At 39.7% G+C, this 135,390-nt stretch overlaps 9 protein-coding genes across 11 annotated transcripts; 2 read left to right on the top strand and 7 right to left on the bottom strand.

Annotated features, from left to right (window-relative positions):
* Positions 1 to 1,010: 1,010 nt before the first annotated feature.
* pkp2 (plakophilin 2) lies at positions 1,011 to 16,095 on the bottom strand. Of its 2 annotated transcripts, XR_005205413.1 has the most exons (14): positions 15,762 to 16,095; positions 13,979 to 14,049; positions 12,003 to 12,649; positions 11,737 to 11,875; positions 10,672 to 10,879; positions 10,411 to 10,588; positions 7,645 to 7,762; positions 7,127 to 7,288; positions 5,747 to 5,923; positions 4,885 to 5,038; positions 4,570 to 4,762; positions 2,672 to 2,759; positions 1,265 to 1,799; positions 1,011 to 1,226 (listed from the first exon to the last, which is right to left on the bottom strand). XR_005205413.1 is itself a non-coding variant. In XM_037759812.1 (13 exons), exons 1-13 carry the CDS (start codon positions 15,997 to 15,999, stop codon positions 1,731 to 1,733), a joined length of 2,442 nt encoding a protein of 813 aa, XP_037615740.1. In that variant the 5' UTR covers positions 16,000 to 16,095; the 3' UTR covers positions 1,011 to 1,730. The 2 variants fall into 2 exon arrangements, 1 of the variants encoding a protein (XP_037615740.1); XM_037759812.1 differs by having other exon boundaries at positions 1,011 to 1,799.
* Positions 16,096 to 18,539: 2,444 nt separating this feature from the next.
* On the bottom strand, positions 18,540 to 35,593 carry nudt4b (nudix (nucleoside diphosphate linked moiety X)-type motif 4b). The gene is made up of 5 exons (XM_037760524.1): positions 35,110 to 35,593; positions 25,188 to 25,298; positions 23,055 to 23,099; positions 22,810 to 22,897; positions 18,540 to 22,164 (listed from the first exon to the last, which is right to left on the bottom strand). Exons 1-5 carry the CDS (start codon positions 35,203 to 35,205, stop codon positions 21,944 to 21,946), a joined length of 561 nt encoding a protein of 186 aa, XP_037616452.1. The 5' UTR covers positions 35,206 to 35,593; the 3' UTR covers positions 18,540 to 21,943.
* Positions 35,594 to 55,289: 19,696 nt separating this feature from the next.
* ube2nb (ubiquitin-conjugating enzyme E2Nb) lies at positions 55,290 to 64,174 on the bottom strand. The gene is made up of 4 exons (XM_037760495.1): positions 64,018 to 64,174; positions 60,973 to 61,219; positions 59,240 to 59,380; positions 55,290 to 57,681 (listed from the first exon to the last, which is right to left on the bottom strand). The coding sequence occupies exons 1-4, from the start codon at positions 64,045 to 64,047 to the stop codon at positions 57,638 to 57,640; spliced, it is 462 nt and encodes a 153-aa protein (XP_037616423.1). The 5' UTR covers positions 64,048 to 64,174; the 3' UTR covers positions 55,290 to 57,637.
* Positions 64,175 to 69,832: 5,658 nt separating this feature from the next.
* Positions 69,833 to 72,911, bottom strand: mrpl42 (mitochondrial ribosomal protein L42). The gene is made up of 5 exons (XM_037759892.1): positions 72,734 to 72,911; positions 71,634 to 71,697; positions 70,732 to 70,816; positions 70,228 to 70,391; positions 69,833 to 69,960 (listed from the first exon to the last, which is right to left on the bottom strand). The coding sequence occupies exons 1-5, from the start codon at positions 72,810 to 72,812 to the stop codon at positions 69,915 to 69,917; spliced, it is 438 nt and encodes a 145-aa protein (XP_037615820.1). The 5' UTR covers positions 72,813 to 72,911; the 3' UTR covers positions 69,833 to 69,914.
* Positions 72,912 to 73,921: 1,010 nt separating this feature from the next.
* On the bottom strand, positions 73,922 to 80,759 carry pwp1 (PWP1 homolog, endonuclein). Its single transcript, XM_037761096.1, has 15 exons — positions 80,522 to 80,759; positions 79,552 to 79,610; positions 79,197 to 79,369; positions 78,965 to 79,050; positions 78,670 to 78,766; positions 78,339 to 78,449; positions 77,992 to 78,122; positions 77,706 to 77,776; positions 77,097 to 77,193; positions 76,921 to 76,982; positions 76,705 to 76,816; positions 76,421 to 76,511; positions 75,551 to 75,672; positions 75,300 to 75,405; positions 73,922 to 74,627 (listed from the first exon to the last, which is right to left on the bottom strand). Exons 1-15 carry the CDS (start codon positions 80,585 to 80,587, stop codon positions 74,530 to 74,532), a joined length of 1,482 nt encoding a protein of 493 aa, XP_037617024.1. The 5' UTR covers positions 80,588 to 80,759; the 3' UTR covers positions 73,922 to 74,529.
* A 1,280-nt stretch (positions 80,760 to 82,039) lies between these two features.
* Positions 82,040 to 102,446, bottom strand: ano6 (anoctamin 6). 2 transcript variants are annotated; one of them, XM_037760802.1, is made up of 20 exons: positions 102,084 to 102,446; positions 95,464 to 95,534; positions 94,665 to 94,793; positions 91,641 to 91,706; positions 90,908 to 91,195; positions 90,571 to 90,684; positions 90,315 to 90,430; positions 89,536 to 89,670; positions 89,339 to 89,444; positions 89,064 to 89,124; positions 88,699 to 88,844; positions 88,434 to 88,511; positions 87,741 to 87,969; positions 87,488 to 87,657; positions 87,300 to 87,397; positions 87,009 to 87,139; positions 85,819 to 86,024; positions 85,519 to 85,715; positions 84,495 to 84,600; positions 82,040 to 84,390 (listed from the first exon to the last, which is right to left on the bottom strand). In XM_037760802.1, exons 1-20 carry the CDS (start codon positions 102,184 to 102,186, stop codon positions 84,169 to 84,171), a joined length of 2,772 nt encoding a protein of 923 aa, XP_037616730.1. In that variant the 5' UTR covers positions 102,187 to 102,446; the 3' UTR covers positions 82,040 to 84,168. The 2 variants fall into 2 exon arrangements, with proteins under 2 accessions (XP_037616730.1, XP_037616731.1); XM_037760803.1 differs by having other exon boundaries at positions 94,665 to 94,789; positions 102,084 to 102,141.
* A 1,697-nt stretch (positions 102,447 to 104,143) lies between these two features.
* Positions 104,144 to 111,127, top strand: ints13 (integrator complex subunit 13). Its single transcript, XM_037761076.1, has 17 exons — positions 104,144 to 104,579; positions 105,268 to 105,521; positions 105,667 to 105,741; positions 105,981 to 106,183; positions 106,308 to 106,388; positions 106,566 to 106,656; positions 106,785 to 106,913; positions 108,276 to 108,360; positions 108,599 to 108,691; positions 108,891 to 108,980; positions 109,141 to 109,319; positions 109,401 to 109,565; positions 109,715 to 109,869; positions 109,957 to 110,187; positions 110,325 to 110,455; positions 110,636 to 110,771; positions 110,872 to 111,127. Exons 2-17 carry the CDS (start codon positions 105,297 to 105,299, stop codon positions 110,906 to 110,908), a joined length of 2,106 nt encoding a protein of 701 aa, XP_037617004.1. The 5' UTR covers positions 104,144 to 104,579; positions 105,268 to 105,296; the 3' UTR covers positions 110,909 to 111,127.
* A 166-nt stretch (positions 111,128 to 111,293) lies between these two features.
* On the bottom strand, positions 111,294 to 117,721 carry LOC119483053. Its single transcript, XM_037761075.1, has 3 exons — positions 117,191 to 117,721; positions 113,312 to 114,937; positions 111,294 to 112,684 (listed from the first exon to the last, which is right to left on the bottom strand). Exons 1-3 carry the CDS (start codon positions 117,192 to 117,194, stop codon positions 111,486 to 111,488), a joined length of 2,829 nt encoding a protein of 942 aa, XP_037617003.1. The 5' UTR covers positions 117,195 to 117,721; the 3' UTR covers positions 111,294 to 111,485.
* A 4,219-nt stretch (positions 117,722 to 121,940) lies between these two features.
* Positions 121,941 to 133,590, top strand: LOC119483165 (high-affinity choline transporter 1-like). The gene is made up of 9 exons (XM_037761251.1): positions 121,941 to 122,338; positions 123,478 to 123,670; positions 128,434 to 128,547; positions 128,704 to 128,859; positions 129,316 to 129,464; positions 131,364 to 131,507; positions 131,659 to 131,812; positions 132,109 to 132,326; positions 133,243 to 133,590. The coding sequence occupies exons 2-9, from the start codon at positions 123,487 to 123,489 to the stop codon at positions 133,588 to 133,590; spliced, it is 1,467 nt and encodes a 488-aa protein (XP_037617179.1). The 5' UTR covers positions 121,941 to 122,338; positions 123,478 to 123,486.
* Positions 133,591 to 135,390: the final 1,800 nt, after the last annotated feature.

A 135,390-nucleotide genomic window follows, 5' to 3' on the forward strand; every position in this document is an offset into this window, starting at 1 on the left:
CGTTGTGTGTCCCCTCTGCCCTGGCCTTTAAAGCCGTGTCTGGGAGGAGTGATTCTGATTGGCAGCCAGCCTCCCCTCTCCTCCCCCCCTTCAGCTGTACCGCAGTGCAGCTCGTCCTGCCAGGTCCCCGCAAGGTTAACGCCACTCAAGGGCCTCAACGTCACGGAGAGGCCAGCTGACGGGTGAATGTACAAACCAAACATCCACCGGAACAGACCTCATCTCCCACACTTGATTGTTTAATTTGGTTTTAAAGAGGATCTATTATGCTTTTGTGCTTTTCCCCTTTCCTTTAGTGTGTTATATCGTTTTTTGTGCATGAAAAAGGTCTGCAAAGTTACAAAGCCTAAAGTCCACGGCAAAGGGAGTAACTCTCCCCCACAGAAACACTGCTCCTGAACTGCCTGAAACGCCTCACTTGAAGTCCCGCCTTTTCTTCCGTGGTGATGTCACCAGGTAACACTTTTGCATAATACCTGCCTAGTGGCTAGTTTGACAGGCCCTCAAACAAAGCTAGTTAGAGCGGAGCTGGAGCAGAGTCTGAAGAGTTTATTTCGGTTAACCAATCACAACAGAGTGAAACAGCTGACCGATCAGAGCAGACTGGGCTTTTCAGGAGGGGGGTAATGGGAAAAGAGGTGCTGCAGCACAAAGTAAAGCATGTTTTGAACATTAAAGCATGTAAACATGTTCTAATAGAAACCCCAAATACAAGTATGCACCTAAAAAATAAGCGACATAGGTCCTCTTTAATATTGCACTCACGCACTGTAAGTTGGGCTTTTCAAAGTAAAAGCTCCAAAATGATCTTTAAACTTATACATATTGATCTTTGGCAGTTGCGCTAGTTTTTGATGAATGAGTCAACCTTTTCTCACACAGAAATCTCATCCACTGCACCTGTAGCACATAGGGATATTTAAAGTATATTATTAGATTTTGCAAAACAGCAATTTGTCATCATATAACGCCTGACCTTTTTTGTACTCATTTTAAAAAGGTAATAGTGATTTATTAGGGGGAAACAATTTATTACACATAATAATCAAGCAGTTTGTCTTCCTTTTTTTTATCATAGCTGTTATATTTTGGCATTTTCTAAGTCATTTATTAACTAAGTTTCCCAGAACATAGTGAACAATAAGTTTCATTCAAAACAGTTTATTCATTAGCTCAAGTCAGACAGCAAGAAATCAGCTTGTTATTGTGCGTACAGTAGGAAATCACTCTGTTTAAAAATACATTTTATATACATTTATATAACAGTTCATTGGATTATTAGAAATAATGCAGTTGATTTGATTTTCATCCTTCACAATGTCTTTAGTGTGAATGTTTTCATTGTGGTTCTTTGTTTGATTATTGCGTCGCCTGAAGTGCTAAAATACACAAAACACACAAAACAGTATTCTCAACTGTTGAGCTGCCACTACGGTAAAAAGCTACACAAACATAAAGAAATGCTTTACATTTCATTCATTATCTTTGCTTTCTTTCTACATTCATGTCCGGTTTTCTGACCATGTTTGTCCACTAACAGCAGCACTAACAAAAACAAAATAAATGTACAATTTTAAAGCAATTTCATGGGACCTTTAAGAGAAATGTAGGCAGTGTTCACAATGTTTTATCTGCAGCATTGAAAAAACTACAGGTGGTCCATTACAGGAGGTGCATAAAGTGATTGTTGCCGTTATTGTCAACAGGTGAGTTAGTTTCAGATCTTCAGCTCAGTCGCGTCCAGAGTTCACAGCCTTTGTTGTCCTTGCATTAACGAAATCAGTTTTCCTGTAGCCACACTGTTGAGAAACAAAGTGTTGATTATGGATACTGTATTCATGATGTATTGCAGAGAAGTTCTTGAAGCTGATATGTAATAGATTTGAATTTGTTTCACTTTAGTGCCCCCCAGTGGTAGTTTAAAAAAACACACTGTGACAACAACAACAGGCCTAAATAACAGATGACTGATTAGTTTTCTTCATGAATAACCACAATAGTGACTGCACACTGTGAACAAATAGAGTCATCCTTTAGGCTATTACTTATAAGAACCACCCTTATAATGCAACCTGCACCAGTCCAGCCTGTTCTCATTCCCAGGACGTCAAATACCGAGGCTTTGTCATGCCCTTCGGCGTGCGATACCGACGCACAAGGCACACAACAGTCAGAGAAAATCACGTGTTTACTGTGGCCGTAAAGTGACGCCAAGGGGTCCTGACAAGGCGTAAGTATGTGACAAGTTGGTATGAGAATGTGTTGACCAAACTCACAACGTATTGTTCAATGTATCGATGTTTTTCATGTTGTTATGCTGTACAAAAATCTTATTGTCTAACTGAAGCAACTTAAAAGACGAGAAGAAGCGCATTAATTCCCTAGACCTAAAGAAAATCACTTTACCGCTACTATGTGTGCCTTGACACTTGCAAAAAACTGAAACTGTTTATTAATGCAGGCCTCATAAACAGCGCAGAGCAAAAATATGAACATCAAAGGAACACAAGCAGATAGGACAACAACATGCTGCGAGCGGCGTCTAAAAAGATGTCTCCAACTGTGCTCAGTGTGTGCAGACAACATCGGAAACCCAGATGAGTGACAAATACAGGAAATAACAAAAGGAAACGCATGTGTTGTACTGTAATGTGTTGCATGGATACAGTACCTTCTTGTAGGCCCCGTGGAGATCACTGTGTTTCCACATGGTGTGCAGCAGGACGCACGCTGCATGACCTGCTCTAGTTGGTCCAGAACTAGGATATCAAAAGTTGAAATTATTCTCTCATATACACACGTAGGCAAAATTGTTGGTACCCTTCCGTTAAAGAAAGAAAAACCCACAATAGTCACTGAAATAACTTGAAACTGACAAAAGTAATAATAAATAAAAATGTACTGAAAATTAACTAATGAAAATCAGACATTGCTTTTGAATTGTGGTTCAACAGAATCATTTTAAAAAACAAACTAATGAAACTGGCCTGGACAAAAATGATGGTACCCGTAACTTAATATTTTGTTGCACAACCTTTTGAGGCAATCACTGCAAACAAGCGATTTCCGTAACTCTCAATGAGACTTCTGCACCTGTCGACAGGTATTTTGGCCCACTCCTCATGAGCAAACTGCTCCGGCTGTCTCGGGTTTGAAGGGTGCCTTCTCCAGACTGCATGTTTCAGCTCCTTCCACAGATGTTCAATAGGATTTAGATCAGGGCTCATAGAAGGCCACTTCAGAATAGTCCAATGTTTTGTTCTTAGCCATTCTTGGGTGTTTTTAGCTGTGTTTTGGGTCATTATCCTGTTGGAGGACCCATGACCTGCGACTGAGACCAAGCTTTCTGACACTGGGCAGCACATTTCGCTCCAGAATGCCTTGATAGTCTTGAGATTTCATTGCACCCTGCACAGATTCAAGACACCCTGTGCCAGATGCAACAAAGCAGCCCCATAACATAACCGAGCCTCCTCCATGTTTCACATTAGGTACAGTGTTCTTTTCTTTGTATGCTTAATTTTTGTGTCTGTGAACATAGAGCTGATGTGACTTGCCAAAAAGCTCCAGTTTTGTCTCATCTGTCCAAAGGACATTCTCCCAGAAGCTTTGTGGCTTGTCAATATGCATTATGGCAAATTCCAGTCTCACTTTTTTATGATTTGGTGTCCTCCTCGGTTGTCTTCCATTAAGTCCACTTTGGCTCAAACAGTGACGGATGGTGCGATCTGACACTGATGTACCTTGACCTTGGAGTTCACCTCTAATCTCTTTGGAAGTTGTTCTGGGCTCTTTGGTTACCATTCGTATTATCCGTCTCTTCGATTTGTCATCAATTTTCCTCTTGCTGCCACATCCAGGGAGGTTGGCTACAGTCCCTTGGACCTTAAACTTCTGAATAATATGTGCAGCTGTAGTCACAGGAACATCAAGCTGCTTGGAGATGGTCTTATAGCCTTTACCTTTAACATGAAGGTCTATAATGTTCTTTCTGATCTCCTGAGACAACTCTCTCCTTAGCTTTCTGTGGTCCATGTTCAGTGTGGTACACACCATGATGCCAAACAGCACAGTGACTACTTTTCACCCTTTAAATAGGCAGACTGACTGATTACAAGTTTGAAGATACCTGTGATGCTAATTACAGGACACACCTTAGTTTAACATGTCCCTATGGTCACATTATTTTACATCTTTTCTAGGGGTACCATCATTTTTGTCCTGGCCAGTTTCATTAGTTTGTTTTTTAAAATGATTCTGTTGAACCAAAATTAAAAAACAATGTCTGATTTTCATTAGTTCATTTTCAGTAATTTTTTATTTATTATTACTTTTGTCAGTTTCAAGTTATTTCAGTGACCATTGTGGGTTTTTCTCTCTTTAACGGAAGGGTACCAACAATTTTGCCTACGTGTGTATATCTATACATATGCTGTATATGAAGAAACTACACATCAGAAGTTAGAGATTCAAGTCTTATTACATTTTTCATAAATCATCAAACAGGAAATGATTCCGTTTCATAGAAGAGCACTTTCCGAGGAGTGGTAATCGTGAGAGCAGACTAACCCGTTGTCCTTGCTGCTGATGTTGATGATCTTCGGGAGGGCTCCCTGGTTGACGATGGCTCTGACGTGCTGCTTGTCACTCTGACTCAGGTTGGTCAGGGTTTGACACAGAGAAGCCGTTACCTCGGTCGGCAGGTCGGTGCCGGAGTCGTCGTTGGGGAGCATCCCCACCACCTCTGGCAACACCTGCTTTACTTCAGGAGGAGGAAGCAAATAAGAAATTAAAGGCACAGTTCAGGGTCCAAATGGGAAACAAAATGGTCGGCAAACAAATTCTTTGTCGAGGGAAGTCTCTGATTTGAATGGGAACACTTACCAATGTCAGGGTGCAGCTCCTGGTAGCGCGAGAGGTTTCTTATTAGCGATATGGCCATCCTTTTCACATTACTCTCTCCCTCCTCTAACATCTTCTTGACATGCTGAAGCCCATTTTCCCGTTGGACAATAGTGAAGGCGATGGCTTCAGTCACCTGCCAGGCCACAGAAAGTGTATCAAAAGTGTGTAATATATGTCTTAATACATGATAATAATAACTGATTTTTGATGCTGTTAAAGGTTTCTTTACGTCAATATTTTTTTGTAAACAGGAGTAAAACAGTGGAGTTTTTTTTTTTTTAATTATGATCAGTTTTTCATCTACAACTCCATTCTTCAGTTAACCACTTGAATCCCTGTATATATTGTCAAAGAAATACTCATTGTGCCTTTAAAATAATTTACTAAATTGTTAATTAAATTGTTAAATTAGTAAATTAGTCACAAACTACATCCACAAGTTTTAGATGCTTCCAACTCATGAATTCCTCATAATCCAGTACTGAAATGATTTGGTAATTTGTTATTGAAAAAAAGACAATTTTGTAAGCGTCTTTGAGTTGCTGAAAAGTGCTATATAAGTTGAATTTATTATTATTAAAATGAATTGATCTTTTGAGATTTGCTTACTTTTCTCCAGATAATTATGTATATGTTAATATCCATAACTTTCCAAATGTCCCCAATTGTTTTTGTAATATCACTTCAACTTAGTTTCATTCATCAGTCAGAATGAAATATAATCCACAGACCAGGTGAATACAAATACAGTAGTAACATTTCTCAATAGCAGAGGGAATAGGTCTGTGAGTTCAACTCTAAAAATAAAAAAAAAACAAAGCATAAATCTGTCCCGTCTCACCACTCCGTTCCCAGCTGTGATGTTCTGCAGCGCTCCGATGGCGGCCTCCTGGGTGTAGTGACGCACACTGCGGGCCATCAGTGACAGGTACATCCGGATAGTGATGGCACTCCACAACCACTCTATGCCATGGGGGTTAGCCTTCTCCTGCAGCAGAGGGCACTGTCGCTCCAGATGCTGGGAGAAAAGAAACAGATGATGAGCTGCAGCTGATTTTTGTATCAGTGGGTTCTCTGGGTTCATATTGACAAGAGACAGCTATTATACAGCAGATTAACAATGACTGCTTTACATAATTTGCTTTGGTCTCATTTTGTTTTTCTTGCTCTTATACTATACTCGTACTCTGACCCACACACTAATAGCGTTGTCGTAGTACACGCACTTTTATTCCTTGGCTTTTGGCTCGGCATGAGAGTTGACTATTTGAATCCTTTTTCCTTTCCTATTGGTCTTAACGCTCTTGTTATTTTAATGTCCTGTTGGTTTTAAGTTGGTCTTAGTGTTTTATTATGTTGTTTTTATGCTTTTATGTATAATTGTACAGCACTTTGGTCAACTTTTGTTGTTTTTAAATGTGCTTTATAAATAAATTTGGATTGGATTGGATTGGATAGTAGCTAGCAGAGCAATATCATAGTAGTAGGTTGGTGTCTGGAATCAGCAAAAACGTTGTTTACATTTCCAAACATACTCTGTAACGTGACACATTTCACTCAGAAATACAATAAATTACAGGACACAATCAAGTGGCATTATGGGAAGTGTAGGATCCAGTGTTTTTTTGGCGATTGACTCATACTAGGGTCTAAAAGTCAGGATATCTGCTGCATCAGTTCGGACTGTTCTGTTTTTGTTTCTAGTGGAGTATCCCTTTACAAAAACTGGATTAGCCAGTTGCACAAAAGCTCCACACATGAACTACACTATCTGGCCAAAACTATGACAACTTCCACACACTATGGTCTGGGACTGTTTTCATGGTGTCAGCTTAAATCCAAGTAAGGGAAGGCTGGTGATAATTCTCCGTGGGTCCTTTTCATAGTACATGTAGTCATTTAAAATGTTGTTAATATAAAACTATTGACTATATCAGCTGTAATGAAGCACTGCAGCACTTAGTTCATAACAGCCGGTCTTTTTGCTGCTGGCACAGACGCACCCGACAAAGCAGGAAATGTATCATTTTGCTTTGATGTTTCTCTCTCCCCGCTCATAATATAAGAGAAAGATAAATAAGATCGGCTTCTAAGAAGACGTTTTATGGCTGATTAAATCTGCAGCAATGCAGCAGTCTTCACAGAATATTGCTCTCAGATATATTATACCGCAAGAACATCTTTTGTATTGTCAATGTGGATTACTGTCCGGAGGGATTACCTCTGTGATCTTGGCACTGCGATGAGCGAAGCAACCGACAGCCTTTTGCTTGGGAGCCAAGTCTAGTCGAGATCCTCGGAGCTCTAAGGTGTACTTCTTAGGAAGCTCTGCCTCGACCTGATAAGATAGGTTGTGCAGGATGCAGACGCAGTTCTCTGTGGACTTCAGAGCAAGATATGTAGATAAATATCACATTAAATACAGTATGGCAAGTTGTTTAAATCACATAGATGCAACATGCTGAGACTTGAATGGGAGTTAAAGGTATAGTTCACTATCTATGTTTGGATTTTGGATCTTTTTAATCCAGTGAGAAGCAACATGATTTATGTGAATGGCTTGACATGCACTACAAAATAGAAAAAAAGTAAAAAATACTATATATGAAGGCATCAATATATGTACATATATATAGAAATTCCTATGTTGCACTATAGATCAAATCACTGAGCAGTTTGTTGTGAAACACACTGTGAAGATAAATGTTTTCTCTGGATGGCGTAGCGTTTTCATTTCACCTTGTCATCTGTTTTATAGTCAGCTACGGCTCCCCGGATGTAGTAGACCAGAGAGTCAATAAAATTCTCACACTCCCTCATTGCTTTCCTGCCATCTGGACCGGCGGAGCTCAGATTTCTGGAAACAAAAACAGTCAAAACAATCAAGGTAATGTGACATTTGTGTGTGTGTGTTTCAATCACATACGCAGTTTCCATTCCCACTGAAACCATGTTAGAAGAGTCAGCAGTGTTAATAGCAAAGAATTCCCACATTATAGTGAAACAAATAAACCCATGAAGTCCCCTTCTGTTAGCTGCATAATTGTAAAAAGTCAATGGATGCACTGTTTTGGATGTCAGGCCTCTCCAAAACCAACAATCATGACAAATAACAAAACTATTTTGATGTAATCCAACTTCCCCGAGGAGAATAAATACAATTAACATTCTGACTCCACACAACAGGTTCTTTGTGCGGTGCTGAAATCTAAATCGGAGAGGAACTCATCATTTTCCTCCTCCGCAGGGACCTCACAAGGTTTGAGAACATGATTAGGAGAACTTGATAACATTGGGCCAGCGAGGGCTGAGTGATTTCAGTTCAGCAGAGCGGAGAGAAGAGAGAGCTCCATGAATAATTCAGTCGTTCACTCATTTGACCCAGCTGCTATAGTTGCCAGGGGAGCGGTGCGTCTGATATCTCCCGCTTGGTAAACAGAGAGATGATCTTAACAACTAAGCCGACAATATGATGCATAATCTTAGATCATCAATTGTGTGGTTTAACACAATGCCATGATAGTAGAGAGATATTGTATAAAAATAGGATTGGTGATTACTTCTATCTATTTTGGGTGACTAGGCTTCATGAAGCAGTGTCAGTTTTCATTTAGGCTTTATTTGATGCTGTAGTTAGTATAAAGTGACCAGACGTCCCTGTTTGTCCGGGATTGTCCCGGTTTCAAGCGTCCCGAGTCCCAACAAATATCCGCAAAACACTAAAAAGTCCCGGTTTTCAACAGTCACTACCAAATTTTCCTGGTTTTCACCAGAATTTAAATAATAGTAATAATATTATACTTGTTCAGCGCTTACATGGACGTTTATCATGTTCCGTCCCACTCATTAATACCTAACCCAATATAAAAACATAATCAATGCATCCATCACACGTCTCAATTCAATACTGATTTGTCTGTATGTGTGTCAATTAATCAATGTGTCGTTGTCAAGGCTGTTGCTATGATACTTGCGTCGCTTTCCTCGCAAACGGTTAGCTGTCATGCTGAAGAGAAAGTCAATCTTTTCTAAAGAGCTGCAGAATGCTCAATCCTTCCTTTATAAAGTACAAGACAATGAAAATGCTGCGTTCTGCACACACTACAAGAGTGCATTTTCCGTCGTGCACAGTGGAAATGCCGATATAAAACATCATATTAAGATGGCCAGAGAGCAATATGCAATAGCTGAAAGAGAATGTGTCACAGTCGACCATTTAGCCAGAAACCTATTGCTTGTGCACATTGACAAATACCTTGTGTTGAGTTTGAAAAGGTATCTGACAATCAATAATTATATTACACCAATGCAATCCTTGTGTTTTGTGTCAACTAGTATTATTATACAGTTTTAAAATAAACCATGTTTTGGTAGATTTTTGGGAGACAAAACATAATTTTTTGACTGTTGAGGCGCTGTCTATGGTGTTGAATGGTGTGCTCGGTAGGTTTGCTAAGCATTGAAATAACTGTCACCCATCCTGATGAAAACGCCTCTGGTATGCAGAAACATACCTGTATACATGTGCGCATGCATGAACATGCGGTACCGGTCTGGGGGTTTGAAAATATGCTCACCCTTAGTTAGCAGCCACTGAACTGATCATTTGTGGCTCATGAGGAACAAATTGCCAATATCACAAGCAACTAACAGGTATGATGAGCACAAAGGTTATATCTGCGGTGGCGACAGATGGATTAAATTAGTTGGCATTTATGACCGCCTTTAATATATCAGAAGACCGTAGATAGTTGTTTTTAGCAGGTTAACATTTATGATTTTGAATGAAATATCTTGACTATTGCCAATTACAATTAGTCCAATACTTTGGTTTATATGACCAAATACTGCAAAACTAATGACATTCCCATCAGTCTCAGCAGTACTTTGTGTTTATGCTACTTGATATGTTATACTAAACTGGATATTTCTTTAACTCATCTTCAAGTAGCGTCCCTGTTGTTTGTTTTCTTCTTTAAAGTATCTTTATGGGGTTTTTGCCAACAAGATTCGCCATAAATCAGGCAGAGTAATAGCTCTTTCCACAGAAACGCAGTCAGTATTTCCTGCTTCTTATTACAGCAGGATTCACATGAAAGATGATAACAGTTTACACCATGTTGAGAAACTGTTTATTCATAACTCAGCTTGGCAGAGACTGTATATTACAGTAGCTCTGCCATCTGTTAACTCTTGCCCTTTGAGATATCATAAAATGAATGCCTTATGCTGCACAGTGACCAAACACGGGCTCTACTGTGCTTCATTTTCACTGCTGATGGACTGTAAACTTTTAACTTTCTTCATACATGCCATTCTGGTTCAAGAAAGTATGATCATTTATTTAATGTCTCGCATTGTAGAAACTCTCAAATGCTGTATTTAGTTCGGTAGGAGCTGTAGGCTATATGTGACACCAGTAGAGGTGTCTGTTTACTTTTATCTATTAATCTACTACAAAAGCTCGCTGAGTATCTGGTGTCGAAGCTAACAAAAGGAGCCTACCGGAGGCAGCCGGTGGCATTGTGGAAAGCCTCGTCGTCAGCGAGGAGCTCGTCTTTTGGGTTCTCGCCTTCAGAAAGGCCAGAACTAGGTACCAGGACTGACTTGGTGAGGACCGATAAGGCCTCTTTGGAGAGACGCTCCTTCAAAAGGTCATGAGAGGAGAGGTTCCACAAAAGACCTACGAGCGAGATGGAAATAAACTTTATTATAGGCAAAGACATTTATCTCAACATTTTTAGCCAAAGGTCTAAAAAAACTGACCAGTAAGATGTCGTCTGGTCTCCACATCGCGGCTGCTCTTCAGCGTATGCAAAACGGTGGCCAGGCCATCATTTTCCTTCACCTCCATCTTGTTTTCGCTGCTCTGGTAGACGACATTACGTAGAGCCCCGGCGGCGACGCGTTGCACCTCCTCGTCGTCATTGCTCAGGAGCTGTAGGAGCTTTCCAATCCCACGGAGATAGTACACCTTAAAAAACAAGAGTGGATTACTGATTGACAAGATTCAGGATCTACGTAAGCATTGAAAAGTGTTATCCGATAATCATTTACCACAGCCATGTCACGTATCAAAGACAGAGATATCGCTTCCAAAGCCGTAGCCAAATGAGATCATCTATTTTATTGTTCCAGCTAAACCCTCTCCAACTGAATCTACAACCCCATTCAACGTGTCTCAGAGAGGTCTTTGCCAAATCTAATGTTATGAGGTCTGACTGGGAAGGAGAAAGGCTTAAAACTGTATATTTTAAAGTCAGTTTTGGAACCAAAGTTTATTTAGTTTAAAACCCATTTGGATATACTATAAACAGTAGGATTTTATAATAATTCAACGTGGCTTATGTCTGTTGAAATGGAGCAGTAACGCCTACAACAAGCAGTATCTGCAATATGCTGCAATAAGCTTCACCTTATTAAAGGCTTTAATCATGACATTGTGGTCCAGAACTTAATCCTTCAGATCTTGTCTCATCATCTTGTCTTTTTTGGGGTCATGGATGTACGAGCTTCCTTTTCAGCTGATGCACAAAGATTCCCATGTTATACTAACAAAACCATTTTGATTTTAAGGTTATATCCCTCTGATTACCTCTCTCATAATTGCTGCAAACTATAATTTGGTATATTTAAAATGTACAAACAGAAGCACGGGGGCTAAAAAAATGCAAATACTACCCCAAAGAAACACACTTTAAACCGTGAACAAATCTGAAAAAACCCAGTTTGAGTATTTCTATATCTCTCATGTGGTAAGCAAAGTTGTGTTTTACATATTGTTATCATCACTATAAAATGATTCCATGCAATGCATGTGATTAAACGTACCATCTTTTTAGCATCGGCGCTCTTGAAACATTGATTCTGTATGTGGCTGGCTGCGCTTATCAGCGTGTCCTCATTATCCTGGGTCAGCAGGTTCACGGCCCTCTCTAACGTCATCTCTGGAGGCTTGTTCTCCAACTTCCTGTGTGAAAGGACGGCCATTAATTAAAAAAAAAAAAAAATGCTCCATCGTCAAATGTCTCAAAAATACGGTTCATGGCCTGAATAAAACACATCGAGACTAGAATATATGAATTAAATGATCTTACGGCATCATGAGTTTCTGTGCATATGTCTGCTGAATGGGGGATTCTACATCCATCTGCCTCGCCATGTCCACCTCCACGCTGGTGACCGAGGGCGGGTATGAATTCAGTCTGCGGAGCCCCTGACCCACCCTCCTGACCTGAGCCAACCAGGCCAACCCCTCCTCGGGCTGGACAGCACCGAGCATCATATCACCATTTTGTCCCTGCGCCGTTTGTCTCTCCTGTTTGACAAAACTTTGGTTATGATTCCAGCGAGAGCCATATTCACCACTTTGCCGAAACGATGCATTTGCAAGCCCAAGCTGTTGTGGTGGTGGTGGTGGTGCTACTGCTGTCAGTCTGACTGACCTCCGGTGGAGGGTCCCGTGTGCAGTTGTGGAAGTGAGCGGCCGCGTCACTCGGGGTGCCTCTGAGAAGGCGTAGCGGCGAAATGTATCAAAACCAAGTGAGTAGTCCAGCAGAGGGCCCACCCTGTGTGACTGACTCGGTCCTGGATGGGTGTACGTCCCATAACGGGAGGCGCTGTAATTGAAGCGTTGACTGCGAGGAAACTCTGGGCTTGGCGGTGGAGACACTTCCACCCTCCTGGATGGTCTCCGCAGATGGTGGCTTGATAGAGAGCGGTTGGTGAAGCTCAATCCATTTACCTGTGATAAGAAAACACAATACACTCTTCAATACAGCACATTGTGACCTCTTTATTCTGCTGATACTCTCACTTTAAAGTCCTCTGGGAGGACTTTACATTTACACGGCATAATAGTCCAAAATGCACAGTATTGCCCTCTAGTTAACTGTACAAAACGTCATATATATGATGTATTAAAGTCTACTGTGACTGTGCTGCATCACAAAAACTGTGCATTTTATCAATAATATTATAATGTTTTTTTTTCATTTACATAAGTTACAATGGAAAACTTTTAGGATATATATATTTTTTAATTTAATCTTTATTTAATCAGGCGGTCTCATTGAGATTATGACGTCTTTTCAAGAGAACAGGAACACAATCAGCAAAACAGAAACAACACAACTACACAATAAAAAAACTGATACAAGAATCATAAAAAAAACATCAGATAAGAAAGCTTTTAAAATCTCCAAGGAGAATGCAAGACTCTAGTTTGAATGCAGTTTGCATTTCATTTAAAAACGTGCATAGTATCTAAAACCAGTTCTGCCAACATATACAATAAACACATCTTGCCACATCTATATGGGGCCCCGAAACTGACAAAATGTAGTAAAAGGTTATCGGACAAGTCAAAAAATATAACAATACATCAAAAAATAAAATTGTTAAATAATTAAAATAGGGTGTAAAAAGAAATGTAAAGCTTTATACGTTTCCTTTAATCTCCAATCAGTAGGTAAAAAAAGAAAAATTGTGTTCTTTTTTTTCCTTTACTGCTAATCAGTTGATAAATACATCAACTGATTAATGGTTAAGGAAAAATAAATACCCTTTTATTTCACCATTAATCAGCTGGCAAAACAAATAAAAACTTAATTTATTGTATTCTGTCAGTTTCAGGGCTCCATACACCTTGAGCTAACACTGTTAAAAAGTCACAAATTATCTATAATGTCAAGCTAAATGTGAGAACACGGTGATTCATTTGACCGGCCTGGAGGCTTGAAGCAGCAGCAGACTATTTGATTATATTCAAATTGAGGCGTACAATATGTCCATGCAGTTCTTTTATAATGGACAGGTACAGAATTCAAAGAGAGGACGACTTCAATATGGAAAGTGTTGAACTGACAGCAGTTTTAGAGTATTTCAAAAGCAATCAGAACTGTTTTATCAGGGGAAAAGGACAATACGATCATTTTTTACCTTTTAGTGACACCTAAAGAAGAAGATAGATGCCACTAAATTGCTTGTGTGTGTGTGTGTGTGTGTGTCTGTGTGATTGTGTGTGTGTTTGTGTATGCATGACTAAAGAGAGTGAGGTAAAAGAGTATCTTACCTTCATGTTTGGTAAATGTCCATCCGAAGCATCAAAGCTCTTTGCAGTGTTTTTCTGTAAATGGACACTACCTGAAACAAGTTAAGGGGGTTTTGTTAGAGTGTACTGTTTCACACTGTAATTACCTAAACGCATGGCAACACTAACATTTCCTCAGATCAGGGGGAATAACTCTCACCCTGCCTGAGCTACCAAAGTACAGTACACAAAGCACACAGTGCTGTGGGCGTCTGTAAACCGATGCAAACCAAATGACATCATTTGCATTAAGAGGGATTGACAAGAGGAAGGTAGAGACGCAAATCCTGTCTATGTATATTATTGATGTTTATCATTCATTGACATAATATCTAGTATTTACAATGTGAAGCATATTATCTCCCCAAAGGCCCAACAAAAGCCATTATTTCCAGACACTATCTTCCCAGTGTGTAGTGTTGTTACAGGATGCCACATAACAAAAGAACCACAATAACTAATTCAAATTAGTGTAACACAAATATGTTGTTATGAAACAATTAGTTGATTAGAGGATTAGTCAATCGACAGGAAATTAATCTGCACCTTATCATTTCCTGGTTCCTGCTGCTCAAATGTGAGGATTTTTTTTTTTTTTTTACTTTTGATTGGACTAAACAGACATCTTTCACTATTTTCTGTCTTTTTTATAACCAAACGATTAATCCAGAAAATAAGATTTTGCCCTCGACAGAATGATCTCAGACTCGTAGGCCGTAACATGATAAATCCTCTTGTGTAAATACAGAACATGCCTGTTAATAATATGCAGTGACAAGACTGAAATCAATACTGTCCGGAAAATATAATTTTTTTTTAGGTTGTACTGGATTTCAAAGCTGACCCACATCTTTATTTAGGCTACCAATACATCATAAATATAGACGTGGAAAGCAGGCCAGTGGGTTACATGTATTAAATTCAAGCTCTGTCAGCTGTCACGTCCATCTTCCTTTAGGCGGATGAATGAAACTGCAGAAAAACCTGTTGGACAAGCAGAGACTACTATGTGGCATGCATTCCAGTGATGAAAAAAAGCCTGCATTTAGTTTGAATGATAGTAGACAGAGAGCATATGATGTCAACCGGATAGAGAAGGCCACATAGGGTTTGGTAGTAATTAGCAGTGGGAATTAAAGACCCCTTGAGAGAGTCACTACATCATTAACAGGACAGGAAATGAGAAAAATATTGTTGTGCTACTCAAATCTGTTAAAATACAGAAGAGTTTCACCTCTTCAGGCCTTTCAATTCTACTATACTATATTCAGTTTTAACAGTTTTCTTCATCTCCTTGTATTTTTATATCTGGTATATTTTTTGTACTTTGCACTACTAACTTTTTTACTGCCTTTTTTTACTAACATGTTTTGCACTATGGAACTGTGATGCTGGAAACTTGAATTTCCCTCTGGATCAATAAAGTTACTATCTATCTATCTATCTATCTATCTATCTATTAAACTATTGTTTAATAGTATGGCTTGATTGTCTAACAGTGCTTCCCAAACTAAAGGTCAAAATGAGACATAATTCAAGATAATTATGCTTTGTTGTAAATAAGAATAGTGGGAGGGAGACATGTACCACACCACCTTTTGTTATTATCATACAGGCAATTCTGAGAATGATCCTTTCAGGTGTACAAAAAGTATGAAACAGGAGTGTCCTGGTGCACATCTTTCTTGTTCATACCTGTGTTAAAATACCTGTGTAATTATAATAATCATGATAATAAGAAGAAAACTTCAAACTTGAGCATTACCATTTGATGACACAGTCCTTCTTGCCTTCCGCGCCAGTGTGAGCTGGACCTGCTGCTGAACTCGCAGACTCCTCTCGGTTGAACTCACCCTCGTCTCGGCAGGTAGAGCCAGACTGGTGTCATCCAGCAGGAAGCAGTCCTGAGCAGGTAAAGCCGACTTAAAGAACAAACCGTCCTCCATGGTGGTGGACGAAGAGTCTAGTAATCCAGTCGCTTCATTGATGTGTAGCTGTTTCATCTGGGTTACTGTTCAGTGCTGCTTTGTTGTCCCTCTGATCATGAAAGGTGGGTCTACCTGCTGACGCTGAGGACGCTGAGGTGGGCGGAGCTACAGGTGACGCACCTGACAGGTGTCAGGTGACGCTGCTGGCTGCTGGTATCGGTTAAAGCAGGGGTCAGCAACCTTTACTATCTAAAGAGACATTTTGGGCAGAAGATAAATAAATAAATCTGTCTGGAGCCACAAAAACATTTGAGCATTGTGATGAAGGTAACACAGATTATAGTCTAAGTATATAATATATAAGTCTAATGCAGTGAGAGACAAAATGCAAATGTACTACGGAGTATTAGGGCCACATTGAGGGAAAAACATCTGAGATTTACGGAATAAAGTAATAATTACGAGAAAAAAGTCGTAATATTACGAGAATAAAATCGTAATATTACGAGAATAAAGTCATACCTTTACGAGAATAAAGTCATACCTTTACGAGAATAAAGTCATACCTTTACGAGAATAAAGTCGTAATATTACGAGAATAAAGTCATACCTTTACGAGAATAAAGTCATACCTTTACGAGAATAAAGTCGTAATATTACGAGAATAAAGTCATACCTTTACGAGAATAAAGTCATACCTTTACGAGAATAAAGTCGTAATATTACGAGAATAAAGTCATAATTTTACGAGAAAAAAAGATAATAATAAAATTACTACTTCATAATATTACAGTTATTCATTTCCATGTTTATAAATCCACAGGGAGCCACTGGAGAGGAGCTAAAGAGACGCATGTGGCTCCGGAGCCGCAGGTTGCAGACCCCTGGTTTAACGTCACTGAAGTACATTGTACTCAAGTACTGCACTTAATTTTGACGTAATTGTGATTTACTTTAATATTTTCTGCTACTTAACTGCATTTCAGAAGGAAATATTGTCTTTTTAAACACTTTTACATATATTTAACAGCTGAAATGAAAGATTATTTCACAGTTAGCTATAGGTACAATACAGTTTAAAATACCGTTATAAATTAATAATAAAGTACTTTTTTAAGTACATTTTGAGGATACAACTTTAGTACTTAAAAGGTTCTGGAAGCAGGACTTGTTACACTGAGTAATACTACAACTGTGTTACAGACTGTTACTTGTATTAAATATTAAATTTTTAATTATTTTTAATTTAAATATTGTATTAAACTGTGGTATTCCTACTAATTTAACTTAAGTACAATATCAGAATTCTTCTTCCACATCTAATTACAATGCTTTATTATAAACACCTAATTTGTCTGAGGCACACAAAGTTGACCTTTAACTCCTTTTGTGTCTCAATATTTGTTTAAAATTTTGAAAAGCAATGACTTTGGTGATCATTTAAGGGCAATATGTGGAGGTACTTCAAATGTTTGTAAAAGCAACCACCTCATTTTGTAATGTAACACCTGCTGATGGTGATAAGATCAGATAAGATAAGATGAACCTTTATTAATCCCCGGGGGGAAATTCAGGTGTCAAAGCAGCAAAACGCAGATTATAAAATAATAAATAGAAATACAGAATATACATAGTGAATGGACATAGTGAATGGACATAGCGTGTACCGTCCGTCGATAACATTTTTTATTGTACAATAAATAGATGTAATATGTGCAGTCTATAAAATGGTATATGGGATGTAGTGTAAAGTAAGTTTAAAGTTTAAAGTGCACCAGTGGTTAGGAGAGGTGGTTGCAGGTAGTGCACATAGTGCGTGTTTACTTTAGGAGTCAGTAGTTGCCTACATGATTAATTTTCCACACTGGACCACAGCACCGCCCTCTTTGGCTGCAGAGACAAGAGACAGTTCCCACCAGGTGTGTCTTCCCAGGGAAAGGAGCCAGTCTGTCTTTACACAAGTTGTGAAATGTTATTAGACCAACTTTTACTGCCAGACATTTATGATAGAATCTATTCTTATTTGGCTAAAGGCCTCCACATTTGCACTTTGTGCTGTTGACACTTCAGCTGCTTGGCCTGTTTTTCATTTAGATGAGAACAAAGACTAACTTCTTTTCTATTATATTCTATTGTTAAGATGTTACTTCCAAACAAAGGCAGGAAGGTTCATGGTCAGTGTGTGTGTGTGTGTGTGTGTGTGTGGTACTTGTGGATACAATTTAGTGAAATTATAGAGGGGACTCTCAAAATGTAGTTTTACAGCTCCTGTCATCTGATACCGTGCAAACTCTCTAACACATAAATGTCAGCCAATAAACATGTAACATCACAGATGCTAATCCCTGCTGAGAATGGGGGGTGTGGGTGGGAAGTGGCACGCATCTTCACCCCGGGGCCCTGAAGCAGGTTAATCTAGTCGTGACTCCAAAGCGATTGAAACACTAAACCTTTACATGTTTTGTTTGGCTCATCAGCTGCTCATTTGACAAGCTTTCTTTTTCCCTTTTGCTACTTCTATAAACAAAACCGCTGAATCATTTGCCAAACAATGATCCTTGCCAGTCATTTTTGCCTCGTAGACAGTAGATTTCAAATAAACGAGAATTCAACGATAAGATTTTTCCCCTTTTAATGCAATCTTTTCTCAAAAACAATCTTTTTCCAGTCTTCAAATCACTTTCACGTTAAAACTTTTCGGTGCATAATATTCAAGACAGAAATGGTGAGAAATCTTTAGTTTGCTTTGAAGTAAAATGCTCTGGATAGACATCCGTGTGACATTACAGTGTGTTCAGTAGACAATCAAGCTGTCCACACATCCAGCGGTCATTTAGTGGACGCTTGTGTCCAAGACATTTTTGTACATACATTTCATTTGTGGGATTCTTTATTCTTACTGTCATGCTTTACTCATAAAAGGAGCATTCACAGATCAACATAGACCCAAGCATCAAACGAGGGTTTCAATAAGAAGAAGAAGAACTGAGCAGCAAAACATCACGATGAATGGGTTTAAGTTAAATTGATGTTATTTGGACTGGTATAGTCTCATATGCTCAGATTCATGATAAGCGGATATTAAAACCAGTATGGGGTGAAAAGAATAAGTGCCTGTGGTTCATTATAGTCATAATTCCAACAATGACGGATGCAGTCAATCTCTAAAAACACACTTTTTTTTCACATTATAAATGATTATATTCTGAAATTACATTAATAAACCTTCCCATTAAAGTTGATTAAACAATGTTTAAGATCCTTATTCTTTTTCACAAAGCAGTTGGCCTAAAAATCGGTGTAATACAACGTGACATCAAAGATTTATCCACCTGAACACCCAAACTAATTTTTCAATTTGGCACATCATATTTCACGTTCATCAACCCACAATAAAACACTTACATACACACACAGTCACACAGAGGTTTGAGGTGGTTGGAGACCTTATTTTACCCATCGAACAAGGCTGAAAGTATAGCTGGATTGGTGTTTTCAGAGTTTATGGTACTGTAGATAAGACTTTGTAATGGAGCGGCAAAGTTTTGAAGCATTAGTCTGGGTCACCGGGGAAAAGAGGAGATGTGTTTTACTCCTTTAGAACAGCTGGAATAAACAATAAATGAAACATTTGTCTGTAAAAGCGTATGACAAACTATTTTTCATTGTCTGACCGAAGCTTTCCAAAAACATTCCCTGATCATTACTGTCCTGCCTTTTATCGAAAACTGCATTTCCCCAAAATAGATGTTATAAAAACCCAATTTTATAATTTATGTCTATACTCAGTCTTGTGTATCTGACACACACAAGTTGATTAGCAAGATGCTTTATATATTTTGTAAAAAAAAAAATGCATTTAGTTTACCCGACATCTCTAAAATGTTCCAGTCTGTAATTTCTTTGCCGCTCTAAACTTCCATACCGCCCTGACAAACACGTTGATTTCACCAGATCATGATTTTAAAATGCGTTCAATTCAACCATCTCTATTCCAACCAACCATCGCGTCCTAAACCCGTGGCACATTGTCATCGATACAAATATACTGTACATACTGTTCTCAGTGGGTTTTGTTTTTTTTTCCTGCCATTTGTACATTTGTTAAAAAATATAGAAAATATTAAAGAGAAATTTTACAGGTACATTCAGGTTAAAAACACGTTTCTCTTCAAAGCTATTTACAAATCTCTGTATGGTTACGAGTCGTCATTCAGCTGTCAACATAGGAGCGAGTGGGTGTCTCTTTTTTTACATGAGCAAAAAATAATGATCTGAAATGGGACATTTCAACTGACAATTTGAGCCATTTTTCTTTGGATTTCCATCTTCATACTCAAAATGTAGATTTATTTAGAATATTTTTGAAGGAGCTTTTTTGCCTTTAATTGACACTAACTAGTGGAGAAGCAGACTGGAGACATGGAGAGAAAAACCTACAGACAATGCCGATATTACATGGTATCCCATGATGCATCAAAAATTGCAATTGGAAAATATTGAAATTATCTTTTGAACCAATAAAAACTGTGATGACCAAACCATTAATAGATTAATCCATAATGAAAATAATTGTTAGTTGCAGCCCAAGGCGCAAAGTAATCTCTATTACAAGCAGATGGTGTAAAAACAATCATATCATACATGGATAATGATGTCATTTGGTGGTCGGTTTTTACCAAATTGCCTTGCAGCACCATGAGAGAACTTCTAAGCGTTAATTTAAAGGAGCAGTTAACCCTGATTATTTTCATTTAAAGAAAATTCTTTAGAGATGAAATCAACTCAATTGTCCCTAGCAGCACGTACAGTAATACCTAAGGCAAAGATATCCTTTACACCGTTAAGTACTTTCACTTTGACAACGTGGGAAACGGTAACAAAGGTATGTGGCTTTAAACAGTCAACAGAGCAGTTTGTTGGATCAGTCAAGGTCAGTGGAGTCGTAACGTCGGGGGCATTGGCTGAAGTTTAACTACGGACACAGCAGCGTCGTGTTAAAGGATATATCGAACGCAGCGGCAAGACTCAGATCCAGTTTTGACTTTAGTGAGGTATCAACTCGCTGACAGCTGGTGCACGTCTTTGACCTTTGACCTTTGACCCTGCCATTTACGACCACAAGCTATTTCTGTCATTTTCTATCTCATTTTGCTCTCTTATTTGTTTAAAGTAAATATGTAAAATATTTTGACTTTAGTTACTTCTATTTCAACGCCACCATCCATTTTTTTGCTTTATCATTTTAGGCCAATTTACTTAAAAGGTACAGTGTGTAGGATTTAGCGCCATCTAGTGGTGTGGTTGCAGATTGCAACCAACTGAGTACCCCTCCGCTCACTCCCTTTCACAAAACCATGGTAACGCCGTTCGCCTAAATCCTACACACTGGCCCTTTAAAGTTTAGAAAAATTATCAATAATTGATGATTACATGATGAAAAGAAAATCTGACTTTACTTTGAAACATATCTATGTTCAGGAAGTCTGTTTTTTTTAAATGAGATCCATGTAGCATATGACCTATGCTGTTATCATCATGGGTTGATGACTAGGACATTATTAAGTCTGGAAACATTCCCCATGTGGACGTGCTTTGGGGTCAATTCACTCTTTTATTGACTAGAAAGCATATCCATTCTGCTAAAAATAAAGTAAAAATGACCGTTGGTGAAATAAAACGACCCGAATATACTGTAACATTCATACAAAGTTTCCGTAAGGCATTCCTTCACCAGCTGAGTCTGCAGCTTCAGCCTCATCCGTCTGGTGTTTGCCAGCAAAAGAAAAAGTGTTCTTGAGATATCCACAGTTTTTTCTGTCCAGAGACGTCTCCTGCTCCGTCACACCGAGTCTTTAACACAGTTCTGATGATGGCTTTGGTCTGTCCTGCAGCTAAAGACTAGACATTATACATACAGGAGAGCCGACGACTCTGAAAAAGTCATTAGATTCATGCAAGACTGTACAGACTTTCAGTGAAAAGTCCAAGCTTCAAGGACGAGGTTCAGGGTGCAGTCCTATCTGCGGGAGGAGCCCAGCACGTTGCCCGTCGAGGGCGTGGTGGCGGTGGCGCTGTAATGGGGGTAGTTGTCGTTCGGCGGCGGGCTCGGGAGGATGGAGTTCCCGTTGGTCGGGGAGCAGCTGAGCTGGAGCCTCCGCAGGTACTCGGCGTGGACGGGTTTGTGGCTCTGCAGCACTTTGATGGCCTCGTCCACGGTGAACCACTCCCGCTTACGTCCTGCAGAGGGAGACAGAGCGCAATGGATGAGTTCAAAAAGGAAGCTTTCATGCTGGGTCATCCTCAGATAGAGAGCCATAACATACAAATTCTATCCATTTTATGATTATTATTATACAGCAGAGACACTTTTGTCCTCTTCCACAGGTTGATCTTACATTGGACCAACGCCATGGCTTCTAGTATAGATGCAATAAAGATAATAAGCTTCAACATGTTACTCTCTCTTATCTATAATAGGAAGAATTGGTACACTTTAATAACTGAAATTGGGAAGTGTAATGTAATTTTATAATATGCACATGAAAACATGGCATACATATAGTAGAAAATAGTGAATGTAGCAGGCTTGTACAGGTAGAGGATGCTCTCCACTGAGGACATAACGTATTAAGGCTGGATAGTGGCGTCCAGGCTATTGACAGCTGTAATATACTGCAGCTCAGAACAACTGCAGCTACAACCAGTGGCCTAGATTTATAGGCACCTGTTGTCACCTCATACCCCAATACCCATATAGTCTCCACTCAGCATACCGGCCCTCACATAAATAAAAAACATTATGCTGTAAAAAGGTGAGAGAATGAAGAAAGACACACCACAGCATCTGCAAACATTCACAGGAAGGCGAAGGGGAAAGTGTACCTATATTGACGGAGTCCTCCCAGGCCTCCAGCGTTTCTGTGACCGTCAACACATAAACATACGTCCGGTGTTTCCGATCCTGGTTTTGCTTTATGGATCAGAAAGAAAGGAAACTGAGTATTTAATGATCATACAAAACCATATGTACATATTTATATTATTTAAAAGAGCATCTTATACGCTTTAATGTGCACTTGCATATGTATAATAAAGTGCCTGAGTGAGATAAAGCCGTGAAAGCTTACCTCAAACACGCCGAGCAGACGTCCTAGCTTGCCCTTCACGCCGGCCTGAGGAATAAATGAAAGAAAATCATTCCAATTTTTTAGTGTACAGAACAAAACGGACAGCAGAGGACATTTCTTTGTGCGATTTTCTTAAAGTTCTGAGTATCCTCTATTCAGTCACAAAGAAGAATAGAGGGTGGAAAAGCAGCGTTCAAACCACAGACCATATTCTGTGCCAAAACAATGGGTATTGTGTATTACAATCCAGTGTTTTTAAAAGGGCTCTATGTACTGAACTCCACGGTAACCTCCCAGGCTTTGTTTTGATGTAGAGACGCTTGTCAAACACGTACCCAAACACAAGAATGTTCAGAATAAATCCCTGTACCCAGACGGACATATTTTTGGAGTTGTCCTCCGTGACCTCACAGCTTCTTCGATTTATGTAGAAACTGTCAGCTGAGCTACAATCAGTGTATTGATTTCTATTTGGAAGCACGTATTGATCAAGACTTCCAGTAATTCTAATATTATCAATCCTTAGTGATGTCCCTTCACCTGAAAAAAAACAAAAAACTGGCACGAATCCTGAAAGGATATTATAGCGGAAATGTAATTATATCACTTTCATAACACTTTAACAGTTGCTTTATCAATCCATGGGAATCAAATTACTGTCAAGAGGTATATGACATCTGTCCTTTCCCCCCTCGACATACTTCAGAGGTGTCACTCTGCCCCGCTGATGTGTCCAGCGGGTTGGGCTGCTGGGTCCGCGAATGCACTGGAATCCAGCGACGAGCCAAGTTTAGACCGCTGACGTGGCCGAGAACACAAGGTTCTCAACCAGAGGGATCTCTGGAATACCAGCGGGCTCCTCCGTCAGCCAGCTACTGACACCGCGGCCTTTCAAAAATCTCACCCTTAGCATGCACGCTGCAGCCAACTGTCTGAACCATGCAGCTCCACTTCTGTCTTTTTTTTTTTTACTGGAAATGGACAACTGCAGTGACGTGAGAGAGTTGTGTGACCTCATTTGAGCAGGATTTCTAATAAAAAATAATGAATGGAATGACCTTTCACTATCCAAATTGCCAAATTTGCCATGTCACTCTCTGTAAAAATCATAGACTGTATATGAGAAGTGGACGTAGTCATCATGACGTCAGCCATTGGTTTGTGGACTGCCGTTTTGAAACCTTGAGTTCGGCATTTTGGCTGTCGCCATCTTGGTGTTTTGCAACCAGAAGTGACACCAGAGGGTGGAGTTAAGTACAACCGAACGCTGAATAAGACGTTGTTTAGTTGACCAAAATGTTACAACATTTGTTAACTTTCATGAACTGAAAACCAACTGTGAAAGGGTTAAAGTTGTAAGACGAAAACGTGGACAACTCCCAGACCGGACAACGTCGTGGTAGCGATCTGTCAATCACAAGGTAGCCACGCCCTAAAGCATACCCTGCTTTATGGTCTATTTGACTCTAAATGGGACCATAATTTACTAAATGAACATCATGCTGTATTGAAGAACACTTGAAACTAGTGATTGAGACCATAAACTCATGTTTACAATGTTTACTGAGGTAATGAATCAAGTGAGAAGTAGGCTCATTTTCTCATAGACTTCTATACAATCAGACTTATTTTTGCAACCAGAGGAGTCGCCCCCTGCTGGCTGTTAGAGAGAATGAAAGTTTAAAAGGCACTTTAGCATTGGCTTCATGTTTCAGAACCTGGAGGTTGCCCACTGGTAATATACGTATATATATATATATATATATTGTGTTTTTACTAATTTTTTCACTTTTTTTATTGACACATATATTAAAAATGATTCAGAAAATCCTGCAGTTTGAACATAGACAGTTGCAGGGACAGAGGACTTTTGCAACAGCTGCTATAATAACACCAAGACATTTCCTAAGAACAAATTCTTTACATGCTGTTTTGAATGCCTGTTATATAACGGACAGGTGGTCTTTGGATGTAAAAAGGGCTATTTTTTGGTAGGGATCTGCTGTGTTCAACCATCCTTGAAGACTTCCTTTTCCATTCTCACCATGTGCTCATCATATTCATCTCACAAAAAAAAAAAAAATGACCTCACATAGGAGTCGAGAGACAAAATGAATTCTTAGGTTTATTCACCTCCTCAAACACCTCTCGCACCGCGGCACCACACGGCTCCTCCTCCGGCTCCATCCCACCTCCGGGGACGATCCACTGGTCCGGGTGCCGACTGCTGCTGACCAGCAAAACCTATACAAGAAAGCACAAGTTTTAAGAATTGTATGACATGTTAATTCCTTTATTTTTACCGTGAAATAAGGAGCGTGTGTCTTCATACGCCCCTCTAGACACAAATAAACATGTCACTCCAGGTGGAAGCAAGAAGTCCCTGTCTTTTCAGAGGAGCGTTCAATCACACATTGACATGAGATATGACCTTTGACCCTTTAGACTCAGGTCTCAAGGACAGACGGCTGATGATTGGTTGGTGCGGCCTCTGCTATTTATTCTCTGTTGCTGCTTACAGGATCCTAAATCCATCACAGCCTTCATAGCTTTAAATATTGAATCCTGACATGGTATAAATGGTCTTCGGATATGAAAATATGAGAATGATCCACACTAAAAATGGTACTTTACTTCATTTAAATTTCAACTGGTAATTTCAATTATTGTAAAATATCACACACAAACCTGGATAACAGTAGTTAAAATTAATAAAAAAATAAGGTAGCTCTTTCTAACTAGAAAAAACTGAGGATTTTTGGGGACGACAGCATGTATCCGTTATATTTTCAGTGAAAACATTCTCCTGTTCACTTATTTTTGGTATTTTCTTTCTCGGAGGCTTCACGTATCCGTCTACTTTGCCCACTGGTGGACTCAGGGGTGGGGGTGACCACACCCCTTGGTGGCCTCATGGTAAAAACATGCAACAAAAGTGCCCTCTTGGATGCCATTATGGTAGATAAAACATGATTAGGGGCCTTTAGGGTGCCCTTAAATTGCGAAAACATGATAAAATGCCCTCTAGGGTGCCCTTAACTGGAGAAAACATGATAAAGTGCCCCCTAGGGTACCTTTCCAGTGGAGAAAACATGATTAAGTGTCCTCTAGGGTGCCCTTAAATGGTGAAAACATGATAAAGTGCCCCCTAGGGTGGCCTTAAATCGAGAAAATGTGATAAAATGCCCCCTAGGGTACCTTTCCAGTGGAGAAAACATGATTAAGTGTCCTCTAGGGTGCCCTTAAATGGTGAAAACATGATAAAGTGCCCCCTAGGGTGGCCTTAAATCGAGAAAATGTGATAAAATGCCCTCTAGGGTGCCCTTAAATGGTGAAAACATGATAAAGTGACCTCTGGGGTGGCCTTAAAATGGTGAAAGCATGATGCAGTGTCATATAGGCTGCCCTACATGCTATAGAAAACTCTCTGCGTGCCACCGCATGCAGCTGGTGCCATTTTTATTTCTTACACCCCTGTCCCCTCAGACAGCCCGAGTCCGCCACTGACTTTGCCAATAACATTTTGGTGATTTTCACAGAAGAAGCTCAACCAAAGCCGGCGTTGAAGCGGTGCCAACACAAGCAAACAATGCATGTAAACCAAGCATGAGCCACTCAAATGCTGTCGGTGCTCCCCCTAAGCGGCCTTGAATGCGGGGCTTGAATTACACTACAGTTGCAGTGTACACGGATATGCACAGATCAGATGCGCCCGTGTCTGCATTTTCTAGCCGTGTCCATATAGCAACCACAACAGACGCACGCACACCTGCTGTAAACATTACCACATTTGTATGGAGCGATTTCGCTCATTATTAAAAACACAGTCGTAATAATATCAACGGTTGATTATTAGTGGTTCAGAAATGATTTTACAATACGCAATAATCGGTGACGGTAAATGCATTAAAGAGAGAAAAGTGTGTTAAGCACCTTGTGCGACATATGGTGACATTTAGCTCTGCCACCCATAATCTGCCAGAGGAGTCACTTAATCCAAACTCAGCTTGTGTATATCTTCCCTTACGTTCTCTAATGGGATTGTGGCTGCAGCTACCATAGGCCTTCTGAGGCTCCTCTTAGGCAGAGGGCCAAACCGATTGGACGGCCGGCACATGCTCGGGGGTTTTGACAGCGAGCGCTGTCGGCTGCCGTCTTTCCTCACGTGCTCGTTCGCCCAACTCGGTCACCTGCTTCTTTTCCAGACGACGTTGGTTAGGATGAAGGGCAGTGGGGTAGCTATACGGCGCGAATGTCAGGCATGGTGACGTGGATTAAGCGCCTGCATGCTCAGTAAACGTTTCCTGTAGATGAAAAGGTTCAAGGCTAACACACAACAGGTGTTGGTCCCATAAGACAGGTGCACGTCTGATATAGTGTACAGTAAGGGACGTGTGTTACTTAGAGGAAGGGGCATTTACACTCAGAGTGCAAACAGTGCTGGTGCAGAACATGACGTCTTCTCAGCAGAGTGCAGACTGTAAAAAATGTGCAAAGTCGGACCTTGTAACCTGCTCAAGTAAGCTCTTTGATGAACAGACTGAAGAGAGCTAAAACAAACTGAACTGTTGTCCTTTAAATCTGAGAAATTCAACTAAGACAGCTAGGGCTTATTTGCCGAAAGTCTGTTTCCATACAGGCTATTATTGTGTCATGTACTTCCATGCGGGTTGAGCTATTTCAGTGGTATGACATAATAAAAAATTAATTCTTTGTGTTTTGGATGAGATCTCCAACCCGCTGCCCTCGCTGTCTGGTCGTGTGTGTTGAGCTGCAGCCGGCGAGGATTAAAGGGAGATCGCTGTTGTCAACGTGTCCTAAGTCTAAAGTATGTGATGTATACAAAACAAAAGCCACAGAGCCTCCCGGACAGCGAGGACAAAAGCTGATTTCTGCTCTGCTTGTTCCATTTTTATCTTTCGGTTGTTGTTCGTCCATCCCCAGACTACACAGCACAGGCCACATTTAGTTATGGCTTTAATGAATTTAGGAATGTAGAGCGCTGAATCGACATATTACAAACCGTGTATAATTAAGAATTTGTTTCTTCACATGTGCGTCTGAGATGAATAACGTTCATAAGAGGGAGCGGCGATGCCTTTAAGCTTCAGCAGGACGAGACATTTGTCGACCACAATAAAAATCAAGCTTATAAGCTTCTACTCATGTCCATAAGCACCGAGCCACTCGGACAAGTTTAGTCAATTCATTGAAATGCAGGTATTTGAAGTTCGTTAAGAGGTCAGCGATGTGTCTTTATAACAACCCCACAGCCCAGTCAGATGCACTGAAGTACCCCTTTGACACCTCCCATCGCTTTCAAATGAGCTCTTTTGAATCGACTTTAAACTGGACGTTAACACTATTAATTATAGAAAAGTGGATACTACAACATTTTTTTCCATACAGTGAAGCTTTTAGCCATTTCAACCATAAATACATTGCTTTTAGTTGGCCATTTCAACTGCTAATCCATTATTTAGATAACTATTTTTTTACCAGTTATCTGAGCTGCAACGATAGTCGACCGACGGGAAAATTATCACCATCTATTTTGATAATCGATAAATCGTTATAGTAATTTTTCATGCAAAAATGGCAGAAAATGCGGTTTTCAGTCTCTCGAATATGGAGATCATCATATTAAACCGGATATCTTTGTATTTTGGACTGACAGAACAAGACATCACCTTGGATTTTAAGAAACTGAGATGGACATTTTTCACTATTTCCGGACATTTTAACCGGACGATTAATCTAGAAAATAATCAGCGGATTAATCGATAATGAAAATAATCGTTAGTTGCAGCCCTACCGTTATCCTTTTCTTTTATCAACTGTTTATCTATTACTTTTAGCTAACTTATAGAATACTACTTCAACCGTTTTTACACTACATTTACCAAACAGTGTATTCATTCCTTTTGGATATCTATTTCAACCATTAATACTTTTTGCTAACTGTTTATCACTTGCTAACTACTTTTCAAGCACTCTCAATCCTAACATGTAATGTTCAGGTGTTGAAGCCCACTTCATTTGTGGATGTATATTTTTTTAATCAAATTGTACTTTCCATTTTGTCAAACTAATTTCACTACTCTACAAATCTCAGTAAGAACCCGTGGTTGGGAATCACTGACTAAGAAGACGACACATACTACACCCAACTTTGCTCTTTCTGACCTTTCAAATAACTTCTGACAACCAGAAGAGCAGCTCTGCCTTGAACTCCATAGGCGACAGTTGAAAGCGTGACGAAAAACCAAAACAAAATACCTCACACCGTCATGATACATAGGTCAACGGTCAGGTGACAGCTGAACTCTGAGCACAGAAACCCACTTATATTTGGAAAGAGATGCAGGGTGAAGGCGAAACCCCACGAGGTAGGGAACGCTGCAGTGGTTCCCCGTGACATTTTACCGTTTTGCAGCTCACATCACTTCCCAGGGGGCCCCCCAGTATGCAAGAGGAGTCGGGCAAATTCTTTAACATACAGTAAATCTCCTCTCGGTAATGAAAACCACTATGTCAGACTCATGTGGCTTCAGCTAACCTTTCTCTTATCCAATAATCAGTCTTAGAAAAGATCATTCTTAACTCAATATCTCAATTTGAGGTATCAGAATCTCCACTGGTAGTAAAACGCAGGCTGTCACGTGAGTCCCCTGGCATGGCCTCAACCAGGGACAGCAGGCAGGGATATTCTGGAGGACATTAACACCTCCTCTTCTTCCTCCTCCTCCTCCCCAATGAGGAGCGCCTGTAGCTGTCAAATAAAGAAGGCTCCAAATGCTAGGCCAGGTCGGGAGGAGAGAATGGCGGGAAGTCTAAGACACTTAAGTACACAAGTGTAGGGGGCAGAATCAATAGTGCTAAGACGGTAATATAGTCGTCACCTTATACAGGTATCAACAAATAAGAGTTGTTAACAGGGACTGTAGCAGGAGAAACTGAACACCTAGGTTTCTGACTTTCTGCTGAAGCATCCACTCACACTGACAACCTCCTCCTCCTCCTCCTCCTCCTTCTCCTCCTCCTCCTCCCAGTCCCAGTATGACATTATTTACAATCTGCTGCAGTACCTTCAATATGTAGCCTCCGGGTCATAAATTCATAAACACGATGGTTACTGCTACAGCTGTTGTCGCGATCAGATTATTTATCCCACTCTAAATAATGCATGAACTCATGCCATTATATAAAATGTATTTTAAAAAAGGTCTAGTGTGTAGGATTTATTGCCAGAAATTGAAAATAATATTCATAACTATGTTTTCATTAGTGTATAATCACCTGTTTTCATTAGTTTAGAATGAGTCCTTCATATCTACATAGGGAGCGGGTCCTCTTCACGGAGTCCACCATGTTGCACCGTCATGTTTCTACAGTAGCCCAGAACGGACAAACCAAACACTGACTCTAGAGAGAGCCTTTCACGTGTTTACGTTACCTGAAGGCCACCCTAGTTCTCCGACATGCTTGAAAAGGGAGGGGTGAGTTGAGGGGTTTTCGGTGTATTGCAATCCGCAACCTCACCACTAAATACTACACACTGATCCTTAAGCCTCAACACTGCCAAGAACAGTATGCAACACATAAGGTTGCTCCTAGATTGATGACACTTAACTTACAGGAGGCTTGGTGTAAGTAGAAACAAGCTGCGAACACAACATATCATCCCCTTTTAAGCTGATATGGTGAACTTGTTAGCGAACAGTTTGCACATCGAGTCATGTTTATGACAAATGTTGAGTCCAATATTCACTCTCTTTTTAGCTCTGTTTTGGTCTCCACCAGCTCCCAAAAAGGAAATATCAGGCTCTTTAGCTGCTAAATGATCCACTATGTTCCACTGCTAGCTGCTAGGTTTTGCTTGTCTGTTTGGTGCTGAGACCGGTAGTACACGGTTTACAGTTGCAACTAACGATTACTTCAATTGTTGATTAATCTGTCGCTTATTCTCTCGATTAATCGATTACTTGTTTGGTCTACAAAACGTCAGAAAATGTCTTTCCCAAAGCCCACAATGACGTCCTTAAATATCTGGTTTTGTCCACAACTCAAAGATATTCAGTTTACTGTCATAGAGGAGTAAAGAAAATATTCACATTTAAGAAGCTGGAATCCGAGAAAAAAATAATCAATTATCAAAGTCGTTGGCGATTATTTTAATAGTTAACAACTAATTGATTAATCGTTGCAGCTCTAGTACAGTTATTTTTTAGAGCTTATGGATAAAAACAGCTGCCTGCCACTGCTGGAAAACAACACTGATGAGAGCGGTGAGAGTACTGATCTATTGTTCATAAATTATAAAAATATTGAAATTCCAGCAGCTTTAAAACCATAAAGCTTTACTTTGTTTTTACCGCATTCTGATTATTTCTGCGCAGCAACCAAGTGAGAAAGTTGTGATGGAATAATTTCACATAAAAACACACCCACACATTTCACTGTGAGCTTCACAATATATCCAATCAGAATAGCTTTATATGTTTAAAAATACAAAGCCAGAAAAAAGATATAGGATCACTGAGTTTATTTGTGTTAAATTTGAATAAACTTATGAATTAGTAGACTTAATTTAATCTTTCAGAAACTCTAGGATTTCTTATTCAACTATGGGTTTCTGCAACCTATACCACTGCACTATAATGACGTAAGATAATTAAAGAAGCTCTCTTGGCACACACAGGCCCCGAACAACTCACATGCTGTTAATTTACCCAGGTGCCCTCCTTGGCGAACACCGCCATCCCTCTGCTGCACTGTCAGGTTCCTGTTTTCCCCTGTTGGGAGTTTAATTGCTGTCATAAAGTACCTCGCCCTGAGGGCTCAGCTTTCTCCTTTCCTCTCCAAAACAAAACCGTCCAACAGCATGTATGGCTCTTATTTCACCACAGTTAGGTGTCCTGTGTCCAGGAACTGATTGTTAAGTGTATAGTCATGTGTTTAAGGGAAGTATTGATTACATAAAGCACCATATATCAAGCTTCTTTAGACAGAAAATGACCATTGTTAGCACCCAAAGAGCACCGGATTGGTTTTCTCATTCTTTAAGCAGTGCCATCCACGTGAGTGCATGAGCAGACATGCCTGTTAAAGCCTGAAAATCCTCAGGGCGACGGTCACACCTACTCTCTTCTGTTGTCACAATCTGTCCTTTTCTGTGATTACAAGTCGTGAGAAAAGAATCACAGTGTTCAAACAAAATCTGCGGGCCAGAGCGCAGCAGTACAGGTACTAAGTTTTATAACAACAAATTTAAAATCTCTCATTTTATATCACCGATTTTTAGATAATCTGTCATGGTCTTCACACGTAATGATGACATAACATCTGCACATGTGTGAGGGAGCGGATATACTTGTGTAAATCTTCCGATCTGTGTGTTGTCCAGCCAAACACTGGAGGGCTCAGACAGAGTGCCTCTCTGTGCCAGTCCTGGGCCACCAGACTGGGCTGTTTTGACTGTATATTGTGTAACAGTTTGTTTATGCCAAGCTCAAAGAGGAGGCTAAATTTAGACGTGAAAGAATATGCCACAAAAACAGAAATATAGTCCTGATGTTTGGACTAACTAGTAATATAGATACATGACTAATATTAGTCCCAAAAGGGAACCAGTAACGTGGATAGTGTTGCTTGATCCACACTGGTCTAATGCACAGTTGAAAACTGCAGAACTTGAACGTGTCATTTTATATTAATTATATCAATGTGGGCTCTCTGGATAAATCTATGTGGTCATTACTCTTAGCATCCATGTCTTGAAGACTGTGAGAGAAAGGAAGGGGGGCAAAAAGAAAACAAAAATAATTTTGTAAAATGTATTTATTTTTTGATTGTGTGTGTATCCACTTGATAAAGTTTTCAGACTCACTTAGACTAACCCTTTTTTAAAGGCTGATTTTTATTTATTTAGTTAATTTTCTGTAGTTTTTGCACTGTTTTGATTTAGCATGTGTATTTGCTATGGGTCACTGTTTTTATTATTTATTTATTTTTTGTTAGTGTGTTGTTTGATAAAGTTTTCAGACTCACTTAGACTAACCCTTTTTTTAAAGGCTGATTTTTATTTATTTAGTTAATTTTCTGTAGTTTTTGCACTGTTTTGATTTGGCATGTGTATTTGTTATGGGTCACAGTTTTTTATTATTTATTTTTAAAATGTCATTGTGTATACTGCATCTAAAATAATGTGTGTAAAAATAAAAATAAATAAATAAATAAATACAGTGACTTAGCAAAAAACACATAAAATCAAACAATATATCTCACGTTAGCTCTTGTAACAAGTTATTATCTTGGGAATATCACATCTAATGTATTTTTAATTAGGTTTAGGGTGGAAAACACTGCGGATATCCGCTTTAAACTGGATCTACAGTATTGTATATCACAGAGAAAAGTCTTTAAGACACAACAACAATAAAAGCCTGTCACCCATAATATTCATTATTTACATGTGGAGGGCCCCTTTAAATCCTCCTCCTCCTCGTTGCTACGCAGCTGCCCGCTCAAGGCTGAAGGCCGGCGGGATGCAGCAGATACATGAATGGTCATGGATGATTTTACCTCCATGTCGTGTATTAAATGTGGTGAAGTGATAAATACATTTAATAACAGACTTGTGGCTCTTATTTGTATCTCCTTACTCAACACACTTCGATGTTAAAGCCGCTAAAAACGTGCAAACCTCGCCCCCTCTCTCTGTTAGTTTACAAGCCAGCGAGAAAATAACAGGAAGCTGGGCGAATGTGTTTTCACAATAAGAGCTTTGAGTTAACCCCAAATGCAGTTTTGTGTAGCACATGTGAAGAAATTAGGAAAAATGCTCTACAAAACTTAAATGTAAACTCCAAAATGTTTGATTCCCTCTCTAACCAAAATAAATCTACTTGGAGAAAATAGTGTCATCGCCATAGAAGCTGCAGGATATGTCAGTGCATGTCACAGCCTAAGAGACAACCACAACAGAAACAACACATAATAGATGTAACTCACACTCTGCCTTTTATTTACCCTTCTACTTCATGTGTTTTTTTTTTACATTTATCCTTTGATATTGCAATATATTGTTCTTAATTGTTTTTTATTTATTTGTTTGTTTTATTGGACACAACAAACATTAATGACTTCTTTATTGTTTTCTTCATTTACATGCAAGATCTTTTTAAATATCTATATGTTGTAATTTGTTTAATGAATTGTATATATATATATATATATATATATATATATATATATATATATATATATATATATATATACACAATTCTCCCTCCAGGGGGAACTCAGGCTAGTAAACTCTGTTTCTTCTTTTAAATCACGCCTCAAAACCTACCTTTACAGGGCGGCCTTTTTATAGCAATCCCTTGTTTTAAATTTCATTATTGTTGACTTTTTGTACAAAAGTTTTATGTTCAACATTTTATTTTGGCCTATGTTTTTATTCTGTATTGTTTTTATCTTGATGTTTGCACTATTTTAACTTATGTAAAGCACTTTGTAACTATGTTTTGAAAGATGCTATACAAATAAAGTATTATTATTATTATTATATATGTTTTTGTTTTTATTTTGTTCTTTTTTTATATTTCTATTTATTAATGAATTGACGCTTTGGCAATATTATTCACCTGACAGTCATGATCAATAAAGCAAATTGAATTGAATTGGAGGTTCTTAGCCAGGGTGTTTTACTTTGAAAGTCATCACCGGTACAGATTGTTATTAACGACGGCTACCTTGACAACAGCCTCTTTTTTCCGCCTCTTTCTCTAGAAGCTCCTCAAACTAGCCTGAACTGGATGGCCCAAAGGCGCATCAACAGCGGCAGCAAAACCAAAACCAAAACACTGTGACAGACAGAAACAACAGTGTAAACGCAGCTACACGCAGAAAGAGACGCCATACATCAAAACCCAGACGTATTATTAAACATAACTGTCTATTTTAATCATAACCACCCCCTGTAATAGTATGAATGACTGGAGATGACTATAGGCCACACAGGCATACACCTGGATGCTCTTCATCCTCTCACCTCTTCTTCACGTTCATTCTTGAAGCACAGACACGCCGCTCGTTTCTTGAAGCCCTCTCCGTCGTATGTCCTGGTCTGGTTCGGTTTCAGCTTCATTGTGGGTTTATTCTGCCTCCTTTTTTTAGATAAAAACCGGCAAAAACAAGAGAGAGAGAGTCCAACAACGCGTTAACAGCAGAGCCGCCGCATCGCTGCTGCTGCTGCTGCTGCTGCTGCTCTCTGCATCCGAGATGGTCAGTGAGAAGAAGAGGAGGAGGAAGAGGAGGAGGAGGATGTTGGAGAGATCCCAAGGTACCCCGTCACCGGCAGACTATCCTGGATTTATGTTTTTCCTCGTCCAAGTCAAGGCTCCGGCTGCTTGCCTGTGGTTTCTAGTGTGTCAGTGCAGAGAGAGATCTTTATGTAGCCTCCAGCCTACACAGCTCAGCCCTCCTCTGGTCACATCTGCGCATGGCCGCTGACTCAGTACAATGAACAGGCGGTGCTGTGAGTGTTAGATATACAGATCACTCCTCTGAGGCAGCACTGAGCTCATTGGTTGGGTTGATCTCTCACAGGGTGGAGCTACACTTCCTGGTTCAAAACAGTGAGAATAATAACAACATGCGTAATTTCTCCATCAGACTGGTGCTGCAGGGTTGGGATAGGTCAGGGGTCAGCAACCTTTACTATCAAAAGAGACATTTTAGGCAAAAATCTGTCTGGAGCCGCAAAACATTTGAGCATTGTGATGAAGGTAACACAGTTTATAGTCTAAATATATAGTATATAAGTCTAATGCAGTGAGGGCCAAAGAGAAAATGAGTATTAGGGCCACATTGAGGGGAAAGAAAATCAGAGATTTCCAGAATAAAGTCATAACTTTACAAGAAAAAAAGTTGTAATATTACGAGAATAAAGTCATAACTTTATGAGAAAAAAAGTCGTAATATTACGAGAATAAAGTCATAACTTTACGAGAAAAAGTCGTAATATTACGAGAATAAAGTCATAACTTTACGAGAAAAAAGAAAATAACACATAAAATTAATACTTTATAATAATATGACTTTATTCTCGTAATATTATGACTTTATTTTAGAAATCTCAGATTTATTTTTTTTCCCTCAATGTTTTCCTAATACTCTGTCGTACATTAGACCTACAACAATGATAAATAAAAATGAAAATGTAAACAAAAAACAGTTATTCATTTCCATTTTTTAAAATCCACAGGGAGCCACTGGAGAGGGGCTAAAGAGCCGAATGTGGCTCCGGAGCCGCAGGTTGCTAAGAGACCCCTGGGATAGGGTGACCAGGGATGTCCCACTTTACCAGGGACTACACAGCATTTCTTTTATCCCATTTGTTGTTGTCCCACATATTGAGATAATGTCCCACATTTTCATTGGCTCTAGTTTCCTACAATTTCATTTAGCAGACGCTTTTGTCCAAAGTGACGTACATCTGAGAGTTCGTACAACACAAGCAAGGATCTGGATAGGAGGGAACAACGTGAATAAGTGCCAACAACAGCTTCAAGTCTGATCAGACACAGGTAATGACAGGTAGTGCACAGAGGCAATGCACAGGGTGTATAGAAGCGGATTTTGTTGTTGTCATCATCATTAACAACATCATCAATGTCATCATCATCATGAATATCTTAATCCACATAGACAACATCCTCAATATCGTCATCAACATCATCAATAGCATCAACGTCATTAGGTGTGGAGGTGCCGAATATTATGGAAACTACCGCAAAGAAAAAGAAGAGCAGCTACAAGAGAGACTACAAGTGGGTGAAAAGCAACACAATTCATGTGAGTCTCAAGAAACAGAGCTCAAACAGGAGGAGCTCAAACCCAGCGTTTCAGACAGAGGGTGAAAAGAGGTGTTGCAGCACAGCCGGTATGAGAAAAATGAAGCGTTTTTTGAACATTAAAACATGTAAACATGTTCTAGTAGAAACCCAAAATACAAGTATGCACCTGATAATAAGCACAATAGGTCCTCTTTAAATAGACAATGTAACAATATGTATGCTACCAAGACCAAGCTTTACAGTCCAAGCATGAAATGTTAGTATTGCTAGAAAAACACCTACAGTCACACCTAGACTTAAAGCCAAACACATCAAGGAAGAAGCAGAAAATTAGTTTTCAAAATGTCACAGTAGGAAAAGCATAAATGGTGTAAATATTAAAGTTAATGATGTCTGAATTCCAAAATATGTTAACAATGCAAAATATAAATCATCACCGGGCCTCACCTCTCCTCAAGCTTTTAAGCCTCAGACTCAGCTCAATATTAATGCCATTCAAGGTTAACAAATAAAACCAGCCTCATGTATTTGTCATGATACAGTCAGACCATTACTTTTTTATTGTATTTTTATGGGAACTTTGTTTTGGGAGTTCCATGTTTGCACTTGCTCCAAACACACGTAATTGTGCGTCCTTTTATTTGCTAAAGGAAAGTTAGGGTGTTTTTTTTTAATTCATTTAATAACTTAAGTCCACTGGCTGCTTAAACTGAGCTCTACAATGTTACTTGTAACTACTCCTGGATTCATGTTTTTGTTTTCTTGGGTCTTGGTTGTTTTGGTAAAAGTGCACACAAGATCACGTACTACATGTTCTTTAGGTCATGGGATAGTTACATCTTATCCAGCTTGTTGGGAAATCAGTCAGCAACTCCCATCTGTCATTGAATTTACAGCATAACTGAGGTCATTTTCTGAGTGTCAGTGTGGAAAAAAGGTATTTACACAATCTTTTAATGTTCAAATGTATTTTTTAAATAAAAGCTGATGTTTTAACTAAGGGTCAGAGGTCCCAGTGTTGTAATACAGCCTGTTTTAGGGGAAGTTGTCAGTGTGAATAAGCACCACTCCTAACTGCTCCCACTGACTAAACACATTAGAGTAAAATCTGTCTCAACTCATATCTGATGGCGCTCCCACACTGTCGCTGTTTCATGTTAATAAACTCATATAATGTAAGGTGAATGAATAAAGCCATCCCAATATGTAGCTATACACAGGTGGGGTTTTAGAGACTGTGATTGAGCTGCAAGCAGCTGTAACTTATTAACTGATTAAACTGTTCACTGTTTCAGTGATGTAATTAATACGATGACAATCAAATGACACAGTGGAGCGTGTGCTTCTTCACCCTCAGTTCACCTTTGACCTGCAGGCTGAGGAGGAGCCACGTGTTGTAACTCCGCAGATAACATCAGAAGCCAAATGAGCTCCAGGAGACAAAGATCGACCAGAAGAATGGGATTTGATCAAAGTGGGTCAAAGAGCGAGACAAGCTACTTGTTTGTGAAGATTATCAAGTGTTGTCGCTCAGCAGTTCTTTGTCTTATCTGACCGCCTTCCAGCAACTTTTAGACAGATTGCCACCAAAGGGATCAAAACATCTGCACACTTATCTCCTTTGCACCAAATGTATTTTCTCTGAGACCTTCAACAGAGCATGAGAGATATGCACCGAACATATTGGTCTCTCATATCGAGGAAGGGTCATCAATTAACAATCAACACAGCTGAGGAGCTTGGAGATCTCTTAGATTACAACACGCTCAAGAAGGAAAACATTGAGTGTATAATTAAGGGGCAGATTTGAAAAGGGCCTAGCGGTGAGACATTTACATTTCCTATTTCTGATCTGCAAAGCTAGGAATTTAAACGTGAAAACAATACACCTTTTTAATCGTAGTAGATTATTGTTTTAAAGGGACTGTTTGTAAGAATCAGAAATTGGTTGTAGCAGCGACACCTGTGGCCGTTAAGTCAATGAAAGTCAGCGTCCTGTTGCTTGCGCTCGCCCGTGTGCATGCGCTACCTGAATGTGAGCGAGCATCTGTCAAAACAGTGAGGCGACACACGTCAACTAAAACCACAATATCACTCTATATTTCAGCTGCTTGGCAGTAATGTTAGCTGACCAGACTAAGGTTTCTCCATGAATCACTGCTGATCCTAGTGTTGGCTTTTCCTGCTTCAGCCTCCCGACCGCGGCCGGAGACAACAGGGGAGACACCGGCACCCGGTCGGAGAAGATAACGTAACTCGTTGCGGAGCCCCATCACTTCACAAGACACAGGAAACCTCTGTTGGTCTTGAGGAGCTGCAGCAGTTATTTCTGCACAAACATCCACTGTACATTCACTAGATATTCTCAGAGCTAAACTAAGTCTTCTGCAGTGTGTAGTGTGCGCGCATGCACACTGTGTGAAGGCAAGCAGGCAGAGGAGCAGAGTACAGCAGAGACTCCGGCCCTGGAGACCAAAGCTACGGTCTCCTCCGCATCCTCCGACCGCGGCCAACACCGTTTGGCAAGACGGGCTTCACTAGATATAACTTTGCGGCTTTGGTGCGTCCGTGTAGTTTGTGTTGGAGTCTGAGTCTGAACAGCGTAGCCACACGCGATCGCACATGTGACACCGACCCGGATTGATTTATATGTGTGAGAAGTTACAAACAGTCCCTTTAATATTTCAATTCAATTGCCAATCATCTTTACTTAATTTAAAGAATTTTGTACAGACATTCATGATCCCCAGAGGATGAATCCTACTAACTTTACTGATCCCCTTACTTTTCCTCTATAGCGCCACCACGTGGTTCACATTTGTGGCTTTTATTGAAATATCTCAACAACTACTGGATGGATTGCCATAAAATCTGGTTCAGACATTCATGTCCCCCTCAGGATGAATTCTAATAACTTTGATAACTAAACTTTGCCTTTAGTTTCATTATCAGGTCAAAACTGTGGAAAAAAAGGTCCCCGCATGTTGACCCCAACCATTTTTCACTTTCCCCCCCCCTGGTTGCACACATATCTTGAGTGAATGGTGGAGATAATTGCTCTCCAGATAAGAGAGAAATTCCTCAGCGTTGATGAAAAAAATCACTACTCGCACAAGTCAAGTCATGTTATCACTTCAACAACAGCGGTCATCACGTGAATGTGATGGAAACACAATAAGCCTGCAGGTCACTGTGTTACTGGAAGTCATGCAGCGTCATCATGTCGTTTTAGCAGGGTTACACTGGCATTACACTGATCTAAAAATATAGTAATCAAGTTAAAAAAAATACATCAAATAACAGGTTACATGATGTAGGAAATTTATAAAGGGGATAAAGAATATAAAAGATAACATGATGGGCAAATGTTTAAATGAACAGAGGTAATGTCAGTCCAAAAGGAGATTGAAAAAATCTTATTATATAAGTGAGTCTGAATATTTTTGAGGGATTATTACGGGATTAGTACGATTTTAGAGGGTTGTAGTTTGTATCAGTGCGCTCAGGGTTAGGAAGAGATGTTCGAAAATTAATGTATTTATAGAATTGTAATGTCGTTTGCATATAATATATGATGGCAAGAGATTAATGACGGACTAAAATTAGACTCTTGCTCCCAAATATTACAAGTCATGTTACTAGCATCAGTCACCTCAGAGGAAAATAAATCTTAGCTGTCATTGTGCTACTTGAAGTGGTTTATCATCATCTTCTTGCATAGCGAAGGAAGGCAATTAAGCGGTCCCCTTATAGCCGAGGTGTGAGGGGGCTAGAAGTATCCGGTTTCTCCTGGCTCGCATCGGGACAGATGGAGGAATGACGGAGCCAGGACTGAACGGCTGCTTGTAATCGCTGTCTTCACTTTATCAGGAGCGTCACATGACATCTGCTCTCTGACATCACGACGGGCGCAAATGTAACACAGACTATTCACGCAAATATGTATCCAGTATAATATACGGAGAGATCTTGAGTAGTTACATCTATCCAGATATCCTACACATACAGAAACTCTCACAGATGGAGTCTAATCTGCCTCTCCATTTGCCTGTGATCCACTCAGTGTTTGCAGCCAACTCCGATTACACGTATGAGCTGATTAGCTTACACGTAAGTCGCTTTTTTGACCTCAGCTCCGAGCCTTCAGACATGAGGCTTGTGAGGGAATGGCTTGTGGCCAGACAGGGAAAAATTAGAGCTACAAAAAGCTGTAATCTGTCGTAGAAATGCCCTGTAAGCACTCAAACACACACAAAGAGACCATACCTTCACAAAGTTTGTCTTATACCACTTGAAAGACAAAAGACAAAGAAACCACATGATTAGACTCTGTGCTGCTTATACAGGAAGGTTGATTAACCATACAACAGGTCATAACTACCTTTCTGCTCTGTATCTGCTGTATCTAATGTACAACAAGCTCTACTGTGTATGTCCTACAGATCATGATACATTAAATACAGACAGTGCTTGCCTTTGTCTAAAATATAGATGATACCTATGCCCTCTCTTTGACTTTAGCCCACACACACACACAGGGGAAATGACTAAACAAGAACCACAAGCTAATCACAAGTCGTGACCGCAAGGATTCTTCCCAAACATGTGCTAATGCATATAAAATAACAGCCTTCTAACACAAACGATATAAATGTTCCGATCAAGATATAACGACGATGAAGTATCATTTATTCCCTCCTAAATTTAGTGCATGGATACTCATGGAGTAGCCATCAGGCTAATTTTAGATTGGGACCATCTGTTTTCCTGTAATGTCTCCATTGTTAAACACTTCAGCTTAAAAATAAGCTTTAGTAAACTCAGCCTCCCTTTATATAGGCTATTTACTATGACAAACAAAGCAGCTGTTTGCAGGTGCTCGGGTTGAGGTGAGTGCTCTCATGGGATGGAGCTCATCCAGTGATGAAGTGAGCTCCTGACAGTCGGCCAAGGCTGCTAAGATGGATGTGAGCTGCTGTCACTGTTGAATATAGCGCCTGTGACGGGGCTTCTGCTAATGGATCTATGCCGTCCACTAACGTAGCAACAGAGTGCTCGGAGAACCTTTCTGCTTTGTCCTGAGACTCGTGTTAGCTTCACCACAACTTCAATTTTTAAGAAACGTTAATATCTTCAACGTTACTCCATCGTTGGTAACCCAATATGCTGCCAGTAGGCCTATGACAGTCTTGGGTCAGGGCCATAGACTGTATATAAAGATGGACGACATGACAGCTCCCCAAAAGTGAAGCCAAAACATCTCGGTCGCCCCCTGGTGGCTGGCTGCAGTATAGTCATAAAGCCTGCCTCCTCCATTTTAGCGGATGGGACATGGGCCAAACTAAAAAGTCAAAGTAGACGTCATTTGACGCCATAAAAAGGGGAATGAGAAGTCATGATTGGCAGCTGTGAGTCTCTCTCGCTAGCAAGCTGCGGCCGTGCTCAGCTCGCAATTGGTTTGGATGGGTGACCTCGATACCGCGGCTCCACTGCCCGATCATTACTGCACAGACTCTAGTACCAGATGACGTCAAAATCTGGAAGCTCCCGTATCCAGGATATTTTTGGCTTCACTTCTGTACAGTGGGAGGAAGTGGAGATGCGTCGTCCATCTATATATACAGTCATGGTCAGGGCTAAGTTACCTAACGGTAGACTAACTAATCGTTAGATAGCTATGTGGTGGCTACTCCTTCATGAAAAGATATACAGTATTTAGCTTTTCTCTGCACGTAGGACAAAGTGTGAAAATCTCATTTCAGCACCAATATTGGTCCATAAGCATTAAAGAGAGTGCAAAAGATAGTTTAAATGGCAATAGTTGTCGAACACCTTTCATAGATGTTGAGTTTTGCCTATTATTCAAGAAAGACAAAAATATGTGACTGTTCAGTTGGCTAAAGTTTATTATTACATTATTACATTTTTCAATTTTGTTGCTTAAATTCAAAGTCACAGTATTGTCAGTATTGTGCACATAATAGTAACAGGTAGGTAGTAATAATTAAAACACATTTTCTTTATCTTTATCATTACACATGGACAGGATTTTCAGTGTTTAAAAATCATAAATACAACTATAAAAAGATTATGTTACTAATACATTCATAATATTTTGGATATTATTGTGCACTGTGGCCTCTCTCCTCCCGGACTATTTAAATAGTCAGCTCACCCAAATTACTACTAAAACTCTCAATAAGCTTTGGTGGTATCTATCCATCCAGATAGTTTGGTTTTATTTTGTCCAGGTTTTGTATGTTTGTAGATGAATGGTTGATGGGTGAGATGAGATGAGATGCTCACAGCATCTCCGTGAGATCACTGTTGAAAACAACTCACATCAACATCTCTTTTAACAGTTTATACAACAGAATAAATACAGGTGTCAAGGCTGCAGATGCAAACATGACAATAAGTTGGTTGTGAGGGCTGAAAGGACACAAAGGCTGCCTGTTGGTGCATATTAAAGCCTGTCATTATGAGAGCTGTGGATAAAATAGACTCAGAGCATGGGTAAACATCACTTAGGGATGAATTACCTGGCGCAAACCAGAAAGACAGCGACAAATAGGGTGGAGGTCATAGCTATCAGCAGGTTGATATACAAAAAGAGAATATAAATAAATAGCATATTAAAGAATATATGTGCAAACGTATGTTTTGATGACTTTACTATGACTACTATACTTTACTATTGTTAACTGCTGCTGCTCACACTGTTGAGGCAAATGTTACTCTCACAATGATGCCTCTGTCTCCATGAGGTAGAACAAAAACACAGACACTCTATAATCATGTGAAGATTAGGCTTTAAGGGGCATAAACAAAACCAGACAGTGACAGTGTGATTGCCAGAATGTGGGAAAGTTGTCTGAGACAAAACCCCACAGTGATGATGACACACGCAGGCTGAAAAAGATGTCATTCACCTTAACAAGTAGCTTAAAAACTGACTGAAAATCAAACTTCCACGCATGTATGACGGCTGCTCTTAACAACACTGAGGAGGAAGTGCCTTGATTGAATAAAAAACAGGACATCTTTTTCCAATTCCACCAAGAGATTTAGACTGCACTGCTCCAGTAAGACACTTATGAGAGACGAGGTTAACCTTGGGGTGTTTAACAGAGGAAACAAACAACAGTTAAGTGCTGCTGTGGGTAACACAAATGAAAGGTTTATTGTTGTATGCCAAAAGCTTTTATAAATAAAGTGAGTAGTCAGAAGGTGAAAGGAAGTTCAGTTTTACACCTTGTAATGTCATAATCTGATATAGAACTTCACAAAGAGGCCAACTGTACAACAACATAGTTTACTCACATATAGGAAGTGACAAAAATGCGAGCAGAAAAAGAAAATGTTTGGCTCAAGAGACCATCATCAGATCTGACACAAAAGCAAATGCGGGAAAAAAATCTATAAGTCAACCATTATGGTGTTCAATAATGTGTGTTCTGACAGGCCTGATGTTGTTTTTGCCCACACACTGAAGGGCAGGAATTAAAGTAGATCAAACAACTACTTTATATCTGCCCTTACGGCATGTGGGCAAAACAAACAGACCTGTCAGAACACGCGCTATTGAACATCTTATTGCCAACAGAAGGCAAGTCTCACATGTAGGATACCCAGACAGTTTTAAGGAGCTTGGCACCCCGTCTCAGTGTGTCTTCTGTTGTCATTCAACAACTTCATAATGGACAACATAGACTCAGCTGTAGTGTACCTGAAGGTACTGCCATATGACATTGCTGTTTTTCCCTTTTCTCCAATTGAATGACTGTTTGTTGGCCCATGCTGACTCATTTGCTCTCGTTATCTTAGTTTATATATATATATTTCATGGAACTACTTTTTATTTCAGCAGAACATATGATGTTGTTTCTGTTTGTGTACTTCTTAAACTATGTTATTGTATGCTTTTTTGCCTCTTTTTGGAGTTATTTTTCTTATAATGTGCATGTTCCTCAGTTTTTTCCTGGCCATGCAAAGCATATTATTTGTATATTGTTGGATTGAAAAGACATATGGTAATTGCTATTTGAAATATCAACTCTCTTTTACCGTGGAGGACAATATTTTATCGTGGTAATGTTAGTGGGGATCCTTATTTTGGCAAATATAAGTGCATGAAACCCTGTACTTATATATATTTGAACTTGTTTATTTAAATATAATAATCTATGGGGCTAGCTACCCACGGCACAGTGTAGCTGGTAAATAAATAAATAAATTTGTCAATATTATTTATGTTTAAAGGTCCAGTATGTAGGATTTAGTGACATCTACTGGCGAGGATGCAGATTGCAACCAACTGAATACCCTTCTACTCATTCCTCCCTTTACAAGCATGTAGGAGAACTACGGTGGCCTTCAGGCTCTCTCTAGAGCCAGTGTTTGGTTTGTCTGTTCTGGGCTACTGTAGAAACATGGCGATACAACATGTTTGGACTCTGTGAAGAGGACCCCGCTCCCTATGTAGATATGAAGGGCTCATTCTAAGCTAAGGAAAATGCAACAATTCTTAGTTCAGGTGATTATACACTAATGAAAACATAGTTATGAATAATATATTCCATTTCTGCCAATAGATCCTCCTAAATCCTTTTTTCCTTTAATCATCTTTTCTCATTTCTAACAGTAATCATTTTAAAACAGAGATAACAGAACCCGTGAAACCTAAAACAAGGCCACTATATAGCCTTTATTTCCCAACATAGAACAACTAACCTTTCATAAATACAGTGTTTGTTTTTTACAGTAGAACAGAGTTGGAAACTCTCCTGGAAACTGCAAACTTGAGATACAGGTTTTCCCTCTGACAGTTACAGTAAGAACATTGCACCACAGCGTGACACAACCTCACACAGCTATTTAACACTGCAGCAAAAATCCTCCCCGTGTCGACGTTGATATGTCTCAGCGGCCGTCTACAGTCTTTTCCTCATCCCATCCCTTCCCTGAGGTGTGGTGCTGTTTTATGAATGAGCTGTTATGCAAGAAAAAATGACCTGAATACAGACAGACAGAGGGGGGGAGAGAGAGAAAGGAGGGAGGGAGGGACTAAAGTACTGTATGGCTGCAATTCAAGTGACATCGTTGTGTTGCGAATCACATGATTCATTTTTGTTTGCTGTGAATTAGGTCACATCAGGTACTATTATAAATACGTGTTGTATTTGCCGGTGTAATCACGCTAAAGCTGGAGATTCTCTGGTGTTTATCAAGATGTTCGAGGCATAATCATCATAATGACCTGATAACAACCAGCACTGACTCTGTGGTTATCCCATCTGTGCCAGACGATGTGACAGCGTGCCAAGGAAACAGGGTTTAGGTGCATGTGAAAATCTATTACTCACCACCTCTCGGGGCAATGCTTGAACTTTGTGTGCAGTTTTCCAAAGTAAATCCACTGAAGCTTACACCGCTGCCAAAAGCAAATTTTTCCCTCTTGACTGATTAGACCGAGAGAGAGGAAAGAGTGTGTCGGTCATAAATCTGGAAAAAGGTGAAAACATTTAAAAAGTATATGAGGTAACAGGTTTGTTTACCGACTGAAGGGTATAACCTTTACAATTAGATTGTTTGTGTTTTAAGGATATTGTACAATAAGCTGGATATTCTTTTCCAAATTATTTAAGCACAAACAACTAGTCAGTTTAGTCCTTTTTATTTGCCTGATATCAGACAGAATTGTCAACACATTTCTCCATCAGTAGGCCTGGACCTAGGCAACCTTTTTATGCCTGCTGTCGTATCTACGGGCCATCCCACCAGCCTTATCTCTGTCTGATATGTATGTGCATTCAGGGTTGGGTGTCGTCTCTATGCAACGTTTACTACATAAAATCTCAAGCAGCCATATGTTTATATAATAGTGATATTGGTCAATAAATATAATTATTAGAGTTTAAACAATTAAATGATTAGTCAATTGAATTGTTTAAGACAGACTACAGCCACACTACAGAGCTGTTATGAGCTAAATGCTAACGTGAACATGCTGACAAAATGCTAACCAAAGCTGTTGGTTGTGTCCAAAATTCCATTCTAACATGCTATTTAGTACGCTTAAACAGAATGTGAGATATTTTAGTATGTCCGAAACCTTAGTATGAAACCGATAGTATGTGAATTGCATATTATTTCTGGTGAAATATTCCAGTATGCATCGCTGGGCAGCATAACTATCCCACAATGCAATGCGTTAGTGATGACAACGTTCATAACGGACAGCTCTGTAACATCAATAACGCTTCAATTTAACTGGAAGTATAAGATTTCCATTTACTAGGATCTTAATATATTTTAAATTAATTCAGACTTTGATTCTCACAAACTGTCGTTTTGGTCACATGAGGTTGGCACGGGTTACCGTGGTGACACGTCTCCAACCAGCAAGAAGGCTCTCAGGAAGTGACGACGTAAATTACTGCTCAGTGCGTCCGAAAAGATACATACTACTGTTTATTCACACAAAAGTATGTTGAACGATAGTACACCTATTGAGTATGTAGTGCATAGTATGCGATTTCGGACAAAGCCGATGTCTTGTAATTGCCATTCTGTTGCTAGGGCAACAGCTTTGGTCCAAGTTTACTTCCTGTCAGCTACCCATTTAGTATGTTTATGTTGTCAAGTTTGAAAAGGTCTATAGTTGTTGAGGTGTTTTAGTTCGGACCAAAGTGGTCGACTGACTGACTGACGCTGTCATCCATACAGCCAAATTTGTTTTCCTAGTTTTATATGAATAACTTTTAATTTGGACCATCTGTTAAAAAAAACCCTCCTTGCATGGATTTAATTGGCATTTTTGAAGCCAATGTTCTGACATTTTATACACCAAACATTTAATTGATTCTTGGAGAAAATAATTGGCAGAGTAATTGATGTTGAAAAGTTAGTTGCCGCCTTAATTAATATTTCTGCTGGACCAATACCTAAAAAGAAAGATTTTAGAATTCTCAAATGTACCCTTCATTAACATTAGGAGGTCAAAGGTCATGTGTCAGCACCTCCTGAAATGTGTTGTGCCGTCTATGGCAACCTGGTGTCCCAATGATCAGCCGATCTCTAGTCTGTGTTAAACTAATCTCCTTGGAAACCCATGCGAGCACAACTCAGCCAAACAGACGAGACATATTAAACCCTGAGGGCTAAAACCTCGCTATCAGCACACTGTTTGACAGGTTATTGATCAGCAACGTCAGCACCACCGTGACTCCCTCCGATACTGTAATCTAGTAGTATTTTCGGGTCTGGGTGGTGGTTTCCCTCCTCGGGTCCCATAAAGAGATCCAATGAATGGAGACTGTTAATTATTTACATTTAACACTGCTGCCGGGGCGAGACTACCACCGTGCCCCTAATGATGGTATGTACAGTATGCGTGTGTGGGTGTGTCAACATATGACATAATGACATCCAGTATCTGATCAGGTGTGATTCATTTGCCCCATTAGCCTCAAAGTCAGCCACGGGGAGCTGTTTGTTAAGAAATAATTGACATTAACATTAATTAAACACATATTTCTGGTTTAGTTACTTAAGGGAACAGGATGTTCCCTCTTGCTTCTTCAACTTGCAGATTGATTTCTAACCACACACTGATTTTCTTATGTGCCTATGAAGCCTATGCCATCTTAATAATAATAATCAACAGAAAAGTCGATAGAAGATGAGGCTCCTGAACGAGTCCAGGCTGATTTCGGAGTGTTTGATTTGGCATGGAGGAGAAGAAAAGTGTGAGGAATGAGGGAGGAGGGAGTTTGTTACTTTAGTACAATAACTTTTACAGTACACAGCGGCATTTAACTTTAAAAAGTTAAAGTGTTAGAAAATGCTAATACTACTATGAAAAAGGACAGAGTGATAGCAGCGCACAGTTATCTATAATATGTGACCGGGTGGCTACTTAAATCCAAAGCACCCTTGCCTTACATACAGGGGCCTCTGCAAACACATAAAGGCGAACACACACACACGCACGCACGCACGCACGCACGCACGCACGCACACACACACACACCCATCTATCCTTCCCTGCAGTGGCTGTTATATATATAGAGAGATAGAGTGCTGGGAAGTGGAAGGATGGCCCAGGACAGCCTGTTCTCGCTATGGATGAAAACGTCACAGCAGCAGAAGAGGAATCCCAGGCATCACCACAACACACCCACACACACACACACACACACTAAAATATATTGTATTGCACAGGGAATAATGCATTAAATATGGAAAATGTATGGAAAATGTAGAAAAAAATCTAGTGTTATGTTTAAACAAGACTAAAGCTGCCTTCACATGCTAAGAAATTTGCTCTTCTCTCACCGCAAGGTAAAGCACAGGTATTATATATGTCATCACAAAGTGTGCAATGAACGGCATTCACTGTTTCTAGGCAACAAAAACAACAGTTGTAGCTGTTATCTCATTGGTTGCGCTTTGAAAGGTCAGCGGCAACTGAGGTCAAATAATCTGAACTTTGGGTGCAACGCTCGGTGGCAATTTACCAGTATTGACGACAACCGTGATATTAAAAAAATTAAATATAGATATCATGTTAATAATACTCATATGATATTGTGTAACTAATTTAACGCCTCTTAAATCACGTTTTTGTACTGTTATGGTTACAGACTCTCTCTCCTCCCTACACTTGTATTTTGAGTGTAATTCATTTGCCAAAAAAGAGACAAAAGGCACAATAAACAAAGTTAGAGATGAATTTGACTGATAGCATCATTATTATGATGAATCATAATTTTCTGATATCGTGACAGCCCTAGTTCCAAGTATTTTCTCAGGATCCGAAGTACTGAACAAACTAAAATTTTGACCTGATGATTTCACTAGATGAAAAGTCAGAGGATCACCAAAGCTAGTAGGATTTATCCTCCGAGGACCACGAATGTCTGTACAAAATTTCATAGTGATCCGTCTGAGATATTTCAGCCTGGCATTGATTAAAAACTCCAATTCATTCACATTTCTCTGTAGGGATGCAACGTTTGTTCTCAACAGTGCTGACATTTGTGTTCCTGATTGTTCCTAATCCCTGCTAAATATGTATTCCTAACTGTTGCATTAATATCCTTTGTACCTCTGTAAAGCACACTTTACCTGGGGTGACCTTTACGAATGAATTTGAGTGGACTCACATAGATTGGGGAGAAACCATATCTCTATATAATAAAGAGAGTAAAATATGTACAAACTGCCTCAGGCTGTTCAACAAGGAAAATGTGAGTTCACACCACAAAAAGAATAAGATTTTTACTCCTAATCTCCTAGGCTCATTCCTAATTTACATTAGGAAGCAAGCAAACTAAGCACTTCCTGCATTAGTATTCCACTGCAGCCGTCTTGTATAATAGCTGTGAGAGAGAGCGACCTTTACCTGATCAAACTCTTCATAGAGAGACGGAAAGAGACTGACGTGGTTCCAGGTAGCTGCTCTGCCCAAAGGAGGGATTCCCTTTTGGCTGGCTGGCTTTTGTTTTTACGCCTGGGAGAGTAATCTTTGAACTTTATTCAACTTTAATAAGGATGGTTATATAACAGCAGGAGGGTACAGGTGAGAGAGTTCTGACTGCATTCCCCCTCCTCTTCATCTGCACTGGGACAGAGAGGAGGAGAGGAGAGAGGATATGAAAGGAAGAGGGAGAGGAGAGAATGAAGAAAGGAGGAGAGGGAGGAGAGGAGAAAGAAGATGGAGGGAAAGAAGAGAAGATGAGGAAAGAAAGAGGAGTAAGGGAAGCGGAGGGGAGAGGAATGAAAGGGTGTGAGGAGAGGAAAGGAAAGAAACTAGGAGAGGAGGAGGAGAGGAGGGTTAACAAGAGAAAGGAGAGGCGTGGCAAGGAGGGAAATTAGAGGAGGTAAAGAGGGGGAGAGGAAAGTGATGAAAAAGGAAAATGAGAGTGGAAGAGGGAAAAGTGAGAAGAGAAAAAGGAAGAAGGAGGGATAGAAGAAAGTGGGAGAGGAGAGAGACGAAAACGAAGAGGGAAAGCCGGAGGGGAGGAGGGAAAAGGAGTGAAGACAGGAGAAGAAAGGGAAGGAAAGGAGAGAAGAGAGGAAGATAAGAGGGAAAGGAGAGGAGCAGGAACAAGGAAATCAGAGGAGGTAACTGGGGAAGACGGAAAAAAAGAGGAGAGGAGGGGAAAGCAGAGAGAGAGAAGATGAGAGGAGAAGGAAGTTAGAGGGAGATGAGAGGAGGAAGAGAGTGAGGAGATGAGAAGAGGAGAGAGGGGGAAAGGAGAGGAGCGGAAGAAGGAGGGAACTTAGAGGAGGTAAGGAGGAAAGAGGAAAGGAGATGAGAGGAGGGGAAATTGAAAGAGGAGGAGAGGAAAGGAAAGAAAAGGGGAGAAGAGAGGAGGGAAAGGGGGTGACAAGAGGGGAGGAAATGAAAAGAGAGGAGGTAAAGGGGGATGAGGAGAGGGAAGAAAGAGGAAGATGAGGAGAGGAAGAGGGAAAAGGGAGCAGAGAGTAGAGGAGCTCTCATAACCACACCATTTCAACACTGCTCTCCACTTCACATACCGCCAACACAACTACTGACCACCGCGGGGCGTCGGGTTTCAAATAAGTGCTGATGCCGACGACACTCGACCGCCGGAAACAGGATGTTTGTCATCAACTGTCAGTCCAGCATCAGCAGCATGCGACGAGAACGTTTTCAGCAAACGCAGCGAGAGACGATCTGTCAGAGGAGCAGGGCTATGTTTACGATGCTGGCTGCACATCATCATCATCTCTGACAGCCATCACTGTACTGCCACTCTGTGTATTGTCAAATGCTGTCATGATAGATTACACTGGATTGGAGGCAATGTGCCAATTTACCTTTTATGAGTATTTTCAATGGTGCTGCTTTCCACTATATATTCATGTGCTCTGTATATCATGTGCCAGGGATCGAAGTCTGATGTTTAGTTATTGTGGCCACTGTGTGTTGGTGTATTGGTGGTTTTGTCTGTGTTTAAATAAAATAATACAAGCATAATATATAAGCTTAATAAACATATTGTTGAAAAAAAAAAGGAGTAATAATTTACTTTAAAGGAATAGTTAGTTTTGGCTGAGAGTTAGATGAGAAGATCAACACCACTTTCAAATATAAGTCTACAGCTAGCAGCCGGAGGAGGGGCCAGCTTAGCATAAAGACTGGAAACGGGGGGAAACAGCTAGCCTGGCTCCGTCCAAAGGTAACAAAATCCGCCTACCACCTCTTAGACTCACCAGTTAACACATTATATATAGATTGTTTAATCCGCACAAAGAATTTACAAGGCTTTATGTGCTGGACAACCTTCCAGGAGTCTCCCAGCCAATAAATAGTTCAGCTAACCCCCAAGATTAAAAAAAAAAATACTTAAAATGTCCTTATATCTTCTTAGAACGGCATCATAGTGTACAACTCTACAATTTCATTTAGCAGACGTATATCTGAGAGTTCGTACAACACAAGCAAGGATCTAGATAGGAGGGAATAACGTGAGTAAGTGTGCTATAAACTATTTTTTTGTATACCGTACTACTGTTTATATACTTATAATATAAAATAGGAAGGTTCAAATTAAGTGTTGCCGTGTTGATTAAGTACTTGGATTTGAGTCAATCTTAAAAACAGGTCTTGAATAAAAAACAATTAATTTTTATTATACCTTAGTCAAAGCTATCCAGATTTAAAATAATGTAGGCATTATATTGTGGTATTTAACAGGCAGATATTTATATTATCATATTGTTTATATTACACACAGCATCCTGTCAGTGTGGAGACAGCATTTACCTTTAGACAGCTTCCTTATTGTCCCAGAGGGAGATTTGTTTTCACAGCCGGTACATATTCAGTTTATGTTGGGAAATGATTTTTTTCAGAAAACATTTAGTTAACTGAACAAATAAATTACGGAAAATCCAAGTATTTAAAATCATTTTGGGGGAGGTTGTTTTGTTTCGGAATATTTCCTGGCAACAGCTCAGCATTTGGGATTCCTCTTGCAGAAGTGCAAAGTATTTATGGGTTTTGTATTGACTCTGACCCAGTTAATCTGGTGAGGGTTTAAGGCCATCACTCAGATCTTACTTTGAAGTGACCGTCTCATATCTCTTGTTCAACAGTCACTCTGTTAAAAAGGTCATTCATTGGTCGTATATAGTTGGCAAAAACAAACCATAAAATGTGAGGTCAAACTCTATAAAAGCACAGCCCATAGTCTGAGTAGATAACTAACAAACTGAGACATTATCATTATCAAGCCAACATGTTTTTGTATCAGTAGTGGCTGACATATGAGCTCATATTTATAAATATGAAATGCATTAAGTTATATTGACTGACTCATAAATATCATTTCACCCAGCGATTTCCTCCGGATGGACGGTGCAAGAGAGACAATAGCCTGTGAGACTAGTTAATGTTTGGTCAGATATTTCAGATAGTGAGGGAGAATCATTTCCTGCAATTCCACTCAAAGAATGGCTGCATACCAGCCTGAATGACTCACTGTTGCCATATAAACCGATCCATGATCATAAAACATTGTGAAACCTTCGTGTCTGCTGAGAAGATGTGAAAAACAAGGACAGGTGCCTCCTGCAGGAAGGCAGATGCTATAAAACTGTTGCCAAAGTGGAGAGATTGTATTTGCTCAGGTATCCAAACATATTGACGGGACACATGTCTGTGACTTCATGAGATGCTGCTGAGAATTTAAAGACACCTAACAGAAATGAATATAAACCCTGAGGAGGAAGAACACATCCCAGTGCCTGAAAACAACTATTTTCATGAGGTACCTCAGTTCTAGTAACCAACAGGTATCAAGTTGTCTGATCAAAGTCAAATTTGTGTGTGGCGCCATCTGGTGAAATTCTACAGAACAGCAGGAGAAAAGGACCTTTCTCACAGCACACATATTGACATGTCATAGCAGGAAAAACACAGGTTTGTGTGCAGTCCTGTCAATATTTAATTAAAAAAAACATTAAAATGTGGTTTTCAAAGTAAAATATTGAAATTCTATAAATTTCGTGGTATTTAAATACAACAAGTAGTGATTACATTTCACATTTAGGTATTCATTTGCTTATAAGATTCAAATCTTAAGGCCTTTCTTAGCCTTCATATTCCTACTATTACAAGTCAAGAAATATGCTGTGAAAAAGGTTTATTTATTAAAAAAAAAAAAGGGAAATATTCCTTTATGCTAACTGTTGTTAACCAGGTGCTATCAATGCTATTACAGCAGCTGATTTCGTCTTCTATTTAAAAGTGTGAATCTGTGAACAGAACTACTGTAGCATATCTTGGAATCCTTAGATCATTTAGTGGCAGAAACTCAGTACCTTGGGGTGCATCCCCTTTTCGACAGACAACTTTTTCTGTTCGCCGGATTAATATGTGGAACTCCTTATCCACAGAACTTAAAATGGATTATTAATGGGATCATTACACCAAAGTAGGGCTGCACAATTAATCAATTTTATGGAAATGGCAACATGGTCTACTGCAACTTTCAAATCGCAGGATGAGGAAGAAATCGCAATATTTGTTTAAAAGGTGAAATGTGCATCAAATTATCATTTTAAATTAAATATTGTGATGTTGCAGAGATGTCCTGGCCAACATATCATATACTACAGACTTAGGAAAACATCTTTGCTTGGTACAGATTCCTGCAAAAAAAAAAAACACACACCATAATCTTTTTAATGTTTTTAAATGAGATGAGAATAATGATGTAAAAACTATTCCCTTGAATATCGCAAATCATACCGCAATTGCAATTCTAGTCAAAAAAAATTGCAATTAGATATCTTTTTCAAAATCGTGCAGCCCTATACAGCCAAATTGAGATGGTTTTTAAGAGTTTTGTATTAATTTATTGTGGAGTTTTAGTATGTATTTTCATGTTGACATGTGTTTTTCAAGAGATCCATCTAGGGATGGATTAAATTAACCCCATAGTACACTGATGTGCCATTGGTCCATGCTATATACTTGTCCCTAAAATAAATAGCAGCATGTGCTGTATTTTGTGTGACTCACTACTGTTTAAAGCGTCAGTGCCTCCCTCAGTTGGACATGAACGGTGCTTCCTCCTGCAAATAAAGATGCAATGTAGGTTTTAGCACCTAAATCTGATTCTAAGGGCTGTGATTTGAAATTTATAAAATGGTTGTGCCTCCAAAAGCTGTCAAATTGAATAAGATTCATTCTCAGAGTGCTAATTCCTGCTAGAGACATATATGCATGAAATTCATAGCACCGCCAGCCTCCATAAATTTAATCTTTTCTGTAACATCCCTCCTTTAGGGGAACACAAACTCCACACATACATAAACCAGACGAGCCTCTAAGTACTTACTCAACTCAGTTTATTTACAGAGTATTTGAAGAGCCATGTATGCAAATGTACTGAAATTACCAACAGCACTTTTTTTTTTTTTTTACACATAGGGAGCTGATTAATCAGAGTTTGATCTCTCAATATTTTGATCTAGATGCTTCAAAAATCCAGTGAGTGACTGTTTCTTGGTTTAGATTACTGTCAAGTCCCTCAAGGAAACAATAAATTAACCGGGTTGTAAGCCGTGCTCCATCTTCCAGACTTGAGTAAATGTAGCAGTTAGAAACAGTTAGTTAATAATTCTGGGCGAGGACGGGACACAAAGAGATCGAAGCAGCAACACCAAGCCTGCGATGGTCCAATAAGAGAGCGAGAAAAGAGATCGACCTAAAAAGAACGCTTAACAGAAATAGTTTTACTACAACGTAACGTTACGGTCCTCCCTCAGATGAGCCATACAGAAGCTACGGGGCGATGAGCCTTTCAAATCACCATCCGTTGATCCTTCTAACCACGAATAATTAAAACGAAAGGATTTTTTGAAGTGTTTTCTACGGGTCAAAAACAAATCCCAACGTAGAATTTGACACAAGAGATCATATGTAATTTCTAGCCGACAGGAGATCTGTATTAGCCTTTAATTTTAAATACTTTTTATTTGCAATATCACTTTTTTTGCCACAACAATGACCCAATCAATTCAATGCACTTACATTATCATCACAGATTGGTATCATCGAAAGAGCAGAAAATCACGGTGAGAGACGACTTCGTAACCGACGACAAAACCTTCAAAAACGTTCCCTTTAAAGACGACTCGACTCTCGCAAACACCCCGAAGAAAACTAGTCTGAACTGTCCTGACACCAGTCTGGTTATGGTACATGCCTTTTTAATGAACACTGAAAATAAAATAGAGAACAGGCAACATATAGATAGTATGGACAGACAGTTAAAAAAGGGAAATAAAAACAAAGACAGCTCCCAAAGCGTCCCAAACCCTTAAAAAAAAAAGGACATTTTCAACACATCTCTGCTACTACATGCAACTGCTGTCATTCTACCTTTCTGAACGTGTTGGAAATGGCTTTTTTCAAGCATGTGGAAGTAATCTGCTCACCCTCCCCAAACTGTCCAACTTCTACGGAAACTTGTACAGATGTGAGAAAACTGATCAAATTTCCCATTACTGCCGCACAAACCGCTTGATGCAACGTTAAAAGAACAAAACATGACATTAAATCATCAGATTTTGGATTATTATAAAACACAGTCCTCACCTAATTGGGCTCAGGCATCTAATCACACAATAATCTGCCCTTTTCTATCAACCTAAAACCAAGATGGAAATAATTAAAAATAAAATTACATCTGTTGGGGCCACAAATCGACACTAGCCATGGACTAAATGCTTTTAAATGTTCGCTGTGGCTGTTCAGTACGGTGTATTCTCTACCGGCAAATTTGGCAAGTATACAGCAACCGCCGAATTTATTTGACATTAAAAATGCTGGAATGAACCTCCCTCAGTTGTCTGCGGATGAAAATGACCCTCTCGGTTTGTCTGAGTGTCTTTTGAAGGTTTACATGTTAGTACTTCCTCTAAATTTACTTGTTTTTATGTCCAATTTTACAAGATTGTGAACATATTGTAAAGAAGTTTCACCTCTGTGCTCAGTATTAAGTACCACGTGTGCTCTTGAGATGATGCTGAACTACAGCAGCTGCACTGCCAACTACATATTCAGTGTTGTGACGTGTTTTGGTGTGCACAGACACACAGGAGTGTGAATCCAACTAACCTTCTTCTTGTTGAATGTAAAGGGCTACTTTCCAATAACTCATCGCTTTCCCTAAAAAGAGTAAAGACAAACGTCATCATTCATATATTCATATATTCATATTTTCCGTCTGCTTACTACTTGTGGGAGAGAAGACAGCTTATATCAGTCATCTCTCACAAAAGACATACAGATGTGTTGACAAATAATGCATGTGTTAAAAGGAGAAACAGCTTTAATGCATGTATATTCTGCAAACGTACCAGTACGTGCCTTGTTCAGGACAACATATTGCATGTTATGTTTAAGACTGTCGTGGGGAGGGTGTCGTTCTCTGTCCATGCATTTAAATAGCAACACAGAAAAAAAAAAAAGGCTAACACACACTTAACGCGTCTTAGAGAGGAAAATAAGTCACCCAGAGGTCTGCAGCAGTAACTCTTGTCATATCTTTCAAATAGATTTGGACTTATGATCTTTTTTTTCTTTTTCTCTTTTTTTGTGTCCGTTAAATTCGAATGTTGACAGAATAGGAGTACATTTTGTGGATCACATTCAGAAGCCTCGTCTCTTGTCTTTTATACTTCGGTGTTGCCCGCGTAGAGCCTGGTCCATGATCGGGCTGTGGGGGAGAGAGACGGGAGAGATTAAATGGTGTGAGGAGGATACGGTGCAGGACTGTGGATAAGGACAGTGTTGCAGAGTGAACACAGATGAGCAAACAAACTCCCAGAGCAACAAGCAGCTAGAAGTAACTTAAATGTCCCAGGATTTATAAATACAAAACAATTAGTCAGTTTATCAAATCAAAAGAAAATTAATCACCAACAGTTTTAATGATCATGTTATCATTTAGAAAGTTTATGAAGAAAACATACAGTTTTGTTGGTTCCAGCTGGGGCAGCAACTGAGGATTATATTCCTTATTGACTAATCTACAAAATGTTTTCTCGATTAATGACTAATCGCTTTAAATTCTTAGAAAATAGTTTTCCAAAAACCATGTTGACATATTCAGAATGCTTGTTTTGTTCCACAAATGGTTCAAAACCCTAAGGGTATTCAGGTTTCTGTCATAGAAGATATAAATATATATAAATATTCACATTTACTGGAACCAAAAGGTATATAATACCATAAAATATCATATGGTATTTTTCCTTAAAATAATAAATGATCAAAATAGTTGCGTATTAATGTCCTGTTGATTAACTAAGCTCTAGTTCCAGATAACCTCGTCTGAGGGTTTGCTGGTTAGAAAACAAGCAATCTGAAGTTATCACAGGGGGCTCAGAGATTGTGATGGACAATATATAGGATAAACTAATAATTGATTAATTGAAAAATCATTGACGGATTAATGCAGCCCAATCAAATCAATCAGGCTTGCTCTCGAACGCACAGCAACACTGCAGCGTTCCTTCACCTTCTTTGTTGGTGAATATTCAATTTTGATGAAATTAAATTTAGATTATGTATTACATGGGAGCAAAAAGCCACGCTCAATGAACAGCAAACTCAAGAGAAATGACAAGACAGGTCTGTATACACCAGCCGTACAATACCAATTAAAAGCATACGTTACTACATGTAGATGTTATTTCTTAGCCTGATATTTAAACTGAATTGTAATTTTGTTACAACTTTATTACACAGTGTGAACCTGGCTTCATGTTAGCTATTTAATACTGTTGATTGTAACACGTCTAACAATGCTCATTCATTAAGATAAGCCTCTAAGCTTCTTTTACATGATCCTCCAATACGGAGATCACCGGACAGACAACTGTAAGCACTCAATACTCTCAACCCATCTTCTCAAGTACCACAGGGACCAGTTGAAAGATTATACTATACTGGGAGAACGACTTTCATTTGCAAAAATGTCTACAATGGACTGTGTTGCTCTGTTTTGAGAGCCGTTATCTCAGTCAGATGATTCACAGACTTGAAAACTGCATCCATTTCATTCATGGTTATTTACTGCCATATTTGTCTGTATTTACAGTCAGATTATGTTGTCAACTACAACAGCACTGATTGGGTTGTTTCACATTCATGAGAACACCACAAGACAAATCGAAATCATACTGGAAATCTGTGACCACCTGTAGCGGTGGTGGCAATATCGTTTAGTACAGCTGATCCTGACTGCTTTAATGAGTTAATCGGATCCTCACCTGTTTCAATGGCACTGCTTTCGTTTTTCTTCCACTGCTCTGCAACATCGTTTGCCAGGGGATCATCTGGATTGGGAGCACTTAATAACGCCTGGATAGATAGCAACACTGTGCGGATCTGCAGGGCTGGAGACCACTTATCTGGAAGAAGGAAAGTTCAGAAAGAGATGCAAAAAGAGAATCGGCTTAAAAAGAGGGAAACTTCAGGGTGATACGGCACTGGTAAAAGTGGGTAAAGATGGCCACAACATTCCAGTGGCAGAGAGAGACGACAAGCAGCAACCACCATGAATGAGAGCTGAAGCCGATCGGGAATTGCTCTGAGATCCATGTTTCCCTAAGGCTACTTGATAATGGAAAACAACTCTAATAAATCTAATGAATCCAAACAAGAAAATAAGAGCTAGTGACAAACTTTAAGTGCACATCAGTGTGCCCACAAACCAGTCTGTTCTAATATGCCCATTATTGCCTCAGAGCGAGTTTAGCAACACAGCTGCTGTTGTCTGTTCGGCTGTTGCCAAATAAACATGACCATGGCTTTGTTTACCTCAAAACTTGATTTAATGGTTGTAATCGCTTCGGCTTCCTGAGGCTTCATCCCACAAGATTGCTTTCTGCAAATACAACCAGATGCTTTTCAGCCGTCTCATATTATAAAAAGGGTAATTTCAGAGATGCGTAAACCTCTCAGTCAGATGTAAGGTCACCATCAGTGTATTGCTTGATTTGATATTTGAGAGTTACTGTTTCAGCGCAGTTACTGAGATGTGACATGATATTTAGAGAATGTAAAGCACTGCAGCCTTACAGTGAATGAAAGGTGTAATCTATATTATATCATGTAACAATGTCAGTAATAAGTGCTAATTTGAATTTCTATTTCCCCCATCTTAATATTTACTACATCCAGAATATAAAAATGTCAGGCTTTTACAGAACTGTCCAAATTTCCAATTAAATAGCACTACGTAAAATGCAAATATGTTCTATTTTAACATTGAATTGTTATTACAGATTTGCACTGTGGTTATATATTGTAAGTTTTAATGCAAATGTTTGTACATATTACTTATATTCTCATTTCTTATTTTTATAATTTACTTATATTTCTCTACATATACTGTGTTATATATTGTAGCATTATGTACATAATTTACATGTTACATGCTCCTTTATTTCTATTTTCTTACATTTCTATGTTTATATAAGAGCAAGTATTTCTGATTCTGAATGAATGGGCTCTGTGCTGCTGAGAGCAGCAGCACTGTAGGCAGTCATTTCCCATAAACAAGACCTGGCAATCCTAGTTTTTGCTATCTGTCCAGCACAAAACAGCATGCTGCTAAAAATCCAAATACTTTTCTCTAAAAGGCCAGTTAGACTTCATTTGTTGTGTGGTCAGAAACTCCATTGGGATGCCTATGATGCTCTGTCTCGTTGGGATATTAAGTAAGCAGCTGCTTGCAAACCCATTGGGAACAATAACTTGATCACTCGTGCATGTCAGATGGGCATAAAAGCTATCGCCAAGAGGTTTTCTTCCTCAGACTCAGATGATGCTGCTTTTTTTTGGTGCTAATTTCCAGGTTTAAAAAAAACAATGCAAACAAAAAGGGCTACCTTACAATCCTGCAATATGCTGTGTGTGGTTCCACAGTGATGCCACCCAGGGAACAAAATGTACATATCAAAAAAAGTCTTGCAATTTACTTACGATCATGCTTTCTTACCTTTCAAAATGTCTAAACATATTCTTCCCAGTTTGTCAACATTGGGGTGGTAGATTTTGGTCATGAATCGCACTTTGGGAGCTGCCATGGGATACTCTTCTGGAAGAAATAGTTCAAGTTTAAATGTGCCTCCTTCAAAGGGAGAGTCTTGAGGCCCTGCAATGATCACATGGAAGTAGCGTGCGTTCCCTTCATCTGGCATAGCCGTGATCCCTGGAACAGGCTCCGCCAACAACCGCTGGGTCTCCTGAGAGTGGTCACAATGAGAAATACATAATATTGTTGACATTTCTGAGTAGGTGCTGACTTTCAAGTGTATACTGGATGAGGATACACACTTTCACCCTGCTTAGTCACACACACACTTCCAAACTCCCCCACATACAAAACCACATTGCAAAAGCTATTGTCTAACACAGAAACTAAAATGTGGCTGCAGGCAGGAGCACTTCTGACATACTGCACAATGATTTTCTTAAAGGAGGTTGAGCTTCAGTAATAAGCATAAAATATGATAGGGTAGCACATCCCAGATTTAAAAATCAAGGAGGACAAAATACTAGCATTTCACTTGTTTGATTGGCTCACATCACAATAGACGGAGCCTCAACGCTCTGAAGAAGGCTTCATGCCGAAATGCGTAAACGTATGTCTAATGTAATGTGAGCCAATAAACAAGTGAAATGCTAGTATTTTGTCCGCCTTTATTTTGAAATCTGGGAAGTGCTACCCTATCATTCTTTTATACTGCATAATGACTTACTTTAATTAAAAAACGCAAAAAGAACTTCCCCCCACATTAACCTGCTATAAATAAATGAAAAAAAATATTTAGGAATGCAGCTAACATTATTTTCATGATAGATTTATCTGTTTATTTTAGGGATGCGCCGATCCAACTCAGTCCTGATATAGATACCTGGGCTTTGGGTATCGGCCGATACCGAGTACCGATCCGATACCAGTGTTTAATTAATAAGCTGTACGCCTCACCATTCTTTTATTTGTAAAGCAACATCAGGCCTCACTTAAACATTGATTTCCTAAATTTATAAAACAAAATGTAACAAATAAATACATAGATATAAATTTAGTGAATTGTTATTTATTATTAAAATAATAAATTGTACACCATCAACGTGGTAAAAAAAATCTTCAAAATTAACAGGAATTACAATTCAAGTGTAATCCTTTTTAAATGCAGTAACAAATTGGTCAAACGGGAATTAAAATTCCAGTATATAATGTATATAATCATAGAATTAATCTATTAAATCGACTCATTGTTTCAGCTCCAAGTTTATTTTATGATCCATTTAATTATGAGAATTGAGTTCACAGATTATTACAGTTTGTCTGGTGTATTTGTATAAATGTTCTATTGTTATTAGTGGAATTTGAGAATTAAGAGTGGTACTGCAAATTCAATAAAGTATTCAAGTAATCAAAAAGAGGAAGTGGAATATTTCATATTTCTGCATATGTCATAAAGCAGGTGCACCAAAAACATCTGCAGGCGACTTGGTGTCATATTGTTGTAAATACTACTTCGTTAAGATTGGAAAACAAAACTGCAGATTTCCATAATGGAAAGCTTGTGTCGTGTTTTCACTTTAGTCAACATGACATTTACTGGCTGTAAAAAAACTGCTAAACCTGAGAAAGAGACTAATTGTTTCAGCTCCAGGTTTATTTTATGATCCATTTAATTATAAGAATTGAGTTCACAGATTATTACAGTTTGTCTGGTGTATTTGTATAAATGTTCTATTGTTATTAGTGGAATTTGAGAATTAAGAGTGGTACTGCAAATTCAATAAAGTATTCAAAAGGAGGAAGTGGAATATTTCATATTTCTGCATATGTCATAAAGCAGGTGCACCAAAAACATCTGCAGGTGACTTGGTTTCATATTATTGTAAATACTACTTCGTTAAGATTGGAAAATAAAACTGCAGATTTCCATAATGGAAAGCTTGTGTCGTGTTTTCACTTTAGTCAACGTGACGTTTACTGGCTGTAAAAAAACTGCTAAACCTGAGAAAGAGACTAATTGTTTCAGCTCCAGGTTTATTTTATGATCCATTTAATTATAAGAATTGAGTAAACAGATTATCACAGTTTGTCTGGTGTATTTATATACATTTTCTATTGCTATTAGTGGAGAATTAAGAGTGGTACTGCAAATCAATAAAGTATTGTGCGATCATAAGACACAAACAGCAATGGAAATCAAAAAGTAGGAAGTGGAATATTTCTGCATGTCATAAAGCAGGTGCACTGAAAACATCTGCAGGTAACTTGCTTTCATATTGTTGTAAATCATTTCTTCGTTAAGATTGGAAAACAAACCTGTAGGTTTCTATAATGGAAAGCTTGTGTCGTGTTTTCACTTTAGTCAACGTGACGTTTACTGGCTGTGATAAAAAACAAAAACCTGCTGAACCTGAGAAAGAGCTGCTCCGTGTTGCGGAACAAGGCTGATCGCGCCCACTAAAACCGGGCCTGGTGGCACACTGGAGCTGACGCACAACGACACAAGGCCCTTAAATATACCCCTTTCATTTTATACAAAAAAAAGCTTTGGGAACATGTTTGCTTTACTACAATAACGTAAATGACTCAACTACACGAGAGCAGCGTTTAACATCACGTGTGTTCCAATCACCGAAGCTAATGGTAGCTAACGGTTACAGTTGCTAGGTAGCTCAACATAGCGGACCCATTCATACAAACTGTCATCATTTTGTTGCTCCATACTACTAATTAGCAACCCCCTTGATGTTAAAAACTACAATTATAAGCTCGACAACAAATCTACTCGATCAAAACTGAAAGCACAGCTAGAGCAGAAGCGGAAGTGGCAAACAAAACACGGAGCTAAGAGCTAACTGTGCTAGCCGCGCTGACGTCAGGCTACACGCTGCATGTTGCAGTAATAACTGTACGCACATATTACCACTTAATTACATGTTACAATACAACACACACAGCCTCGTTAAGATGTGTATATATATATATATATACACAACGTGTAAAGTGTACCTTTATAATCCTACGAGGCAAACCGGCCATCTTGTGTTAGCTCTTGTATTTTTAGCCTGTAGGACTCTTCTTCTGTCTTCAGCTGCTGGACTGAGCTGCTGCCGGGCGGGGACAAGAGACGCACACAGGAGACGCACACATCCGGTGGCTTCAGATGACGTCAGGGAGTATGCTGGTGTTTTTTATTGAAGATAATTAACTTACAAACATTAAGGCATTATCTAAATTTAATACTTCTAACATACAAGGCACAATTGGATAGGAAAGATAACTTAAATTAAAAAAAATAATAATATAATAACAAAAATAAAAGAGGGTAGAAAATAATTAAAGGAACAACAAAAATAAATGCTTTAATAAATTTAATTTTCCTCCATTTGGATGCATGGATGTTCAAGATTGTCTATGTAAAAAAAAATATAAATAATAATTGTAATATTACTTCTAGATTTTGCCCAGATTTTTTTAGGTGTTATTTTTAGCGTTATAAACACAATTTACTTACTTTACTTTATACTTTATACTTTATTGTCAGACAGGTCTGAAATGTGTTTTGCATAACAGCAGCTCCGTTTGCAACATCACAGAAAGGACAAAGACAATAAACAAGGATACAAACATTTAAACATTACAATCACAGAAGACAATATTCAGGGCCCTTTAACGCACATTTGATCTGGGATTAGGCTCCATATTTAGTTTAAGGATTGACTGATGCAAAAAAGAGTGCTTCAGTCTAACCTTATTAAATCGTGGAACCCTGTATCTCCGATTCGATGGTAACAGTTGATATTCACTGTTCAAAACATGATTGGGGTTAGAGACGATGTTGTTAGCCAGCCTTAAGATGTTATTATGATAGGCTGATTCATAGAGTTTCTCAAGGGGTTGACCAACAATCTTATAATTCTGTAAATTTCTCCACTGTGGAACTAATAAAGGATTATTTTATTTTATCTTACACAATACAATAATCTGCCTTTATTGCATTTATTTCTTCTCACCTTGAAGAGTTCAGGTTGTTCCCGTCAGGCCGCAGATACAGTCTGCCTAAAGATAGGACCAATAGGCTCAGAAATTCTTTTGTTCCGACTGCCATTGGTTTCCTAAACAATGCCCTGTAATGTTGTATGTTGTAAGCTTTCGTATTTATTGCCTTTAATAGGCTATTTATTGTGTTTATTGTATTTGTTTGCCCCTAAGGGATAATAAAGTTTTCCTTGACCTTGACACTTATACTTTTGTTATGGTACAGTATGAGAAGGTCTTTCTGTGCAACCACGTGTGGGGGTCAATCTCTTTCAGTTCAATTTTGTCGAGACCAAACTTGTAAAATACACCAGCTTTTGTTAGTGTTTGCTCATCTGAAGATATCCTTTTGTTGTTTTCTTTTATCTCATTGTAAACTTGTGTCTTTCTTGTTGTGGTGTGGAGGACCTTGAGAACTCTATGTAAGACTCGACTTTACTAGTCTGCTAAACACGGTCAGCTCTGTGAATGCTCAGGTGTTTATCAGTGGACCCCTGCCGCCGATCAGAAGAGGAGTCGAGAGATTCAGCAGATTGCTGGGACTGAACACATGGCTTTCAACAGCATGCAAATCCCACTCAGTGCATTTTATTGACAATTTTAACTTTTTTTGGGACCGCAGACATCTCTTCAAGGCAGATGGACTCTGCCTAAACAAGTCAGGAGTAAAATTGTTCAACTCCAACCTATTCTACTTCCTGCGTCATTCATCTGTTCCCTCTGCCAAGGATGCGAGACAAGAGGAATCACCACTGGAGGAAGACACAATGTGCCAGGGGACCTCAAGGAGAATCATTTCACCCCCCACCACAAGCCAGCCCTGGGATACAGCAGAGACAAGAGGAGGCGTCCCCATCCTCGCTTATCACCCTTTCTCCCTCCTCCCCCCTCTTGGAGTTCACTGACCACATGAAGGAGCTGGTCAATGCTGGAACTAAACTTACTCCCCGCCCTACACCCATTTTCTCTCCCATGATCCCCCCACGAGGTCGACCTCGAACAACTTTGGCACTATCTCCACAAGCACGACACCCACAACCTCCATCCCCTCCACAATGGAATCAGCCTCTGTCTCCGCAGCCTGATAAGGATGTTCCTTTACAAAATGTTGCAAGCACAGATTGATATGTGCTGGGTCCAGGCTTCAAGGCTAATGATATACGTGACTGTTTCCAGGATAAGCTGGGGCCCTGTGTGATGAGCTTCTTCTATCTCAGTTCTAATAAGTAGTAGAAAAAGAATGGTGAATCTGCGAAGAAACAGGAAGATGTTTACTGATTGTGCTAATTTATCAAATTTAGCATTGATTCCTTGCCAGCCAAACCATGTCCCAAAAAATAATAATAATGCTTCTAGCACATTAAAGCTAGCCCTGTTAAACGTCAGGTCTTTGGCAGGAAAAAGTTTTTTAATCAATGATTTTATTATTGAGCACAAGCTTGATTTTATGTTTTTAACTGAAACTTGGTTTGACCAAAATAACAGTGCAGCTGTTCTTATCGAGTCAACTCCTCCCAACTTTAGTTTTATGAGCGAAGCTAGAATGCATAAGAAAGGAGGTGGAGTTGCCATACTGTTTAATGATTCTCTCCAATGCAAACAGATATCTTATGGACATTTTGCTTCTTTTGAATATGTCGCTCTTCAGCTGAACTCCTCTTCTCGAGCTTTGTTTCTCAATATCTACAGGCCACCTAAATACTGTGCAAACTTTTTTGATGATTTTACTGAACTGCTGTCTGTAATTTGTGTTGACTTTGACTGTGTAGTCATTGTTGGTGATTTTAACATCCATGTTGACAACCAACAGGACAGAGGGGCCAAAGAACTGTGTCAGGTTCTTGATAACTATGGAATGAGTCAGCATGTGACAGAGCCCACACACAATAGGGGACACACTTTGGACTTAATCATATCAAAGGGCCTGAACATTTCCAAGGTTGTAGTGATGGATGTTGCTCTGTCTGATCATTCATGTGTATTCTTTGAGAGTACTCTTCCTGTGCACAGAAATGATAAGACAGAGGTAATCACAAAAAGGTATATCACTGAAAATACCAGTGATCAATTTGTTCAGGCTTTCTCTTCCACACCCACCCTCCCCTGGACCTCTGTCAATGAGCTTGTAGATAATTTCAATTCTAAAATGACAAATGTTATTGATACCATTGCACCCACCACGGTGAAGATTGTCTCTGGTAAGAAAAAATCTCCATGGAGAAATACCATGTTGGTAAGAAATGAAAAAAGAGAGTGTCGAAAAGCTGAACGCCAGTGGCGGAAAACAAATCTACAAGTTCATTATGACATTTATAAAGAGAGACTTTGCATTTATAATTCAGAACTGAAAAATGCAAGGCGGTCCTTCTTCTCTGACATCATCACCAAAAACAATAACAATGCACGTGCCCTGTTTGCTACTGTCGACAGGCTAACAAACCCTCCTGTGTCAGTAGCCTCTGAACTTTTATCCTCCAGGGCCTGCAATGAATTTGCTTCCTTTTTTACAGAAAAAATTCACAAAATCAGACAAGCAGTCACTTCCTCCATAGCAGGTACAGGATGTTTGTTTCCCCTGTGTCCACTTAAACCTGGCGCAAATACCATGACACAGTTTTATCCAATAAATCAGACATACCTGGAGGAAATCATACAACATCTAAAATCCTCCTCATGCTGCCTTGACATTCTGCCAACAGGCCTTTTCAAAAAAGTATCAGATTGTATGGTCTCAGAGCTTTTACAGATTGTTAATGCATCTCTTGTTTCAGGAGTCTTCCCACAGGCCCTGAAAACTGCTGTCATCAAACCACTCCTCAAAAAGAACAATCTGGACTCATCAGTAGTAAATAATTACAGACCGATATCAAATCTTCCATTCTTGTCTAAAATAATTGAAAAAACAGTTTTTTCAAAAATTAAATAGCTTTCTGGCACTAAACAACTCTTTTGATGTCTTCCAGTCAGGTTTTCGACGAAACCACAGCACTGAGACTGCTCTTGTTAAGGTCTTCAATGACATCCGATTGAACACAGACAGTGGTAGAACTACGGTTTTAGTTTTACTGGATCTCAGTGCTGCATTCGACACGGTTGACCATAATATATTACTAGCCCGACTGGAAAACTGGGTGGGTATTTCTGGCATAGCACTCAGCTGGTTTAAATCCTACCTAAAAGACAGGGACTTCTTTGTGTCTATAGGTAATTGCAAATCTGAGCTGAACAAAATCACATGCGGAGTTCCCCAAGGCTCCATCTTGGGGCCTCTTTTGTTTAACATCTACATGCTCCCACTGGGTCAGATTTTTGAGAACAACAAAATAAATTACCATAACTATGCAGACGACACACAAATTTACATAACTCTATCACCAGGAGACTACAGTCCAATACAAGCACTGAGTGAGTGCATTGAACAAGTCAATAATTGGATGTGCCAGAATTTTCTTCAGCTGAACAAAGACAAAACTGAGGTCGTAGTTTTTGGAGCCAAAAAAGAAAGATTAAAGGTTAGTGCTCACCTACAATCTGTGATGTTAAAAAGCTCAGACCAAGCCAGAAACCTTGGTGTAGTCATGGACTCAGACCTGAGCTTTAACAGCCATATTAAGACAATTACAAAGACAGCCTTCTATCACCTGAAGAATATAAGAAGAATTAGAGGACTGATGTCTCAGCAGGATTTGGAAAAACTAGTCCATGCATTTATCTTCAGCCGACTTGACTACTGTAACGGCGTCTTTACCGGTCTTCCTAAAAAAAACAAAAACGATCAGATCAGCTGCAGCTGATTCAGAACGCTGCTGCTAGAGTCCTCACTAAGACCAAGAAAGTGGATCACATCAGTCCAGTTCTGAAGTCTCTACACTGGCTGCCTGTCTCTCAGAGAATTGATTTCAAAATACTGCTGCTGGTTTACAAAGCACTAAATGGTTTAGGGCCAAAATACATTTCTGATCTTCTGCTGTGTTATGAACCATCCAGACCTCTCAGGTTCATCTGGATCAGGTCTGCTTAGTGTCCCCAGAGTCAGAACTAAACATGCAGAAGAAGCAGTGTTCAGTTTTTATGCACCAAATATCTGGAACAAGCTCCCAGAAACCTGCAGGACCGCTCCAACTCTCACTTCTTTTAAAACAAAGCTTAAAACTTTCCTGTTTGCGGGTGCCTTTTATTCTGACACTGCACTATAACTTTTACTCTTTTGAGTTTTATGCAATTTTAGCTTCTATCCTAGCTTTTATTTTTAGCTTGTTTTTATTTTCTAATCTTTAATGTTTTAATGTTTTTATGTTTTTATAACTGTTTTAATTATTTCTTAATGTTCTTGAATGTTTCTGTAAAGCACTTTGAATTGCCCTGTTGTTGAAATGTGCTATACAAATAAAGCTGCCTTGCCTTGCCTTGCCTACAGTTTTACACTGTAGACGAACACATCTTAAAGCTCAGCAAACTCCAGTATATTCTTTGATACCGTAAGATACAAAAATCCTAAGGATGCACCATATGATATCCCTCTTGTTTTGCATACAAATATGAAAATAAAAACTACTTTTACTCTCCAGCTAAAATCTGTTCACCAGGAATTTGAATTATGCTATACTGGTACCAACCATTAGGTTTATATTTGCAGGAGAAATTATAAAAAGTCCCTAAAATCTAGAGCAGTAAATATATACTGTACATTATCACAGTAGACCAAACAGGGCTACAAGTATGATTTCAAAGCCATATAATTGTTCAATTGTAGCAGCACTGGCTCAAAAACTCATGACAACCTACGTAATATTTAACAGTTTATTACACATCATTTTGACAATAACACAAACAAACGTCTTTTGTAGTTTTGTAACTTTGGCCTTCAACTATCTGTCCTTTGGAGGGTCCTTCTTTCTGCGTCTCATGTGGTACCTGTGAACGATGACACAGAGGGAAATTCATTTTGATTGATATCTATCAGCTCTTACACTCTGCTTCACGATTATATACTACCATTATATATATATATACACATTTATGGTGCAGTGGAAGAACAAAAAAAAAAGGACTACAAGAAGTCACCAAGTGTCCATATCAAAGTCGGCAACTGATATAGTCCTGATAGGCCAGCACTGTATCCGTACTAAGGCAGATACATTTTTAAAATGACACATTTTTGTGTGTTATTTGTGTACTTACTGTCCTACTGGATACCACCGGTGCTTGGTGGTGAAAAACATCTTGCTCAGCTCCTCTATAGTGGGACCTTTTTTGTCCTTCAGCACCTCCTTGCTGAGGTGGGCCTTTAAAATCTGGTCATGGGTCTCAACCGGCCTGGTCAGGGGGTCTGGCCGTTCTATAGGCTGCAAAGATTTACTGTTATGAACAAGGCGCCCTCTTACATATTTTTTAAATGATATGTTAATTTCCAGCAATCCTGAAACAATCTCCATATATCTTTTTGTACTGATATATTGAAAATACTGTTATATTTCTAACTGATGCACATCTGTGACAGCAGTATGCAGTCATGTTTATAATTACAACACTTTAAATTCGTTTGCAGTTCTATGTTGCATCACCCTGTGCCAAAAATCTCACTTAACACGTATTCATGAACAGGCTTTGATTTCTCTCTTTGGTGCTACTCAATAAGGTCATGTGACACATTGATTTTTAGGAGGTTAGAAAGCCCCCTCTTACCTGAGTAAGCTCATAGGGAACGTCAACAGCGGGATGGTAGCACACTATGGTTTTCCCATCTGTAGTCACACCGATTTCCACATTACTACATCCAAGAAAGAGAGGTTATCGTTCTGATCACATAACAATGCACATTTAACATTTTCTTAGTTACTATTCTGGGTAATAATTTTTTTTTACATAACTTTTAATGTTTCTTCTCTATGCATTTGGTTCACAATTACTGTAATCATTTACAGACTTTACACCCAGAGGCCACGTATACAGCCTGCATCTATATCTCACAAAACTGCCAGTGTGTCCCCACAGTTACAATTACACAGCACAACCAACAAAATAATGAGAACCTCCTCCTGAACACCAAGTTGCAGCATCTTTTGCTCAATCTTCAACTTGGCTGCCTCAAATCTTAAAAATGCTTCCATAACGGTGAACTGCTTTATTCTTTTTGTTTACCTATAATTAATGTAATAAAAGTTATTAATTGAAAGTGTTTCTAAAAATGTAATACTTATTCATATCAGAGTTATGAATGCAGGACTCTCACCAGCAGACTGAGGAATAGTTTTTTCCCCCAGGCCATCAGACTTTTAAATAGATAATCTATACGACACCTTCTCACACAAAAAGTACCTCAATCATATATCTTATACTGTATATGTTCTTAATATGCCTGTATATGTTCTTAATGTATATATTCTTAATATGTCTTGTACAAAGTATTTCCTTTTATAGTCGTAATTTAACTTATTATTTTTAAGGGAGCTTCCCAGCAAAAAGCATTTCACACGATTGTACCTGTATAACCGGCGTGACAATAAACATCTTGAATCTTGAATCTTAGAGCCATAGACTAAATATTGTATCACTTTTAATTCAAACAGTTAAACTTCTTAACATACCAGTTATGGGCATCAATTGAAGGACCACGGACACTGGACTTCTGTCGCACTGGCATCAAACATGCTGCAACAGAAAGTCAAACAGGTGAGACACAGACACTATGCACTCGACATACTTAACAGGGAACATTTCAACTTCTTTAGCTAGAAATTATATATCACATTTGAAAGCATAAATCCACAGACCACCGTTAATGTTATCTATATGATATTAAGACAGACCCATAAGGTAGGACCAAGAAGTTCTGACACATTCAGTCTTGTGAAGGGCTCATTGCATGGGTGGAAAAAAAGTACAAAATGCAAGTCTCCCTGACCTCCGACCCTTCACCACATTTATTTTTATATAAATGTATTTATTTATTTAACTTTATCTCATTTTAATTCTTTGGATTGTTTAAGTATGTGTCCTCCCTTTTTCTCTGAACTCAATTGTAATTACAGTTTAAGATGAAGTCTTGTTTTGTTTTTTTATGTTTTCTCTCTACCCCCTTGTTTTAAGTTGTGACATTTTGTGTAAAAACAAAGAGACAGCTGTAAAATGAAAATACAGTGGTAAAGAATGTGTTGATTGTATAAGTTGCTGAAACTGCAATAAAAAGTAAGTTAAAATAATTATAATCCAAGGCACACTGTAGTGTTTGAACAAAATTAAAATGCCTTTACCATGGTCATTTTGTAAAATATGTTGTTCAAACACTACAGTGTGCCTTGGATTATTTTTGAGGGAGACTTGCATTTTGTACTTTTTTCCCACCCATGCAATGAACCCTTCACAAGACTGAATGAGCCCAATACACCTGAAGGATCCAAAGAGCACCTTTATGTGATAAACCACAGAGACCCAGCAGCACTTCTACTCCACTGTCCTCAAGTTAGGACACATTGTTTCATTTTTATCTACAGATAACACATGTTTTGACAGTGAAAACACAATAACTGCTAGCTAAATCTGAGTGTCTACCTACAAGCTGAACATACTGTCAAGGTGAGCCTCTGTTATCTTAGCCTCATATAACATGCCAGCTGCTGATAACAGATATAAACTAATACAAACCTCAAACTAATATCTTGTTAAATACATCAGCAACATAACTTACTTTGTCCATGTCGCAGTGTGGCGCCGTTAGAGAGTCTCCTTAAGAGACTGTGAAGTTTACATAAATGACCCGACGCCATGCTAGCAGGATCACTTCTTAGCTGTGCAACACTATAATAGTTCCGTCAGAGCGCTCAGGCTGACTCTGACATCTGTTCCACTTTTCAAACGACCAGTCCCACCATTTTGCATTATTTTTGAACAGCTGATAAATAGACTATACACTTGAAAGAAACTATTTACTTGTTGTGTATCTTATTTCAAAATTGTAATTCTTCCTGCAGCTGTCAGACTCCACAACCAGCACTGCTCCCAGTAGACCACTTATGCACCTAAAACTCACAATAACCTGATATTTTCAGGTGGAATTTCATTCATTCATTCATTCATTCATTCATTCATTCATTCATTCTCACTGTGCAATATCATTTTCCACTTGTGCAATTTTGTTAATAGTCTGTTTATGTCAATACTGTATATACTGCTCCTATTGTTATGCTTCCTTCTATTTAAATGGTTCATATTTTGTTACACTTTGTTTAGCTCTTTTTTACTGTGTTATGTGATGCATCTTGTTTTTTTTGCACTATCCCCTTTGCTGCTGTACACTGCAAATCTCCCCGCTGTGGGACTAATAAAGGAATATCTTATCTTATTTAATCAAAACACATTTAGGAGTTTTGCCTACTCTTATTTTGCAGGGCTAGATAATGTTACATGTATCCTAAAAGACAAAGTCATGTGTCCACTGAAATGGTCACTGATTGTTGAATATAATATATTGTAACACCCTCTCCAAAGGCAAATCATTTATTCAGATGGCAATATTTGAAATGGCATACTTTTCCACATTGGCTTCCATTTTCACAAAACACAGAAACAGTAGGATTCAAACTTTAAACAATCACTGATTTTGATGGTTATGAGGGAAAAACAGTGTTCGAACAGGGTTAAGCTGTTTAGATTGTCATAATTTTTAAGAAACTGACTCCAAAATTCCACCACAAACAATACATCTAATAGGAGGACGGTATCATATCTGCAGCACTCTCTACGTAATTGCAACTTTATCAATTTGACCTCGTTTGATCCATTTTAGACAGAATTACCATGCACATTGTGCATCAGCCACTATGACGAGATGAAGACCATCTGAGGGTCGCAGATCCCAAAGAACAAAAGGTTACACTTTTTTTTTTTATAAACTGTATTTATTTATTGAATATACATCATTTTAATGAGTATTATTTTTCAATACTTTGGCCAGATGTGAGTACACAGGCTTTATTATTACCAGGAAACCCAGTTATGCAATATCACAATGTAAATGACACATATTCATGTGAAAATAGTTTTAGTAGCATATTACATTTGTAAATGTACAGGGAAAGTTTAACTGAAAGGGATCTCAAAGTATCATAAACAATTCCAACAGAATAATTCAAATATTTGAATCGCTGCTTCCACCTAAAAAGCCTCAATAAACTCTTGGAAATATTCACTAATGTGAACGTAAGAAAGAAAGGTCTTGTCTTTTCTTAACACATCTGTGAGTGCGCAAAGCTGCAGTTGTTATCTGCGCAGAGAGACAAGCTGAACATGTTTTTCAGGTGTTTCAGGTCCAGTTTGCATTCTGGCCAACCTTTCAAATCCTTCAGGAATGCAGCTTTGTTTATTCCAATCCTTTCCCCATGAACTACTGCACTATGAGGAACACAGCAACAAGCGGAGCAGCTTGATGTTTCCAGGGATGCTCAGTTTTATTCGTGTTTACAGGTTGTTGATGCGTCCCGAGCATCACTCTGAGACTTCCATGTCTGCTGCGGCTGCAGTGCTGGACACCTGTGATCCCGTGTTCGGCACCAAGCGCTCTCGCTTGCCAAAGACCTCAGCCACTAAAGACAAACAATCATAATAACATGTGAGCATTATTAATTTAACAACCGACTTCATAAATAGACATCAGGCACTGTATACAGTGATGGGGAATAACTAGTTACTGTACATGTAACAGAGTTACGTAATTAAATTACAAAATAATTGGAATGAGTTACAGTAACTGAGACTGAAACAGGTAATTAAATTACAGTTACTAATCAAAATGTCGATGATTACATCCAAAGGGGTTACATCCGAACATATTCTTTATACAGTATAATATTCAACTTATTTTGAAGATCCTTTTATTCAGTGTTCAGCACTGTTGTGAGGTTTACACTGCTTGGTTTAAGTTGATGTTTTTAGGACTTTTCAGCTTTATTAACCAGTTTAAAGCATTTGTTAGAAAAAGGAATCAAATGTAATAAGTTACATTACTTTGATGAAGTAAATAAAATATTTACGTTTCATTTTTAACAGGGTAACTAGTAATCTGTTACCTATAATATGTCTAAAGTAACCTTCCCAACACTGACTGTATATTACCTAATCGCTTAACAGGAAATATACATTATTTGGTAGATTGCAATCAATACGTTTTTTGCAATAAACATGTTTCTCTAAGAATAAAGTGACAAATTATTGTGTGATGTTAAGTGTGAAGAACAAAAGAAAGAAAGTAACTATACCTGCTGCAACATCACTTATGTCCCAAACCCGCAAGCCATCCTTCTGTCCTCCGAAGGCGTAGGCGAAGGGCTGGTCAGGGCAACATGACGCACAGAACAGAACACCCTGTCCACAGGAGGAGAAGTGAGTTGTTATAACTACTTTAACAACCACAAACTTCATAACTTTGACGTGGCAAAATTCTTCTACATTTTGGAGGATTGGGGTGAAAGAATCTGAGATCTACATGTGTGTATGTGTAAGTTCTTACCATTTTCATATCCCGTGTGTGCACCAGGTTGGGCTTGTTGCCCAAAATGTCCCAAATCTTAACGTGTTTGTCAGATGATGAGGTGACGAGGCATCCTTTAACCTGGCTGCTGAGGTCCAAACCTGCAGACATGATGACAAAGTTTAGATGGGATTATTAACTGTGCAGTATGTTTAAAAACACATTAATTCCACCATGAAGTAAATCTATAATCAAAGCATGAAGAAGGCTGTTTGTGCCAATATGCGTGGGTTGTAACCCATCTTAATATGTGCCAACATTGTCTATGTTTTTAGTATTTCACAATGAAATATCCATCTGATTCTTTAACTTTTAGCTAGAAGAGTGCCTTGGACGTTCCTTCTTTTGTGAACTTTAGTGTTCCCTACCAAAGAGCACCTTCATTACACTAGCTTGAACTTCCAAGCACTCCAGATATTTTTTCTTTTTTTCATGAGCAGGGTTAGTAACCATCAACGTTTCACTGGAGCAGGTGTATTCAACATTTCACTGACAATTCCTCCACACTCTCAATACACCTAAATGCAAATGACATGGTGGAAAACATAGAGGGCCCCCTGCTGGCTGGATTGGGTGTTACACACTGGGCTCATCAAAATGTTTTCAAAGACTGAAAATAAAATCAGCCACAAGTTTTCCCACGTTTCTCTGGTATGTGCCAACATTGTGAACCCATAATTTCATCCTTCCTGAGTGACTCACGACCAACAGTCTCACCGCACAGTGCAGAACAACAAGTGCCAAAAATACCCGCACCAATTCAACGAGTGGAAATGTAGAAACAAAGTAAACTTCTTTTTTTGGATGATGAACAATTCTTCCTCTTTGATCACACACACTTCTACGTACCTGACACTTCTCCGTCATGAGCCCTCAGCGTGAAAACAGGTTTATCCGAGCGTGCATCCAGACAGTAGACGAATCCATCCTCTGTGCTGGCCTGAAACACAACCACAAACTCAAGTTAACCGCCGAGCTTGTGAAAGAAATAACACAAGAGGGATAAACAAGGCTTATTGCACAATGACCATAAAGCATACACACCAGCTATATTTATAATTATCATTTACAACCGTTAGGAATGTGAATGGATTATTTCCTTTAAAATAGATCAGAAGAATTTGAGCACCTACCAGGAAGTTGCAGGGTGAAAAGTGGTCCCAGGTCAGACGCTCCACCTGACCACTAAACCTCCAGGTCCGGTTGGTGTTGTCCGGACTACGGCAGTCATACAGGACCACTGTCCTGAAAAGAAAAAAAGATGTTTGTGTCTCAAACTCCCTGTTAAAATAAAATCTGTTTATTCCTTCACCTCATTCTATAAACTCACAATACTAAAAAACACTTACTTATCATATGATCCTGATATCAGAGTCTGAGCCTCAAATGGGTGGAATGATACCGTCTGAACCTGAAAGATTAAAAATGTTGTTTTCCAGAAGCTGAAGCCTGCATGTTTTGAGAATGTAATACCAACAATACACTGTGAATTACATCCAGAATCGTTATTTTTCTCATTAAATACCTTGTCAGTGTGCCTGCGCAGAGTGGTGGCTGGTTTGCCTTGAGCAAGATCCCACAAGATAACGGTGTCATCTGCTGATCCACTGGCCAACACGTTCCTGAGTAAGAGAATTTGTTTTACGGTAAAAGAATGACTTTGAGTTGCATGAGTGTACACAGACAGTCATGGTACATTAACAGAATATGTATGAAATTTCAGCATACCAAACAAGAATCAATTTTAAAAAGTCTATATAACTATGTTCATTTGACTAGCATTAGGTGCATTTTTATTCCCTTTTTTCCAGTACTATATGTAGTGATAATGTACAGCGAGCCGTTCATTGTTGTGAGATAAACCACGACAGGGCGATGCAAGACGTCTTCCTTTTGCATCGACTAGCTGTACATTATCCCGCTTATTACACAGCTACTTCAATCAATAAATTGACACAAAAACTGTCCGCCAGAGTCCAAGATCAGAACTGTGTCCATAGCAACGGTCTGTTATACATAGCAACGGTCTGTTATAAAGAAATAACAGACCGTAGAATGCCGTGATCGACCAATCCGAATCGAGTATTCAACAAAGCCGAGTAGTAAATAAATATATCAGCCTCAGAATACTGACCTGACCAGTTTGTTCCAGGATAAATCCAGCACTGCATCTGTGTGTCCCTCGACAGGCTCTGCTGCTGCCCCCTAGCATCAACGACAACAGGCAGCAATGTGTTAATGATATCTAACAAAGCAGGAAATAATTATAGGGGAGCAGGACGAACATGTCTACTATCAATGGTGTCAAAAATGTAAAACATTTCTTTTAACACATCCTAAAAAATACAACAAACCCTTGCAAAATCAGATCCCCACTCTCACCATACGGAGTATAAGATAGTATAAGAACAGGCTTGTACCTTCTTGCTCTTCTTTTTCTTCTTGGAGGCCTTTTTGTTCCCCAGGGAGAAGGCTGGCTCTAAGCAGTCCACCACATCCAGGTCCCACACATCTATCTGAGGAGTCATGTTGCCCACAGCGGCGTAGTTACCTGTAGTAAGGACACACAGAGGAGAGCAAGGCCAGGTAAGTACACTAGTGCACATTAAATAGATCTTCGTAGTTTTATTTTAGCTCAAGATTAAATATAACGCTGAGAACTATTGTTGATAGAAATCCATCACCGTCAAGTTAATACAAACTGAGGCCTGGTTTGGAGAGGAACAAGATGTCTTAAGGTTTGTCAGAGAAAAACCTTTTTCCTTACCGGGTCCTTCTCCAGGACTGGGGTCAAAGTTCAACCACTCCACACACAGCGGGTAAGCTGGCAGCAGAATATCATGATGAACATACAGAGAGTCCTCCTCAGAGTTATAAACTGTAAAGCAAGAGATCAAGTGTTAAATATATATTGAAATTATCTAATATTAAAGATTTAAAACAGTTAGTACAATAGTAAAGGTTTGTTACTTTCTTTGACATGTACATATGTCATGCATTTAGCTTATATTCTATGCTAGAACAACAGTATCCAAACAAAAGAAGATGTTTCCCCGTGTCTTCTGTCATCTTGTGATGTCACATATGAGGATATTTACCGTGGATCTCCAGATTGCAGATGTCTTTCTCTGCCCTGCCTGACAGGATGAGATTGTCACCGGGCTTGATTTGGAAGTCTTCTCGTTCATACTGGTCCTAGAGGGAAGAACAAAACTAAAAGTAAACTTAACATCAAAGCTAAAATTCCATGGCTTTTTCTCGGGTTTAATGACATTCCTGCACTGGAATACTAATTTTCACAGCTATATATTCATGGATGATATCAGGCTTTAGGTACTACTTGAAGTGTGAATATGCTGAATCTGTATGCGTGTGATCATTGAGGGCACTCACTGTGTCTTTGATGGTGATGTAAGGATCCTCCTCATTAGAGCTGAACACCGTGAGTCCAGCCAGACTGTCGCCGAGACTAGCGGTCACTGAATTGAAGACAGACAAACAACAGATACAATGTCAGTCTGAACAATACTCTGTTACAAAACAGACAAAGTGTAGTTGTAAGACAGACAGAATGAGCATAAATAAGTTACACACATACTGTATATAAACAAACTCCCCCACTCACCTGCATCCTCTTCATCGTATCTATCCAGGCCGTACTCTGCTAGCTCGTCATCTTCCTCCTTCCCTTCTTCATTCTCATCCTTTGGAACTCCAGGAACATCCGCTGTATTAATATCAGTCTCCTCGCAGGCTATACCTTCATCAACATCTTCTTCATCCTCGGCTGCTAGTGCCCTGATTCAGCAGTCGATGAGAAACAAACAGACAAAGAAACATGACACCAGCTTCAGTTGTTAGGGGAAGTAACATAATATTTTGTTTATTTTCAGCTCTCCCTGACTGGCAATGCTTACACTGACATTAAAACATTTTGACAATAGATCACTTGCAGTAATGTGTGTTTTATTCCAACATACCCCAGCTCCTGTCTTGCGTCAGTAATAATGCGCTGTAGCTCCTCTTGGCTCAACTCAACCTGAAATGGAATAAAAAAATGTGGCTTAGATAAGTTGATATGCTCATGTGTCTCTGCCTCTTATCAGACGCAAGAAAATAGAGAGTGTGTTATAAACTACCTTTATGGCATTTTTGGTGAAATCTCTAAATACACCGTAACAGTAAAAATGAAAAGCTAGGAGTATTAGGTGAACTAAGACAAATTTGATATTTCATTTTATTTTGAAAGTTACCATTATATGTTTTTAGAATTACATTTCCAGTGAACCTGATTTTAATGAAACACTAATTAAGATTTCATTTTGTGAGTAAGGCTTTTATTATTTTAGTATAGTAAATATTATTTCCACCCCAAAAACACCATAAAACAGCCAAAAAAAAATACATTAATGAATTCATAAATAAATTAAAAATTCTATTTAAAAATGCAGTTTTAAAAAAGAGAAATAAATATTCACAAATTGAATTAAGAATACAAGTCCTCCACTACTGAGTGCTTCACATGGAAATTAAAATAAAAACATTAAGATAGAAAATAAAATCAGATCTGTACTAGTGCAATAATAAGCTACACATTTTAAATGAATAAATGGACTAAATTACAAAGTAATTAATTACTGTGTGCATTATTATCTGTCCTGCAGACCGTCCTCCTTTGGGCCAATTTCCCATTTGTAGCATTGACTTACTGAGTATTTACAACTATACTGACATGTGCAATGATCCTGACATTTAACTACTCTTCCTACATGATAGTCTGACAGTCTAAGTGACATATTATCTGTAAAGCCATCTAGAAATGTAAATCAGAGGCAAAAGGCTGAGAAGTTGGGTCATTTAAACTAGTATAGTAGCAGAGTGTTCGTGCTATGTTGACATATTAGCCTCCTGTCGGCTAACTCTAGCTAGCTCAACACGTTGGCTACTTACTTTGTCTGGTGTTTCCTTGGCAACGCCTCTCCCAACCCAGCCCACACAGGTAATCTGAGCACTCATTCTGGAGAAAACCGTGTGGTTTAATCGAGTAATCACAATAAAATAGACAGACTAGTGCAGTACAGGTTGTCAAAGCTACTGTAGCTCAGGCACGCACACAGTGGGCGTACATGTGAGTTGAAATGGGTCCTCTGACGCATCTAGATGACGTCCACAGAGCGTTTACCAACCTGCCTGATCACGAATGTAGAGACGTAAACAAAGCACGTTGACGTAAAGCCACCCTAGTCTTAAAGGTCCCATATTATGCTCATTTTCAAGTTCATACTTGTATTTTATGTTTCTACTAGAACATGTTTACATGCTGTAATGTTCAAAAAAAAAATATTTTCCTCATACTGTCAGCCTGAATATGCCTGTATTTACCCTCTCTGTCTGAAACGCTCTGTTTTAGTGCATTTTGACGGAATTGCAACATAATTGCATTGCTAGACAACAGTGGGTCCATGTTTACTTCCTGTCAGCTGATGTCATTCACATACACTGCAACAGGAAATAAACTGGGACACGTTTAGAATGTTTACGTTTAAAACTGCGTAAATATTGTATATTTCTGACATCACAAATGGGCAGAAATCCTGACAGCTTGTTTCAAATGCAAATATTCTGAATATGGGCTGTGTGTATTTCCCTGTGGATTGAGTGTTTCCATACTTTCACAGTATTTATATAGGACTTAAGCCTGCTTTATAATAAAACAATTTTTTTTATAATATGGGACCTTTAAAACAGACAGTGCTGCTTTCATACAAGATATTTTTTTTTAAATATTGCATAATGTCTTAATTTCAGTTGCAAGTACAACACCAAGCAGCTTCAGCATGACAGCGCCTGAGGTTTGGCCTTGCCAAAGGGCACCTCAGTTTCTGTTCAGGAATTGTGAGTGTAAAAAAAACAAAACACTAAGTGTTAAAAAACTAACACTGTTTCATTGTGTGCTCTGTTCATATAGTTTCTGGCATGTGTGTCTGCACCAACCAGGTTTTGCATATTTGCAGAATGCATCTGGCAAGTTCTGGAGATTGTAACAACATGACATCATATCAGGTTTGATGAAGGAGACTCGACAGTGAATCTCTGGTTTATTAGCTTCATCTGTACACTCATGCAATCTAAAACAACAGCCCTGCTATAGATGCTGACTTTGTGAAGCTTTTCATTATATTTTTGTCACTGTCAGAGAGGTGTAGATTCAAACATATGATCATTTTGTTGATACGTTTATATGTTTCAAGATCTAATCAGATTCATGATCAGATGAGGAGAGAAACTGTGTGTAGCAGCTGGAAATCTTGGTTTTGCTGACCACAAGTGGTTTGAATTCTCATCTTGCTGCAGTGTAGGAATGTGCCCCAGGCATTGTCAGTACACTGTGACATCACTGTTGTGTTTTATTACTGGTGCAACAGAGCACAGGGAAAGGTCTAGAGATAAAATTAAATAAAACATACGATGGTGGAAATTTTTTTTTAATCTTTAGAGTCTTTAAAGTAAGACTTAATACACACGAGGGAAACAATTTCATGGCACTGACGAGATTAAACAAAAAGACAAGAAAGATATGCATCGTCAGATATTGCTGGTATACGATACTGTTTGCATACGCGGCGATTATAGTACCATAGTTTAAATCACAAGGCGAGGCAATAATACAGCAGAGGTATTGAGCTAAGATTTCAGCAATGACACAGGAGAAGATTAAAATACCGTATTGCCTATAACACAGGATATAACATGCAGTCAAAATGTTGCGCAGTGCAGTGGTCAAGGCACAGGACTGGAACTCTGTAAGTAAAAAGTGCAAAACAGTACAGTAGATGGAAGTGCATGAATAGAGAAGACAGACTGTACTCACATCGTCAACTAAAGCACTTCACGGGGCTGCAATTAATCCATTTAATTAAAAATTAAACTGAACTGCATTTGCAAGAGCGTCCGGTTTCAAATCATTCTTGTGGTTTGTAAACATCAAACTTCAAAATTTACTTTCTGAATTGGTCGTTATTAAATCCCCTCCAAAATGAACATAATGACAACTTTTAAAATGTTTGAAAGGCTTACAGAGGTAAAGATATTTGAGGCACATTTAGTCAGTTTATGTGGCTACAGGTTAGTCCGTGTCTATACTAACTCCTGGTATCTCATCTCTTGTGTAACATTGCGAGCTGTTTGACTGATCACCTCAGCTCTTTAGTTCTAGTAACAGAAATGGAAGTGGAAAAAACACTCTCCATCAATCATCAACATTGCATTCAAAAGTGGTGCAATTTTTTGTCTATAATAATACTGATATTTCTGTGGCACTTGTTGGATACATGTGTGTATGTGTGTGTGAGGCCCCACCATGAAGCTCAATGGACGGAGCGTAGTGTCGCAGTGCTGAATGTAAACATTCAGAATGTGTCCCAGTTTATTTCCTGTTGCAGTGTGTGTGAATGACATCAGCTGACAGGAAGTAAACATGGACCCAAGCTGTTGCCTAGCAATACAATGCTGTTGAAACGGTCTATAGCCAAGTTAAAATGTAATGTAGTCTAAAACTGGAAAATATTCATCAAATGTTTTGACAAAAAAATCCCAACTCAAGGTCTACACACAAGCTTTTTCCGGAGATTTCAACCATACTGTCCCGGCTGAGCAGATTTCCATCTGCTAAATGAAGACCATGATATGGCTGAAAGCCCTGGAAAAAAAAAATAGTAAGTGGACATTGAGCTTGGATTGTTTGGTTGTATTTTTCATGCTTAATCCACCAAATGGTTGGTGTTATTTAATGTGAAGCTTCAAAGTGTGAGGCACTGATTTGACATCCCTGCTTCCCTTTGCTGTAACATCCAAATGGTCGTGTCTAGAAGGTAACCCGCAAGTTGCGAAACTCTCGAGAGATGCTTCTGGTTCAGCTTCAAAGTGTGAGGCACTGATTTCACTGCTTCTCTTTGCTGTAACATCCAAAACCAGGTTGCAAAAATCAATGCATAAAACATCCAAGCAAGTCATTTAGCTTAATATGCATCATCCTATCTGAGTTTTTTCTGCTCAAATATTAAGTTATTTATAACTTTTGTTGTTTAAAAAAGTTAAAACCTAAACCTAAATAGATTAAATTTCAATACTGTATTCAGATTTGAACAAATAGCACTGAACTCCAACAGTAACCCAGAACAGGGACAATTGAGTGGATAAGATGGTGCAAAAGACATATCACTTGTTTGTCTCACACCTTGTTTCTGCACTGGTGCTGTCAGATACAAAACATCCTGAGAAAACATTCTGAGAAAAAAGATACTTAGATGTGATAGAGGACAGTTGCACTGTTTTTTTTCCTTTTCCAAGCTTTCACCTTGACGGGAGTCCAGAGTGTGAGGACAGCAGACCGGGTTGAAGACTATACAACAGTGGTTTCTCCTTTCTTTGTCCAACAGCCCCTTAAAGTCCACACCTTGTTCCGGGTCTTAATCTTGTCTCTGGTTCACAAGGTGTTTGTCAGTATTGAAACAGATGTGGGTAGGTGCTGCTAAAAACTGGGTAGTCATGTATATACAGTATAGTCTGTATGGTCTTTTCTTCCATACATTTTACTTTCAGAAATCAAGTTCGTCCATCTGCTCCTCTGTCAGGTCCACCACCGCGCGCTGGATGATCCCGTCGTCGATCGGTTTTAAACGTCTGGTCACCAGCTTGAGGTTGGTCTCGTGGAGGATCACCTGGGTCAGGTACTTCTCTCGTTTGATCTGTTCTTTGACAGCGTACGGGACGTCTGGGATCACGTAGGACAGGATGAACTTCGTCAGGTAAACAATGTGCTGCGAGGAGAAGAAGAGGACGCCTCCATTAATATGGTTTAATAATTCATGTTTTAATATTTTTTTAGTGTCAGAGAGACTTCCTGTTGTGTTCATATACCCACCTCTACAACGATTATAAAAGCCATTTTGGCAGCGATCACATGCCAGTAGTAGATACTGTACTCGTACTGCCTGTCGTGCCCAGGAGGATACCGGAAATCTCGATACCTGAAGAAGAAAAGTTCATACTCAAATATGCTTCTAACAACAGTCATCTATTGAACTTGCCATCTTATTTCATTTCTTTTTAAGTGTCTATATGTGATGAAGTTGTATTTTGTCCAGAAGTTTCGAACACACCGTTATCTCGGGTCATGTTTGCAATTTAAAGAAATATAGCTGCTCAAATGCAACATATTACTGTGAAATTCAAGGGTTTTGGCTCTCCCAATATGTTATACATACAGTATATCTAGAGAATAATTAATCACATGGTTAATATCAATAAAATCTTTAAAATTAAGTGGAATCTGTATGTGTCCTTTCGTGTATGAAAAAAAAATCATAATTTTGTCTAGAAAAGACTTTTATAACCAAAATTCAAAGAATTCACATTTGTTTTAGTTGTGAAAGCAAAAGTGTTTTAAAACATTATCTAATGGATGATAGTTAAAGAGGACCTATTGTGCTTTTCCCCTTTCCTTTAGTGTTTTATATAGTTTTTGTGCATTTAAAGGGTCTGCAAAGTTACAAAGCCCAAAGTCCACACTAGAGGGAGTTACTCTGCCCCACAGAAACACTGCTCCTGAACTGCCTGAAATGCCTTGCTTGCAGTCCCGCCTTTTTTTTCTGTAACGTGGTGATGTCACCAAGTAACACATTTGCATAATACCTGCCTAGCGGCTAGTTCAGCACACCCTCAAACAAAGCTAGTTAGAGCGGAGTGTGAAGAGTTTGGTTCGGTTAACCAATCACAACAGAGTGGGCCAGCTGACCAATCAGAGCAGACTGGGGGCGGGCAGGAGATACAAGATACACCTCGAATTTAGCATAATAGGTCCTCTTTAAAGTAAAAACTACTGTTCTCTTTATATTCCAACAAGGGAAAGTTGAATACAGCACACTGAGATGGCCCAATCTTCGTACCTGCAGGTGGTGATGTTGTAAGGCGTCCTCATGGGCTTGCTAAAGTTGCCGAAGTCGTTGATGTTGAATACAGACAGCGAGCTCTCGATGTAGCCCTGCATGGTGTTATTATAGTGATCTCCATACGGGTACACAGAGAAAGACCAGTAGTAGACCAACCGTGGAATCATGTCGGATGTAAAAGCAATGATCATGGCCTGTTGAGACACCACGACACCAAGTAAACATATCAAATTGATAATCAATTGTTGTCACAATGTGGTCAATGTACCTAATAACTCAGTGTAAACAGTATCTTACATTTGTTGCAACAGCCAGTATAGCGATGCCTTGCAGAATGGGTTGCCAGGCCCCGATATCCTGAGCCTTCTCCGGCACGATGCGGCGAAACTGAGTGGTGATCTTCCAAGCATCAACCCGGATCTCAAACAGGTTGTTGACCAGAGCCAGGACCGGAGCCAGAGGGAAGGAGGCCACGAACAGGGTCACGAAGCCAAACTGGATGACTGAGAGAGACAGCACAGGTACTGTCGAGACTACCCACGATTCAGCGGCACCAGGTATTTGTATATTGATTACTTATTGTGTGAATCCCCTCATAAGTTCTTAGTTACTGACTAGCTAGTTTTAAACTTTTTTACTGAATTGGGCTGCACCATTAAAACTTAAAGGGTAGCTTTAGTATTTGTCAACGTGGACCCTATTTTCCCATGTTTTTGTGTCTAAGTGACTAATGGGGACGACAGTTTTTGTAATTGGTCCTGTAGCCATGAATGTATTCTACTGTTCGACCGTTGTCTTCCGGCAACACGTCACCTCGCCAGATTTCAGAACAAGACTTCTCCTTGAGCGAGACTCTTTCCATAATGTTATCAGACACTTATAATAACAATCAGAGCCTATCATGGCATAAACAAGCACTTTTAATGAGCTGACGGTGCCAGCTTGCCCCAATAGGATTACATTGCATCTTGTGAGCAGCTGTCATCTACAGCCCTCTCCCTCAATACTGGACCAGTTTCAGAAAGTGTTGTCCCCATTAGTCAGTTAGACACAAAAACATGGGAAAATAGGGTCCAGGTTGAAAAATGCCAAAGTTACCCTTTAAGACAAAAACATGAGTGGTTTTAATCTTCTCATCTAACTCAAACTATTCTTTGAACATCATCATTAAAATACATTTGAATATTTCAATTGAATGCCATGTAAAATATCTCAACTATTATCCATATTCCCACATTCAATATATTTGCAAGCTGGTTCAGTTAGCTACGCAACACTTAACCCTAACATTTAGTAACAGTTAACCACTGCTGTATGTAAGAATTAGTTTGTGTGGTGCAACCTGTTTTGTAATTTAGAGATACATAAATCTCTGTGTAGTAAACCCTTGCATTATAATTAGTTTGAACTTAAGAACAGCTTGTGCAACCGGCTTCGGGTATGCATTCGAAGCCGTATGCATTCGAATGAGGCTGACGGGGACTTACCCATCTCCAGATATTCGTGGAACAGTCCTAGTTTTGAGAGGGGCTGGAGCCCGTAGTCCTGCTCCCAGCGAGGAATCACCTTCTCCGAGGTCACACGAGTGAAGTAGCGGGCAATCAGATTTTTCACCCACCTGTGGAGAGGTGGAACAGATCATATACAGTAACAGTGGAACAGTTGGTGTATGATTAGCTATTAGTCTTGTAGCCCTGACACCTAAGCAGCAAATTCCCTTGCGTTACTTAATTGTATTACATTTGACATAAAATTGGTCTTAGATTCTCTCTTCTTACGGTAGCAAGACCTCTTGGATGTTGTTCCAGATGGCTTTTCCCCCCATGATGATGGAGAGCTGAGTCGTCAACTCAATCAGACATCCACCAGGATCACACTGCAGGACAACAGGACACAAAGCAAGAGTCAAGAATAACAAGCGAGTATAAGTGAGACATGTGACTGTAGCTGCATGGACGAGCTGTACCTCTTCGTTCCGGTATTTTCCCAAGAGATAAACAGGCTCTCCAGGATAGCCGACCGCTTTCCCTTTGGCGAAGGCGATGTAGAAACAGGAAGAGTAATAGTTGACGAACTGAAAGAGGAACATCTTCAAGGTCAAGCTGTTCTCGTAGTCCGTCTTGGTCCTTGGAAGCTCTGTTGTTGAGTCAGATAAGAAAGGGTTTCAGATAAAACCACATGCAAGTCAATACGAGGCAGAAGTATAAATTCAAACTCACCAAAGTCGGTGATCCAGATGGCGACTCGCTCATAGAGGATGTTGAGGATCATGATTACGACAAAGCTGATGAGGGAGGCTGTGACAGAAGTGGCCATCTGAGGCGTCACATACTCCTTCAAGGGCTCCAGCTCCTTCAGGTCCTGAGCTCGGAGTTTAGCCGAGAAGGCAAAAAACGCAGCCAGGCGGTAGACAATGATGGCCACGATGGACGCCAGGATCAACAGAATCTAAAGGACAAGACACAGTTGAAAAGTATATTCTGGTTTGAAATGAAATAATAGGCAATGCTTTATTTTGAGTCCGTAATTTCTGTTATTGTGTCCTAATTATTTCCAAGAATTTTCCTGGAAAGAACTATGAATTTGGTACTAATTATAAGCAGTGATAATGTTCAATTAGTATACTTCCAATTAATACATTTAATAAATAGATGTCAGCTACATGCAGAGACAATTCAATATATATAGAGAGAGTTAAGTTTCCAATAATAATTGAGTAATGAATGAATATTTACAAGGGTTTAAACTGATTTTTTCTTTCAAATAAATTTGTATTTTCCTTATGATTAGTACCAAATTACATATTTATTCACAGGAAACTCTTAGGAATTTGTTATTGAATTACAGACTGGTAAAATACAGTGTTAGCAGGAAAAAAGAATTGAGATAAAAATGACATTTATTTACATTACCCAGAATAAGACTGTCCCGATTCCTATAGACACCCGAACACATCGTCCACATTTTGTATAGGGCACTTTTTCTTTCACCTAAATCACACAAAAATACAGTGAATTGACTTAAAAGTCATTATGTCAACATAGTATCTCCAAATAGTTCATACTTTTTGAACAAAACTGAGAAAACCTGTTTGAATCCATATTTTAAACCCATCTTCATGGTTTAGTTCTACGTTATTAAAACAAAATAAAAAGAGTCTGTGTGTGTGTGATTTACCCCTGTGATCGGGTTTTTCCTCTCGTAGATGCACTTGGCTTCATATTCTGGGCGAGGTGGCTCCTCCTGCTCCAGAAACTCCACAGTGTCCCACGTGTACTCCAGCTCCGCCTGGTAGCGCTTCCAAAACTCCAGGAACAAAGTCACTGCAGTCAGGAAATGAACATGAGGCAGGGCAATAAAGAGAGAGATGGAAGCATCTAAGTATTCACAGCATTGTCTGTGTCTTCCTGTGTCTGCTTTTCCTTTAATAACGCCAAAGATGAGGACAAAATACTCTCTACCTTAGTGATATTAGCATGCCTGCATACGCTCTATGGGAAACTTGTTTTTCAAATTAGTTTTTGACATTGTATACAACTTACCCCAGATTGACATGAAAACTGCAAACACCAAGGTTCCAAAGTTATCAAATATGCAAAGTTTCTAAAAGAAAATGGAGAAAACAAGAAAGAAATTGTCACAGTTCTGCCGTGCTTACATGCAAATCAGTTCCAAAACATTACCGTTGCTGTGTGTGTAAATAGCAGTCACACACCGTGAAATATGCAAAGTATATTCTTTTTACATTGAGCGACATTAGTGGGAAGACAGAAGGGAAAAACATTCACATTTGCTGCCGAAGTAAAATCAAACTTACTTTCGAAGCTTGGCAGGTGCTATTCAGCCGCCAGTAACTGCATTCTCTGTCACACTGCGGACACATCACTATTCTTCCTCCAATGTCAGGGTCGCACACCTCTTTGCTGCGGTCGTTAAAACACAGAACACAGATCATTAGATGGGGAAATCTCCAAAATATCATAAGTCATTTAATAATTAACAAAAGGAAAGTACCTCCAGGTGCTGGTTTCTTGAGTCCTGTATCCATAAATGAAACAACCCAGTCCCACAACAGCAGCAAAGGCGAGCATTATTGTGTAGAAACCCAACCAGGCAAAGTAGATGCCAATCTTCTCCCCGTAATACTTCCTGTGAAAAAAAACAACAATTGTTCTTTAAATTACATCTACTGTGTCTCTACTAAAAACTCTGCAAGGACAAAGACATAAAAAGATGTTGTTTGTTCCTGCTTGAACACACAGGGAATATAACTGCAGTCCAACACCTTTTATTGACAATACACAGGACATTTCACACGTTTTCCATTTAAGCTGAATTGAAACGCTGTCAAGTACCATGGGAATTGTGATATTAAAGATGTATGAAATGTGATCTTATAGTAATCTTTAAAAAAATTAAAGATGAAATGCGTTTATAACTCTGCAGAAAGAAGCTAGGTGTTTGTGGGTGACAGGATATGGGTCTGTGTGAAGGTAAAATCACCCAAGTCACCCCTTTGTAGCCCCTGCAGTGTAGGTGTTTGCCATTTCCTGCTTATATGGAGGGCACCTGGTTCAGGAATGTTTTTTTATGGCACGTAGGTGTAAAGCTGTACTTTATAAAGCTGTATGTCACCCATTGCAGGGTGTTTGTGCATTGTGTTTGTGCATTTTGTTGCCTCAATCTCATCACTAAAGAGAGCAACTGATTTTAAGTTGCCACGACACATGAAAGAGTCCTTCTAGTACTTTCAGTTTACTTTTGTGACGAGAAACATAAAAGATTGTGTTCACCTAATGAGGTTTAGTGGTTGCATCTTGTAGAAGCTTTTGGGATGAGCCCATTCTTCATAGAGCAGATATCTCTCGTTGGGGCAGCCATCCTCTTCAGACTTGACATTGAACCTGCACTGAAATAGCCAACAGGGGAATAATACAAACAAAGGGGATTTTCAGTTAATTATTAGTTCACCAATAGCATAAAACCATCCTAAATATGACCATAAAAGGGCATAAACCACACCAAATATGACTGTAACATGTAACTTACGTCATGGAGGGGATAGGCAGCTTTGTACACTCCTCCATCCAGCAGTTTGGTGATGCCAAACTTCTTTCTGTTCCCTCGTATTTCGTAGGGGGCTCGACTCAAGATGTAATAAGCCTGCAAGCAGAAGAAGAAGAAGAAGAAGAAGTTTTTATTTGTATGCTACCAAACTGTTTACACACTTTACAGTATCATCAAACAACATCACAGAGTATAATACAGTTTGGAAAACATGATTCTTGAGCTGCTCTTATGATGGTTTTTACACGAAACTGATTCATCAGTTGAGCACAGGATATTTACAACTTCATCCTTCAAAATAAAACTTGAGACAACTTGCCATCCTGCTCCTCATGGACGCAGTGAAGAAGACATCTTTGTCCCTCACGTAGAAGTACTCCAGACGATCTTTCTCAAAGGGGGCGGTGAAGTACTCCGCCTCCTTGGTGATCAGGTCCTCGTTGGGGTAGAAGTGCTTCGTGATGCAGGAGAGGAAGCGCCACGGTGAGGGCCGGGAGGACAGGTCGTTGGGCTGGATGGGGAGCTTGATGTGCAGGACCTCGGCGTACGTGCACAGCACGTCCCATGGCATGTGGATTTTCAGAAACAGCAGTTTGTCATCTATTACCTGCAGAATGCAAAGATAGAGCATTTTTAGAATGAGATACATGTGGTACAATCAAAATTGTGCAACTACTTTTGTGTTCATTTAATTTAATTAGAAGAAAAGGTATTTTTCTTTTATTTCCAGGGTTAAAATATTGTCCCTAAGAATATACGTGACAATCACGTGATTTTATTTTTCATGTATTGCGGAAAAAACATGATGAATGTAACCAGCACCCAGGTGGAACTTTTGTCACGGGAGGCGTTGCACCCCGGGTTGTCTCAGGTGGGACCTTCCGCCCACGCCGCAGATGCAATCTGGATGACGAACTGAGCGCTTCCGTGTCTTCATTGCTGCTGCACTTTATTTGTATTTTACAGATTCGTACTTTGTTGCTGTGGTATCATATTCTGGGACCCGTAACATACAGTCAGAGAAACATTCAGAAAAAGTGTAATCTACTTACAGATCGCGCCGCCTCCAGCTCCATTTTCATCTTCATCAGGCTGGCTTCAAAGTACTCCCGCCGCCTCTACAGAGAAGAACACAGAAAAGGGTTTCAGAGAGCTTCCTGATTTAATTCTCTCTGGCCATTATCATTCAATTTATGTACCGGATGTACTGAAGTTATATGTAGGACTTAAGCCTCGTTTCGACTGAATGATGGTGAACTTTCCCCCAGAACTAGGAACCTTTTAAGGAACTCATTGCATTTCAAAAGCAGGGTCCAAGGTCTAAATTAAGCTCCAGGGACATTTTACGGGGCCTTTTTACCCCCCAAAAAGTACTTTCTGACAGTACAGGAACTTTCGACGTGGGGTTTGCAGGGAAAACCGTCGCTGATAGTTCAAACACACACACAGCGCCGCTGCTTCAACTTGTGTACCGCTTCATTCATAAATCAAGGAAATACTTTAGCATCGATTTAGGACTGAGATGACTGACTGAATGAGAGGAAAAAAAAGTTATTTTCTGATTATTTCACGGAGGTTACGTTCTAAAGTACAAATAAATAATCATCAATCGCTCAAAAGATGATTTACTGTGGAGACTTGCTTTTTCTTACATCAGCGGACTAATTTACCTAATCTTTGCAGACTGCTATGGAAACACAGACAACAATGGGCTGAAGGAACCTTTTAGTTCCTGGAGAAGTAGTCCCGTGACTAAATTTACCAGGAACTTTGCAGCTATATGTGCCAAGCCTGCACTGTCAATGATGTCAGCATTTCTCAAAGGACTGCCAAGGGTGAGCATCTGTATGTACACAGAAGTCCATAACTTATTTATATTGTGGTATTATTTTCACATTATCACCCTGATAACCTTTATGTGATCCAATTTGTCAATACTGTTGTTTAAAGATGACCTTTAATTGAGGTTATTTAAAGCACTGACGACTCATTTACTTGGACATGTTCCATTTCCATAACAGGCATTATTTACACTGCACATACTGTAGCGGCAAGCAAGTCAGAGCAGGTTCCTGTTGGTGGCATAATCATCAGTTATCGGAGTCCTGGATATACTCTGAGTCTTTAAACTGATTCACAAAGCTTTCCCAAAACCAAAAAACACCTGAAAAAGCACTGAATTAGTATGAAAAAGTATTAAACATATTCAAATAATATAGAAAGTAGCCCATCAAAGTGCTCAGGTGCAACGAATTGTTCCAACTTCTTTTTTATTTCATTAGTTAGGATCATCCAAAGCAATCTAGTATTTCTGAATGAATGTGACACCTTCATACATTTTCACTTAACCCCTATTAATATAGTACCTATCTGTAGACCAAGCAAAAATCAAATACCGTCACTGTTTGTTTTAGCCAACCCTGCATTCAGGTGGGAGTTTTCATGACATACAGGAAATACAAGTGTATGAAAGACACACATAAAATATTTAAAGCATCATTTTAAGATAACGCTTTAGCTATCTGAACTGAACCACGCCCTTCAAGAGCAGCCAGAGTCAGAGCAGAAATAAGGTTTTGCAACTTGTGTGTGATCCAGGGTTGCCTCTGGAAAAATAAGGCAATGGGAGTGCCTGGTAGAGACTGTTGCACTCCTCATCCCTTGTTGGCGTTAGTTTGCTTTAGGATGATCATGCATGAGGAATTGCATCAGTCCCAGTGGATCTGAGGTGAAGAACCTCATGAGCTCTGACTTGTAACGGCTCTACCTGGCGGCCTTTTCCAAGGAACTGGCTGAAACTGGCTGATCAGCTTCTACAGGGTATTACCTCACATTACCTACACACAGTACATCGATTCACTGCTGCAGAAAAACAACATATCCATCATTTATCTAGCTTATCAGTAAGTTTTTGTTCACCCATTAGAGACCTAATCTTTTCTCAATTGTTACCAAACATGATTTTAGCCTCAAAAGGGCACAGTCTCCATTTCAAAACAGTATGGTTGCAACACTGCAGGTAGCAGTCTGTAATGTCTGTGGATCTACAGGCATTATATTACACATACCTCACTATTGTGAAAGACACTGGTAGCAACAAACAACACACCTCTGTATGTAATCACGTCTCAGTGTCCTGACTTTGTGCACTTCAATCCCTGAAATCTACATTTGTCATGTGTAAAAAGTAGTTGGCATGTTGCACCAACACTTTGTTCGCTTTTGTGAAGGTTTAAGATTTCTTGACCAAGATAATAACGTTAGACGAAGTTCAGACGAGGATGCTTAAAACCAGACTGATCTGATTTTAGCTTCTTTGGTAGTCAAAGTGAAAGAGTAACGCTCTTCATTTCCCCAACGTCCCTCAGGGAATCCAGCCAGTACATGTACTGAACAGCTCACAATAACAATGTGTGTTGACTGAATGGGAAGTACAGCAGAAAGGCCCCATCAAAACAATGTTTGCTAAGTTCCTGGTTAATTAAAGCGTCATTTAAGTTCCTGTGCTGAATGTAGTATACTGTCACAAGCACTTCATTTAATCCTGCTGCAAATAAAAACTCCCTGTACAAACAGGCAAGAAACAATAGAGTGTATATGTGTAATAAAACACACAAGGCATATCGTATTCAACCACATACTGTCATCCATCGACTTTTACTGAGTGAATATGACTTTAAATTAAAAGTTTTATGAGAAAACGACCACTTCCATTAATAGAAATAGTATGTTATTCATTAAGACAAATGATTTGCTACCGAATCTTAATTTAAAACCTCCACGCCTATAAGGATTTAGGATGTTGACTGGTTCGAGTCCGGCTGTGGACCTTTATTGCACAACATCCCCTTCCTCTCTCTCCCCACACTTCCTGTCATCTCTCTACTGTACACTATATAATAAAAAGGCAAATAAATGGCGCAAAAATACAAAAAAAACCAAATATATCACCTTTTACAGATGTTTTCTTTTTGTGAGTAGATTACTTTGTTGTGTGAGTACCACTTGCAATACTTAAAATCTGATTTACTGCACTGAACCACCCATGTCAAACAAATTCAACAAAACAAATTTACCTTGCGGCGCTGGAACGTGTGCCTCTTCTCGAAATCCTTCATATCCTCATCTTCGTAGACCAGGATGAAGTCGATCCTCCTGACGCCGTCGTTGAAGAACAAGGAGTCGGGTTTGTCATTAAACTCTGCCTGAGGGCAAAAACAAGGCTCATCAGGTAAGTCTATATCCTGAAACTCGTACTCCTCTTCCTCCATAGTGCCGTACATGTTGTGCACACAGAGAGCGAGAGGAGAGGAAGGTCTGTGTGCGGAGAGTCTGTTTACAGAGATTTAGTTGAATACTAACCTTGACCAGCCTATTTATTGTGTGATGTGGGTAATGTAGGAGAAGTGGGAAGAGTCAACAAACAATACGATACCCGCCCTTCTTTCTCTCTCTCTTTACCTCCACACAATCACACTTGTGACACCACTAGGTATTAATAAAGCTATTGCAAGAATATGTAATTACATGCATGATTTCGTATATTAATGCGTATACATAAATAGATAATAGATATAAAATCTAGTATGTTGTGTGTGGTGATTTGGATGTCTCATGGTCCAGTGACTTTAATATCAGCCATCTGTTAGCTAAATAATTGTGTCTTGAAAAAAAGCTTAAGACAACACTATTCATAATAATCAATACAAATACAGGTATATATGTAAATGATATTAGAAAAATAAAAGTGACATGTCTTCCTGCATGTAGGCTATGCACCTGGACAGCATGACAACTTCATTAAAAGAATCAAATCAGTCAATCTACATCCCATAAACTGTAGCTGACACCACCATTATGGTGTTGTTGACTCACCAGTAGAGCTTTGGTGACTGTTGCTCCTTCTTTAATGCTTTGATAAGTTGGTAAAAACTCCTGGGGATAAACTGTGAAAAAAAAGAGTAAACACATAAATGGAAATATAGACATGATAATAAACAAAGAAACACAAAACTAGACAGATATTTATATTATTATTATAATAAAAAAATATAAAATATGTTATCAGAGATGCATCATTATTGGCATGTATTTATGCAAAAAGGAAATCAGCACCAATAAAACTTTTATTGGCAGCAATTTTATGCACATTTGTTTATTAGGGGTGTCACAATATACCGGAATTGACAATATGACATTTAAAAAATGAAATATTGATATATTTATAATAGAGATGATAGTATTGTGTAATCCTGCGCCTCTTAAAGAGGACCTATTATGTTCATTTTCAGGTGCATACTTGTATTTTGGGTTACTACTAGAACATGTTTATATGCTGTAATGTTAAAAAAGAAAAACATTTTATTTTTCTCATCCTGGCTGTGCTGCAGCACCTCTTTTCACATTCTGTCTGAAACGCTCTGTTTGAGCTCCTGCCCCGCCCCCTCTTGAAGAGCCCAGTCTGCTCTGATTGGTCAGCTGACCCACTCTAGTGTGATTGGTCAACCGAACCAAACTCCTCGGATTCCGCTCTAACTAGCTTTGATTGAGGGCGTGCCAAACTAGCCGCTAAGCAGATATTATACAAATGAGTTACTTAGTGACATCATCATGTTACGGAAGAAAAGGCGGGATTTCAAGCAAGGTGTTTCAGATCATGCACAAAAAACTATATAACACACTAAAGGAAAGGGAAAAAACACAAACGGTCCTCTTTAAATGACACTTTTGTACACTTATAGTTACAGACCCTCTCTCCACCTCCCTACACTCGTATTTTGAGTGTAATTCAGTTGTCAAAAAAGGGACAAAATGCACAATCAACAAAATTAAAGATGAATTTGACTGATAGCATTATTTATTTAATTCAAATTTTCTATAGATATCGCGATAATATTGTCATCGTGAATTATTTTGGTCATGATAATCATATAGTGAAAATGTGATATCGGGAAATTGCAATTGATGTAGTTTTGTTTTGCGTTTTTTATTTAAAGTTATTTAATATAGTAATAATTCCAGTGACATGTATTGTTCAAAGGCTGTTCTCAACTGAGGTCAGTTGAGGTCTGTTTGTCAGTAGTGTAGGCAGTTGAGTCACCTGCGAACTGTTTACCCACCTGAGGCTATAAGTCAGAGAAAAACAGATGTATTGTAAGACTTATTACCACTGCAATTTTATTGTAAACATATTTTAGAGATTATTGATATTGCACTAGATTGTAAAAAGTTAGTATTATTGTAGGGGGGCACACACAGTATATTATCTCAGTGGTATTTCTAACTTCCTTTCTTAGAAGTGAATGATATAGTCAGCTGAAAATCAGAGAGATGACAGCTGAAACTCATTACCTTAATTACCATTTTCTGTGAAGTGCATTATAATGTGATGCTCCTCTGAGCCACCCGTGTGAGACAGACCTTGCATCATCATCATACATCCGCCTTAGCTGACATTTACCTACAGTTCAGTTCCTGAAGCTGTGCGTGTTATGACAGAGCAACCGCTTCCCACTCAGCACCCAGTTACGTTTTAAACCCTCAAACGTGACACCACAAGTATAACACAGTTATGTGTTTACCTCAATTAAAAAGAATAGTAGCTGTATTGTTATCAGACCAGCACTGTGCCTCAGTAGAGCCTCACAGAGCTGCTGGTCTTGTTTTATCTGTATTTGCCAGTGAAGTTGCCGCTGATCTTACGAGTTCTTCACATCGCTGCCCTACTTCACATCCATACAAACACTCACAACAATATTCACGTTCCACCTCAGCGATGCCTACTGTAGCAGAACAGACTGTTACTCAGTTAACAAACAGTGTGAGGGTTTGAACCAGTGGCCTTCATAATAAAAGCCTCACCAAACCTCATGCTTTTGTTGCTGCTTTTTCTACTACTTCCACACAATTTCCCACTCACCACAATGTTATATTGCTCTCTGAAAAAAAAGAGCAGAAATAGGTCACCACCTCATGCAGTGTGGTCAACACTCTCTGCCCATTTACAGTATGTACTCCAGTGTTCTCACAAAGATTCATTAAGAAAATCTGCACTCAGTATTCACACCACCGACCATGACAAACAAAAACAATATCATCAACTATTCTGCATTGATACATGCCTCATAATTATATTATAAATTTACAAAACAGATGTCATTACATCCAATAGGGAAAGTCCTGTAATCTTTCCACATAAAGCATGAGCGCTATGACAAAACTAACTGAAGACAGATGTTGTTTTCCAAACACTGGCCATAGTAACACCCGGCGAAACTTCACTGTGGTTTATCACAAGACTTTCCTTTGACGAAGTCCTCTACTAGGCTAACCGTCTGAACTCTAACAAGGCTTGTTATAGAAAGTCTGTCACTATTTTGACATAAGACGTCCTGGTGAACCTGTGACAAATGAATCACTAATCCTTAATGACTGTGCCTCAGGCTATTCTTATTTTGATGCAGACCAATAAATAACTTGCTGGAATATAACAGCCTGGTTTTTAATATGCGACTCCTCTCACTTGTGAAAAAGAAGGATAGATACCAGAACTTTATTAGCAGTTGGATAAGTTTCTCTACCTTTTTACAATGACGGCCTAAATCCTCCCGGTAAGCTGTATCATCACTGTAATATCACATGATGTTTTTTAAAAGGGAAAAACTTAGTTGTTTGCTGGAGGTCACACTGCACCAGATTTTTTATTTTCCATTGTCACTACTTTGATGTGTAAAATTAATAAAATGTGTCATGTGTCACTGAGTCATTAAACCTGACAGAAACTAGGTTACGAAACCCCTGCAACCTGAAGTGAGTCAGTAAGTATGTTTCTTTTAAAAAAACCATGCTGAATGCCCACAGGCTACAATGAAGAATCTGCTCTCTGGCCACAACCCACCCACCCCATCGCTCACTTCCTCTCTAGAGAACATCTTCCATGACAACACGCAAAATAAGAAAGGCAGAACAAACAAACAGGGGGAAAAAAAGCATCACTTTTTTTAAATTCCAAACTTCTGATTTTGTACATTTTATCTGACCTAAAGGTTAAAAATTAAACACTTCAAGTTTAAGTTCAAGTGTCCTCACCATCTAGGAGACAGGAAATTATTTTCTGCACTAACACCGGAGATTCATTATGACATTTTGCAGAAGTCGGGGGTAATGTTTTTCACAGGAAAAGCTTCAGTATTTGCAGTTAGTGCCTATAATTGTGTGTTTTGCATGCAAAATAACATTACTGATGATACATTTCCACTCTAGTTCTCTCCCTATGCACTGACCTGATGTAACCCCATCAGTTCTGTGTCAAGATAGACATCAAATTTACTGCACCAATGCGTCGGGTGCATGTTAAAAAATTGACTTCCTGTGTCACCATGCTGCTCATTTTGCACATTATCAAGTTGAAACGAACTACAAATGTATTATCTGAGTTGGTGATTTTCTGCTGTAATCACAGAATCACAAGCTGCAACAAAGTGTGGCCGTTAATAATTCATAACTGTGGCTCCATTAAATAGAGTGCACTTCTTTGGCCTGCTGCCCTTTGCGAACCAGAGAGAAAAGCATTGGTCATTTCCATATGGTCAGAAGCCTTCTAGATATTTCTCACAACTATTAAAGTTAACCCAAAGGACCATTTGTCTCTCAGAGGGCTGTGAGTAAAAAAACAAAAGCATGCAATAACAGACAGTGTGTCATTATGAATGGACAAAACCAGACTCAAAGGAGCTTGTACATTGGGAAATCTTGCGTGGGAGCTAGAACAGCTGTGAAGACACTGCAACGTATACTGTAGGAATCCAACACTATATATACTCAAGTTGTTGTTTCACTCTGCTCTATCAGGAATGTAAGAAATGTTAGGAACAAAAGAGTGTGGAGAGATGCCATCAGTTCTAGTTTGTGGCCTTTTCAAAGAGCCCCATGAGACGTGAAACGAAACAAACAGGGACTCTAGCTGTTTTCGGGCGGTTTCTTTGGCCCAACATCTGTTATCTATATTCATTTGTAATGGTGGTTTGAGCTTGTGCCCTCTTAGAAATGTGCGCACCACACCCCCACAGTTGTCCAGCTCCACATGCATGATTTGAATGTTGAACACGCTCCTATACTCTGGTATTGTCATCGACTACCCTTTAAAGATGACAATTCATGGACAAACAGTAATGTATTTGCAATAGGGAAATAAAACACTTCACATACATTTCAAGCAGAAGTAGAAATAGTACCAAAACAGAGTTCAAATACTGTGCCACAGGTAGAAGTGCTGCATTCAAAATGTAGTTATTAGCAGCAAAATGAACCAAAAGTAAAAGCACTCATTAGGCAGCAAATGGTGCATGCCAGTGTTATATTATCATATAGTATTGGCTGAAGCTAATAGCCTACTTTAAAAATAGTAGTAGTTAATAAAACTGCTGCACTTTTTGTTAAATTGAACATATAATAATAATAATAATGCACACAGTGCACTTTCATAGACTAAGCTACTGGAGTTACCCTGCACTATGCTCATTTTTAACAGTCTCTTCTGCACTATAATCACTTTTTTAGTAGTCCTGTATCACAGCTGTTAACCTGCACTATATTCAGTTTGAACAGTTTTCTTCATTTTCTTGTATTTTTATATCTGGTATATTTTTTTGTACTTTGTACTACTAACTTTTTTGCTGCCTTTTAACTAACATGTTTTGCACTATGGAACTGTGATGATGGAAACTTGAATTTCCCTCTGGATCAATAAAGTTACTATCTATCTATCTATCTATCTATCTATCTATCTATCTATCTATCTGTTTTGTTTGTAAAATGTGTGTTTCTATATCAGTAACTTAATTTCAAATAAATGTAGTGGAGTGAAAAGTCCAGTATTTTCATCTGAAATGTAGTGAAGTAGAAGCAAGTTGGGGAAAATAAAAATACTCAAGTAAAGTACAAGTATCTCAAAATTTTACTTACATATCATAAGAGTAAATGAACTTGATTATTGTCCATCACTTTTAAGCAAATTTTAAAGATGTGGGGAAAAACTGATAGATAGATAGATAGATAGATGAATTGATAGATAGATTGATAGATGGATAGATAGATAGATAGATAGGTAGATTGATTGGTAGATGGATTGATAGATTGATAGATAGATAGATAGATAGATAGATAGATGAATTGATTGATAGATTGATAGATAGATGGATAGATGGATTGATAGATAGATAGATAGATAGATAGATAGATAGATAGATTGATAGATAGATTGATTGGTAGATGGATTGATAGATTGATAGATAGATAGATAGGTAGATTGATAGATAGATGGATAGATAGATAGATAGATAGATAGATAGATAGATAGATAGATAGATAGATAGATTGATTGATAGATGGATAGATGGATTGATAGATTGATTGATAGATGGATAGATAGATAGATTGATAGATAGATAGATAGATGGATTGATAGATGGATAGATAGATAGATAGATAGATGGACAGACAGACAGACAGACAGACAGACAGACAGACAGATAGGGATGGATGGATGGATAGATAGATAGATAGATAGATAGATAGATAGATGGATGGATGGATGGATGGATGGATAGATGGACGGACGGACGGACGGACAGATGGATTGATAGATAGATGGATAGATGGATAGATAGATAGATTGATTGATAAATAGATAGATTGATGGATTGATAGATAGATGGATAGATGGATAGATAGATAGATTGATTGATAAATAGATAGATTGATGGATTGATAGATAGATTGATAGATTGATAGATAGATAGATAAATAGATAGATGATAGATGGATGGATGGATGGATAGATTGATAGATTGATAGATTGATAGATAAATAGATAGATGATAGATGGATGGATGGATGGATAGATTGATAGATGGTAACTTTATTGATGCCGAGGGAAATTCAAGTTTCCAGCATCACAGTTCCATAGTGCAAAACATGTTAGTAAAGAGCGGTAAAAAAGTTAGTAGTGCAAAGTACAAAGTACAAAAAAATATACCAGATATAAAAATACAAGGAGATGAAGAAAAACTGTTAAAACTGCATATAGTGCAGGGTAACGGCTGTGATACACGACTATTAAAAAAGTGAATAGAGTGCAGAAGAGACTGTTAAAAATGAGTATAGTGCATTATTATTTGTCCTGATGGACCATAATAAAGTACAAATATCTCAAAAATTGTACTTATCATAAGAGTAAATGTACTTGATTATGATCCATCACTCTTGAGCACATTTTAAAAGTTGTAGTGGAAAAGTAACACCTCTTAAAGCCTCTCTGTTCAACCTGAAAACAAACTGTAAAGGAGAGTAGTGATGAATGAGTGGGTGTTAACTCTCCCAGAGCTGAGTATGTATGATTTTCAGTAACTGTTATCACATGTACAGTAGCATTACACCATAAATCACCACCACAACATGCACACCACAACAAATCTCTAAGTGAAAAACAAACTTACCACACTCCTCGTCTATCATGTCCAGCTCAGCTTCACCGTCCAGATCCTCCAGATCCTCCGTCTCACACACGGAGTCCATCTCGTAGATGTCGTTATCGCTCATAGTCCTCTTGTCTGTTTGGGTCCACTCACATCACAGAAAGCTGAGGAAACTGTACTTTACCGACAGACTACTGTGTATCACTACTATGGCTTTAACGAGCAGACCCTTCCCCCAAGCATTCTTGATGTATTTCTCAACACGTTAAAGTTTTGCTCAAGTTGTGACTTGAGAGAGTCGGAGTTACTGACGGGTGGGGTCGGAGGAGGAGGAGGAGGAGGAGGAGGAGGAGGAGGAGGGTGTTATTCGGCTACATTTGACAGATCAAGTGACGCCCACTTCATTCCTAAAGTTAGTTGTTGTTTAGTATGCTAATTAATGCGTGGACACGTGTGGCATAAGTGTATGTGGAGAAACAGATGAGATGTTTGGCATTCAGGTAGCATCAACGAACCCAACGAACCATAGCTCCTCTTTCACCTCACTACTTTATACGTTGCCTCGGTAATAGTGATGGGAATTCCGGCTCTTTTTAGTGAGCCGGTTCATTTGGCTCAGCTCACCAAGAAGAGCCGGCTCTTTCGGCTCCCAAACGGCTCATCATTTCACCACTTCTGCGTTTTTATAGTTCAGCCAAATTTAGCTTTAGCTGTTTTGACCTATGATTAGTATGTGTGCACATATATCACTTAAGTTATTCAATATAATTATACTAAACCTTACAATTTCCAGAATACCGTAATTTGACATGCTGCTTCGTTTCCGACTGTCACTCATCTTGTCTGCTATTCTCACACCGCACTCCTCCTCTCCCTCCTGCTCTGTACCTGTAGACCGTCAGAAGCGCCCGCAGCTCCCTGCTTGATGGTATGATCCTTGTCTGTCATCACCTGATTGGTCACACGGACGTCATTAACACAACATTCAGTCACAGTCAGTGCATGGAGTGCCCGTAGCACGGAGACGATCGTCCTATCATTCTGCCTTGAATTATAAAAAAAAAAAAAAAAGAAAAAAAAAGAAAACGTCTCTCGGACGGGAGCCGGCTCTTATCGTTTACTTAAAAGAGCCGGCTCTTTGAGCCGTCTCGTTCGTAACCGACACACCACTACTCGGTACTTTGTACTTTGCCTCTGTAACTCATTCCATTCAGTACTAGCGATGTGTTGGTCACGAACGAGCCGGTTCAAAGAGCCGGCTCTTTTAAGTGAACGATAAGAGCCCGCTCCCGTCCGAGTGCCGTTTTTTCTTTTCTTTTTTTCTTTAATTAATTCAATTAATTAATTCAATTACATATATATAATATATTTATATATATATATGTATTATATAATATGTAATAATATATATATGTAAATCTATTATATATATGATATATTTATATATATAATTATTATATGTGTAATATATAATATATATATGTAAATATATTATATTATATATATATATAATATATATGTAAATATAATATATATATATAATATATTTACATATATATCAATATATATATAATATGCAATTCACGTACTAATGGTTTCATACTAAGGTTTCAGACATACATATGAAACCATTAGTACGTGAATTGCATATTATATATATGTAAATATATTATATATATATATAATATATATATATAATATATTTATATATATATAACATATATATTATATATATATATATATATATAATACGCAATACACGTACTAATGGTTTCATACTAAGGTTTCAGACATACTAAAATATCTCGCATACTCTTTTAGCTACTAAATAGCATGTTAGAATGGAATTTCGGACGCAAATAATATTTAAATTCAATTTATATGGTTGTAAAAGGTGTAAATATATTGTTTCGTAATCACAAAGGTGTCTGTCCGTAATGATCTAATAATAACATGTTTGTCTGGTGGCGTGACCAACGTTTAATTCAATAAAAAAAATATAAATTGTGATTTTTATATGTGGCTGAATCACATAAACAAATGAAGGTTAGGAAACATTTAACAATGCGGCTCCAGGAACCAGGGGAAGGAAAACGGTGACGGACCACCACCGGACATATTTCCGCCAATAACAAAGCTGCTAGCTTGACTCGGCTTAAAGAGTATTGTTTGTTCTAGTCACTCTAAAGTGTGTAAAACAGTTAGATAATGGTCCTCTGGAGGTGGATTGAATAGAAAACATTCAGTTTATTATTACACAGATGCCATGAAGGGTAAATGTGTGTTTGTCCGGTAATAAACGTGAATCAGCAGACAAATGATCGCAGCTAGTGTTAGCTAACAGGCTAACAGCGCTAGAGAGTCAGTGACATGCTCCTTTAGCATGTTGTCATGGTAGCCTGCTGTATGTAACATGTCCTGAGTCTGATTGGCTCTCTGGTTTGGTAGTCAGGTAGTTTATTAGTCCAAACTTGACCTAAAGAGACGGTTTCAGATCATTTCCTAGGTTTTCTCCAGGTGAGTTGACAACACTAATACATGTTAAACATGGCAGTGTATGAATATAAAAGGAGATCGCCCTTCCCACAGCCAGTAACAGTGTCAAATGATTATGTTTATAAATGTTAATATATGTGGTGGTAAAATAGGAAGATACATATTCAAATAAGAGGTGTTGTGTTTATAAAGTTTGTACATTTTTTTCTGTTCATGTAACTTGAATGTGATGCTGTCATACAGATGTCATACAGATGTAACATTATACTTACTGTATAACACAGGCATTGTTTTGTTAGTTTATATGCATCATATATGTAAGGCTGTGTGTATGTATTTATTTAAAATCTCACGCTTATTTATTTTTATTTGTTTTGCACAATTTAAGACTATACAACATAACAAAAAAAAAAGAATAAAATAAAGTGCAGGAAGAGGCAAAAAAACAAACACTGGGCTGATCTGAAGCCTCCACCTAGACACAATATTAATATAAAGAAATAATATGACTACATAATAGTGATAAACAATTAGGACAAGATATATATAATAACAACAATAACAATACAGTGAATATATCAAAAAAGACAAGTGTGTGTGTGTTGCGTGGAAGTGTATGGTTAGTGTTTGTGGGGAGGATATTGATTTAAATATCTATAAAGACTTCTGGGCAATCGTAACCAAACAACTTCTGTATTTATCCTTTCAGATCAGCACACACACTGCAGATTTGCAAAAATGAAGATGTTCTCAGTGTTTCACAAGACGGTCTTTGTGGTGGACCACTGTCCCTACATGGCAGAGTCGAGTCGTCAGCAGGTGGAGTGTGATGTGCTGACGAAGAGTCGAGCTCAAGGGGTTATTCCTTTGGCCCCCGTGTCCAAGTCCCTGTGGACCTGTGCTGTGGAGTGCTCCATGGAGTACTGCCGGATCCTCTACGATGTTTATCCACTGCACAAACTGGTTAGCGTCTTGTTTTTTTGTTTTGTTTTTATCTTTGCTAAGTGAGGAGAAACCTAACGTATGAGATATGCTTAGAAAGTTTTAATCAATGTAGTTAGAGTGCACCAATGACATTAACATTTTCCACCGCCTTGTTATTTTACAGATTAATTACATTGTGAGTGATTCAGAGTTCCACATCTTGAATAGCTGGAGGCAGGAAGACCAGAGCACTCATGAGGTAATCCACCGCCCACAAAAACCTCTGTCATACTAACAATTGTAACTTATATAATATACCTGTTGGTATACAGTAGGTCCTACAGTGACTATCGTTGCATTTTCATGCTGTGTTTTCAGCAGCTCCATTTTGGAGAAGTGCAACATTTCTAATAGACATAGTTAACCACATGTTTGCAGAAGTTTTCTTCAGAACCAGATTTGCAATACGATTATGTCATTTCTCCTCCTCTCTGGCAGCTCATGTCAGCTCTGGCAGCTGTCGGGCCTCCGAACCCGCGTGAGGACCCCGAGTGTTGCAGCATCCTGCACGGGCTGGTTGCCGCGGTGGAGTCGTTATGCAAGATCACAGAGTTGCAGCACGAGAGGCGCACCAGTATGATGGACACAGCGGAGAGAGTTGCCAATAGGGGTCGCATTATCTGCCTAACCAATGCTAAAAGGTAAACACACACATGTATGGTCGTCATTTACCCCATTCGTTTAGATTTATAGAAGAAGCTCTTGGTATGTATCATGTCATTTAAGACCATGCTAATGCAGTGCTCTTTTTGTGTTCTATCGCAGTGATACTCATGTGCGCATGCTGGAAGACTGCATCCAAGAAACTATTTTAGAACAAAACAAGCTGGCAGCAGGCTCAGACAGGTCAGTATCAGATGATGTGTAAAGAAATCACTCTTTTTTTTAAAATGATTTTGACATCATACCATTCATACATACATACACAACAGTGTTTTTGTAGCGATTTTTCACTTTTGAGAACACGATAAATGACTCATACATTTGTTTTCTTATTTTCCAACTCATTGTTGTGTGTTTTAGGCTGATGGCCATCCAGCAGTGCGACCTGGTTCTAATTCACATCCACCCACAGGGTGAGGACACGCTGGTGTCCGACCGACCGAAGAAAGATGTAGGTGTTAACAAGGAAGACTTTTATGTGTAAAAACATGACACATAATGCTGAATTTAATACCACGCCACATCTGATAGCACCATGTCTGTTAGTTCTCACTGCATCTTCCTCTCTTGTTGTCTCAGATCTCCCCTCTGCTCACCAGCGAGGTTCACAGCGTTCGTGCAGGGCGACACCTGGCCACCAAACTCAACATCCTGGTCCAGCAGCACTTTGACTTGGCCTCCACCACCATAACAAACATCCCCATGAAGGTAAGGGGCGTCTTGCCCTTCGTGTGGCCTTGCACACACCTCGCCAAAATTAAAACTCACATAAAGTTTAAAATAGTTTTTCTTTTGTTGTACAAAAATGTTGACATGTCTAGAATGCAGTGAGCCACTCCCTCTTTTCACTGTTTTTTTTTTTATTTTTCCTTTTCTCTCACAGCCTACTTTATTTGCTTGCTTAATCTTTATGTACGAGCCCTTCCTCACTGATAATTACTCATGAAACTTTACAGTCTCATCTTTTTGTTTATCTCATCTGCATGTTGATTTGACTGTGAATCTGCTGCTGGTTTCATGCTGTATTTTCTGTTTTGCTAGCCCACATTAAATGTTTGCGAACAGGTTAGTACTCTTATCACACACATACATCCAAGTGAGGAAGGGTCAGAGTTTTACACCACGTAGTGTACAGTCTACTGTTGCAACAGGCTTACCGTGAATTTGTTTTGATGTGACAGTTGGTCTACGGATTTGCTGGTGAGGCTCCAGTAAAGGACAGGCAACTCTGGTCTCATGTGGACACCCAGAGTTGGGGGTCTGCTGGAAAAGAGTAAAACCTGCACACCTGAAATTAACTTCTTTTTTTTTAAATTAAATTATCTTATAAATACATTGACAAGGAATTCAAATTGTTCTGGGAAAATCATTTTCTTTTGGCTGTTTTGACATTTTTTATGAAAAAAATGTAGAATATGAACATCACATTCAGCTTTTTTAATATCCAAACATCTTTGACCAGCGTTGCCTCTTCTGAGTTATTAAATACTGTCAGTGTCCAAAAGTTGTCCAAACTTTCCCCTGGTCTCTGTTTCCCCCATCAGTTCCCACTCATTCCCCCTTTAGTGTCTTGGTGTGGTCCATTGTGTTGTCTGGATAAATAGTTTTAAAATGTTTAAACACGATTCCACCTTTAGCCGTCCCAAAACTGCTATTTTTCCAGGTGTAAAAAGTCATAAAATTCATAGCTTGTGATTAGAAAGTTTCAGCGGTTGCCAGACCCCATTTTTGGGCTTGGGGCCCAAACTATATAAAGATGGCTTTGTCAGATTGAGAATCCATGATTTATGTCAAGCAAGTGTAGGCTCAGTATTGTGTGAATTTAAGGACATTTGTGTTAAACATTAGTCTCTTATGTGGATAGAAGAAAAAACATATTTAAAGTCACCCAGAGAGCTTTTTTTCTTTTACTTTGTTCATTATCATTTACCCTTTGGAACATGAAATCAGCAGTGTTAATGTGTGTTTGTGCCTGTGTGTGGGTGTGTGTGGGTGTGTGTGTGTTAGTTTGCACATTGTAAGAATCTGACTTCACACTGACCTGTATCTGTTGTCTCTGCGGATGGACAGGAAGAGCAGCACGCCAACACGTCGGCCAATTATGACGTTGAGCTCCTGCATCACCGAGACGCTCACCTGGAGTTCTTTAAAAGCGGTGAGTACTGAAAAGAAATGAATCAAAATGAGGCATTCGAGTAGTGTTTGAGGCAAAATCAAACTTTGCTCTATGTACTAAAATGAATACATTGTGCTCAAAGTAGCTTTCATTGTTTACATTATAATCACCGTGTTAGGAATCCAGTCTGCGGATTCTTTCTTGATGAATTTATGCATGCTTAATACTTTATATCATCTGGAATTAACAATTCATATGTCGTCTTTGTGTCATGCAGGAGACTTGCATATGGCTGGCTCCAGCACTCGAGAAAATGGACTCAAAGAGACGATTACACTGAAATGGTGCACGCCACGAACCAACAGCATAGGTGGGTATAAGTCAGCTGAAGTTCTTATTTGTCATTTATTATTTGATTTGAAGGATTTTAATCTTTAAACATCATCCAGGGGAGAATTTCTCCCTCTTTTGGCATTACATTTTCAAAAATGTTTAGTTAGTATTTTATTTTGAAATGCTGAAGCCTGATTTAATAGTATTTATTTGTGTTTTTTTATTTCCCACCTCAGAACTGCATTACTGTACAGGAGCCTATCGCATCTCCCCCACAGACGTAAACAGTCGTCCCTCGTCATGTTTAACAAACTTTCTCCTCAACGGTAAGCTGGATAAACCTTCTTTTGTAATCTGTTATTTATCTAAGCGCTTTCACTTGGACATTTTCTTGTGACCACGCCAAGTTTCCACGCCCTGAATTGATCTGCAGACTAACCGTTTGGCTTGTTGGTTCGACTGCTTCCCTTCTTGATCGGCCCACAGGTCGATCGGTGCTGCTGGAGCAGCCGAGGAAGTCGGGGTCGAAGGTCATCAGCCACATGCTCAGCAGCCATGGAGGCGAGATCTTCCTGCACGTGCTCAACAGCAACCGCTCCACCCTGGAGGACCCGCCCTCCATCAGCGAGGGCTGCGGAGGCCGAGTGACAGACTACCGCATCACTGTACGTTCGGCTCGCGCCAGCTCTGTTGCAGTACACGTCAATAATCTTCACATGATAACTGTTTTTTTTGTTCCGTTTCAGGACTTTGGTGAATTTATGAGGGAGAACCGGCTCACTCCTGTTTCAGAGTCTTCCCATGATCCTTCGGGGAAGCTACCAGTTGAGAGGGCCAAAGCTCAGCTGGAACGCTACACTCGATACTGGCCAATGATCATCTCCCAGACCACCATCTTCAACATGCAGGCGGTGAGTGAGCAGCATGCAGCGATACTTTAGTTCTTCTAGATTTCACGCTTGTTTACTTCTGTCAAAGTGAAGTTTCCATCACGCTGGCTTGTTTTTTCTGCACTTATTGGCTCACATCATCATCCTTCATTCCTGTTTTCCTCCACTAGGTGGTTCCATTAGCTAACCTGATAGTGAAAGAGACTCTGTCAGAGGAGGACGTTCTGACCTGCCAGAAGACAGTTTACAACCTGGTAGACATGGAGAGGAAGAACGACCCACTCCCTATTTCTACCGTTGGATCCAGAGGCAAAGGCCCCAAGAGGTATTTATTCCACAGTCAACATCAAAAATCCATGAAAGAAAACAGCAGAGTCACTAAATGTGTCTGCGTTGTTGTCGTTATCCCCAGAGATGAGCAGTATCGTATAATGTGGAACGAGCTGGAGACATTAGTGAAAACTCACTCCGGAGCCACTGACAGACACCAGCGGGTGCTGGATTGCATCATCGCCTGCCGCAGCAAACCTCCCGAGGAGGAGGAGAGGAAGAAGAGAGGGAGGAAGAGGGAGGAGAGGGAAGACAGGACGGAGAAAAACGGCAGCAAGGAGACAGACGACAAAAGCTGGCAGGAGTCGGAGAGGTCAGTGGTGCTGGGATGTAAAAAAGATTACCTAAATTTAGTAGCAAAAAGAATCTTTACTGTGGCTTTTGGATGGGATGTGTCAATAAACTTTCTATTCTCTCATTACACATTGCGTTTTTGTTTTTAACCTGAAGACTGAAGGGTTTGGTGGATAAAGAAGAGCCAGAGTCTGAGGTGATCAAGGATTCCCCGGACTCTCCGGAGCCGCTCAACAAGAAGCCGCGCCTGTGCATCGAGGAGGTTCAGCCTCCGGAGAGAGCAAAAGGTACCAACCCTCATCATCATTTTTCTGCTTAGAATAGAAACCACCTAGAAAAAATAATTGACAAACCGACAGAGAAGTGTCAGAGAAGCACTGATAATTATGAGGCTGTGTCAATGAGAGCTTATTCCAGCTGATGACATTCCTGTTTTTATCTGTGGTTTTGTCTCGCTGTTGCTTCAGGTCCTGTCTCGCTCCTCACCATGTGGAGCAATCGCATCACCGTAGCCAATTCGAGGAAGCACCAAGAGTTTGTCGGAAGAGTGAGCTCCGTCAACAACAAGTTTGAGTTGTACCAGCAGCTCAAAGACGAGAACGGGTACGTGTCACTTTATGGGCGTAACATTCCTCTCATATCGAATGTGTCCAAATTGCTTCTGATGTCTTAATCAGACTTGTAATTTTTCCCCTTTTGACAGTATGGACGTTCACGAAAACGGCAAGTCCTCCAGATGATGTTTCCACGGATCCATCGCTTCACCCCTGCCACGGATGAGATTTTTGGACCACAGTGTGTTTTTTTCAGAGTTGGGCGTCAACCTTATCCTCCAAAAAACAAAGGACATCAAATAAAATAGAACTCTTAACGAGGAATTTATACATTTTTTTACTCTTCATTTTGTAGATATGCTGTTCACATATTGTGTAACACAATAAAAGCTGTCAATAGAGAAATGTGTGGTTGAATATGGAAGTGATGTATTGTGTCATTAACTTAAAGTAGGATGAAAAAGCCTTTAAAGTTAAGAGTGCTTACTTTTTATATATGAATTACATTGCATTTGAGTGGTAAAATAGTATTATTGCTGTTTCGTTTAAAAAAATATAAGAATAACTTCTTAAAATTGGAAAAATTGCATAATGATTGACTAACTGGTGTACAATTACAGCAGTTTGTAATAACTTTACACATATAACTGCCCTGATAGCATCTGAAAACATTTTAGAAACTGAACTTAATGCAATAAATATACTAATTTAATAGTTATGATCCTGAATGGGACTGGAACTTTGAGGTTTTGTTACAAAGCATCTATTTTTTGATACTTGAAAAGTCATATTGTGGACGACGAGGCTGTAGCGCCTTGTCAACAGTTTTCCTTCCTTGCTCACGCGCTGATGGAACTCGCCCCTCATCGCCTTGTGAAAGGTTAATCCACAGTCTCAGCGGTGGTGGAGGTAGTTCAGGTTGGAATAGCGGAGGCCGCCTCGGTCTTATAGCTCTCAGATCCCTGCTTCGAACTGAGAGCACTCTGCTTGCCGGCCAAATGGCGACTGTTCTTGACCTCCAGCGACCTTTGCAGAAATGGAGAACTGCGGCGACGAGGAGGACGATCAGGATGAGAAGGCAGACGACGAGGAGAGCCGTGATCATGCCAGCCATCCGTTGATAGTGGGTGATCTGTTGTGAGGTGGCAGTGATAGCTGGAGGTGTGGAGACGCAGGTATTAGAGGGGAGACTGAGGGATGCGTTGGTGGCTAAACCTGGAGTAAGGGTAGTGTGGACAGCAGGGGTAGATCCATCAAATAAGGGAGTAGTAGTGGAGAAACAGTCTCGTCTGTAGCTCACGGGTCCAACTTTAGTGATGGGGAACTCTGGAAGCATTGCCTCTCTGAATGCAGGGCTGACTGATCCATCTGCAGATCTCATTGCCAGCCACATGCTCTGTATTCGATCAACACGGCACAGTGTAACTCTACTATGAGCCATCCCACACAAGCTGTAGTTGTACCAGGACACCACAGTGGACCCAGGCCTCATGGAAACAACGGAGAGGTGGCGGCTGCTAGAGCTGTTAAAGAAGCGAGACAGTTTTCTCAGCAGTAGTTCCACCCTGCGGCGGTGACGGAGAACAGAGTGAAGACTGCGTTGAGCCGTCAGGGTGAAGACGTGACAGGGGTCGACGGGGCTACGACGGAGATCCAGGGTCAGAGGCAGCCGGGTGCTCAGGCCTTGTCCGTCCCGGGCGGCCAGGAGGAGGTGCTGAGGAGCAAACTGCAGGTCCACCTCCAGAGGGACACCATGAAGCTCCAGACCGTCCAGTGCCAACCACGTACCAACGCTGAGAGGAGGCCCATCAATCAACCTGATCTCCAGGGAAAGAGCGTCTGCATCACCATCTTCTGGGTCTTGGAAGGTTTTAGGTGGGATTGAGAAGTGGAAGGGGAAGCCAACAGTGGCCATCAACACTGGAATAGACTGCAACACTTCGGGTGGGAGATTCATGGAGCCTGAAATATGAAATACAATGTTTAAATTATTTATTGCACAGAAATATTAAGTAAACATTACTGTAAACAAAAAACTTAGGGCTGTCAATTAATTCAAATATTTAATCACCATTAATCGCAAATTAAATGCCCATTTTTTATCTGTTTAAAATGTACCTTAAAGGGAGATTTGTCAAGTATTTAATACTCTTATCAACATGGGAGTGTGCAAATATGCTCGCCTTATACAAATGTATGTATATATCTATTATTAGAAATCAATTAACAACCTCAAATAATGACAAATATTGTCCAGAAAGGTACTGCATTTAGCATAAAAGATATGCTCAAATCATAACAAACTGCAGCCCAACAGGCAACAACAGCTGTCAGTGTGTCAGTGTGCTGACTTGACTATGACTTGCCCCAAACTGCATGTGATTATCATAAAGTGGGCATGTCTGTAAAGGGGAGACTCGTAGGTACCCTTTGAACCCATTTTCATTCACATATCTAGAGGTCAGAGGTCAAGGGACCCCTTTGAAAATGGCCATGCCAGTTGTTCCTCGCCAAAATGTTGCGTAAGTTTGTAGCATTAGTTCCATAAGTTCCTTGCTCAAAGGTAATGGTACCCTTGATGGTACTCACTTGAGATAGAAGCTGAGGAAGGTGTTGGCTGGACTGAGCTCTCTCTTCTATATGAGGAAAGGCCAACAGCCTGTAGTGATGTTAATAATGCAGTTGATATCTCATAAAATCGACTCAAAGACGTGCTCAGAGTCTGCAGGGTGATTAACCCACTGCTGTCTGTAGCGGACGGTTGGCAGATTAACAAGGAGTTTTCTGAACTGACACAATTGCCACTGAAGGCAGATGTGATTTGTGAGAAGCCAGTGCCCTCTAGAGCAGGAAGAGTGTCTGAAATGTCCCTTTTAAGAGTAGCTGTTAGGTGATTTATTTCTGTAGTGGCAGACAGATGCATCATTGACACCAACAGTAAGGACGTGAATTCATTTGACTCAGCTTGTTCTCTTAAGACATCTTCTGAGGGAAGGGGATGCGTTGACAGATAATTCCTGGACGTCTGGGTCGAAAAGAATTGTCCGCTTGACTGTGATGGAAAAAAGGTCCAGTGCTCCTCATCTTGTGAATAACTGTCCAGAAAGTGCTCCACTGTGTTCTCAATGTAGGTACTTTTGATTTGTGGGGTACAACCATTTATGTAAACATGATCCAGCATCACAGATTGGCCACATGATGGAAACGAGGGATCAAGATCCTGCAGTTGATGAATGAAGGATGTAGTGTATGGCTCCTGAACAGTAGAGGGAGCAGTTGGATCAAAATGGTCCTCAGACACTGGTACTGGGCCTGCTGCTGTATTTAAATCCATGCTTGCTGTCATTCCAGTGACTAAGGATATGTGGTAAAACTCCCCAAACAGCAGTGTATGGAGTGTTTGTTGCACAGATGGCATGAATTGCTCATGAGCTGACTTGATAGATGGTTGTTCTTTAGAGGGCTTGATCATAGATAATGGGACTGAAAGGGTTTCAGTTAAAAGAAGGCTCATGTGAAGAGCCCAAGATGTTGGTTGTGGGGACATCAATGAAAAGTCTGAGCTTAACGTCTGCATGAGTGGCGTTAGATTAAAACATAATTCTGTGCCTGATGTTGACTGTAAGTCTGTTACAGGTGGGCTTTCAAGATTATCTTGCAAAGAGGAGACGCCAATATCAGGAAGCAAGAATGTAAAGAATGTCTGCAACAGTGGTATCGTAGAAGATGAGGCTTTGGGAGACTCTACTGTAAATACAGGATTTATAATTTTGGGTGTCTCGGAGGGTAAAGCTGGTGTAAACGTCATCGCTGAGGGCTCAAACAACGACGTTGAGAGAGAAGACTCCAATTCAGTTTGCCCAGACAGGGTCAGCTGACCCGTTATTGAGGTCGATGACGCGCTCTGAGTTGTTACATCTAGCAGAGACATTACATCCTGATTCAGAACTGAGAACAGATGTTGGATTGTTTCAGAGTGCTGAATCGTTGATAATCGCTCGGCCGTTAAGCATGAGTTTGGTGACACATCTGGAAACAGCTGAGTAGACGATATTTTGTTTGATGGTGGCGGTGACTGTATTGTCTTTAATGTGGAGTCCACTCGTGGGGCGTCATTATAATTCTCTGTTAGAGGTGGATGAGAAACAGATGGGAGAAGTGTTGGTTTGGCAGTGTGGTGGCCTTCAATAGGCCCTTGGTTACAGATAATGTGACCTATGAAAGAGAAAATGCAACAATTCAGTACAATGGAAAAACACAAGTTCCATCAATGCAATAAATGATCAAATTAAACTAAATTAATTAATTCATCCAGCCATCCTTTTTACTGATATGCTGTCACATTAGTTGGTTCCCTCAACACAAAAAGACAATATTCTAACTATTCATTGTGTGGCGGTACTGAGTTCCCCAGACTTTAGTTGTTCAGTCAGAACTGAAAAACAGTTCCCATCCACATAATAATATAAAATAAAATGCCTTCTTAATAATAATAATGAACAAATGCCTCTTCAATAATGAACAAATGCCTCTATATTAACAAACAATTAAGGAAACTGAAATATTGGTTTGTGTTTTTCCTTTTACCCTCCTTTAAAGTTTTCCCAAATAAAATACACTAAAAGAAATGGGTATAAAGGGTTTCATTGAAAATCAACAAATGAATAGAATACAAAAATACAGCCTACAGGCGTTAGGCTATTGTAAGGCAAGCCAGATCGTTGCACAAATAGTACCTAAACGTCCCAGTGCAGGTAACCCAATTGGTTGGCACTTAACTTGTTTCCCCAACTAGGAGAGTCAACACTCTCAATAAACAAAACACAAAGATCACAGAATCCCAAAAGGGCCCAAAACAGACCAGAGTTTCTGATAAAGCTGATAACACATGTTGCATTGAGTGAAGGAGAGATCAGAATGACACTGGGTGTGCAGTTTCCCTCCTCTTTTAAGCCCTACAGAAAGGGCGTCGTTACACCCTGATTGGCCAAGAGGGGAATGCACCAAGCTGCTCTCAACTATCATTTAAGAGCCAGTCCCCACACCCTGCGCAACAGGTGAACTGAATAACCCTCTAATCACTCAGCAACTCAACCAAAAAAACACCAGGGAAAAGGGAAACAACAGCAAGCACCAGAGAATTGGCAGCTGCCACAATTGTATTCAATCATCAAACTTAAAGCTGCTATACTCTTTTTTTTTTATTACCAATACTGAAAAGGGGTCGATCATAGTGATGAACCCACGGAGAATTATCCCCCAACTCTGCAGTTCCCCGTCTTTCAGTTCAGTGTTTTGGTTTTACCACTGCAATGATGCGGTAATTATGGTGTTTACCAGAGATGTGCTAATAACTTTCTTGGAAATTAGTCATTCGGCATGAAAAAAGCATAAAAAACGACTAATCGACTAAAGAAATCTTAGTCAACTAAGACCAAAACGACCGATTAGTCGACTAATCATCTAAGAGGGGGCAACCCTAGATTCAGCATCCCACTTGTATGTAGGTAGGCTATGTATGATACAGAAATGTCACTGACCAATGATCTATAGGGCATTTGTGCTGCATTCATGTGGTGTCGGAATAATCTGAAAAATTTGTTTCCAATCATATTTCACGGTTCACGGCTCAAATACTGGAAACAGCAATCAATGTGTTGTTTAAATGCTCTGAGCAATGAAATACACCACATTTTCTTTGTAGCGTCCATGTTGTTTCCACATTACGACTTAAAGCTCACGAACACACCGAAGACGGAAGAACGACTTCCCAACTCTGGAAATGGGGCCATCCGAGGAGCATGTCAATGAACCATTAACCTGCCACGCTGTCTGTCTCGACTCAAGTCCAATTAAATTAGTCTGTTGGGTCAGTGTACGCTGCTTCCTATGATTTGAGCGACTGCAACACCGTGGCAGGCAGCGTGAGCAGTACCCTGCGATAACAGCGAGTGTGAAAGGTCTGGGATTCATGAGTACTAGGACACTAAAAAAAGTCGTGATTCGTTAGTTAATTTTTGGACATCACTACACAGTGAAGCATTTAGTTGCTTAGGAGCGACATGTTTCTCTCAGGAGTTGGTGGAGACCAAAACAAAGCTAAAAGGGAATATAATATTGGACTTAGCAACATAAGCAACTGTTTCCTAACAAATTTGCTATAGCAACTTAAAAGTGTAATGTGCAGCTTGTGTCCAATATATAAGTTAATGCAGGTTTAAATTAGTTTTTCAATTTTTTTCTTTACGTGAACCTCAACATAACATACAACTCTAACATAGTCATTTGTTTTCCATGTCATGCGTGCTTCTCATATTTCCAGCACTACATATGTTCTATTCATTGAGCTCCATTCAGCTGTGGGCTCCTTTTCAAACAGGGTCAAGTCATTACAGAAGATGACTTGAATGACTAAGCAGCCACAACAATCCCATATAGTCATATAGATGTCAACAGGAGCAGACTTACCCATTGAGCTCACTGAGTGCTGGCAGTCTGAGTCAGTGTGGCTGGCTCTATAAGATCCAGTCCACAGGGGGGTTCCCTTCTGGTGGGGTCGGAGGGTCAGACGAGTGGGGAGCGATTTTCTCTCGACTACCTCATGTGTCAGCGTGGAAGTGACACTGTAAGAGGCTGGGGTCAGCAGCAGTGAGGGGGAAATACTGTGCAGTAGGCATGATGGTAACAATGTTGGGAGAGCGGTGTCAGCTGGAACTAAAGTCCTGACTGTTGATAAATGTTCAGGCAAAAAAGTTAAAGGACATAATCCTGTGGTTCGGAAATAGTCAGAAATTCTTTGTGATGTGATTTCTGATACAGTCGCTTCAACAAGAGGTTTTGTTTTTGAGGTAGACAGCCCAGCTTGCTCGATATGTTTCTGAGAATTGTGAACTGAAAGCCGGTTTGGATGACTGCAGCCAAATTCTACACAGGTTGACGTGTGCAAAGTGGTGAAACATTTTTTACCGGTAAGTACTTGACTCTCCAGGAGATCATTAACATCCTGTGGGTATGTGCATGTTGTTTGCTTGATAGAGAAAGGGGCATTTGAGGAAATCTGCATGTTTTGCATGTGATTTGTCTTTAAAACAGCGATGGGCATCTCAGGATTTGATTGATACATTTGTGTCTCAAAGGTTTCAGAAGAAAACTTGAAAGCCTTTTCAGGGGAATCTGGGAAAGTATTAACCTGTGTGCCAGAGACCTGAGGTAATAATTGTTTGTTGAAAGAGATGAGAGTATTTTTAGTTGAATCATCTGCGTGTGTTGGCTCCAGCCTTGTTCCCACATCGTTCCTATCCAACAAAATAGTCGACAAACTTGGTTCCATCTTGGTCAAAGGAGGAGAATATATGTGTGAATACTCAAGTTTCACATTCACAGTTGGAGGAGGAACGATCTGATTTAAAGTAGGTGTAAATTTTAGTCTTTGCAAGTCTCTCTTAATTTTATGTCGGAGCCCTCCAGGTGCACAAAGCACCCTCCATCCCAAAACAGGAGCTTCCAGCAACTTGGCCAACCCTCCTGCCTTCACAGTGTATTCCAGTACCGTGGCTAAATCAGACTGTCGTTCCTCTCCTTGACAACCGACAGGCCACAGAAGCTCAGCAACATCTCCCGAGGCATCTTGTTTCTCATTACCACGAGTCATTTTCTCAGCAAGACCACCTTGCCTACAAACTCTGAGCTTCTCTCGTCGTAGGAAGGAATTTCTTCTTGAAAATAGGTAGACAAAGCGCAGTGGCAGGCGCAGGTAGTCAGCCATGGCGCTGACCAAACGAACACGCTGGTCGGCACCAAGAGTCACGGGGTTCAGCTGAAGTAGAAGGTTAGCCCAGATGGTCATCTGCCCCTCAGAGCAGGACAAAGTATCCCTATTAGACACACAGAGAGAGAGTAAAATCAGATTTTCAATCTTTATAAAGGATATTGACATTCTGTATTTTTCTTTTTGTTAACAAATGGAAAGTGTGCTCAAAACGTCTGCAAGAGAGCCCTCAAGCATTTGACGATTTGACAGTTGGACAGCCCTAAACCATCAACGGACTTACAGGGAACGCGCCTCAAAGTCTGTGAGTCTGTGAGTGTGGACATTGGTATTAGGCCATACATTTGCAGACACCAGCTTATATAGTCTTGGAGCCAGACAGGTGAGCTGAATCTCCCTGATGACCTGACCACACCCACCAGAATCAGACAGGGAGAGGCCTGTTCAGAGAAGGTTCTCACAATGGAAACATTATAGGATAAATATGTCATTTAGAAATTGCAAAATCAAGATAGATTTATGTGAGTTTAATTTGTGTGATTTGTCAAATGTATTCATATCAGTGTTCGTAACCATTTGGTCATCATTAGGTTTCCTTAGGTCTGGTTTGGTTTTACCATAGGCCCTGATATACTCTAATGACTAATTTTGGAACTGCCTGGTCAAATAATATTTATTAAGTTAACAGATTGTTTTTCTACTAATCTTAAAACTGACATACCAAACCATACACACATGTTATGCCTTCTTAAAATCAAAGTTTGTCTTCAAATGACACTCACTGTCATCTATAAGAGCCAATTACACACTGATGTGGTGACTGAAAAGCATTATGATGAGTGGAAAACACTGTCATTGTCCTATCAGTAGGTGCTTTTAGCATTTTATTGTGTTAGAAGCCAAACTACTAAGGTACTCAAATACAAAACAATCAGATGCATGAATAGATATGTTTTATTCTATACAGTTTATCTCAGCGCACATGCAGGTGCTAGCCATAAAGATCAAGAAAACATGGCTACATACAGTACATTCACCCCAAGTATTTCCTGCCCTCTTACCTTGCTGGGTTAGTCACTGTTCTGTTTAGGATGTGGAGGTAAAAGTAAGCAGCACACTGCTCTCCGATAACAGACACTTTAAGGTGGTATATCCCACAATCCTCAGTCAGAGCCAAGCCACCCAGACTGCCAGTCTGTTGCCTAAACACCATCCAACGGGGCAAAGTGCTGTCAGCATCAGCCAGGGATAGCTGGGAGGGAAAGTAAAGCTGATATTAGTAGAGATTTCATGTATGCTTGTTTGTGTGTTTGTGCATGCTTGTATTTAGTCAAGGAGCATGAGTGACCAAGATTACAGACACATCACTTATTGGCCTGCAGAGTTACTAAAGTAAGGAGAGAACTGTTCCACCAATACATCACCAGAACATGATGCCATCATCTAAAACAGTGACAAATCCATCTGCAGCAACAACAAAGGTATCTCTCTGATTCACGGTTATAAGTGTACTGTCAGCATGAAAGGACCCTCTTTCGTGCAATGCTGCTCTCACCTGGTGATGCTGCGTGTGTCCCGGGGTTTCAGGGATGGGCAGCTTAAAAAAGAAAGGGGATCCTGCCTCCGACGTGAAGTTGGGAAACGCACCAAATTCTGTCCTCATTGGACAATGTTGCATTAAACTTTGATTGTGCTTCACAGTCTCCAGCAGTAGCAACAACAGTTTGAGGTAGAAGTCCAGGGTTTTACATGACATTTTGGTAAAATGGAACAGAGTGCTCGACTGGGAGGTCATCCATGTGATGATGTTACAGGACTGATTTCGAGGTAACGTTTAATCTTACTTCCATCTTTTTCAGTCTTGGAAGGTAATTAAATCCTAAAAGTGCTGGTGTTTCTCTGAAAGAAAAAATAAGTATGTTAATCTCATCAGATATCCAGAATGTCATTTAGTATGTGACAAAATGCATCAATTATTCTGGCTAGGAAAGGCTATGATTTGACTTTAAGTCCACTTAAATGATGCACAGGAAAATGTAGACTCATCATTGGTGCCATCCATGATGTAATGTTCATAGGTAATGAACATTTTTTCGCAGACTGAAAGTTTTCATTGTGTTTCCTTCTGTCCAGCCTTTTTCATTAGTCACGTCTGTATCCTTTCTTACCATTACACTGTACTGCTGCTCACTGAGGAAAGCACCCAGTAGTCCCATAATGTTTCTGTTGTCCGGTCAAATCACCTGTCAGGTTAAAAGAGATCAAAAACTCCAACAGACTGCTTGTAACAAGGTAGCATTGTTTCATTTTCACACAGACGACGTACAACGAAGCGGCGCCACCAACAAACAGTGTTTGTTTACAACAGGGCACAACCTGATCCTCAAAGCAGCAGTCATTAACAGAGCTCGTTCTCTGCTGACATTTTATGTCGCCGGAGGTCCAGTTACAAGTCAGTAGTGGTTACTAGGATACCTGCAATGCTACCGGAGACTCTTATCAATGACTTTTGTGACTGAAGGTCACACATGGCTGATCTCACGTCAGCCTCTTGGTGCATCATATCAGAAAGTGCAGAGTATTTACGTGTCAGGACAGGACAGGAATGGCACTCAGGCATTTCACTGATAATTGTTAAAAGTCACATGTTTGGCTTAAATTGTGAGAACCTTGTGAAAGGTTCTATATAAGACATTCAGAACCGCTAACATCTCAGACCAAAAAAATGGCCGCGTCGGCCACACCTCCACCGTCCCTTCAGTTTTCTTCAGTTCTGACTTGGATGAATGGAAAAGACTCGAGCAATTATCAGGCTGGAGGCAGCAACTCAGGATGGTTCAGCAAGGTTTGCTAGATGCCTGTCTTCGGGGTGTTGTTTCGAGCTCAGGGGATCCACCTGAGGTCAGAGCGCACAGGTCAAACAGGGTCGGCTTGGGTAGAAAAGTGGGGTTGCGCAAGAGAAGCAGGGGAAGTACGAAAAGAGGTTGACGAGATGAACAGGAGGAAGGTTAAACGGAAAAGAGAGGAAAAGAGGAGGCGAAGGAAGAGATGGCCTTTTCGGAGGCTAGACACTGGTGGTGGTGGGGGTGGTGGTAAAGGGAGAAGATCTGATGAAGGGATGTGGAGCAGGACTGGGCACTGAATATGATGACTGAAGACTGGAAGTGATGAGGTTGAGTTGACTTCATACGTCAAGGGTCACATAAAACCAATACATGCAGAAAGTAAATTATTACATTGATAAACATGGCAATAAACACTCATACCTCCACACAGAACAGCTTTTTCCTTATCCTTTAACTAAGTATATTACTAATTAACAACATTCTACTGTAAATGAAAAATCAGTCCCTTTTTTTGTTTTAGAATCAAGCCTGTCCTAGATTAAGCAAATATCAATACTGTTATCACTAGTGCCGTACATGTTCCAGCTGGCTGAGTTCACTCGGTCCAATCTTAAGGGGGAAAGGAATCCTGATCTCCACGCTACATCCAGGTTATTCCAGTGCACAGACAATTCACTAGACAACTGAAGAAAAAGCACCCGAATAAATGAGACAGGATTTTGTATGTCAAAAGTCGGACAACTTCTCAGTGGAGCTACGGTGGGGCAATTGTAATTCTTGGTGGAGCAAATAAGCAACTTTAACCCCGAGGACAGTCGGTGTAAACGCACTTCTCAACTTTCAGTTATCTGTTGATCAAAAAGGGTTAAAACTACACCCAGTCTCTCCTACTTCCAAAGTACAGAAAGGTGTTCACCACTCCTCCACTCTGTTGTGACAGCTGGCTTTGAGGATCTCTACTCCAACTTCTACCCTTCTCAACATTTTCCAAAGGCAATACAGGTAATTAAAATATATCATTCTGATTATTATTATTACTGTTATTATCTTCTCTTTTTCATTATGTATTTGCTGCAAGTTTAAATTTAGTATTTTAGGGGTGATATTTTATGTTTAATGGAATAAGTTCATACCAATACTGGTATAGCAATAAACCCAAGCAGCAGAAATGCAAAAGAAGTGGGCAGAAAAATTCAGTCATTAGAAACTGAATTTTAATAATTTATATTTGAATTTGAAGGACTCAACTTGCATCAGTATTAGCACATACTGTATTATGAAGACATTTTTTGTAACTCTGTAACTCACCTGCAAAGTGAAATTTATATTTATTTATTAGGGCTGTAAAAATTAACACGATAATAACGCAAATAACAAATTTGTTTTAACACCACTAATTTCTTTAAAGCATTAACACAACTTGCGTTGAGTGAAGTTACTGGCATCATATGAAACTAGAAAACCTAAGGAATCCATTGGTAGCAACCATGTCAAACTGACTTGTCACAAAGAAGGCTAAATAACGCTCCAAACTTTAGCTAAATTTTGGCAAGGAAACTGGCATGTCCATTGACCTCTGACCTCAAGACATGTGAATGAAAATGGGTTCTATGGGTACCCACGAGTCTCCCCTTTACAGACATGCCCACTTTATGCTAATCACATGCAGTTTGGGGTAAGTCATAGTCAAGTCAGCACACTGACACACTGACAGCTGTTGTTGCCTGTTGGGTTTGTCATGTTACGATTTGAGCATATTTTGTATGCTAAATGCAGTACCTGTGAGGGTTTCTGGACAATATTTGTCATTGTTTTGTGTTTTAATTGATTTACAATAATACATATATACATACATTTGCATAAAGCAGCATATTTGCCCACTCCCATGTTGATAAGAGTATTAAATACTTGACAAATCGCCTTTTAATGTACATTTTGAACAGTCAAAAAATTTGTGATTAATCGTGATTAACTGTGGACAATCATGCAATTAATTGCGATTAAATATTTTAATTGATTGACAGCCTTATTATTTATATGACCGTATATTAGTTGCAAGCAATGCATGCTCAATGTACAGCATTTGCTGAAAAGAGATACAGTATATGAATTTGTGTGAGTTTGATGTCCTTTCCCCACAGACACTGAGGATGGCGGTAAATTGGCCAGGACTGCTGTCCATGGGAGTGTTTTACATGATCGTACTGGGTACAGGTATCTGGGCATCCAGGAAGTCCAAACGTGAAGAGAAGAAGTGCACTGGGAACCGCAGTGAAGTTGCAATGGTTGGAGGGCGGAACCTAAACATCTGGGTCAGCATCTTTACTATGACAGGTAACAATAATAATTAAAGCTGCAAGCAGCGATGAACGGGCCCTCGCACCTTCCCGCACGTCAGGGGTACTGGCGAGACGCCGGTTGACACACCCGTACATTTCAGTGACCATCGGACACTGCACGCACAAGTTAGACGTTATTTCCTTGCCTCTTTGTTTTTTTGGAGCAAATGTGCTCAGAAAGGACAAAGGGGGGTGTGATGTGGGGGTTGAGAATGTGTATGTTTATATTTAAAACTAATTCAAGTTTATGTATTTGATCTTAATGTGTGTCAGATAATGCAGTGGGTTAGAAAAGATGGTTAGTTTGCATGCAAGACCTTGTCTATGTGAAGCATAAACTAAACACATCAGGTGTGGCAAAACCAGCTACCCAAATATCTCTAATCTTTTAACTTTAATCTCATAATATTACAACTTTTTTTCTCATATTATGACTTTTTAACCTAAACTTATGACTTTTTTCTCGTAATATTACGACTTTTTTCTCGTAAACGTATGACTTTATTCTAAAAATCTAAGATTTATTTGTTTCCTCATTGTGGCCCTAATACTCTGTCGTACTCTTGAGTCTTAACAGTTAAAAATAAACCTCAGTCAAGTTGATCCAAGCTGTCAGACCCGTTCAGACACATTTTTCACTGATGTGAACTCAGATTACAATCAAACTGTAGATGAGATCAGGTGGCAGCAGCAGCAGGGCGGTGACTAAAAGCTACGGTTTGCAGTTTGAAGCAGCCTTCACTAAATTTACAGAAAGTCACATGTTTTAAGAGAAATGAGACGTTGTTTCCTCTTAAGCGTCACGTTAATATTTTAGATTATAGCTTCTGTGTACTTCTGTGTACAGTGAACTGTGCAATTATTTGTGCAAAAGACATCAAGTAGTCCAACTCCAGCAGCCATGACCTATGAGCAGGTTCTGAAATGAACTTTTTTCATTGCCTGCCACTGTGGCAAACAAGTACCTTTTTTTTTGTCTGCCACTCAGAAATGTTATCTGCCACTTTTGAAATCTCTGCGCCAAATGAAGGAACAAGGCAAAAGTGAGCATGGCTCAGATACCCCCGCTCACTGCTTGATCCCTACTAAAGTAACACCAAAGGTTTTGCCATTTTGGAAAAACTCAAAAAAGGTTTGGGCACCGTGGACTTCTAACCCCCAAAAGGCACAACTAGACCACACTGTCAACCATCATACCAAATTTGAAGTTCCTAAATTAAGTAGTTTTGCTCCGGACACGAAAATGTGACAGGTGAACGGGCGGACGGACGGAAGGGCACGTGGAACGCTATATATCCCCAACTACTTACGGGGGTATAATAACATCTTAGATCTGATGTCATTCAATGTTCAATATATTTTACACAAAAAACATTATATGCATGGTAAATTACAATATTCGAATTACACCGTGGCTTCCGGGGAGCCCTATTTTTCAGGGCAGGGAGGGTACTGTACACAGTACTGTACTGTACTTTGTTATTGTCATCTATAGGGGTTGTTTGCATAAAAACACACAATTCAAATGATTATGATTATTTAAATATTTGCTTTGATTAGAAAAATCTTGGCAAGCTGTTGAGAGCTAGTGTTAGGATGTTAAACAGGTCATACTGTAATTCCCTCTCTATTATCTATTTTATATTGCTGTGAAAACATCTCCTTTAAACAACTGGATTTATTCAAGTTTCTCGCCAAAAACATAATTTTACGAGGTTACATTTGAACAAGACGATAACGTAATTTACCAATAGTCATTTTTCCTGAGCTTGAGTTTGAACGCCACATAATAATAACAACTGCCTAATGCCTAATGTGCCTAATGGCACCTCCATTAACATTAGTAGATCTGTTATTTAACCAAGCAGGACTGTGCTGCCCACCGGCTGCTAACAGGTAACATTACTAACTCTCCTCCTGGCCAACAGGTTTGTTGTTCACAGTGTTGCATTAGCAAGGAAAAAACAGGGTGCGTCCCTCAGGCAGTGTCTCCGGTCCAAAACAAACAGCAACATGATACAATGTGCTTATGCGTCATTGTGCACGCGTTACTGTGGAAGGGCATCAATACAGAGGAATCAGTAGTCACGGAGGCTTGAGATACCAAGGAATCAGACAATAAGGAGTCTGTTCTCTATTCCCTCCCCTAACATTTTTTACTGTCTGCCAAAATGGCGGATGGCCTGCCAATTTTACCCGCCAACAATTTACCTGCATTTGGCGGGTGGCGGTTGCTAATTTCAGACCCTGCCTATAAGTATATGTGAATAATAAGTACAATATACAGCTGAGTGAAGGCAGGCAGTTCAGAGGAGCAGAGTACAGCAGAGACTATGGTCCTGGAGACCAAATTATTAGGCTGAATGTTTCAGGGAAAATGTAAATGATATAACTCATATCAAACCCGACGTTCAGGAATCATCAGCCTCACATGTGACTGAATGGAAATGACGATAAATAATGTAAAACGTGTTTGTTGCTGACAGACAGACTCTCCGTCTCTCTCTGACTTTAATAGTATCATTAATAAAAGTTAAAGGGACTGTTTGTAACTTCTTACACGTGTAAATCATTGCGGGTCGGTGTCTCACGCGCGCTCACGTGTGGCTACGCTGTTCAGACAAGACTCCAACAGAAACTACACAGAAGCACCAAAACCACAAAGTTCTATATAGTGAAGCCCGTCTGTTAAACAGTGTTGGCTGTGGTCAGAGACCGTAGCTTTGGTCTCCAGGACCGCAGTCTCTGCTCCTTTGCTCCTCTGCCTGCTTTGCCTGCCCTCACTCACACACCGCGCTTGTTCTCACTCTTTCGCTCCACTCTCACGTGCATGCGCGCACACTACACACTGCAGAAGAGTTAGTTTAGCTCTGACAATATTTAGTGAATGTACAGTGGACGTTTGTGCAGAAATAACTGCTGCAGCTCCTCCAGACCAACAGAGGTTTTCCGTGTCTTGTGAAGTGACGGGGCTCCACAGAAAGAAAGGTTATCGTCTCCGACCAAAACTCTGAGATCCCCTGTTCCCTCCGGCCGCGGGCGGGAGGCTGAGGCAGGAAAAGCCAACACTAGAATCAGCATTGATATATTTATTTTCAAATACATTATTATAAAATACGTAAATGTTTACAATAAACAAAACACCCAACCACATGACGATTACTTCAAAGAGTAGTTTTTATTTGCAGAACTGACAATTACAATAAAACACTCTGTTCTAGTGCTAATACTTTAGCAATGACATGCTGTTAAAATTCCGTGGGCACGTCTGGGGAACGCGCACGTCGGGGAACCTGCTGCCGTCCATTCCCGTGGAAGTCGGAAACTCAACGCAGGCCGATACTCTTATAAAACATGACAAATTTGGGGAAGATCGGACAATGTAAAGTCAAGTTACAACAGCATCCTGTGTCATGGCGAAACATCAAAATTCGCCGCGCCGCCACAAGAACGCCGTTTCACGAAAACACAAAAGCTTCGCAATTTAGTATCATGAAGGTGTTGAGATTCTGCTGCCCAACTTTGAGATGGATCGCTTGTATCCTCTAGGAGGAGTATCGCAAAGTTCCATACCTAAAAAGTGACAAAATGGTGTCTTTGCACATGACATATGACATCACCGTTCGAGCGATCAAATATTTCTTCGCAATTTAGCATCACAGTAGTTTGAGGGTTATACCACCCAAATTTGATGCGGATCCGATAAACTCTCTAGGAGGAGTTCGTAAAAGTATGCATAAAATACATGAAAAACGCACATATTCCAATACGGCCGACTTCCCGGTGGGCGGAGCTAATGAAACCCGATGAGGAATATGTCTGAAATAATGAGCAGGATGTACCTACCAAATTTCATGAATATAGGATCAACTTTGACCAAACTATGGCCTTCCACGCGTTAGGGGGCGCTACAGAGCTGGCTAAACATGCTGAACCCAATAACTGCACATTTACATAAAATTCACAGGTGTCCATCATTTTGCCAAGTTTCATGAGTTTTCGAGTACCTCAAAGTATGTTCAAAATCTAAAAGACATAAGGGGGCGCTAGAGAGCCAACACGCCACGCCCAAGCAAAATTTCATGACTAAATCAAAGTAATTATGAGTTTGGATGTTCGTGTAAAGTTTCATGAGTTTTTGTGCATCCTAAAGTCTTCAAACATATGTTCGTAAATTTTAAAATCACGCAGGAAATCCAAGTTGGCTGACTTCCTGTTGGCCGAAAAAATCTCAAAAATATTTAGCACGAACTTCAAGACGTATGCAATTACATACTTGAGTTTCGTGAAGATCGAAGAAACTTTCCCTGAAAAACTGCCTACATTAGGGGGCGCTATCTCGCCCCCTGGACACACCCGAGCCGGGTCACTCCAGAACATTGGAGTTCGCGCCACTTCTGACGCATAGTCCACTTATGGTGAGTTTTTGGGGATGGGAAAGGTCCCAAAAAGGCAATCTCCGCGCGGAAAAAGAATAATAATACTTCGAAAAACAATAGGTTTCCTTGCACTTTCGTGCCAGGACGCCGTTGGGTCCTGGCACTTTCGTGCTCGGGCCCTAATGATGATAATAACATCATAGTCACTGAATTGGGCCTTAAATGTTTGTAATCGCAAATTATTCTGAGACATTTATTTTGAAATCAGTGGTTTAAAATTTTTAATTTTAATGAATTTAATTCCATCAATTTACAATTTGTGGACCTAGTTTCATTCATTTTCTTTCTCATTGCCTGTATGTGTCCTGATGTTTTACAGCCACTTGGGTGGGCGGAGGCTATATTTTGGGTATGGCTGAAGTGGTCTACGATCCAAGAAAGGGGTTGGTGTGGGCCACTGGACCCATTGCCTTTGCCATAAACATGATTATAGGTGAGTGAGGTCACTAATGAAGACAGAAGGACATCATCATGTACCCACAATAAATGAAGACATTCTACTGGTGATTAATATGTCAGACCGAAAAATCTTCACTTCAAAATGAAACAAATGTTTAAAGTAAAAATATTTCCGTTTGTGTGACTTCAGGTGCACTCTTCTTTGTCACACCAATTCGGTCGAAGAAATATGTCACCCTCATGGACCCGTTTCAGGAGAAATATGGCAACGCTGTAGCTGCTGTTCTTTTCATTCCCGCTCTCATAGGCGATATCTTGTGGATAGCATGTATTCTCGGTGCACTGGGTAAGTCAGAAACAACTTACTGAATTAATTTCTAGCAATATCAGCGAGTTGAATCTCAATTGTAAATCTTGAGATCTTGAGAGTATAAATATTGCTATAAGTAGTATTTTTTTATACCACAACTATACACTGAAAAAATTATTTTAGTGCAAATAGGGAACAAACATTTTATCATAAGTATGATGCGGTAAGACTGCAGATGAGATACATTAATGAATACACAGAAAAAAGAGTCACGTTTGGTATTTAAACATGCTACTTGCAGTAGTACTATAAATGCATTTAGTGTCAGCCCCAGTGTAATGCTCTTTGCACTGACCTACAAGGTGCTAAATAAATCTTTTTAAAACATTTAAAATTACATGGCATCAATTTTAGTTTGTTGCTTCAGCACCCGAGTTTGAACTTTGTTAAAGTTGTGGATGCCTCACTCTGAATACATGTTTGTGGTTACAGGAGGGACGATAGGCGTGGTCATGGACATCTCCTCCTCTCTGGCTGTGGTCATCTCTGCTTCTGTGGCAGTCCTTTACACGTTAATGGGAGGACTGTACTCTGTGGCCTACACTGATGTCATCCAGCTTAGCTTCATGCTCATTGGCTTGGTACAAACATTACACTTTTAGGAAAATACAAAGCATTTAACGCGTGGTTTTTAGCCTGGCGGCGTGGCTCTGGGCAAGGCAGTATTGGTCCGTCAATTGGTCATTTTGGTCCAGACAGAAATATCTTGATAACTATTGGATGGATTGCCATTACATTTTGAACAGCCATTCATGGTCCCCAAACGATGAATCATACTGACTTTGGTAACCCTGCCCTTTTCCAGTAGCGCCGCTATCAGGTTGACATTTGTGGTTTTAGGTGAAATGTCTTGTGGGGTGGTGGTTCCCCTGTTCAGAAAGGGGGACCAGAGAGTGTGTGCCAATTACAGGGGTATCACACTACTCAGCCTCCCTGGTAAAGTCTACTCCAAGGTGCTGGAAAGGAGGGTTCGGCCGATAGTGGAACCTCGGATCGAAGAGGAACAATGCGGATTCTGTCCTGGTCGTGGAACAACGGACCAGGTCTACACTCTCGCAAGGATCCTGGAGGGCGCCTGGGAGTATGCCTATCCAGTCTACATGTGTTTTGTGGACTTCAAGAAGGCGTGTGACCGTGTCCCCCGGGAGATACTGTGGGGGGTGCTGCGGGAGTATGGGGTGAGGGGGTCACTTCTTAGGGCCATCCAATCTCTGTACGCCCAAAGCGAGAGCTGTGTTCGGGTTCTCTGCAATAAGTCAGACTCATTTTCGGTGGGGGTTGGCCTCCGCCAGGGCTGCGCTTTGTCACCAATCCTGTTCGTGATATTCAAGGACAGGATATCGAGGCATAGTCGGGGGGAGGAGGGTTTGCAGTTCGGTATGCTGAGGATCTCATCGCTGCTTTTTGCAGATGATGTGGTCCTGTTGGCATCATCGGTCTGTGACCTCCAGCACTCACTGGATCGGTTCGCAGCCGAGTGTGAAGCGGCCGGGTTGAGGATCAGCACCTCTAAATCTGAGGCCTTAGTTCTCAGCTGGAAACCGATGGATTGCCTACTCCGCGTAGGTAAGGAGTTCTTACACCAAGTGAAGGAGTTCAAGTACCTCGGGGTCTTGTTTGTGAGTGAGGGGACAATGGAACGTGAGATTGGCCGGAGAATCGGAGCAGCGGGGCCGGTATTGCATTCGCTTTACCGCACCGTTGTGACGAAAAGAGAGCTGAGAGCTCTCGATCTACCGGTCAATCTTCGTTCCTACTCTCACCTATGGTCATGAGGGCTGGGTCGTCACAGAAAGAACTAGATTGCGGGTACAAGCGGCTGAAATGGGTATCCTCAGGAGGGTGGCTGGCGTCTCCCTTAGAGATAGGGTGAGAAGCTCAGTCATCCGTGAGGGACTCGGAGTAGAGCCGCTACTCCTTTGCGTTGAAAGGAGTCAGCTGAGGTGGTTCGGGCATCTAGTGAGGATGCCCCCTGGGCGCCTCCCTTGGTAGGTGTTCCAGGAACGACCAGCTGGGAAGAGGCCACGGGGAAGACCCAGGACTAGGTGGAGAGATTATATCTCCACACTGGCCTGGGAACGCCTCGGGATCCCCCAGTCAGAGCTGGTTAATGTGGCCCGGGAAAGGGAAGTTTGGGGTCCCCTGCTGGAGCTGTTCTGACCCGACCTCGGATAAGCGGTTGAAGATGGATGGATGGATAGATGGATGGATGGATGGATGGTCTTGAAAACTCTTGAATGACAGACAATCATGGTCCCCTTCTGATGAATTAGAATTAGTTTTTTGGTCCCTTAACTTCTCCTTTAGTGCCATCTTCAAATCAAAATTTCAATTTGTACTTTGTATTTAGTGCTAATAGTGCATAATATGTCTACATGAGTGCCTAGTGTATCTCTGTCAATGTGCGTACTGTTGTTTATCCATAGAACTATGCATGACTGATATACTGCAATTGTAACCTTGTATCCTCCTTATTTCAGTGGCTATGTGTGCCTTTTATACTGGCAAGCCCCTCTTCTGCCAACATCACTGTTGCTGCAGTAACCAATCTGCATCAGGGGCCATGGATCGGCAAGCTAGAGCTGGAAGATGCAGGTCGCTGGGTAGATGACCTATTGCTAATGGTAATGGACACCCGACTACACTGTGATGACATAAACCACATTACCCTTCATGGACAAACATTTCCTCAACTTGAGTTAAACATTTATTATAGAACAAAAATGTAATGTTATGTTTAACCAACATTAACTTGTTTTTTTATTCCTCTCGAAGGCCATTGGAGGGCTCTGTTACCAGGCTTTCTACCAGAGAGTCCTGTCCGCAGCCACTGATACCCAAGCTAAGATCACCTGCTATGTTGGGGCAATATTATGCCCAATCCTTGGCATCCCGTCACTCATCATTGGGGCAGCGGCTGCATCTACCGGTACCTAGATTCAACTATCTTCTTGTTGTCTTTGTCAATCTTGGAAGCATTTCTGTAGTAGTATAAGTAGGAGAAACTCAGACCAATTTACACCTAAAAGGAGTAGCTGAAATGAGTAATGAGTCTGCTATGGTAGAATTGTGAAAAGTAATGCACAAACAGAATCATATGTTCTCTGTGGCCACTGTACTGTATAATTGGCGTATTCTACGCAATGAAACATCTCTTGATCAAATCCCACTCATATAACCCTGCCACGATGTCTGTTGTAATTTCATGTGCTTAATGTCTGTCAGATTGGAACCAGACCACCTACGGTTCTCCCAGCCCGTATGAACAGGGAAATTCCGGTGTGATCTTGCCAATTGCCCTTCAGCATCTTTGCCCTTTTTATGTCTCACTGATTGGTATGGGAGCACTTGCTGCTGCTGTGATGTCATCAGTTGACTCTGCACTTCTGTCTGCCGCCTCCCTACTGGGCCGAAATATCTTCAAGAACATCGTCTACAAAAGGGTAACATCTTACATGACCACTACTCATTTTGTGGAATATTGTTTTGTTGTTGCTAGATGACATATTTCATAAATACTGAATAGATGTGTAATTAGAATAAAAATGCATGCAACATTTCTGATAATAAATCAAGCATTTAAGTAATTTATTAGGCAAGAAACAAGTTTACAGCCATGTTAGTGGCTCTGTGAGGGTGTATTTAGGCACAGCAATGCTTTGAGCTAAATGCAAATAACTGTTCACATGTTGTCTGGACACTAACAACAAAAAATGCTGCATTAATATAACCACAATAACAGGAAAATCATATTTTCCCATTTCTTTAGGGTGATGACATAAAATATGACGACCGACATTCATTTTCATTGAATGCAAAAACAAAAAAATACATTCGGTACAGACCTAGTTACATATGGTAATCTCCTCTGCCCTGGTGGCATCATTACGGCGCTTGCTAACTGCTAGCAAATGAGGTGATGAGAGATTGCCTGTTATCTGTCTCTGCTGTCCTCTCCTTGTGCTTGATCCGCAAATGGTTAATCATCGAACTGGTTGTTTTATGATATGCAAGTTTAACAGAGCTTGTACTGCACATTAATTTTGTTTATCGTCGTTTTTCATTTTGCTATGGAGGTCAAGTGTTTGTGAGGGTGTGTGTGAATGCATACACGCGTGGATGCAGAAGCGTATATGGTTGCAGCTATTGCAAATTCGTGCTTGTTTAGGGTTAAGTCACTCACAGTTAAAAAAAATATTTCCTCTATTCCAGGCATCAGAAAAAATGATTCTTGCAGTGGTTAAAGTGTCAGTCCTCCTGTGTGGAATAATAGGAGCAGGTCTGGCCATGACAGCAAAGTCCATTCACCTGTTCTGGATCATCAGTTGTGATGTCTTGTATTCAATGATGACTCCCCAGGTGATATGCACCTTCTACTTATCTCAGTGGGTGAACAACTACGGAGCCTGCTCTGGCTTTGTGTTGGCACTACTGCTGAGAACTCTGGTTGGAGAACCCGTGATAGGCCTTCCTGACATCCTGCCCCTGCCGTGGGACAAGATACAGGAGGATGGTCACCGACAACGCTTGTTCCCTTTTTGCACTGCAATCATGCTCATCACCATCGGGACTATCCTACTAGTGTCACGCCTTGCTGTGTGGCTGTCTGAGAAGGGGCTGCTGAAAAGAATAAGTGACGCTGGAACGGACAAAAACATACATTACATGGTACAGGTCCGAACAGATGTGGAGGAAAAGGAGACTTAATAAAGAACAGTCTCACTTAGCCTCTCAGCATGAACACTTTCATACAGCACGGATGACAGTCGTCTTCCACAAAAAAGTTCACTATTTTTTGCTCAGCATGTCATTAAAAATGTTTCTGATACTTGTTCTGATAATTGTTTTATATAAACTGAACAAATTAAATAACTGGGTGTGTGGTTAATTTCTTTGTGCGTCTTATTTTCCTTTAAGGCAAGGCACAGCATTGCACATATGCCAGGACATTGTGTATTTTAGGGAGACACAAAAGCAGCAACTTTTAAAAGGAGCATTCCAGTGATTTAGCATTGCATTTTAATTAACTTGGGGGACTCGCAAGAGACAATAAAAAAGATGAGTCAAAATCTGTTTTGCAGAGGTCTGTTTAATGTTGTACAAGAGTGAATAATGCCAACCTCTGCTATGTCAAGAACTCCAATATCCTTCAACCTTTACTATCTATTTTGGTTATAGTTATTAATTTAATTACTAATCAAAGTTCCAAATTGATAGTTTAGTATATTTAATGAGACTATATTAACGTTTTGGTTATTGGTCCCTGATTCCAGGGTGGTGCCCCGTTTATTATTAATGTTTATTGATAATTTTTATTAATACTAATAATTCTATTGATATTATTAATTAATTTGCTAATAACCAAACCTGTTCCTACCAAATCCCTACATTTGGTGCCCCGTGTGAGGCATAGTATTATTGTTGGCAAATTATTCATAATTGTGTAATATTAATTTCCAGCATACTTTTTGGTCAAAACCAAAAATTTAGTTTCCACTTCTAAACAAACCAAAAGTGTTTACATTCTACACCACTAGTCTTCCACAGGAGTAGAAGTCCAGGTGTACTTTTAAACAAGTACATTAGGGTTAGAATTGTTATTTGAGAGATTTTGATTATTAACACTTTAAGCCTTCATAGTGTTAGTTTTAAGAACTTGCTTTTGCTGCTAATTCAAGTTAACCTACGCTGTAGAACTTGAAAGAATGTTGGTTCAGCATTTGAATACCAAGTATTCAATGCAATCTAGTCTAGTTGTCATAATTTGCTGTTAATCCAGGTGTTCTTTTAATGACACAGCGTGCCACCGGCCCTGTGTAACACAGTTGTTCATTGTAGAATCCGGTGCTTTTCAGAACATTTTCCTGAGTTGAAATATTTTTCAACAACTGGTGCCTTGAAATTTGATGTGCGCCTATGATGCCCATATAATGTCTGGACTGGTCCCCACAGAGGCTGATGCTGGACAGCATGAGTTTCATGTTATGCATGTGCATATGAAAGCATGTTCTCGTGCAACACGGTTATCTTTTCCGAGCTTAAGTTTATAAACACCGCTAGCATTTATCAAACGCGAATAGTTGCATTCCACTCTCACTCTGTCTAAAAACTAATCATTTTAAAAAGTGGGTGGAACTTGTCCTCTCATAATAGCTGTGACACCCATGACTGGATGTGTGCTATTAGATTTGTGAAATATACTGATGTTTTTTTCAAATCATCTTTCTTGTTCACTATTTTTTTGCTCCACTTAAATGATGCGCAGGAAAATGTAGACTCATCATTGGTGCCATCCATGATGTAATGTTCATAGGTAATGAACATTTTTTGCAGACTGAAAGTTTTCATTGTTTCCTTGTATCCAGCCTTTTTCATTAGTCACGTCTGTATCCTTTCTTACCATTACACTGTACTGCTGCTCACTGAGGAAAGCACCCAGTAGTCCCATAATGTTTCCGTTGTCCGGTCAAATCACCTGTCAGGTTAAAAGAGATCAAAAACTCCAAC

The sequence above is a fragment of the Sebastes umbrosus genome, chromosome 23 (genome assembly GCF_015220745.1).
Source record: "Sebastes umbrosus isolate fSebUmb1 chromosome 23, fSebUmb1.pri, whole genome shotgun sequence".
NCBI classification, from domain to species: domain Eukaryota; kingdom Metazoa; phylum Chordata; class Actinopteri; order Perciformes; family Sebastidae; genus Sebastes; species Sebastes umbrosus.

Coding starts and splice junctions, on each gene's coding strand:
- LOC119483053 (XM_037761075.1), bottom strand. Junction 112,685..113,311: donor TTCCTCAGCTTCTATCTCAA/GTGAGTACCATC, acceptor TTCATATTTCAG/GCTCCATGAATCTCCCACCC.
- mrpl42 (XM_037759892.1), bottom strand. CDS start 72,812: ATGGCGTCGGGTCATTTATGTAAACTTCACAGTCTCTTAAGGAGACTC. Junction 70,817..71,633: donor TCAATTGATGCCCATAACTG/GTATGTTAAGAA, acceptor TCTTGGATGTAG/TAATGTGGAAATCGGTGTGA. Junction 69,961..70,227: donor CGGTGGTATCCAGTAGGACA/GTAAGTACACAA, acceptor CATCGTTCACAG/GTACCACATGAGACGCAGAA.
- LOC119483165 (XM_037761251.1), top strand. CDS start 123,487: ATGGCGGTAAATTGGCCAGGACTGCTGTCCATGGGAGTGTTTTACATG. Junction 131,813..132,108: donor GGCAGCGGCTGCATCTACCG/GTACCTAGATTC, acceptor AATGTCTGTCAG/ATTGGAACCAGACCACCTAC. Junction 132,327..133,242: donor AGAACATCGTCTACAAAAGG/GTAACATCTTAC, acceptor ATGACTCCCCAG/GTGATATGCACCTTCTACTT.
- ube2nb (XM_037760495.1), bottom strand. CDS start 64,047: ATGGCCGGTTTGCCTCGTAGGATTATAAAG. Junction 61,220..64,017: donor TGCCTCGTAGGATTATAAAG/GTACACTTTACA, acceptor GACCACTCTCAG/GAGACCCAGCGGTTGTTGGC. Junction 57,682..59,239: donor AAGCAGTGCCATTGAAACAG/GTGAGGATCCGA, acceptor TCTCCCCCACAG/CCCGATCATGGACCAGGCTC.
- nudt4b (XM_037760524.1), bottom strand. CDS start 35,205: ATGAAGCTGAAACCGAACCAGACCAGGACATACGACGGAGAGGGCTTC. Junction 25,299..35,109: donor AGAATGAACGTGAAGAAGAG/GTGAGAGGATGA, acceptor TTTCTTGTATAG/GTTTTGCTGGTCAGCAGCAG. Junction 22,165..22,809: donor GGAGGACTCCGTCAATATAG/GTACACTTTCCC, acceptor CTCCCTCTGCAG/GACGTAAGCGGGAGTGGTTC.
- ints13 (XM_037761076.1), top strand. CDS start 105,297: ATGAAGATGTTCTCAGTGTTTCACAAGACGGTCTTTGTGGTGGACCAC. Junction 105,522..105,666: donor TTTATCCACTGCACAAACTG/GTTAGCGTCTTG, acceptor GTTATTTTACAG/ATTAATTACATTGTGAGTGA. Junction 108,361..108,598: donor CCTGGAGTTCTTTAAAAGCG/GTGAGTACTGAA, acceptor TGTGTCATGCAG/GAGACTTGCATATGGCTGGC.
- ano6 (XM_037760802.1), bottom strand. CDS start 102,186: ATGAGCGATAACGACATCTACGAGATGGACTCCGTGTGTGAGACGGAG. Junction 87,658..87,740: donor CATCTGGATCACCGACTTTG/GTGAGTTTGAAT, acceptor ACTCAACAACAG/AGCTTCCAAGGACCAAGACG. Junction 84,601..85,518: donor TACAACATCACCACCTGCAG/GTACGAAGATTG, acceptor TTTCTTCTTCAG/GTATCGAGATTTCCGGTATC.
- pkp2 (XM_037759812.1), bottom strand. CDS start 15,999: ATGAAACAGCTACACATCAATGAAGCGACTGGATTACTAGACTCTTCG. Junction 14,050..15,761: donor AAGGACTGTGTCATCAAATG/GTAATGCTCAAG, acceptor AACTTGTTTCAG/GTAGTGTCCATTTACAGAAA. Junction 5,924..7,126: donor GCAGTGCCAAGATCACAGAG/GTAATCCCTCCG, acceptor CTTTTCTCCCAG/CATCTGGAGCGACAGTGCCC.
- pwp1 (XM_037761096.1), bottom strand. CDS start 80,587: ATGAGTGCTCAGATTACCTGTGTGGGCTGGGTTGGGAGAGGCGTTGCC. Junction 78,123..78,338: donor CAGTCCTGGAGAAGGACCCG/GTAAGGAAAAAG, acceptor TCCTTACTACAG/GTAACTACGCCGCTGTGGGC. Junction 76,512..76,704: donor TTTCACCCTGCAACTTCCTG/GTAGGTGCTCAA, acceptor GTTGTGTTTCAG/GCCAGCACAGAGGATGGATT.